General features: G+C 52.7%; 2 protein-coding genes and 1 long non-coding RNA gene across 4 annotated transcripts; all 3 read right to left on the bottom strand.

The window, feature by feature from the left end:
• Positions 1 to 45,106: 45,106 nt before the first annotated feature.
• On the bottom strand, positions 45,107 to 94,594 carry LOC134511230 (neuronal acetylcholine receptor subunit alpha-10-like). Its single transcript, XM_063324871.1, has 4 exons — positions 94,571 to 94,594; positions 65,829 to 65,980; positions 65,200 to 65,464; positions 45,107 to 45,574 (listed from the first exon to the last, which is right to left on the bottom strand). Exons 1-4 carry the CDS (start codon positions 94,592 to 94,594, stop codon positions 45,107 to 45,109), a joined length of 909 nt encoding a protein of 302 aa, XP_063180941.1.
• On the bottom strand, positions 47,915 to 49,570 carry LOC134512694 (uncharacterized). Of its 2 annotated transcripts, XR_010070213.1 has the most exons (4): positions 49,323 to 49,570; positions 49,127 to 49,189; positions 48,960 to 49,014; positions 47,916 to 48,801 (listed from the first exon to the last, which is right to left on the bottom strand). It is a non-coding gene; the product is annotated as an uncharacterized LOC134512694 (long non-coding RNA). The 2 variants fall into 2 exon arrangements; XR_010070211.1 differs by having other exon boundaries at positions 47,915 to 49,014.
• Positions 94,595 to 103,653: 9,059 nt separating the features above from the next.
• LOC134511225 (neuronal acetylcholine receptor subunit alpha-10-like) lies at positions 103,654 to 131,392 on the bottom strand. Its single transcript, XM_063324857.1, has 5 exons — positions 131,387 to 131,392; positions 120,028 to 120,179; positions 119,399 to 119,663; positions 107,842 to 107,960; positions 103,654 to 103,690 (listed from the first exon to the last, which is right to left on the bottom strand). The coding sequence occupies exons 1-5, from the start codon at positions 131,390 to 131,392 to the stop codon at positions 103,654 to 103,656; spliced, it is 579 nt and encodes a 192-aa protein (XP_063180927.1).
• Positions 131,393 to 141,498: the final 10,106 nt, after the last annotated feature.

Raw genomic sequence — 141,498 nt, 5'->3', positions numbered from 1 at the left:
GGGATGGAAGGGCTCCCCGGGGAGGTTCCAATCACAGGCTCCCGCCCTTGCCAACGGGCCTGCAGCACCTTCAGCATCTCACAGCACTGCCTGGCCATCTCCTGGGTGGACTCAAAAGAGTGGAGGAGCTCCATGATCAGCTCCCCTTGGTCTGTGGCCATGGCTGGGGGGCTGCAGGGTGAAGGCTGCATGTGCACAGGGCTCTGCGCCCTGTCCCTGCTTTCCCTGGGGACCGGCTCTTGCTTGGTCCTTGTTGGCAGTTCCTGTGGGGACTCCTGGCAGAGGGCTGGCTCTGGCTCCTCCACCCTCCTCTTGACAGCCCTGGGGGTACAGCGGGGTCTTGAGCGGTTGAGCGCTGCCAGGTCCACCATCCCACCAGGCCAGGGCTCTGGGAAGGAGTAGAGGGAGCTGAAGGAAGAGGAGCCTCTGTCTGTCAGAGAGTCCATGGTGGCCAGCGGGGCCCATGGGGAGAGGGGCTTCCTGCTTGAGTCCTCCACACTCGCCCTGCAGAGGAGGAGAAAGAGACCCCGCTGCACCCCGGAGCCCAGCGGGACCCGCGGGCAGCACCCCTCCTTGGCCGGTGGGCAGGGCTGCCCAGCGCAGGCAGGGGCAGGGCATGGGTTGAGGGTCTGGGGCAGCATCTGGGGTCTCCCCCACACTCACCGCTTCTCCTGCTTGGGCCGGGATTTCCTAACTCCTCTATCCACTGGCTGAGAAGCTGCAGAGGGAGGAGACAGAGTGAGCGGCCAGCAGCTGGCAGCACAGCCCCGGCTCAGGGCTGCCGTGGGGTGTCGGCCGTTTGCAGGGTGCTCGGTGCTGGGGCCACTCACCGCTCTGCTTCTCTGTCCGGGCTCTTGTCTTCCTTTTCCGACGCTTCTTCTTCTTCTTCTTAAACCACTTCTGCAAGGTTCCGAGGAGCTGGGTGAGACGGGAGCACCTCCCAGTCCCACACCACAGCCCCCCACGGCACCCCACACCACCCCACGCCATCCCTCGCCACCCCACGCTGCAGCACAGTGTGGTGCAACAGTCACCTACCTGAAGCCGCTTGCTCTGCAGCACAGCTGAGAATACGCTGAGCCCCATCACAATCCGGAGGAGAGGGCCCAGGGGAGACACGGCGTCAGAGCGCCCCATGGCACCGACTCCGGTGTGGCTGCGGTGCTCCGAGTCACCAGCACAGAACCGCGATGCGGCTCCCCAGTGTCCTCCTGGGTCCCCAGTGACGGGACCCGCAAGACTGCTGGGGTGTCAGAGGCCGAGGCTGCAGTCTGCCCAGACAATGCCAGACTGCGGTGCCCAGCATCCGCTGACAGCTCCAGTGGGGACCGCGTCCCTCTTTTGTAGTGTGGCAGGGGGGCACATCCCCCTCTGTGACATCGTGGGGCAGTCAAAGCCCCCCTTGGTGACACTCACAGCAGGGGATGAGGCAGAGCAAGAGAAGGAGGGCACTTGCCCCAAGCTGCCAACAGGACTATGTCATAGCATGAACATCACGTTCAATATAAATTATAAAGTCTGCTGTGTAGTTCGACTCTCCCTTGATGGCGGTGGTCCAGAGAACTCCTTGCCGCAGTCTCGGAGCCCTGAGCCCTTCCCTTCCTCCCGAAGCTGCAGCGCTCGCAGTGTCCCCCATTGGCTGTCCCCTGCTGGGAGTGCACGGCTTCCTGCTGATGGAATGGGCTGGGTGTAGTCCTTGGGTATTTTATATTGATATCGGGATCGACACTGCTTCTTTAGCATTATTAATGTTAATTCTTTAGTTTTATCCTATTAAATCGATTTCTATTGCAACCCTCCTGTTTCCTTGTTTTTCCCCAATTCCCCTTCCCGGGTGGGGAGGGGTCATCAGGTGAGAGTAGTTGTCTAAAGGACAATGAATTGTGGTGGGTTTCTCAAACCATAACAAGAAGGGAGGGAGAAGGAGAAGGGGAAAAGGAGAAGGAGAAAGGCCCCACCCCTTCCGGGCATGGTTTGGGTGGGAAGGGACCTCTAAAGGCCACCCAGTGCCACCCCCTGCCCTGGGCAGGGACACCTCCCACCAGCCCAGCTTGCTCCAAGCCCCGGCCAACCTGGCCTTGATCCCCTCCAGGGATGGGGCAGCCACAGCTTCTCTGGGCAACCTGGGCCAGTGGCTCACCGCCCTCACAGCCAAGAATTTCTGCCCGAGATCTCAGCTCAATCTCCCCTCTTGCAGTGGAAACCCCTTCCCCCTCGTCCCATGGCTCCCCTCCCTCATCCAGAGTCCCTCCCCAGCTTTCCTGGAGCCCCCTGACGGACTGGAAGGGGCTGGAAGGTCTCCGCGGAGCCTTGTCTTCTCAAGGCTGAACTTTTATAGATATTATTCAGTATTCCTGCTAAAAAATGAGACCCTTGTCTGACCATCTGGTTTCATTTCAGTCAGTATCTGGGAATGATTTCCCACAAAAGTGCTTTGACCACTCCTGGGGGATCAGCTTTCCTGGTAGGAAAAGCTTCTGCTCCTCCTGAGGGTGGATCCATGATTACCAGCAGGTGCTTAACGCCTCCCACAGGAGGCATGTCAGCATAAACGATCTGCAGCCTTTGGAATGTGTTTCTTTCCCATCTACAAGAAGGGTCGGAAGGAGGATCTGGGAAACTACAGGCCTGTGAGCCTGACGTCGGTACCAGAGAAGATCGTGGAGAGGATCATCTTGAGTGAGCTCTCACGGCAAGTGCAGGGCAGCCACGGAATCAGGGCCAGCCAGCATGGGTTTAGGAAAGGGAGGTCCTGCTTAACCAACCTGATCTCTCTCTATGACCATGTGAGCCGCCTGCTGGATGCGGGGAAGGCTGTGGACGTTGTCTCTGTGGACTTTGGTAAGGCCTTTGACACCGTCCCCCACAGCATTGTCCTGGAGAAGCTGGCGAATCATGGCATAGACAAGTGTACTCTTTGCTGGGGTAAAAACTGGCTGGATGGCCGTGCCCAGAGAGTTGTGATTAGTGGGGTGAAATCCTCTTGGCGGCCGGTCACCAGTGGTGTCCCTCAGGGCTCAGTTTTGGGGCCAGTTTTGTTTAAAATCTTTATCAATGATCTGGATGAGGGGATTGAGTGCACCCTCGGTAGGTTTGCAGATGACACCAAGCTAGGTGGGAGTGTTGATCTGCTTGAGGGAAGGAAGGCTCTACAGAGGGCCCTGGACAGGCTGGAGGGATGGGCCAAGGCCAATTGGATGAGGTTTAATAAGGCCAAGGGCCGGGTCCTGCATTTCGGTCACAACAACCCCAAGCAACGCTAGGGGCTTGGGGAAGAGTGGCTGGAAAGCTGCCCCACAGAAAAGGACCTGGGGGTGCTGGTGGCCGGCCAGCTTAACATGAGCCAGCAGTGTACCCAGGTGGCCAAGAAGGCCAACAGCATTCTGGCTTGTATGAGGAATAGCGTGGCCAGCAGGAGTAGGGAAGGGATCGTGCCTCTGTACTCGGCACTGGTGAGGCCTCACCTCGAGTGCTGTGTTCAGTTCTGGGCCCCTCTGTACAAGAGGGACCTTGAAGTGCTGGAGCGTGTCCAGAGGAGAGCTACCAGGCTGGTGAGGGGTCTGGAGACCAAGTCCTATGAGGAGAGGCTGAGGGAGCTGGGCATGTTTAGTTTGGAGAAGAGGAGGCTGAGGGGAGACCTCATTGCCCTCCACAAGTCCCTGAAAGGAGGCTGGAGAGAGGTGGCTGTTGGCCTCTTCTCCCAGGTGAATAATGACAGGACCAGAGGAAAGGGTCTGAAGCTGCGGCAGGGGAGGTTTAGATTAGATTGTAGGAAGAATTACTTCACTGAAAGAGTGGTCAGGCACTGGAATGACCTGCCCGGGGAGGTGGTTGAGTCACCATCCCTAGAGGTGTTTAAGAAACGCCTAGATTTGGCACTTCAGGGCATGCTCTAGTGACAGAGATTGTAGGGGGGTTTTGTGTGTGTGTATGGTTGGACTCGATGATCTCAAAGGTCCTTTCCAGCCATGAAGAGTCTCTGATTCTATGATTCCCAGTTAGGCTTACTTCCGCCTCCAGTACAGTCAACTCTTGGGATCCCCCTGTGACCCCAGAAATACAAATGGGTTCTGACCCTCTATAGCTTGACGGTATTAGAGCGCACTGTGCACCTGTGTCCGCTAGAGCCTTATACTCCTGAGGGTCTGATGTGCCAGGCCATCGAGCCCACACCGTCCAATAAACCCGGTTGTCCCTTTCTTCCACCTGGCCGGAGGCAGGGCCCCTCTAATACCAGTCATAGTATCCGTTACTCACTCACTTCTTGCAGAAATGACTTGGAAGTTCCTTCAAGAGGATCAGAAGCAAGATCAGGCCTTCTGCTCTGTCTGGGGAACTGCCCGCTGGAAAGTGGGGCGGCACTTTTCCTGGAGGGATCCCCTTTTGTGGTTGTCCTTCCTTGCAACTCCTGTACCCGTGTCCGCAGGATCCAAGTAGGTTGTCCATCCCACTTCCTCATGTCCTCCCCGTGGTCACGCAGGTAGAAGAACCACAGGGTGCCTCGTGGTGTGTACCTGAGATGCTGGCCCGTACAGGTGGGGAGTAGGACATATTCTCTTCAAGTTGCTGGACCTTTCGGGACAGTTTCTCCACAGCTGGGACAAGGCGGGAAGAGAGACTTTCTTCATATCGCCGGAGCCGGCCAGCCACCTCATCCACCGTTGGTCCCTCTTCGCCTTTCCATTCCGTTACTGCCAGTGAGTTGGCATATGACGACGGTGCGCTTCGTACAAACTTCCGCCACATGGGCCTTGTGCATTGCACCTCATCAGGGTCTGTGGGTAAGTCTGCATTGTCCGAGTCATAATAAATCATCTCCCGCACGGCTAATTCTCTCAGGTACTGGATACCTCTTTCCATGGTAGTCCTCTTGCTTGGTTGACATACAACATCTTCACTGAAGGGGTACCTCTCCCTCACGCCTGACAGGAGTCGTTGCCAGAGGCTGAGGGCTTGGGTCTTCTTTCCAATTGCCTTGTCAATGCCGCCTTCCCTAGACAGGGATCCCAGCTGCCTGGCTTCCCTACCCTCTAATTCCAGGCTACTGGCCCCGTTATCCCAACACCGAAGCAGCCAGGTGACAATGTGCTCGCCTGAAAGTGGGCTAAAATCTTCTCGCATATCCCGCGGCTCACTCAAGGATAGGGATCGGGTAATTATCTCTGGTTCTGCCCCTTCCTCCTCTTCTCATGATGGCCCTGGTTCATCATCATCTCTTACTAAGCGAACTGATTTCTTCGTGTACTTCTTCTGTATGGGGGCAACTGATACTGGCACGGGTTGGTTCCCTGGTTCAGCGGCAGTGTTTGCCACAGGGCTTGCAGTAGCCAGTGTCTGCCACAGGGCTTGCAGTAGCCTCAGTGTCTGTCACGGAATCACGGAATCTTCAGAGTTGGAAGGGACCTCTAGAGATCATCTAGTCCAACTCCCCTGCTAGAGCAGGATTGCCTAAAGCACATCCCTCAGGGCTGCATCCAGGCGGGTCTTGAAAATCGCCAGAGAAGGGGACTCCACACCCTCCCTGGGCAGCCTGTTCCAGTGCTCTCTCACCCTCACCGTAAAGAAGTTTTTCCGTGTATTTGAACGGAACTTCCTATGTTCTAGCTTGTGCCCATTGCCCCTTGTCCTGTCACTGGGAACCATTGAAAAGAGCCTGGCTCCGTCCTCCTTAAACCCACCCTTTAGGTACTTGTAAACATTAATCAGGTCCCCCCTCAACCTTCTCTTCTCCAGGCTAAAGAGTCCCAGCTCTTTCAGCCTTCCCTCATAAGGGAGATGCTCCAGTCCCATAATCATCTTGGTTGCCCTTCGCTGGACTCGCTCTGGTAGTTCCCTGTCCCTCTTGAACTGGGGAGCCCAAAACTGGACACAATACTCCAGTTGTGGCCTCCCCAGTGCAGAGTAGAGGGGGAGAATGACCTCCCTCGACCTACTGGCCACAGTCTTCAATATGCAGCCCAGGATGCCATTGGCCTTCTTGGCGACAAGGGCACACTGCTGGCTCATGGATAGTTTGCTGTCTACTAGGACCCCCAGGTCCTTCTCCTCAGAGCTGCTTCCCAGCATGTCCGCCCCTAACCTATACTGGTGCTGTCGGTCTGGTCTCCATCTCTTTCCCCTGAGGGTGCTGCATAACACTGAGCAGTGCCTGGTAGATAGTGGCCAGGGCCCAGCACAGTGCGGTGAGTTGTGCCTCTCTAGAAGAGCCCCAGTATTTCCCCTGCAGATATTCTACTCCTCTCTCAGGGTCCTGTAATTGTTCAGGGGTGAAGTCCCAGAGCATTGGAGGCGAGAAGTTCTCTAGGTACCTGCCCCTGTTCTCCCACATGCCATGCCACCCCTGCCTGTCCAGCCTCAGAGCCTCAGAGCTGGGGAGGGACTCTGGATGAGGGAGGGGAGCCATGGGATGAGGGGGAAGAGGTTTCCACTGCAAGAGGGGAGACTGAGCTGAGATCTCGGGCAGAAATTCTTGGCTGTGAGGGCGGTGAGCCCCTGGCCCAGGTTGCCCAGAGAAGCTGTGGCTGCCCCATCCCTGGAGGGGTTCAAGGCCAGGTTGGCTGGGGCTTGGAGCAAGCTGGGCTGGTGGGAGGTGTCCCTGCCCAGGGCAGGGGGTGGAATGAGATGATCTTTAAGGTCCCTTCCCACCCAAACCATTCTGTGATTCTAGATCTATATATCACCACCGAGACAACTGCTCGGGGGGCCGTGACCCCTCAACCCTGCAGCTGGGGCAGCCCCGGCCGAGTCAGGTTCCCGCTCTCAGGCTCCTCTTCCCTGGCGCTGGTGGATCTTCCACCCTGCAGGTCCATGAAGGGCCAAGGGGGACTCAGGACGAGCCACCCTCATGGGGCACCGGTGGCCACCACTGTCCCTAGGGGCAGTGAGTCCACGGGGACATCATGCAGCATTGCCCAGGACCAGCACACTCATGAGGAAGAAGACGCACATGAAGAAGCGGTCCATCACCTTGGCCACCTTCTTCCACTCGCCGGTCCGGCGCTGGGAGGCTTGGTGATGCCGGAAGCAGCCGGCGACATAGCCCACGTTCCTCAGCAGGTCATTGTGGTAGCACAGGCAGTGGTCCCGGGGACAGCCCCCTGCTTCGGCACCCACCTCCCCCTCCATGGGGCTCTCCCCCGGCCCCCCAGTGTCCTCCCTGCCCACCCGCCTGCCCAGCACCCGCTGGGGGCTCTTGCAGCTCTCGCCCACCTCGTAGACACAGCAGAGCCGGGCCATGTGGTGGAGGATGAGCCACCTGGCCCAGGGGGGCACGGGCCGGGGCCCCAGGCTGCAGTGGTGGACGTTCATGATGAAGATGGTCAGCGCGGTGGAGGCCGTGATCATGGTCATGGTGGCGATGTAGTACTTCCCTGCGTGGGTAATGGGTGGTGACGCCGCGGCAGGGTGGGGAGAGACCCCTGCCCACCTCCCCGCATTGAAACCCCCCCTGGCATGGAATCCATCGGGTCCCCGGTGTGCAGCCGGTTGTGGAGGTCGATCTGGTTCCCGTTGTAGGTCCAGGAGCCGAAGGTGAGGCGGCACCGCTGCCCGTCGAAGGGCAAGTAGGAGACATCCACCTTGCAGGAGCTCTTGGTGATGGCGGGCGAGTCCCACGTGATGTGCCCGTCGGAGCGCAGCACCACGTTGGTCTCCACCGAGCCGCCAAAGCCGTCGTCGGCGCTGGGGGAGGGATCGCTGTTGGGCAGGATGGCCCCGAGCCCCACGTGGGGCAAGGGTCTGCGGGGCCAGGGCCGAGCACTGGTCCCCAACCCCGTGTCCCCTCCCCACGTCACCCCCAGGAAGAGGGGGCTCGCTGCCCCTGGTCACCCCCATGGTGGCACATCCCAGCTGCCAGGTGGGTGGCACACCAGGCTGATGCCAGCACCTCCTGCCGCCGCCTTCTCACCCAGTCGAGGTGACCGTCTCCCCACATCCCCCACAGCAGGACCCCCCCTGCTCCCCGTTGGCAACACCCCCAGCCCCAGCCTCAGCCCCCCCAGCTCCGGGAGCAGCCGGGGGGTGGGGGAGGGCGAGCAGCACCCACTCGTTGTAGAGGATGATGATGGCCGGCCGCCAGACGTAGCTGCTGGGGATGCGGATGCTGTCGATGCCGCCGTAAGCGTCCTTGTCCCAGGCGAGGTGGGCGTCCAGCCAGGCCTGACGGACCCACAGGTAGGAGGTGAGGACCTGGTTCCTCTCCTCCTGCCGAGGGCAGAGGGTTGGGGGGGGGACGGGGACAGGGACAGACCTCGCTGCCCCCCTGTGGAATAAATACTACATTGGCTAAAAACACAAAAGTACAGCATTGTTCACACAGGAAGGAAAAGTAGAAAATCAAGAGGCTTCTGAGGGAGAAAACAGCCGCAGCTGGCATGAAGAATACAACACCCGTGGTTCCCTGATAAGCTACATGAGGTACGGGACGGGATGCAATTATTCCGCGGCTTTACCTTAGGATGTATAGCGGATACAGGAATGGGATGATACCAGGAAACAGATAAGCTGCCAATTAGCTGCCCGCTCCATACTCGGAGCCAACATTTTGCCAAATTTTCATGAAATGCTGTCCTTTGTGCGAACTTTGCTCGTTAGAATGTCATTATAATACCAAAACACACCTCCACCCCGAAGGCTACCCGCCTCCAAGGTGCGACCGCTCCTTCTTGAGCCTGCGCCCTGAGCTTCTCGTAAACTACACCTTTAATTGTGAAGCGAGAAAAATTTACACCACTCATGATAAAAGTATGTACGACTAAAGTCACTCAAACTCCACCTCGAAGATAACAAATAGTAGAAAAACAGCCCGAGAGAGGGGGGATACCCAGGGAAGACACCATCGCAAAGAATTCCATCACTGGCTTCTGGGAGCAGGCGACGGGCTGAGCCTCCCTTCCCCCCCATAGGGACACCTTTGGGTAAGACTTAGATTATACCGAGGGCTCCCTCGGGAAACTCAGAAATTTCTCTAGAGACTCTCTTTTCTACATGTATAGCCAGGCTGTATCGTTAGAACTTTGTCCCGCGTTTTGTAGATGTAACAATACTTTCATTTGCACGTGCTTTGCAGACAGTGTATTTATCACCGGCTGCCCTAAGAACCTATCTATCTGTTGCTTAAATAAACTGCACTTTTTGAAGTAGCTCGTCCTTTTAGTTTCTCACCGAACGCGACCAAAGACTCGAGAGTGGCCGTGCTAGTTCATGAGCACGACTGGACTGAAGGTGCAGTCCAGTAGTAGTGTATCCAGCCAGCCAGCCAGCCAGCCTGTCCAGGGCCTTCTGTAGAGCCTTCCTTCCCTCAAGCCAATCAACACTCCCACCTAGTTTGGTGTCGTCTGCGAACTTACTGAAGGTGCACACAATCCGCTCATCCAGATCATTGATAAAGATATTAAACAAAACTGGCCCCAAAACTGAGCCCTGAGGGACACCACTGGTGACCGGCCGCCAAGAGGATTTCACCCCACTAATCACAACTCTCTGGGCACGGCCATCCATTCAGTTTTTAACCCAGCAAAGAGTGCACTTGTCTATGCCATGATTCGCCAGCTTCTCCAGGACAATGCTGTGGGGGACGGTGTCAAAGGCCTTACCAAAGTCCAGAGAGACAACGTCCACAGCCTTCCCCGCATCCAGCAGGCGGCTCACATGGTCATAGAGAGAGATCAGGTTGTTAAGCAGGACCTCCCTTTCCTAAACCCATGCTGGCTGGCCCTGATTCCGTGGCTGCCCTGCACTTGCCGTGAGAGCTCACTCAAGATGATCCTCTCCACGATCTTCCCTGGTACCGACGTCAGGCTCACAGGCCCGTAGTTCCCCGGATCCTCCTTCCGACCCTTCCTGTAGATGGGCGTCACATTAGCCACCCTCCAGTCATCTGGTACCTGCCCTGTTGACCAGGATTGTTGATAAATGATGGAGAGAGGCGTGGTGAGCTCTCTCGCCAGCTCCCTGAGTACTCTTGGGTGAATCAGTCGGGACGGACAAACGACAAGACTCTCCTTGAAGAGTTAAGTTAAGCTCTCTCTTTATTACAAACTTGGCTTTCTTATATATCTAATCTTTTGATCATGTGTTCTTTCTACGCATTAGCGTAGCTTCCTCAAATAATGTCTGCCCTAGGTTCGTCCATTGCGTTACACTAAATGCCGTAACCGACGTTACTTCTACTCCCTCTTCCTTTCCCCACAATAGCATTTTTCGCAAGGTCACTTCAGGGAGGATTACGCCCTGCCGCTTTAACAGCAGCGTCCATGTGGAGAGTACAGTCTGCTCTTCCTTAGTTAACTTCTCTCCCATGTCCCCAGTGGCTCACCTACTACAGGTGTCTTCTGAAATATGATCCGGATCCGTCAACAGCTCTGCCCGCTGTCTTCAGCTTCACTGGGCTCCGTCCCCACGACTATTTCCAGTCGTCTTCTTCCTCAGTATCACGTCGGGGTCACCAATTGTCGTTTCAGTCGGGGACGGACAAACGACAAGACTCTCCTTGAAAAGTTAAGTTAAGCTCTCTCTTTATTACAAACTTGGCTTTCTTATATATCTAATCTTTTGTTCACGCTCCGTTCACGTGTTCTTTCTACGCTTTCAATTGGTTAGGTTACATAGCACACGCGCTCGTAGCTACAATACAATTGGTTATTGAAATCCTGTTCGCATTGCTCAAAATCTGGCTTCCTCACAGCCTAACTCTCCTTGTTCTCTGAAGCGATCTTCTTCTTTCTCCTTTTTGTTACTTTGCCCTTATATGACGCAACTCGCGGCCTTCTTACGGCTACACTGCAATCTCTGTCTCTTCTGTCAAAGGGTCTACGGGCCCGCCGCATCCCCCAACATGTATGTTATTGCATGCCTTAGTAGATTGCTCTGTGTTATGCCCTGTGAGACTAAAATGAACCCAGCAGAAGCGGTCTCTTGAGCAAGGGGGTGGAATATGGGAAAGCAACGGCAGATCGGCGAGGAGGATTGTAAATACACTCAAGGGACTCGCACCTGGGTGCTGGAAAACACATATATCACACCAATCGTTATTCAGTCTCGGGTGCTGGCAAGAAAAACGTTTGGATGACATAAGCCTGTGATGGACTCACAGACACCTCATCTAGCTGCTTGAGGATCTTGGCCTGTTGTGGAAGAAGATCAAAGCACAGTACCAGCAAGAACAGGGAGTCCGCATGCGCTCTTGCTAACGAGGACTCTTTTGCTGCCAAGGATTCGTGATAACAAGGACTCTCTTGCTGCCAAGGATAAGTTTAACAATGCTACTAGTACCGCTATTTCTGAGTTGTTGCTGGATGTAGATAGTATTCGATATGCGATGTTGCAAAACAGAACTGCTACTGATTTTTTGCTTTCAGCTCACAGACACGGTTGTCAAGATTTTAAAGGACTGTATTGTATGAATCTAAGTGACCACTCCAAATCCATCCATGCCCAGTTGCAGGAACTGCACCGACCGAACCAGCAACTTGTGGAGACCACTGGGTGAAATCTCTTTGCTGGATGGACTTGGGGGTGGGGTTGGTTGAAGCAAATTATACTCATTGCCTGTGTGGAAGGAATTTGTCTGTTATGTTTAGTATGCTGTTTGCCGTGTTTAATAAGCATCATACGATCAGTTGTAAATGCCGCTTTGCATCGTACCCTCGTACGAGTTGTAGAATATGTTGCTCTAAAAACTATGTGTGTATCCATGAGAACCCGACCTTCACAGAAGAAGCTAAGACGGGATTACAACAATGGAGTCACGTATCAGACAGCCGCTGTTAGCAAAGCTGGATCATGAGTTTGGTGAGACTCGCTGCATACGCTGGCCACGCGTGCAGCGACTCTGGCCTGTACTTTTCTACTCAGTCCAGTGCAGGAGAGTCTGGTGGGACTTGCTGCGTGCACTGGCCACGCGTGCAGCGGCTCGAGCCTGTACTTCTCCACTCAATCCAGTGCAGGATATAAGGGGGCTGTCTCGGGTCAGAGACGGGGAGAGAGACATGAGCGAGGGGGAGAGAGACATGAGCGCACTTTGAAGATACAGGGGATGCCCTGAAGCACTGTGTCTGCCCCCGCTCCCCCCCATAAGTTCTATGTTCATTAACCCCAACAGCTCCGAAGGCATTACAGCATGTTGCAAGATAAGATATAGTCTACTACTGCTGCAAGACGCATTGAACACCTTCCTACAAGAATTTCAACTTTATGCCCTGATAGGACAGTGGGATGATGCACTCGCAAAGAGCCTGACTGCACTAGAGTGGGTATTTTTGCCACATACCTTTTCAAAACCAGTAACTACGATGATTGAAATGTTACCGCGATTGTTTTTCCAGGGTCGTTTGTGCTGTCAGCAGCTTTCTGGAATGGATCCAAGCCACATACATGTCCCCACCAGAAAGGATGACCTTGACCCTTGGTTATCACAAAGTCTTAACCTCCTTAGTACATTATATTGGGCAAATAAATTATTCTTTCCCCTGGCACAGACTATTACAGTCACTTTCACAAATTCCTTTACAGCCGCGCATCCTGCTAGCACCAAAGCCTCTTGATGGCACCTGTTCGGTGTTTGCAGATGGTTCAGGGACACAGTAAAGGCTTTGGACTTATTTCAACAGGAACTGCTAAATGTAGGCAGAATCTCAATGTGTTACTGGTATTGTTCAAAGACTTGAAGGAGCATTTATAAAACAAGTAGAGAACCAATGGTTATTTAGTCTCTTACTGCAATTACTGTTGCTTTTATGAAAAAGACAGTTTCCTTATTTTATTGTCCACATACGCTCTCATAGCTGTTTACTTGGCCCGTTAACTGAGGGAAACACAGTTGCGGATTATCACACTGTTGGTAACAACTCCCAACATTATGCAGCAAGCTAAAATGTCGCATGATTTTTTTTCATCAACATGCGAAGGCATTGAGGAAGCAATTTTCTTTGACACAACAAGAAGCACGTGATACTGTGTGAACGTGTGCCGGTTGTCAGCAGCTGGCTCCTCTGCCATCCTTTGCGGGGGTTAACCCGCGAGGGCTTACACCTGATGAACTTTGGCAATCCGATGTTACGCGCATTATGGAATTTGGACATATTTCAGTTGATTTGTTTTCACACTTTGTTGTAGCTACTGCTCATACAGGAGAGAAGGCTTGGGATGTTATTCGACATTGGTTGCAATGCATCGCAGTCGTGGGAGTACCGAAAACTATAAAAACTGATAATGAACCAGCTTATGTGTCCGCTAAAGTACAGGTCTTTTTTTTTTTACAGATACGAGGTATTAAACATGTCACCAGTATTCCTCATTCCCCGACTGGGCAAGCAATTGTGGAGCGTATGCATCATACTTTAAAAACCATGCTTGCTAAACAAAAAAGGGGGAATCCCGTAGGTATGACACCTCAAGAGTGAGTGTATAAAGCAACTCATGTTTTAAGTTTTCTAAACATGTCTTCTTTGTCATCCACAGCAGTAGAGCGACATTTTGTAAGAAGTGTTGAATGGCCTGAACAACCGAAGGTGTATTATAAGCACCCTAAATCGGGGTGCATGCTAACCACAGATAATACTGCAACAAATAGAAGTTGTGAGCAAGACAATTCTGTAATGATTTGTACTTCTCATCCGTCTGTTTGCTTCGGCTCAAAATGCAAGTATACAAGAATGTAATCAATCTTGTTGTGTAAAGTTAACGCTAGTAAGGTATAAAACAGCAGTAATATGGACAGGGAATCGGCAAAACGCATTAAAAACACGTCTTTCTCTGTATTGTGATTGGGAGTACAACTCTCAAAGACTTTGTGTTACATCTCTCCCCTGGAATACGTTGCTACATGGCTGAGAAATGGTTAAACACCATCTTCAAGGTGCTTTTGACATGTCGTTGCAAGAAAATATTCGTCCTTTACATGACCAGCTAAAAGCTCAAATACTAAACATTCAAGACTTAATGAACCGCAATGTATTTGAAATATTACAAAAGGATTTCTCGTGGGTAAATCCAAAGAAATTGGCTTTCTGGGCTAAATTTAGGAATCTGGGTATTTATTGCCTTAGCAGGGTTCTTCTTGATTCTGTTTTTAATCGTGTTTAGTATGATATATAACCTGCTAAGAGCGTCACAACGAGTAGAAGCACAAGTCATGGCCACCTTGTTAATAAATGGTCTGGTGTTAAACAAAAAAGGGGGAGATGGGGCAGATCTACGAGCAGAGGCCTGCGTACGGCCAAAGACACAGTGAGCAGAGCACACAGTAAACACAGAGCCAAGAGAACAGTTCGTACCTTCACTCCATCCTGTGACGACCATATAACGTTCCCGAATCTCGGACAAAGAATAGGGCTAAGTATTCTTCCTTCGCTGGGAACAGCCATGGCATTGAATATGTTGAATAAGATAGGGTGTTGGGCAAGTAAACAGATAAACCTTGCAACTGAAATCATATCTAGCTTGCTCACTGATGTTGATAGCATTCAGCATGCTACGTTGCAAAATCGAGCGGCTATTGATTTTTTGCTGTTAGCTCAGGGTCATGGATGTGAAGATTTTGAAGGTATGTGTTGCATGAACCTTTCCAACCACTCATCATCCATTCATAAGCAGTTGCGGGATCTGAAGGATAACATGTCCAAATTAAAAGTGGTCAAAAAGGTTTCGATGATTGGTTAAGCTCATGGGGTATAACGGGATGGTTATCAGATTTACTAAAGCAAGGGCTCATGCTATTGTTGGTTATATTACTATTGGTTATGGTAGCCTCGTGTGTTCTCCGCAAAGTGACTGACATGATAGAAAATGCCATGCATAAGGTCTGGCTGGCTCAAGAAGAAAAAGGGGGGATTGTAGGAATGTGTCTGAGAGAAAATGGTCATGTGAGCCAGCCTCCCTACTATGAGAGATTAGAGTAAGAGCAAAACAGGTGGTAGAAGATGGAATTAGTACATGGCAAAAACGGGAACTGAGAAGGCAGAAAACATGTTGTGCTAATGACTAAGCAATTTACTATGCGAATTCTTGTAACCAATCTGCTGTGTGAACGAACTGCATGGACAGCGCGTGGACAGCGTAACTAGCTAATCAGAAATAAGCGAGTCGCGTGTACGGCGACAACACAGGGTATAAAAGGTGATGATCTGTGCTTAATAAACGGCTTCTGTTGGTTCACATTGGACCGTCTGGAGGCCAGTTATTTCTCCTCACCTAGCCAGCCTCGGAGCAGATCTCTGGGCGGTAGTCTTAAATAGTCGTTTAGCCCTAAAAAAGACCTGCAACGTATTCAGGAGACATAACACTAGGAACATGCTGGTTTGAGCATCCCAAGGATATTCAAAATTCTCAAAAGCTGTCACGCCTGACCCAAAGGAGAAAAGCCGTTTCCATCAGAGGTGACATGATAAGGGAATGACTGAGACAAAGGGGCTCCAGCAAAGGCTTGTAGAACATCTCTTATCACACAGACAAAAGGACAAACTGATTCCTACTGCATTAGTGTCTGGAAGGGTGGTCAAACATTTAACCAGGGCTAATGACATTGAGCAATTTTTTTACCAAAAAGGAAAGAAATCAACCAGTCAGATAATCCCTTTAGGTGTAGCATAAAGAGAAGCAAACAGCGGCAGGACATGCGGGAAGAATTTTAGGCGCCTCGCACAGACCGTGAACCCTGGAGTACCCAACCAACGGGAAAGAGGGGAGGGAAAAATTGGGCCGGGATTAGGAAACAAAAAGGTGTGGTGTTTCAAGAACGGAAAGTGTGCCTACTTGCTAGGTCACCCGCTCTTGCAAGAGCGTGAATAAAAATGTGCTTCCCAGAGGATTCTGCCTGAGCCTATTTCATTCGGACCGGAACTTATTTCTCCCACCATTCTCTGTGTCCAGAGAAGGGCAAGGGAGCTGGTGAGGGCTCTGGAGCACAGGCCACGGCGCCGGGCCCTCAGCCGCCCCACAGCCAGGCACAGCCCCGCCGCAGGCCCCGGCACCGGCACCGGCCCCGGCCCACAGCGGCGGCCGATGGCGGCGCTCGGGGGTTCCCTCACAGGACGCGGCGGTGTTCCCCCCCCTCCGATTATTAACCGCTCCTCATTTTTCAGACAGGCAGAGATGATCTGTTACCGAGAATCCCAAGGGAGATCAAGAGAGACTTCTGGGCCTTGGGATGACTAGGAAAGGGCTCAGGAGCGCAAGTCGTGCTCTCCTCTGTCGTTGCAGGCACAGGGAAGGATGAGGAAAGCAACAGGAAGAGCCCGCAGATCAATACCTGGCTGCGAGCCTGGTGTCAGCGGCAGGACTTTGGGGTTTTTGATCACAGCATGGTTTGACAGGACAGCAGGCCTGTTGGAGACAGATGGGATACACCTGCCTCAAAAGGGGAAAAGGATCCTTGCAGAGGAGTTGGCAGGGCTCATCAAAGGGGCTTTCAAGTAGATTTGAAGGGGGAAAGGGATGAATCCGGCAGCAGAGACACAAGGGTCGTTGATGGGTTAGAAGCTACGGCTGCGCCTGGGAATGGTCAGGTAGGAGTGAAGCCTTCTTCCAGCAAAAAGGTGTCAGGATCAGCAGGCCAGCTGAAGTGCTTCCACACTCATGCCTGCAGCATGGGCAAGAAAGAGGAGGAGCTGGAAGCCATTGTGCAGCAGGACAGCTATGACGTAGTCGCTGTACGGAAACATGGTGGGCTGACTCGCACGACTGGAGTGCTGCATTAGATGGCTACAAACCCTTCAGAAGGGACAGGCAAGGAAGGAGAGGAGGTGGGGTGGCCCTGTATGTTGGGGAGTGTTGTGAACATTGAGACCTTAATGATGGTAAACACTGGGGTTGAGTGTTTCTGGGTAAGAATGAGGGGGAGGGCCAAGAAGGCTGATATGACGGTCTGTTATAGACTGCCCAACCAGGACGGAGAGGCAGGTGAAATATTCTGTAAGCAGGTGGGAGAAATCTCACGATCACTGGCCCTTGCCCTGCTGGGAGACTTCAACCTACCAGGTATCAGCTGGGAACACAATAGAGCTGAGAGGGAAGAGTCTTGGAGGTTTCTGGGGTGTGTGGGGATAAATTCCTGACACAGCTGGTGAGGGAACGCACTAGGGAAGGAGCCCTGCTGGACCTGCTGTGTGTGAACAGAGAAGGACTTGTGGGGGATGTGATGTTGGAGGCCGTCTTGGGCACAGTGACCATGGAATGACAGAGTTTTTGATTCTTAGAGAAGCAAGGAAGGGCGTCAGCAGAACTGCCACCATGGACTTCTGAAGGGCGGACTTTGGTCTTTTCAGGAGCCTGCTGGAGAGAGTCTTCCTCTAGGTTTGGCTCAACACCCAGAAGAGAAGTGAAAAACTGTCTTCTCAATGGAAGACGACAGCGAAGCTGAGCAGAATCACTGGGCTCACCTACCTGATGTCTGTCTGAGACGTGTCTTCCATTGGTCAGACGACAGGGACAGATGTAACGCTGCCTTGGTCTGTAAAAATGGAATGGGGCCCTGCACTCGGGATCCCTCCCTCCTCCACGAAAGATGAAACTGGAATTTGGACTACTGGGGGAAGCCCCGTCTTACCAAGAAAATACTCAATGGCTTTGGCTAGGCGGTTTTGTGATAAAACACATGGAGGGATGACAATTTTTAATCAGATTGAGAAAATGTGGACAGCCCCCGGAAGACATGTGGCAGTAAAGGGGATTGTGAGTTCTTGGCCACATGTTGGAAGTTTTCCGGTGCAAAACCCAAGCAGGAGGCTGGAGGGCAACCATGGTCATACTTCCCATTCCAAAGGCTGCAGATGGGTTAGGCTGACGTGCCTCCTGTGGAAGGCGTTAAGCACCTGCTGGTAATCATGGATCAACCCTCAGGAGGAGTAGAAGCTTTTCCTACCAGGAAAGCTGATCCCCCAGGAATGGTCAAAGCACTTTTGTGGGAAATCATTCCCAGATACTGACTGAAATGAAACCAGAGAATCAGACAGGGGTTCTCATTTTTCAGCAGGAATACTAAATAATATCTATAAAAGTTCAGCCTGGAGAAGAGAAGGCTCCGCGGAGACCTTCCAGCCCCTTCCAGTCCGTCAGGGGGCTCCAGGAAAGCTGTGGAGGGACTCTGGATGAGGGAGGGGAGCCATGGGACGAGGGGGAAGGGGTTTCCACTGCAAGAGGGGAGATTGAGCTGAGATCTGAGGCAGAAATTCTTGGCTGTGAGGGCGGTGAGCCCCTGGCCCAGGTTGCCCAGAGAAGCTGTGGCTGCCCCATCCCTGGAGGGGTTCAAGGCCAGGTTGGCCGGGGCTTGGAGCAAGCTGGGCTGGTGGGAGGTGTCCCTGCCCAGGGCAGGGGGTGGCACTGGGTGGCCTTTAAGGTCCCTTCCCACCCAAACCATTCCCTGAAGGGGTGGGGCCCTTCTCCTTCTCCCTCCCTTCTTGTTATGATTTGAGAAACCCACCACAATTTCTTGTCCTTTAGACAACTACTCTGTCGCCCGATGACCCCTCCCCACCGGGGAAGAGGAATTGGGGAAAAACAAGGAAACATGAGGGTTGCAATAGAAATAGATTTACTAGGATAAAATTAAAGAATTTACACTAATAATGCTAAAGAAGCAGCGTCAATCCCGATATCAATATAAAATACCCAAGGACTACACCCAGCCCATTCCATCAGCAGGAAGCCGTGCACCCCCAGCAGGGGACAGCCAATGGGGGACACCGTGAGCGCTGCGGCTATGGGAGGAAGGGAAGGGCTCAGGGCTCCGGCACCGCAGCAAGGAGTTCTCTGCACCGCCGCCATCAAGGGAGAGTCGAACTACACAGCAGACTTTATAATTTGTACTGAATGTGATGTTCGTGCTATGAAATAGTCCTGTTGTCAGCCTGGGGCAAGTGCCCTCCTTGTCTTGCTCTTCCTCATCCCCTGCTGCATGTCACCAAGGGGGGCTCTGACTGCCTGTGATGTCACAAAGGGGGGCTCTGACTGCCCCATGATGTCACAAAGGGGGGACGTGCCCCCCTGCCACACTATAAAAGGGGGACGCGGTCCCCACTGGAGCCGTCAGCGGATGCTGGGCACTGCAGTCTGGCATTGTCTGGGCAGACTGCAGCCTCGGCCTCTGACACCCCAGCAGTCTTGCGGGTCCCGTCACTGGGGACCCAGGAGGACACTGGGGAGCCGCATCGCGGTTCTGTGCTGGTGACTGGGAGCACCGCAGCCACACCGGAGTCGGTGCCATGGGGCGCTCTGACGCCGTGTCTCCCCTGGGCCCTCTCCTCCTGATTGTGATGGGACTCAGCGTGTTCTCAGCTGTGCTGCAGAGCAAGCGGCTTCAGGTAGGTGACTGTTGCACCACACTGTGCTGCAGCGTGGGGTGGCGAGGGATGGCATGGGGTGCTGTGGGGTGCCGTGGGGGGCTGTGGTGTGGGACTGGGAAGTGCTCCCGTCTCACCCAGCTCCTGGGGACCTTGCAGAAGTGGTGGAAGAAGAAGAGTAAGGAGAAGCGTCAGACAAGCAAGACAGGAGCCCGGCCAGAGAAGCAGAGCGGTGAGTGGCCCCAGCATGGAGCACCCTGCAATCGGCTGACACCCCACGGCAGCCCTGAGCCGGGGCTGTGCCGGGGGCTGCCAGCCGCTCAATCTGTCTCCTCCCTCTGCAGCTTCTCGGGCAGTGTATGGAGAAGTGGAGAAATCCCATTCGAAGCAGGAGAAGCGGTGAGTGTGGGCGAGACCCCAGATGCTGCCCCAGACCCTCACCCTGTGCCCTGCCCCTGCCTGCGCTGGGCAGCCCTGAGGGCCAGCCAAGGGGGGTACTACCCGTGGGTCCCGCTGGGGTCTGGGGTGCAGCGGGGTCTCTTTCTCCTCCTCTGCAGGGCGAGTGCGGAGGCCTTGAAGAGGAAGCATCGCTCCCCACGGGCCCCGCTGGCCACCATGGACTCTGTGACTGACAGAGGCTCCTCTTCCCTCAACGCCCTCTACTCCTTCCCGGAGCCCCGGCCTGGTGCGATGGCGGAGCTGGCAGCACTCGACCGCTCAGGACTCCGCCATCCCCCAAGGGCTGTCAACGGGAGGGTGCAGGAGCCAGGGCCAGCCCTCTGCCAGGAGTCCCCACAGGAACTGCCTACAAGGACCAAGCAAGAGCCGGTCCCCAGGGAAAGCAGGGACAGGGCGCAGAGCCCTGTGCACACGCAGCCTTCACCCTGCAGCCCCCCAGCCATGGCCTCGGACCAAGGGGAGCTCGTCATGGAGCTCCTCCGCTGTTTCGAGTGCACCCAGGAGATGGCCAGGCAGTGCTGTGAGATGCTGAAGGTGCTGCAGGCCCGTTGGCAAGGGGCAGCGGGAGCCTGTGACCAGAACCTCCCCGGGGAGCCCTTCCATCCCCTGGGCAGGATGGAGGCGCAGGAGCAGCTGGGGTCCACAGTGAAGCCCCATCACCTGGGAGCGGAGCGGCCGTGGGTGGATGCAAACACGGATAAGGCTGAGGATGGGGACATGGTCAAGGAGAAGGACACAGGACCAGAGAGAAATGTAAAGGAGAAGGAAAGGAGCAGCCCTGTGGAGCTCGGCAGGGGGAGCCTGGCGGAAGTGAAGAGAAACAGCAAGACGGGGCCGGGTGAGAACAACTCCATGGGGCCAAGCACCAGCAGCCCCCCAGGCTCAGGCAGGAGCACCCCCATGGATGCGGAAGGGAGGAGGGACAGGGCGCAGAGCCCCGTGAATGTGCTTCCGCCGCCCAGCAGCCCCCCAGCCAAGGCCACGGACGACAAGTTGCTCTACTTGGAGCTCTTGGACACTGTCAAGATCTTGGAGGAGGAGAGGCAGCAGCGCGACGAGGTCGTGGACAGGGAGTGTGACCAGACGTCCCCAGGGCTGTGCCCGCTAGGACGGTGCCTGTGTCAGTGCTGCACCCGGCTCTGGCACCGCCTGAAGGACTGCTGGAGACGCTGCTGCCGGACGCGCCGCGTTGCTTCAGCAATTTCCCGCAATGGGTGGGACGGGTGGGGCCGGGAACCCCCTAGAATGCCCCTCTTCTGAACCAATAAAAAAGTCAATATTTTCTCTATCCCTGTTTCTGTCAGCAGATCAGTTTTGTCCCTTGACAGGAGCAGAGAATCAGTTTTGTGTAAGGACAACAGTATATGCTACAGTAATCCCAACTCTCCCATGGAGATCATAGAATCGTAGAATCTTCATGGTTGGAAACGACATTTGAGATCATGGAGTCCAATCATTGTGCAGCAGGACACCTATGACGTAGTTGCCGTCACGGAAACTTGGTGGGCTGACTCGCACTCCCTGCGGGAGCACAGCGCTCGTTCCCTGTGCACCTTGAATATCCAATGTCATATCCATGACCCTCATGGGCAAGTGGTCAGGGGAATGTCATGGGCCAACTTGGCCAAGAGAGCCCCAAAACTGTGCGTGAACCTCTTCTTTGAAAGAGTCACGAAGCACGATCACCTAGCCAGGATCCTGCTAGCGGAGATGCCAGTCAGCAGCATAAGAGTCTGCGGAGCTACAGTTTCAGAGACCCAGGCTGGAGAATGAGACGCACCCTCACCAACCTCCTCCCAGCCTCCTGGCGTGTTCTGCAGGTACGGGAACCCAGAGGGACATCTCACCGCGGTATCACAAAGCTAAGCAAAGTGATCCTCCAGGCCTTCTGCATAGCAGCGCTCAGCAGGAGGAATTCCTGACCACTTCAGTGTTATGGCCAGAGGGTCATTTTCATAAGCGAGCCACTGCGGTGTTCCACTCTAGCCTGGTTGAGGTTGTTGTCCTTGTCCAGTTGCGATGCCCGTTATGCCAGTCTTCACTGTCAGGCTGATGTCAGGTTGCCCTCATAAAAAGCTAAAACACCCAAAATACTGGTGCTGGGATGTCAGCTGTGAGCAAAAAGAGCTTTTCAGGCAGGAAAACCTCAGTTTGGTGAAACCGCTTTAGGCTTCTTCTAGTTAGACGTGTTCACGTTTAGTAACTGGTAACTTGCTTATCCTTTCCGATGTTTCTGAACCCCACCCTTTTGCAGGGAAATCTGCGTATGAGGAGAAGAGTCTGTACACCCTGTTTGCTTGTGGCGCTGTAGCCTGCATCGGCCTGCACTCGTGGTTCTGCTCCCTTTTGGCAACACACAAACGTCTAGACCAGATGTAAATTAACTGGTGGCCATGTCAGAGCCCTGTGGTGTCACGCAGGATGTGCCACCAAAGGTGTGCGACAGCCTTGACCCGCGTCAAGGAGCATCAGGTCTTTGCACGCCTGAGGGAAGCACACGGCCTGATGGTTGCTGACAGCGCTCTTTAGGTTCTGTTGTGCTGCAGAGCTTCCAATGAACAGCCGGGATCTGCAAAGCTTTCTAGAAATTGTCTTTGGATCTACTCTCGTACCGGGGATAATTTCCAATATGTCAAATAAGATCATGGCATGAGCTGAGGGTGCAGCATCTTCTCACGGTAACAGAAGTTGTCTATCTCTTAGGGTGGGGTGCAATGCACAAGGGCCCCCCCATCTCCACGGGAGAGTTGGGATTACCGTAGCGTCTACCGTTGTCGTTACCCAAAACTGATTCTCTGCTCCTGTCAAGGGACAAAATTGATCTGCTGCCAGTCCCTTCTGTTGGTAGTATTGGGAAACTTGTTTATTGAATTCTAGTTACTGCGCTCACCAGTTCTGTTGAGCAGCACTAACAACATTTGTTCTTTTTTGAAGGAATTAACACTTCAGTGGAACAATGACCGTGAGCTGCTGGACGATGAGCTGCTACAGCTCACCTTGTCATGCCACAGGCTGTTCTTTCTGGAAGTGTGGGCCTTTCTAAGTGTCACCCCCGTGGAGGGGCTGCTCCAAAACCGGGCAGAAAGGAAATGCAGTTTGGCTACTCTAAAGGTAAGACTTTGTGCTTCAAAACTCCCATTCCCTTCCTCTCTCCAATAGCCAGAGAAAGGTGAGGTCCCCAGGCCCAGAGAAAGGTCGCTTACGGAAATGCTAACATAACTACCTTCCCTAGATTACGTTTTAGCATTGTAACGAGCCTGAGAACCACTCGCAGAAACGGGGCTTTCCGACCTCCTCAGCCAGGTACAGAATGCTGCAGAGGCTGAACAACAAGCCCCAGCAGTTCCACGAGTCCTTCCTAGGCTGGGCTTCCCTCTGTCTCCTCTAGTTCAAGCTGGGGATTCTGAGTCACCTGCCAGCCCCGGCGCTTACGTCTACGCTTAAGTCGAGGCGGGGGCGTTGAATCCCACTAAACTGCAAAAAGATGGAAGCACATCTCACTCTTTAGGGATGCTGTGTTGAACTGGGCCAGACCACGACTGTGGCTGGTGTACACCATGCTGTCATGCTGCTTTGCATGCCAGATGCTGAATTCAGTGGATCCTCCCCGATGTGTGCAGCTCCCAGGGGTGCCTCGCTTCTGGGGGTAAAAGGAACCTGGCTCTCCCCAGAGATTCTTCAGCAGGAGATGGTGTTTTCCGTCAGTTTGGAGTGAAAACAGTCACACCTCAAGATTTTACTCCAAGCCAAGGCATTTGGCTTCTCTGGGTTCCTCATTAGTCACAGAGGCTTCTTGTTGTCATGAAATTTAATGGGCTGAGCGTGCTCCGTGTATCTGAGAGACACGACCCTCATTCATTCGTACAGGTCGGGATTTACACAGCCTGATAAGAGCCTAGTGAAGAGGCCCACAGAATCACAGAATGGTCGGGTTGGAAGGGACCTCTGGAGACCCTCCAGTCCAACCCCCTGCCAGAGCAGGGTCACCCGGAGCAGGTTGCACGGGAACGCGTCCAGGTGGGTTTGGAATGTCTCCAGAGACGGAGACTCCACCACCTCTCTGGGCAGCCTGTGCCAGGGCTCTGCCACCCTCACAGGAAAGAAGTTCCTCCTCATGTTTAGGTGGAACTTCCTATGGTCAAGTTTGTGCCCGTTACCTCTTGTCCTGTTGCTGGGCACCATTGAAAAGAGCCCGGCCCCATCCTCCTGACACCCCCCCTTTCAGTATTTCTAAGCGTTGATAAGATCCCCCCTCAGTCGTCTTTTTTCCAGACCAAAGAGACACAAGTCCCTCAGCCTTTCTTCATCAGAGAGGTGTTCCAGTCCCCTCATCATCCTGGTAGCCCTTTGCTGTCCCCTCTCCAGCAGTTCCCTGTCCTTCTGGAACTGGGGAGCCCAGAACTGGACCCAGTGCTCCAGACGCAGCCTCCCCAGGGCCGAGCAGAGGGGGAGGATGACCTCCCTCCACCTGCTGGCCACACTCTTCTTGATGCCCCCCAAGATGCCATTGGCCTTCTTGGCCACAAGGGCACATTGCTGGCTCATGGTCATCCTGTTGCCCACCAGGACTCCCAGGTCTCTTTCCACAGAGTTGCTCTCCAGCAGGTCAGCCCCCAACCTGGACTGGTGCAGGGGGTTATTCCTCCCCAGCTGCCGCACCCTACGCTTGCCCTTATTGAATTTCATAAGGTTCCTCTCTGCCCAACTCTCCAACCTGTCCGGGTCTCTCTGTATGGCGGCACAGCCTTCTGGTGTGTCAGCCACCCGCCCCCCAGCTTTGTGTCATCAGCAAACTTGCTGAGGGTGCACTCTATCCCTTCGTCCAGGTCATTGATGAATATATTGAAGAGGACTGGACCCAGTACTGACCCCTGGGGAACACCACTCGTCACTGACCTCCAACTAGACTCTTTGCCCCTAATCACGACCCTCTGAGCTCTGTCTTTTAACCAGTTATCTGTCCACCTTATCTATGTCCATTTATCTAACCCACACCTCCTAAGCTTCCCTATGAGGATGCTGTGGGAGACCGTGTCGAACGCCTTGCTCAGCTCTTGCACGCTAGTTAGAGGAGGTTCAAATACCTGATTGACTCAGAGATTAATCATTTTGCTGTCGTCTACCCAATGGTATAAGCCAGAGGAAGCGAGAAGAACACCCAGTGCCATCTGCACGCAATGAATGCATCCTTTGGAGGGCTCTAGGAAGGGATTTGAATCTCGACAGCAGTGCCTCTGAACGAGAGAGACCTTTACAGCAAGACAGAGGCAAGGGACAAGGTTGCACTCCACGCGTTAAAATGTTGGACTTGGGAACGGGCCTCCTACATCTCCAGCATCATTTCTTCTTACCCTTGCTTTGTTTTTCCTCGCCAGAACCAAAGGAAGCAGCGAGCCCTTTTCCACCCTTACGGGCATCTCTAGGAAAAATAAGGCCCCCTCTTTCTTCAGCACCTCTCATTGTAGAGCTTCAAACACCTTACCAATGAAGCCCAGCGCGCTGTTTCCAATTTACAAAGAGGGAAACTGAGACGTGGGGTGATGTCCTGGTTTAACTTCAGCCACCAACAAAGAAACAGGCGGCCGCTCGCTCGCTTCCCCCCTGCCACGGGAGAGGGGTAGAATGGGAAGAAAAAGGCAAAACTTGTGGGTTGAGATCAAGGCAGTTTAACAGAACAGCGAAGGAAAGCAGAAAACCACAACAATAACGCTGTTAGAGGAATGTACAAAACACCATGAATGTACCACTGCTCACCGACCGGACCCGGGAAGTACCGCTGTCCCGTGACAGCTCCTTGGGAAAAATGACCCTATTCCTGCCAGAACCGGGTGTTATCCACCCTTTGTTCTATACTTTCAACGTCATGCCCAGATCTTACACTTTCCAATGAATTACCACCGCTTTTCCCTGTCTTTGATATATACACACATCTATAGACATACAGCTATCATAGAACGGTCGAGGTTGGAAGGGACCTTTCAGATCATCAAGTGCAACCATCAACCCAACACTGACAAAAACCACCGCTAACCCACGTCCCTCAGCACCACGTCTGCCCGGCTTGTAAATCCCTCCCGGGACGGTGACTCCACCACTGCCCTGGGCAGCCTCTTCCAATGACAACCCTGTTGGTGAAAACATTTTTCCTAATATCCACCCTAAACCTCCCCTGGTGCAACTTGAGGCCGTTTCCTCTTGTCCTGTCGCCTGTTCCTTGAGAGAAGAGACCGACACTTAGTCTCTGGGCCATCCCTCGACAATGTCCGTTGAGGTTGAGTTCATTTAACCCATGGCTTTGGGCTCCCTCTGTCAGAGCCGTCTCTCAGGGCAGGGGAGATGGTGTGTGGTGCTGGACTCCTGCATGCTGTATCCAGAGCTCGCCGCTGGTGTAGCTGGTGCGGACCCTGCCCAGGTTCCGCAGGTTGAAGATGTCAATCTTCAGGAAGTTGCTGGGCGCCAGTTGCTGAGGTCAGGTGTGATCCCATCACCGCTGCGCTTTACTCACGTTCATCAAAGTCCATCTGCCATTGTTTTGGGTGATTCTTACTGGAGTCCCATTGGTATGGCATCTAGCAATTCTAATAATGATGACACAGAGTGGCAGGGCTATATAGCAATTAACATCACACAAATGGATTCATTGGCTTGTCTCACCCACAGTCAGATCACCATGACCATGTGAGCCGCCTTCTGGATGCGGGGAAGGCTGTGGACGTTGTCTCTCTGGACTTTGGTAAGGCCTTTGACACCGTCCCCCAGAGCGTTCTCCTGGAGAAGCTGGCGAATCGCGGCATAGACAAGTGTACTCTTTGCTGGGTAAAAAACCGGCTACATGGCCGTGCCCAGAGAGTTGTGATTAGTGGGGTGAAATCCTCTTGGCGGCCGGTCACCAGTGGTGTCCCTCAGGGCTCAGTTTTGGGGCCAGTTTTGTTTAAAATCTTTTATCAATGATCTGGATGAGGGGACTGAGTGCACCCTCAGTGAGTTTGCAGATGACACCAAACTAGCTGGGAGTGTTGATTGGCTTGAGGGAAGGAAGGCTCTACAGAGGGCCCTGGACAGGCTGGAGGGATGGGCCAAGGCCAATTGGATGAGGTTTAATAAGGCCAAGGGCCGGGTCCTGCATTTCGGTCACAACAACCCCAAGCAACGCCAGGGGCTTGGGGAAGAGTGGCTGGAAAGCTGCCCCGCAGAAAAGGACCTGGGGGTGCTGGTGGCCGGCCAGCTTAACATGAGCCAGTCCTCCCCAAGATGAGCTGGGATCACTGGAAACCGGCTCAGCTCTCTCCAACCCCCCCCAAAGCAGCACAGCCCTCCCCAAAATGAGCTGGGACCGCTGGCGTCCAGCTCAACCCTGCCCAGCCCCCCCAGACCAGCGCAACCCCCCAAAGGCAGCCCAGCCCTCGGGACCCTTGCAGAGGCCGCCAGGCTGGGGCCCAGGGGGCGGGTCGGGGGTGTCGCGTGAAAAGGGGCAAAGCGGTTTTGGCAGAAAAGGAACGCCCTTGTGTTCTAACACTCCTCACCGAGGTGGGAGGCCAGGTGCGGCTGGGTTTAAATCCTGAGGGATGCCCAATTCAGCACTATCAGCCCAATGGCGTTTAATGTGTATTAAAGTGTTACGATTTGGGCACAGTAATAGTGGACTGCACCTTCCGTCTAGTCGTGCTCATGAACTAGCACGGCCACTCTCGAGTCTTTGGTCGCGTTCGGTGAGAAACCAAAAGGACGAGCTACTTCAAAAAGTGCAGTTTATTTAAGCAACAGATAGATAGGTTCTTAGGGCAGCCGGTGATAAATACACTGTCTGCAAAGCACGTGCAAATGAAAGTATTGTTACATCTACAAAACGCGGGACAAAGTTCTAACGATACAGCCTGGCTATACATGTAGAAAAGAGAGTCTCTAGAGAAATTTCTGAGTTTCCCGAGGGAGCCCTCGGTATAATCTAAGTCTTACCCAAAGGTGTCCCTATGGGGGGGAAGGGAGGCTCAGCCCGTCGCCTGCTCCCAGAAGCCAGTGATGGAATTCTTTGCGATGGTGTCTTCCCTGGGTATCCCCCCTCTCTCGGGCTGTTTTTCTACTATTTGTTATCTTCGAGGTGGAGTTTGAGTGACTTTAGTCGTACATACTTTTACCATGAGTGGTGTAAATTTTTCTCGCTTCACAGTTAAAGGTCTAGTTTACGAGAAGCTCAGGGCGCAGGCTCAAGAAGGAGCGGTCGCACCTTGGAGGCGGGTAGCCTTCGGGGTGGAGGTGTGTTTTGGTATTATAATGACATTCTAACGAGCAAAGTTCACACAAAGGACAGCATTTCATCAAAATTTGACAAAATGTTGGCTCTGAGCATCGAGCGGGCAGCTAATTGGCAGCTTATCTGTTTCCTGGTATCATCCCATTCCCGTATCTGCTATACATCCTAAGGTAAAGCCGCGGAATAATTGCATCCCGTCCCGTACCTCATGTAGCTTATCAGGGAACCACAGGTGTTGTATCCTTCATGCCAGCTGCGGCTGTTTTCTCCCTCAGAAGCCTCTTGATTTTCTACTTTTCCTTCATGTGTGAACAATGCTGTACTTTTGTATTTTTAGCCAATTTAGTATTTATTCCACACCCTGCAATCAAGCGAGTCAGGTGGTGAAAGCCTCGGTGGTATGGAGGCCGATGGCTGAAATATCAATATGGGGAGGCCTGGCAGATTGACGATACCACACTGCCACAAACCCACCAAGGTAAGGACCATGTGCTCACAGTGGTGGAAGCAAGCACTGGATGGCTGGAAACGTACCCTGTGCCCCGTGCCGCTGTGGGACCTTAAAACAATGGGATACACAGTTAGCAAAGGCCACCTGGCTAGTTAACACCAGGGGATCTAATAATTGAGCTGGTCCTGCCCAATCAGAACTTCCACGTACCGTAGAAGGGGATAAAGTCTCAAACTGAAGGAGGGTAGATTTAGATTGGCTCTCAGGAAGAAATTCTTGACTGTGAGGGTGGTGAGGCACTGGCACAGGTTGCCCAGGGAAGTTGTCAGTGGCCCATCCCTGGAGGTGTTCGAGGCCAGGCTGGGTGAGGCTTTGGGCGGCCTGGTCTAGTGGGAGGTGTCCCTGCCCAGGGCAGGGGGGTTGGAACTGGATGATCTTTAAGGTCCCTTCCAACCCGAACCATTCTGCAGTTCTGTGATGTCGTCTACCTTGACTTGAGCAAGGCTTTTGACACTGTCTCTCATAACATCGTCCTTAGGAGACTGAGGAAGTGTGGACTAGACGAGGGGACAGTGAGGTGGATGGAGAGCTGGCTGCGTGACAGGACTCAGAGGGTCGTCATTAATGGAGCAGGGTCGAGTTGGAGGCCTCTAACCAGTGGTGTCCCGCAGGGGTCAATACTTGGACCAGTATTGTTTAAAGTATTCATCAACAGCCTGGACGAGGGGAGAGAGTGTATGCTCAGCAAGGTCGCTGCTGATACCAAACTGGGGGGGGTGGCTGAGACCCCAGAGGGCCGTGCTGCCATCCAGCGTGAGCCAGACAGGCTGGGGAGCTGGGCAGAGAAGAACCTAATGAGGTTCAACAAGGACAAGGGCAGGGTCCTGCAGCTGGGGAGGAAGAGTGTCAGGCAGCAGTATGGGTTAGGGGTGGACCTGCTGGAAAGCAGCTCTGAAGAAAAGGATCTGGGGGTCTTGGTAGACAGTAAATTATCCATGAGCAAGCCATGTGCCCTTGTCGCCAAGAAGGCCAGCAGAATTCTGGGCTGCACAGGGAAGAGCGTGGCCAGCAGGTCAAGGCAGGTCATTCTCCCCCTCTGCTCTGCACTGGTGAGGCCACAACTGGAGTACTGTGTCCAGCTCTGGGCTCCCCGGATCAAGAGAGACGGGGAAGTTCTGGAGAGAGTCGAGCATCGGGCAACAAAGATGATTGAGGGATTAGAGCATCTACCTTATGAGGAAAGGCTGAGAGAGCTGGGACTCTTTAGCCCGGAGAAGAGAAGGCTGAGGGGGGACCTTCTTAATGTTTACAAGTATCTGAAGGGTGGGCTGAAGGAGGATGGAGCCAGGCTCTTTTCAGTGGTTGCCAGTAAGAGGACGAGGGGTAACGGGCACAAGGTGGAACATAGGAAGTTCCGATCAAACATGAGGAAAAACTTCTTCACGGTGAGGGTGAGAGCGCACTGGAAGAGGCTGCCCAGGGAGGTTGTGGAGTCTCCTTCTCTGGAGACTTTCAAGACGTGCCTGGCTGCAGTCTTGAGTAATGTGCTGTGGGCAATGCTGCTTTAGCAGGGGAGTTGGATAGATGATCTCTAGAGGTCCCTTCCAACTCTGAAATTCTGTGAGTCCATGAAAAGTTCAGCCTGGGGAAGAGAAAGCTCCGTGGAGACCTTGGAGCCCCTTCCAGTCCCTCAAGGGGCTCCAGGAAAGCTGGGGAGGGACTCTGGATGAGGGAGGGGAGCCATGGGACGAGGGGGAAGGGGTTTCCACTGCAAGAGGGGAGATGGGAGATTGAGCTGAGATCTCGGGCAGAAATTCTTGGCTGTGAGGGCGGTGAGCCCCTGGCCCAGGTTGCCCAGAGAAGCTGTGGCTGCCCCATCCCTGGAGGGGTTCAAGGCCAGGTTGGCCGGGGCTTGGAGCAAGCTGGGCTGGTGGGAGGTGTCCCTGCCCAGGGCAGGGGGTGGCACTGGGTGGGCTTTAAGGTCCCTTCCCACCCAAACCATGCCCGGAAGGGGTGGGGCCCTTCTCCTTCTCCTTTTCTCCTTCTCCTTCTCCCTCCCTTCTTGTTATGATTTGAGAAACCCACCACAATTTCTTGTCCTTTAGACAAGTACTCTCTCACCTGATGACCCCTCCCCACCCGGGAAGGGGAATGGGGGAAAAACAAGAAAACAGGAGGGTTGAAAGAGAAATAGATTTACTAGGATGAAACTAAAGAATTTACACTAATAATGCTAAAGAAGCATTGTCAATCCCGATAATGATATAAAATACCCAAGGACTACACCCAGCCCATTCCATCAGCAGGAAGCCGTGCACTCCCAGCAGGGGACAGCCAATGGGGGACACCGTGAGCGCTGTGGCTTTGCGAGGAAGGGAAGGGCTCAGGGTTCCGGCACCGCAGCAAGGAGTTCTCTGCACCGCCGCCATCAAGGGAGAGTTGAACTACACAGCAAACTTTATAATTTGTACTGAATGTGATGTTCGTGCTATGAAATAGTCCTGTTGTCAGCCTGGGGCAAGTGCCCTCCTTGTCTTGCTCTTCCTCATCCCCTGCTGCATGTCACCAAGGGGGGCCCTGACTGCCCTGTGATGTCACAAAGGGGGGCTCTGACTGCCCCATGATGTCACAAAGCGGGGACGTGCCCCCCTGCCACACTATAAAAGGGGGACGCGGTCCCCACTGGAGCCGTCAGCGGATGCTGGGCACTGCAGTCTGGCATTGTCTGGGCAGACTGCAGCCTCGGCCTCTGACACCCCAGCAGTCTTGCGGGTCCCGTCACTGGGGACCCAGGAGGACACTGGGGAGCCGCATCACGGTTCTGTGCTGGTGACTGGGAGCACCGCAGCCACACCGGAGTCGGTGCCATGGGGCGCTCCGACGCCGTGTCTCCCCTGGGCCCTCTCATCCTGATCGTGATGGGGCTCAGCGTATTCTCATCTGTGCTGCAGAGCAAGCGGCTTCAGGTAGGTGACTGTTGCACCACACTGTGCTGCGGCGTGGGGTGGCGAGGGATGGCATGGGGTGGTGTGGGGTGCTGTGGGGGGCTGTGGTGTGGGACTGGGAGGTGATCCCGTCTCACCCAGCTCCTAGGGACCTTGCAGAAGTGGTGGAAGAAGAATAAGAAGAAGCGTCAGACAAGCAAGACAGGAGCCCGGCCAGAGAAGCAGAGCGGTGAGTGGCCCCAGCACCGAGCACCCTGCAAACGGCCGACACCCCATGGCAGCCCTGAGCCGGGGCTGTGCCGGGGGCTGCCGGCCGCTCACTCTGTCTCCTCCCTCTGCAGCTTCTCGGGCAGTGGATGGAGAAGTGGAGAAATCCCATTCGAAGCAGGAGAAGCGGTGAGTGTGGGGGAGACCCCAGATGCTGCCCCAGACCCTCACCCCGTGCCCTGCCCCTGCCTGCGCTGGGCAGCCCTGCCCACCGGCCAAGGAGGGGTGCTGCCCGCGGGTCCCGCTGGGCTCCGGGGTGCAGCGGGGTCTCTTTCTCCTCCTCTGCAGGGCGAGTGCGGAGGCCTTGAACAGGAAGCCCCTCTCCCCATGGGCCCCACTGGCCACCATGAACCCAATGAAAGACAGAGGCTGCTCTTCCTTCAGCTCCCTCTACTCCTTCCCAGAGCCCTGGCCTGGTGCAATGGCGGAGCTGGCAGCACTCGACCGCTCAGGACCGTGCCATCCCCCCAGGGCTGTCAAGGGGAGGGTGCAGGAGCCAGGGCCAGCCCTCTGCCAGGAGTCCCCACTGGAAATGCCTACAAGGACTAAGCAAGAGCCGGTCCCCAGGGAAAGCAGGGACAGGGTGCAGAGCCCTGTGCACACACAGCCTTCACCCTGCAGCCCCCAAGCCATGGCCACGGACCAAGGGGAGCTGATCATGGGGCTCCTCCACCCTTTTGAGTCCACCCAGGAGATGGCCAGGCAGTGCTGTGAGATGCTGAAGGTGCTGCAGGCCCGTTGGCAAGGGGCAGTGGGAGCCTGTGACCAGAAATTCCCCGGGGAGCCCTTCCATCCCCTGGGCAGGATGGCGGCGCAGGAGCAGCTGGGGGCCACAGTGAAGCCCCGGCACCTGGGAGTGGAGTGGCCGTGAGTGGATGCAAACACGGATAAGGCTGAGGATGGGGACATGGAGAAGGAGAAGGACACGGGACCAGACAGAAGTGTGAAGGAGAAGGAAAGGAGCAGCCCTGTGGAGCTCGGCAGGGGGAGCCTGTCAGTGTAGAGAAACAGCAACGTGGGGCCAGGCGAGAACAACTCCATGGGGCCAAGCACCAGCAGCCCCCCAGGCTCAGGCAGGAGCACCCCCATGGATGCAGAAGGGAGGAGGGACAGGGCGCAGAGCCCCATGAATGTTCTTCCGCCGCCCAGCAGCCCCCTAGCCAAGGCCACGGACGAGAGGGAGCTCTTCTTGGAGCTCTTGGACACTGTCAAGACCTTGGAGGAGGAGAGGCAGCAGCATGGCAAGCCTGTGAATAGGGAGTGTGACCAGGCGTCCCCAGGGCTGTGCCCGCTAGGACGGTGCCTGTGTCACTGCTGCACCCGGCTCTGCCACCGCCTGAAGGACTGGTGGAGACGCTGCTGCCGGCCACGCCGTGTCTGCTTCAGAAATTTCCCCCAGTGGGTGGGAAGTGTGGGGCCAGGAACCCCCTGGGGTGCCCCTCTTCTGAAACAATAAAAAAGTCAGTATTTTCTCTATCCCTGTGACTGTCAGCAGATCAGTTTTGTCCCTTGACAGGAGCAGAGAATCAGTTTTGGGTAACGACAACAGTAGATGCTACAGTAATGCCCACTCTCCCGTGGAGATGGGGGGGCCCTTGTGCATTGCACCCCACCCTAAGAGATAGACAACTTCTGTTACCGTTAGAAGATGCTGCACCCTCAGCTCATGCCATGATCTTATTTGACATATTGGAAATTATCCCCGGTACGAGAGTAGATCCAAAGACAATTTCTAGAAAGCTTTGCAGATCCCGCCTGTTCATTGGAAGCTCTGCAGCGCAACAGAACCTCAAGAGCGCTGTCAGCAACCATCAGGCCGTGTGCTTCCCTCAGGCGTGCAAAGACCTGATGGTCATTGACACGGGTCAAGGCTGTCGCACACCTTTGGTGGCACATCCTCCGTGATACCAAAGGACTGTGACATGGGCACCAGTTAATTTACATCCGCTCTAGATGTTTGTGTATTGCCAAAAGGGAGCAGAACCACGAGTGCAGGCTGACGCAGGCTACAGCTCTGCAAGCAAACAGGCCGCACGGACTCCTCTCCTCATAAGCACATTTCCCTGCAAAGGGTGAGGTTCAGAAAAATCGGAAAGGATAAGAAAGTTCCCAGTTACTAAACGCCTAAAAAAACCCCAACAAAACAACCAAAACCAGCCCAACGAGTGAAAAAGAATCACGGTACAAGCACAGGCCACATCCTTTAACTTTTTGGCCTTCGGTCTAGCTAAACGGTGAAATGGTCTCCGCTGCTGAAGTTCAAGTGCCCAGTCTGGGCAGGGCTGGGAGTGCTCAGCCTGGAGAAGAGGCGGCTCAGGGGGATCTCCTCCACGCACATCAATACCTGCAGGGAGGGTGCCAAGAGGACGGAGGCTGGAGCTGGTCATCACCACCGTGAGCAGTGGCAGCAGCTCGGGGCGCTGCTGAGTTCATGGGAGGTTTTGGGATGGTGTGAGACCCGTGAAGGGGTAATCCCAAGTCCTCCTGTCCCTTTGCTGAACATCTCCTTCTCTCCCTTTGGGGCGCGCAGGCCTCAGACTTGTGCTCCCACACTTTTCTGTGGGCCCAGAAGGCAAATGTGTGGAGCCTCTGAAAGCATTTTGCCTGGAAGGGATCGACTCAAAGGTGTGTCTTCTCAGGGATGCCCGCACCTCCCCTTCTATCCCTTGCTGACCCTCCACCCCCTTCCCTTTCTGTCCGCAAGCCTTCCCTCTTGTGTCTGCTCTTCCCCAGGCTGCTCCTGCCTGCCCCTGTGTCCGTGTCCCTGTCCTTGTTCACGTCTGCATCTGCGTCCATGTCCCTGTCTGCCCCCAGCCCCAGTTGCTCCCTCCCAAGGCACTGGGGTGTCACGCTTTCGGCTGGGGTGGGGATGACTTCCTTGCGAGCAGGTGGTGTAGCGCTGTGTTTTGGATTTGGGATGAAAACAGTGTTGGTAGCGCACTGGTGGTTTTAGCTGTTGCTGAGCTCTCAAGGCCTTTTCTGCTCCTCACGCTGCCCGACCGACAGTGGCCTGGGGGGCACAGGGAGTTGGGAGGGGACAGAGCCAGGACAGCTGACCCCGACTGAGCAAAGGGACATTCCGTGCCATTTGACGTCACGCTCAGTATATAAAGCCGGGGAAAGAAGAAGGAAGGGCTGATGTTCAGAGTGATGGCGTTTGTCTTCCCAAGTCCCCCTCACGCTGCCGGAGCCCGGCTTTCCTGGAGACGGCTGAACCCCCGCCTGCAATGGGAAGCAGCCAACGGGTTCCTTGTTTGGCTTTGCTTGTGCACGCGGCTTTTGCTTTGCGTATTAAACTGCCTTTCTCTCACGCCACGACTTTCCTCCCTTTCCCACTTCCCATTCTGTGTGTCCAGAGAAGGGCAAGGGAGCTGCTGAGGGCTCTGGAGCACAGGCCACGGCGCCGGGCCCTCAGCCGCCCCACAGCCGGGCGCAGCCCCGCCCCAGGCCCCGGCCCCGGCCCCGGCCCCGGCCCCGGCCCCGGCCCCGGCCCGGCCCACAGCGGCGGCCGATGGCGGCGCTCGGGGGTTCCCTCCCAGGAGGCGGCGGTGTTCCCCCCGCATATCCCTGCAACGTGATCAGGAACTAGTGCTGAAGGGCCGTCTGTGTCTTCTCGCGAATTCTCACTCGCCAAGGGACAGCTTCGGGGCAGGTACGTCCGCAAGGGAGCGGGGGTTGGTGGCGAAAAAAGGCAAAAAAGGGGCTATTCCGGAGCTGCCCGGGGCCGGGGAAAGGCCGGGAGGGCGCAGGCCGGCCGCGAGGGCCGGCAGCTGGCGGGGGGGCGCTGACGGGCCGGGCCGGGGCGAGCAGGAACGGCGCTCAATTTAAACGGGGTGTAACGGCCCCCACCGGTCGCTTCCCGAGGGACAGCTTCGGGGCAGGTACGTCCGCAAGGGAGCGGGGGTTGGTGGCGAAAAAAGGCAAAACAGGGGCTTTTCCGGAGCTGGGGAAAGGCCGGGAGAGCGCAGGCCGCCCAGCAGAGCCAGCAGCTCCCAGGGGGGCTGCTGACAAGATGGGGGACACAGCAGATTCCCCGCCCTCCCTCTGCCTAGCTGAAGAAGGTAACGAAGAGGACAGGGGGCTGTGGGAACATGTTCCTGCCCGGCGAAGCAGGCGTGTCTCCCCAGTAACTCCCTGGCCTTCCAGGTACCCTGAAAAACCAGGTACGAGGCTCTGCGAGGGGAACCTAATGCTGACGAGGAAGATAATGCAGTGTCCACAGAGGTGTTGCCAAGGTTAAGCCAAACCACACCTCGCATCAAAACGTCTTCAGTTAAGAAGAAAAGACGGGTCACTGTTGTAGGCGACTCCATCCTGAAGGGAGCGCAAGGCCCGATATGCAGACCAGACCCACTTCTCAGGGAAGTGTGCTCAGGGAAGGGGCCCGGGTTAAAGATACCAGAAGAAAACTTCTCTCCCTGGTAAGCCCCTCCGATTATTAACCGCTCCTCATTTTTCAGACAGGCAGAGATGATCTGTTACCGAGAATCCCAAGGGAGATCAAGAGAGACTTCTGGGCCTTGGGATGACTAGGAAAGGGCTCAGGAGCGCAAGTCGTGCTCTCCTCTGTCGTTGCAGGCACAGGGAAGGATGAGGAAAGCAACAGGAAGAGCCCGCAGATCAATACCTGGCTGCGAGCCTGGTGTCAGCGGCAGGACTTTGGGGTTTTTGATCACAGCATGGTTTGACAGGACAGCAGGCCTGTTGGAGACAGATGGGATACACCTGCCTCAAAAGGGGAAAAGGATCCTTGCACAGGAGTTGGCAGGGCTCATCAAAGGGGCTTTCAAGTAGATTTGAAGGGGGAAAGGGATGAATCCGGCAGCAGAGACGCAAGGGTCGTTGATGGGTTAGAAGCTACGGCTGCGCCTGGGAATGGTCAGGTAGGAGTGAAGCCTTCTTCCAGCAAAAAGGTGTCAGGATCAGCAGGCCAGCTGAAGTGCTTCCACACTCATGCCTGCAGCATGGGCAAGAAAGAGGAGGAGCTGGAAGCCATTGTGCAGCAGGACAGCTATGACGTAGTCGCTGTACGGAAATGTGGTGGGCTGACTAGCACACCCTGCGGGAGCACAGCGCTCGTTCCCTGTGCACCTTGAATATCAAATGTCATATCCACGACCCTCATGGGCAAGCGGTCAGGGGAATGTCGTGGGCCAACTTGGCCAAGAGAGCCCCAAAACTGCGCGTGAACCTCTTCTTTGAAAGAGTCACGAAGCACGATCACCTAGCCAGGATCCTGCTAGCAGAGATGCCAGTCAGCAGCATTAGAGTCTGCGGAGCTACAGTTTCAGAGACCCAGGCTGGAGAATGAGACGCACCCTCACCAACCTCCTCCCAGCCTCCTGGCGTGTTCTGCAGGTACGGGAACCCAGAGTGACATCTCACCGCGGTATCACAAAGCTAAGCAAAGTGATCCTCCAGGCCTTCTGCATAGCAGCGCTCAGCAGGAGGAATTCCTGACCACTTCAGTGTTATGGCCAGAGGGTCATTTTCATAAGCGAGCCACTGCGGTGTTCCACTCTAGCCTGGTTGAGGTCGTTGTCCTTGTCCAGTTGCGATGCCCGTTACGCCAGTCTTCACTGTCAGGCTGATGTCAGGTTGCCCTCATAAAAAGCTAAAACGCCCAAAATACTGGTGCTGGGATGTCAGCTGTGAGCAAAAAGAGCTTTTCAGGCAGGAAAACCTCAATTTTGTGAAAAAGCTTTAGGCTTGTTCTAGTAACTGACAACTTTCTTATCCTTTCCGATTTTTCTGAACCCCACCCTTTTGCAGGGCAATCTGCTCATGAGGAGAGGAGTCCGTGCGGCCTGTTTGCTTGCAGAGCTGTAGCCTGCGTCAGCCTGCACTCATGGTTCTGCTCCCTTTTGGCAAAACACAAACGTCTAGAGCAGATGTAAATTAAGTGGTGCCCATGTCAGAGCCCTTTGGTGTCACGGAGGATGTGTGTTCCTGGACCCACACTTCCCAGCCATTGGGGGAAATTGCTGAAGCAGACGCGGCGTGGCCGGCAGCAGTGTCTCCACCAGTCCTTCAGGCGATGGCAGAGCCGGGTGCAACAGTGACACAGGCACCGTCCTAGCGGGCACAGCCCTGGGGACGCCTGGTCACACTCCCTGTCCACGGGCTCGCTGTGGTGCTGCCCCTCCTCCTCCAAGGTCTTGACAGTGTCCAAGAGCTCCAAGTAGAGCTCCCTCTCGTCTGTGGCCTTGGCTGGGGGGCTGCTGCATGTTCACGGGGCTCTGCGCCCTGTCCATCCTCCCTTCCACATCCATGGGGGTGCTCCTGCCTGAGCCTGGGGGGCTGCTGGTGCTTGGCCCCATGGAGTTGTTCTCGCCCGGCCCCATCTTGCTGTTTCTCTTCACTTCTGCCAGGCTCCTCCTGCCGAGCTCCACGGGGCTGCTCCTTTCCTTCTCCTTCACACTTGTGTCTGGTCCCGTGTCCTTCTCCTTGTCCATGTCCCCATCCTCAGCCTTATCTGTGTTTGCATCCACTCACGGCCACTCCACTCCCAGGTGCTGGGGCTTCACTGTGGCCCCCAGCTGCTCCTGCACCACCATCCTGCCCAGGGGATGGAAGGGCTCCCCGGGGAGGTTCCAATCACAGGCTCCCGCCCTTGCCAACGGGCCTGCAGCACCTTCAGCATCTCACAGCACTGCCTGGCCATCTCCTGGGTGGACTCAAAAGGGTGGAGGAGCTCCATGATCAGCTCCCCTTGGTCTGTGGCCATGGCTGGGGGGCTGCAGGGTGAAGGCTGCGTGTGCACAGGGCTCTGCGCCCTGTCCCTGCTTTCCCTGGGGACCGGCTCTTGCTTAGTCCTTGTTGGCAGTTCCACTGGGGATTCCTGGCAGAGGGCTGGCCCTGGCTCCTCCACTCTCCCCTTGACAGACCTGGGGGTACAGCGGGGTCTTGAGCGGTTGAGCGCTGCCAGGTCCACCATCCCACCAGGCCAGGGCTCTGGGAAGGAGTAGAGGGAGCTGAAGGAAGAGGAGCCTCTGTCTGTCAGAGAGTCCATGGTGGCCAGCGGGGCCCATGGGGAGAGGGGCTTCCTGCTTGAGTCCTCCACACTCGCCCTGCAGAGGAGGAGAAAGAGACCCCGCTGCACCCCGGAGCCCAGCGGGACCCGCGGGCAGCACCCCTCCTTGGCCGGTGGGCAGGGCTGCCCAGCGCAGGCAGGGGCAGGGCACGGGGTGAGGGTCTGGGGCAGCATCTGGGGTCTCCCCCACACTCACCGCTTCTCCTGCTTGGGCCGGGATTTCCTAACTCCTCTATCCACTGGCTGAGAAGCTGCAGAGGGAGGAGACAGAGTGAGCGGCCAGCAGCTGCCGGCACAGCCCCGGCTCAGGGCTGCCGTGGGGTGTCGGCCGTTTGCAGGGTGCTCGATGCTGGGGCCACTCACCGCTCTGCTTCTCTGTCTGGGCTCTTGTCTTCCTTTTCCGACGCTTCTTCTTGTTCTTCTTCCACCACTTCTGCAAGGTCCCTAGGAGCTGGGTGAGACGGGATCACCTCCCAGTCCCACACCACAGCCCCCCACGGCACCCCACACCACCCCACGCCATCCCTCGCCACCCCACGCTGCAGCACAGTGTGGTGCAACAGTCACCTACCTGAAGCCGCTTGCTCTGCAGCACAGATGAGAATACGCTGAGCCCCATCACAATCAGGAGGAGAGGGCCTAGGGGAGACACGGCGTCAGAGCGCCCCATGGCACCGACTCCGGTGTGGCTGCGGTGCTCCGAGTCACCAGCACAGAACCGCGATGCGGCTCCCCAGTATCCTCCTAGGTCCCCAGTGACGGGACCCGCAAGACTGCTGGGGTGTCAGAGGCCGAGGCTGCAGTCTGCCCAGACAATGCCAGACTGCGGTGCCCAGCATCCGCTGACGGCTCCAGTGGGGACCACGTCCCTCTTTTGTAGTGTGGCAGGGGGGCACATCCCCCTTTGTGACATCGTGGGGCAGTCAGAGCCCCCCTTGGTGACACTCAGCAGGGGATGAGGCAGAGCAAGAGAAGGAGGGCACTTGCCCCAAGCTGCCAACAGGACTATGTCATAGCATGAACATCACGTTCAATATAAATTATAAAGTCTGCTGTGTAGTTCGACTCTCCCGTGATGGCGGTGGTCCAGAGAACTCCTTGCCACAGTCTCGGAGCCCTGAGCCCTTCCCTTCCTCGTGAAGCTGCAGCGCTTGCAGTGCCCACCATTGGCTGTCCCCTGCTGGGAGTGCACGGCTTCCTGCTGATGGAATGGGCTGGGTGTAGTCCTTGGGTATTTTATATTGATATCGGGATCGACACTGCTTCTTTAGCATTATTAATGTTAATTCTTTAGTTTTATCCTATTAAATCGATTTCTATTGCAACCCTCTTGTTTCCTTGTTTTTCCCCAATTCCCCTTCCCGGGTGGGGAGGGGTCATCGGGTGAGAGAGTAATTGTCTAAAGGACAAGAAATTGTGGTGGGTTTCTCAAACCATAACAAGAAGGGAGGGAGAAGGAGGAGAAAAGGAGAAGGAGAAGGGCCCCACCCCTTCCGGGCATGGTTTGGGTAGGAACCGACCTTAAAGGCCACCCAGTGCCACCCCCTGCCCTGGGCAGGGACACCTCCCACCAGCCCAGCTTGCTCCAAGCCCTGTCCAACCTGGCCTTGATCCCCTCCAGGGATGGGGCAGCCACAGCTTCTCTGGGCAACCTGGGCCAGGGGCTCACCGCCCTCACAGCCAAGAATTTCTGCCCGAGATCTCAGCTCCATCTCCCCTCTTGCAGTGGAAACCCCTTCCCCCTCCTCCCATGGCTCCCCTCCCTCATCCAGAGTCCCTCCCCAGCTTTCCTGGAGCCCCCTGACGGACTGGAAGGGGCTGGAAGGTCTCCGCGGAGCCTTCTCTTCTCCAGGCTGAACTTTTATAGATATTATTCAGTATTCCTGCTAAAAAATGAGACCCTTGTCTGACCGTCTGGTTTCATTTCAGTCAGTATCTGGGAATGATTTCCCACAAAAGTGCTTTGACCATTCCTGGGGGATCAGCTTTCCTGGTAGGAAAAGCTTCTACTCCTCCTGAGGGTGGATCCATGATTACCAGCAGGTGCTTAACGCCTTCCACAGGAGGCATGTCAGCATAACCCATCTGCAGCCTTTGGAATGTGTTTCTTTCCCATCTACAAGAAGGGTCGGAAGGAGGATCTGGGAAACTACAGGCCTGTGAGCCTGACGTCGGTACCAGAGAAGATCGTGGAGAGGATCATCTTGAGTGAGCTCTCACGGCAAGTGCAGGGCAGCCACGGAATCAGGGCCAGCCAGCATGGGTTTAGGAAAGGGAGGTCCTGCTTAACCAACCTGATCTCTTTCTGTGACCATGTGAGCCGCCTGCTGGATGCGGGGAAGGCTGTGGACGTTGTCTCTCTGGACTTTGGTAAGGCCTTTGACACCGTCCCCCACAGCATTGTCCTGGAGAAGCTGGCGAATCGTGGCATAGACAAGTGTACTCTTTGCTGGGTTAAAAACTGGCTGGATGGCCGTGCCCAGAGAGTTGCGATTAGTGGGGTGAAATCCTCTTGGCGGCCGGTCACCAGTGGTGTCCCTCAGGGCTCAGTTTTGGGGCCAGTTTTGTTTAAAATCTTTATCAATGATCTGGATGAGGGGATTGAGTGCACCCTCGGTAGGTTTGCAGATGACACCAAGCTAGGTGGGAGTGTTGATCTGCTTGAGGGAAGGAAGGCTCTACAGAGGGCCCTGGACAGGCTGGAGGGATGGGCCAAGGCCAATTGGATGAGGTTTAATAAGGCCAAGGGCCGGGTCCTGCGTTTCGGTCACAACAACCCCAAGCAACGCTAGGGGCTTGGGGAAGAGTGGCTGGAAAGCTGCCCCGCAGAAAAGGACCTGGGGGTGCTGGTGGCCGGCCAGCTTAACATGAGCCAGCAGTGTGCCCAGGTGGCCAAGAAGGCCAACAGCATTCTGGCTTGTATGAGGAATAGCGTGGCCAGCAGGAGTAGGGAAGTGACCGTGCCTCTGTACTCGGCACTGGTGAGGCCTCACCTCGAGTGCTGTGTTCAGTTTTGGGCCCCTCTGTACAAGAGGGACCTTGAAGTGCTGGAGCGTGTCCAGAGGAGAGCTACCAGGCTGGTGAGGGGTCTGGAGACCAAGTCCTATGAGGAGAGGCTGAGGGAGCTGGGCATGTTTAGTTTGGAGAAGAGGAGGCTGAGGGGAGACCTCATTGCCCTCCACAAGTCCCTGAAAGGAGGCTGGAGAGAGGTGGGTGTTGGCCTCTTCTCCCAGGTGAATAATGACAGGACCAGAGGAAATGGTCTGAAGCTGCAGCAGGGGAGGTTTAGATTAGATTGTAGGAAGAATTACTTCACTGAAAGAGTGGTCAGGCACTGGAATGACCTGCCCGGGGAGGTGGTTGAGTCACCATCCCTAGAGGTGTTTAAGAAACGCCTAGATTTGGCACTTCAGGGCATGCTCTAGTGACAGAGATTGTAGGGGGGGTTTGTGTGTGTGTATGGTTGGACTCGATGATCTCAAAGGTCCTTTCCAGCCATGAAGAGTCTCTGATTCTATGATTCCCAGTTAGGCTTACTTCCGCCTCCAGTACAGTCAACTCTTGGGATCCCCCTGTGACCCCAGAAATACAAATGGGTTCTGACCCTCTATAGCTTGACGCTATTAGAGCGCACTGTGCACCTGTGTCCGCTAGAGCCTTATACTCCTGAGGGTCTGATGTGCCAGGCCATCGAGCCCACACCGTCCAATAAACCCGGTTGTCCCTTTCTTCCACCTGGCCGGAGGCAGGGCCCCTCTAATACCAGTCATAGTATCCGTTACTCACTCACTTCTTGCAGAAATGACTTGGAAGTTCCTTCAAGAGGATCAGAAGCAAGATCAGGCCTTCTGCTCTGTCTGGGGAACTGCCCGCTGGAAAGTGGGGCGGCACTTTTCCTGGAGGGATCCCCTTTTGTGGTTGTCCTTCCTTGCAACTCCTGTACCCGTGTCCGCAGGATCCAAGTAGGTTGTCCATCCCACTTCCTCATGTCCTCCCCGTGGTCACGCAGGTAGAAGAACCACAGGGTGCCTCGTGGTGTGTACCTGAGATGCTGGCCCGTACAGGTGGGGAGTAGGACATATTCTCTTCAAGTTGCTGGACCTTTCGGGACAGTTTCTCCACAGCTGGGACAAGGCGGGAAGAGAGACTTTCTTCATATCGCCGGAGCCGGCCAGCCACCTCATCCACCGTTGGTCCCTCTTCGCCTTTCCATTCCGTTACTGCCAGTGAGTTGGCATATGACGACGGTGCGCTTCGTACAAACTTCCGCCACATGGGCCTTGTGCATTGCACCTCATCAGGGTCTGTGGGTAAGTCTGCATTGTCCGAGTCATAATAAATCATCTCCCGCACGGCTAATTCTCTCAGGTACTGGATACCTCTTTCCATGGTAGTCCTCTTGCTTGGTTGACATACAACATCTTCACTGAAGGGGTACCTCTCCCTCACGCCTGACAGGAGTCGTTGCCAGAGGCTGAGGGCTTGGGTCTTCTTTCCAATTGCCTTGTCAATGCCGCCTTCCCTAGACAGGGATCCCAGCTGCCTGGCTTCCCTACCCTCTAATTCCAGGCTACTGGCCCCGTTATCCCAACACCGAAGCAGCCAGGTGACAATGTGCTCGCCTGAAAGTGGGCTAAAATCTTCTCGCATATCCCGCGGCTCACTCAAGGATAGGGATCGGGTAATTATCTCTGGTTCTGCCCCTTCCTCCTCTTCTCATGATGGCCCTGGTTCATCATCATCTCTTACTAAGCGAACTGATTTCTTCGTGTACTTCTTCTGTATGGGGGCAACTGATACTGGCACGGGTTGGTTCCCTGGTTCAGCGGCAGTGTCTGCCACAGGGCTTGCAGTAGCCAGTGTCTGCCACAGGGCTTGCAGTAGCCTCAGTGTCTGTCACGGAATCACGGAATCTTCAGAGTTGGAAGGGACCTCTAGAGATCATCTAGTCCAACTCCCCTGCTAGAGCAGGATTGCCTAAAGCACATCCCTCAGGGCTGCATCCAGGCGGGTCTTGAAAATCGCCAGAGAAGGGGACTCCACACCCTCCCTGGGCAGCCTGTTCCAGTGCTCTCTCACCCTCACCGTAAAGAAGTTTTTCCGTGTATTTGAACGGAACTTCCTATGTTCTAGCTTGTGCCCATTGCCCCTTGTCCTGTCACTGGGAACCATTGAAAAGAGCCTGGCTCCGTCCTCCTTAAACCCACCCTTTAGGTACTTGTAAACATTAATCAGGTCCCCCCTCAACCTTCTCTTCTCCAGGCTAAAGAGTCCCAGCTCTTTCAGCCTTCCCTCATAAGGGAGATGCTCCAGTCCCATAATCATCTTGGTTGCCCTTCGCTGGACTCGCTCTGGTAGTTCCCTGTCCCTCTTGAACTGGGGAGCCCAAAACTGGACACAATACTCCAGTTGTGGCCTCCCCAGTGCAGAGTAGAGGGGGAGAATGACCTCCCTCGACCTACTGGCCACAGTCTTCAATATGCAGCCCAGGATGCCATTGGCCTTCTTGGCGACAAGGGCACACTGCTGGCTCATGGATAGTTTGCTGTCTACTAGGACCCCCAGGTCCTTCTCCTCAGAGCTGCTTCCCAGCATGTCCGCCCCTAACCTATACTGGTGCTGTCGGTCTGGTCTCCATCTCTTTCCCCTGAGGGTGCTGCATAACACTGAGCAGTGCCTGGTAGATAGTGGCCAGGGCCCAGCACAGTGCGGTGAGTTGTGCCTCTCTAGAAGAGCCCCAGTATTTCCCCTGCAGATATTCTACTCCTCTCTCAGGGTCCTGTAATTGTTCAGGGGTGAAGTCCCAGAGCATTGGAGGCGAGAAGTTCTCTAGGTACCTGCCCCTGTTCTCCCACATGCCATGCCACCCCTGCCTGTCCAGCCTCAGAGCCTCAGAGCTGGGGAGGGACTCTGGATGAGGGAGGGGAGCCATGGGATGAGGGGGAAGAGGTTTCCACTGCAAGAGGGGAGACTGAGCTGAGATCTCGGGCAGAAATTCTTGGCTGTGAGGGCGGTGAGCCCCTGGCCCAGGTTGCCCAGAGAAGCTGTGGCTGCCCCATCCCTGGAGGGGTTCAAGGCCAGGTTGGCTGGGGCTTGGAGCAAGCTGGGCTGGTGGGAGGTGTCCCTGCCCAGGGCAGGGGGTGGAATGAGATGATCTTTAAGGTCCCTTCCCACCCAAACCATTCTGTGATTCTAGATCTATATATCACCACCGAGACAACTGCTCGGGGGGCCGTGACCCCTCAACCCTGCAGCTGGGGCAGCCCCGGCCGAGTCAGGTTCCCGCTCTCAGGCTCCTCTTCCCTGGCGCTGGTGGATCTTCCACCCTGCAGGTCCATGAAGGGCCAAGGGGGACTCAGGACGAGCCACCCTCATGGGGCACCGGTGGCCACCACTGTCCCTAGGGGCAGTGAGTCCACGGGGACATCATGCAGCATTGCCCAGGACCAGCACACTCATGAGGAAGAAGACGCACATGAAGAAGCGGTCCATCACCTTGGCCACCTTCTTCCACTCGCCGGTCCGGCGCTGGGAGGCTTGGTGATGCCGGAAGCAGCCGGCGACATAGCCCACGTTCCTCAGCAGGTCATTGTGGTAGCACAGGCAGTGGTCCCGGGGACAGCCCCCTGCTTCGGCACCCACCTCCCCCTCCATGGGGCTCTCCCCCGGCCCCCCAGTGTCCTCCCTGCCCACCCGCCTGCCCAGCACCCGCTGGGGGCTCTTGCAGCTCTCGCCCACCTCGTAGACACAGCAGAGCCGGGCCATGTGGTGGAGGATGAGCCACCTGGCCCAGGGGGGCACGGGCCGGGGCCCCAGGCTGCAGTGGTGGACGTTCATGATGAAGATGGTCAGCGCGGTGGAGGCCGTGATCATGGTCATGGTGGCGATGTAGTACTTCCCTGCGTGGGTAATGGGTGGTGACGCCGCGGCAGGGTGGGGAGAGACCCCTGCCCACCTCCCCGCATTGAAACCCCCCCTGGCATGGAATCCATCGGGTCCCCGGTGTGCAGCCGGTTGTGGAGGTCGATCTGGTTCCCGTTGTAGGTCCAGGAGCCGAAGGTGAGGCGGCACCGCTGCCCGTCGAAGGGCAAGTAGGAGACATCCACCTTGCAGGAGCTCTTGGTGATGGCGGGCGAGTCCCACGTGATGTGCCCGTCGGAGCGCAGCACCACGTTGGTCTCCACCGAGCCGCCAAAGCCGTCGTCGGCGCTGGGGGAGGGATCGCTGTTGGGCCAGGATGGCCCCGAGCCCCACGTGGGGCAAGGGTCTGCGGGGCCGGGGCCGAGCACTGTCCCCAACCCCGTGTCCCCTCCCCACGTCACCCCCAGGAAGAGGGGGCTCGCTGCCCCTGGTCACCCCCGGGGTGGCACATCCCAGCTGCCAGGTGGGTGGCACACCAGGCTGATGCCAGCACCTCCTGCCGCCGCCTTCTCACCCAGTCGAGGTGACCGTCTCCCCACATCCCCCACACCAGGACCCCCCTGCTCCCCGTTGGCAACACCCCCAGCCCCAGCCTCAGCCCCCCCAGCTCCGGGAGCAGCTGAGGGTGGGGGAGGGCGAGCAGCACCCACTCGTTGTAGAGGATGATGATGTCCGGCCGCCAGACGTAGCTGCTGGGGATGCGGATGCTGTCGATGCCGCCGTAAGCGTCCTTGTCCCAGGCGAGGCGGGCGTCCAGCCAGGCCTGACGGACCCACAGGTAGGAGGTGAGGACCTGGTTCACCTTGTCCTGCCGAGGGCAGAGGGTGGGGGACGGGGACAGGGACAGACCTCGCTGCCCCCCTGTGGAATAAATACTACATTGGCTAAAAAAACAAAAGTACAGCATTGTTCACACAGGAAGGAAAAGTAGAAAATCAAGAGGCTTCTGAGGGAGAAAACAGCTGCAGGTGGCATGAAGGATACAACACCTGTGGTTCCCTGATAAGCTACATGAGGTACGGGACGGGATGCAATTATTCCGCGGCTTTACCTTAGGATGTATAGCGGATACGGGAATGGGATGATACCAGGAAACAGATAAGCTGCCAATTAGCTGCCCGCTCCATACTCGGAGCCAACATTTTGCCAAATTTTAATGAAATGCTGTCCTTTGTGTGAACTTTGCTCGTTAGAATGTCATTATAATACCAAAACACACCTCCACCCCGAAGGCTACCCGCCTCCAAGGTGCGACCGCTCCTTCTTGAGCCTGCGCCCTGAGCTTCTCGTAAACTACACCTTTAATTGTGAAGCGAGAAAAGTTTACACCAATCATGATAAAAGTATGTACGACTAAAGTCACTCAAACTCCACCTCGAAGATAACAAATAGTAGAAAAACAGCCCGAGAGAGGGGGGATACCCAGGGAAGACACCATCGCAAAGAATTCCATAACTGGCTTCTGGGAGCAGGCGACGGGCTGAGCCTCCCTTCCCCCCCATAGGGACACCTTTGGGTAAGACCTAGATTATACCGAGGGCTCCCTCGGGAAACTCAGAAATTTCTCTAGAGACTCTCTTTTCTGCATGTATAGCCAGGCTGTATCGTTAGAACTTTGTCCCGCGTTTTGTAGATGTAACAATACTTTCATTTGCACGTGCTTTGCAGACAGTGTATTTATCACCGGCTGCCCTAAGAACCTATCTATCTGTTGCTTAAATAAACTGCACTTTTTGAAGTAGCTCGTCCTTTTGGTTTCTCACCGAACGCGACCAAAGTGGCCGTGCTAGTTCATGAGCACGACTAGACGGAAGGTGCAGTCCACTATTACTGTGCCCAAATCGTAACACTTTACTACCTATTAAACGCCATTGGGCTGATAGTGCTGAATTGGGCATCCCTCAGGATTTACACCCAGCCGCACCTGGCCTCCCACCTCGGTGAGGAGTGTTAGAACACAAGGGGGTTCCTTTTCTGCCAAAACCGCTCTGCCCCTTTTCACGCGACACCCCCGACCCGCCCCCTGGGCCCCAGCCTGGCGGCCTCTGCAAGGGTCCCAAGGGCTGGGCTGCCTCTGGGGGGTTGCGCTGGTCTGGGGGGGCTGGGCAGGGTTGAGCTGGACGCCAGCGGTCCCAGCTCATTTTGGGGAGGGCTGTGCTGCTTTGGGGGGGGTTGGAGAGAGCTGAGCCGGTTTCCAGTGATCCCAGCTCATCTGGGGGAGGACTGGCTCATGTTAAGCTGGCCGGCCACCAGCACCCCCAGGTCCTTTTCTGCGGGGCAGCTTTCCAGCCACTCTGCCCCAAGCCCCTGGTGTTGCTTGGGGTTGTTGTGACCGAAATGCAGGACCCGGCCCTTGGCCTTATTAAACCTCATCCAATTGGCCTTGGCCCATCCCTCCAGCCTGTCCAGGGCCCTCTGTAGAGCCTTCCTTCCCTCAAGCAGATCGACACTCCCTCCTAGCTTGGTGTCATCTGCAAACTCACTGAGGGTGCATTATTGTTACACATAATAACAGATGATCTGAGATAAAGATAGTAAACACAATAATAGACGTTGTCTCTCTCTTCGGGTGGGGTGTAATGCACAAGGGGCAAGGGCCCCCCCATCTCCACAGGAGAGTCGGCATTACTGTAGCACATACTGCTGTCATTACACAAAACTGATTCTCTGCTCCTGTCAAGGGACAAAACTGATCTGCTGACAGTCACAGGGATAGAGAAAATATTGACTTTTTTATTGGATCAGAAGTGGGGCACCCCAGGGGGTTCCCGGCCCCACACCTCCCAGCCATTAGGGGAAATTTCTGAAGCAGATGCAGCGCGGCCGGCAGCCGGCTCTGGCCATGGGCTGTCTGGCCATGGCAGTCTGGCCATGGGCTCGCCGCGCTGCTGCCTCTCCCCCCACGCCTTGAAAATGTGCAAGAGGTCAAGTAGACCTCTTGCGTGGTCCTTGTTGGCAGTTCCTGTGGGGGCTCCTCGCAGAGGGCTGGCCCTGGCTCCTGCACCCTCCCCTTGACAGCCCTGGGGGGATGGCGGGGTCCTGAGCAGTTGAGTGCTGCCAGCTCCGCCATCCCACCAGGACAGGCCTCCGGGAAGGGTAAAGGAAGCTGAGGAAGAGTAGCCTCTGTCTGTCATGGAGTCCATGGTGGCCAGCGGGGCCGTGGGGAGAGGGGCTTCCGGCTCAAGGCCTCCGCACTCGCCCTGCAGAGGAGGAGAAAGAGACCCCGCTGCACCCCAGACCCCAGCGGGACCCGCAGGCAGCACCCCCCTTGGCTGGCCGTCAGGGCTGCCCAGCGCAGGCAGGGGCAGGGCACGGGGTGAGGGTCTGGGGCAGCATCTGGGGTCTCCCCCACACTCACCGCTTCTCCTGCTTGGGCCAGGATTTCTCCCCTTCTCCATCCACTGGCTGAGAAGCTGCAGAGGGAGGAGACAGAGTGAGCGGCCAGCAGCTGCCGGCACAGCCCCGGCTCAGGGCTGCCATGGGGTGTCGGCCGTTTGTAGGGTGGTCGGTGCTGGGGCCACTCACCGCTCTGCTTCTCCGGCTGGGCTCTTGTCTTGCTTGCCTGACGCTTCTTCTTCTCCTTCACTTCTGCAAGGTCCCCAGGAGCTGGGTGAGACGGGAGCCCCACCCAGTCCCACACCACAGCCACCCACACCACTCCACGCCATCCCTCGCCCCCCCATGCCACAGCACAGTGTGCCGCAACAGTCAAGTCACCTACCTGAAGCAGCTTCCTCCACAGCACAGATGAGAATACGCTGAGCCCCATCACAATCAGGAGGAGAGGGCCCAGGGGAGACAAGGCATCAGAGCGCCCATGGCACGGACTCCAGTGTGGCTGCAGTGCTCCAAGTCACCATCACAGAACCGCAATGTAGCTCCCCAGTGTCCTCCTGGGTCCTTGTTTTTCCCCCAGTTCCCCTTCCCGGTTGGGGAGGGGTCATCGGGTGAGAGAGTAGTTCTCTAAAGGACAAGAAATTGTGGTGGGCTTCTCAAACCATAAGGAGGGGGACAAAAGGAGGGGGACAAAAGGAGGGGGACAAAAGGAGGGGGACAAAAGGAGGGGGACAAAAGGAGGGGGACAAAAGGAGGGGGAGAAGGGCCCCACCCCTTCAGGGAATGGTTTGGGTAGGAACGGACCTTAAAGCCCACCCAGTGCCACCCCCTGCCCTGGGCAGGGACACCTCCCACCAGCCCAGCTTGCTCCAAGCCCCGGCCAACCTGGCCTTGAACCCCTCCAGGGATGGGGCAGACACAGCTTCTCTGGGCAACCTGGGCCAGGGGCTCACCGCCCTCACAGCCAGGAATTTCTGCCCGAGATCTCAGCTCAGTCTCCCCTCTTGCAGTGGAAACCCCTTCCCCCTCGTCCCATGGCTCCCCTCCCTCATCCAGAGTCCCTCCACAGCTTTCCTGGAGCCCCTTGAGGGGCTGGAAGGGGCTCCAAGGTCTCCGCGGAGCCTTCTCTTCTCTTCTCCAGGCTGAACGTTTCATCGAATCACAGAATTTCAGAGTTGGAAGGGACCTCTAGAGATCATCTATCCAACTCCCCTGCTAAAGCAGCATTGCCCACAGCACATTACTCAAGACTGCAGCCAGGCACGTCTTGAAAGTCTCCAGAGAAGGAGACTCCACAACCTCCCTGGGCAGCCTCTTCCAGTGCGCTCTCACCCTCACCGTGAAGAAGTTTTTCCTCAGGTTTGATCGGAACTTCCTATGTTCCACCTTGTGCCCGTTACCCCTCGTCCTCTTACTGGCAGCCACTGAAAAGAGTCTGGCTCCATCCTCCTTCAGCCCACCCTTCAGATACTTGTAAACATTAAGAAGGTCTCCCCGCAGCCTTCTCTTCTCCAGGCTGAACAACCCCAACTCTCTGCTGCTCTGCCCTCTCCCTGACGCTCCGCAGCCTTTCTGCTCCCTCTTTGACCTCTGCCGCCAGGCCGAGCGCATCAGCCGCCTGCTCGCACCTCACGCACCCGCCATCCCTTCTACCCTCCGCTACCCGGGAGAGGTGAAGGCGCTCCCTGCAGACACAGCCCGGGGGGGCTGCAGGCGTCCAGGGGGGCTCTGTCTGCGTGGCCGCGTCTCCTCTGGAAAGTGCGCAACACGCGGGAGGCTGCGCCTTTCGGGCACAGGCCATGGCTGAGCTCCCCCGCCTCGCCCTGCCTCGGCGTCCCGCGCGAGCTCAACTCCCGCGCGAAATCCCGCGCGAGCTCCACTCTCGCGTGACCTCCCGCGCCCTGGCTGCTCGCCCCGCTCCCGCTCCCGCTCGCCGCCCTCCCCGGGGCCGCCTTTGACGGGGGTGGGGTCTGGCCGCGGCGGCTGCAGGCCCCGCCCCCGCCTCGCCCCCCGCCCTCGCGCCAGCTGCGGCCGAGCTGCGGGTGCCCGCGGGCGAGCTGCGCTTCCCCGCCGCTGCCCGGGCTTGTGCCGGCCTCAGCACAAGCCGCCTGGGTGATGCTGCCTCTGAGGGAGCCGGGAGAGACCTGGGAGCCGCCCCCCCCCGGCACTGCCTGGTGGCCCCCGCAGCCCCCGCCCTCTCTCCCCAGCTGTGGCTGAGCCCGTCCCCGCCGGACCGGGGCTGAGATGGGGCTGGGGACCCCCCTGCCGCTGCCGGGACCTGGCTGTGCCTGGGGGCCCTGCTGGGACCCCCCTGTGAGAAATAAGTTCCGGTCCGAGTGAAATAGGCTCAGGCAGAATCCTCTGGGAGGCACATTTTCATTCACGCTCTTGCAAGAGCGGGTGACCTAGCAAGTAGGCACACTTTCCGTTCTTGAAACACCACACCTTTTTATTTCCTAATCCCGGCCCAATTTTTCCCTCCCCTCTTTCCCGTTGGTTGGGTACTCCAGGGTTCAGGGTCTGTGCGAGGCGCCTAAAATTCTTCCCGCATGTCCTGCCGCTGTTTGCTTCTCTTTATGCTACACCTAAAGAGATTATCTGACTAGTTTATTTCCTTCCTTTTTGGTAACAAAAAAATTGCTCAATGTCATTAGCCCTGGTTAAATGTATGACTACCCTTCCAGACGCTAATGCAGTAGGAATGAGTTTGTCCTTTTGTCTGTGTGATAAGAGATGTTCTACAAGCCTTTGCTGGAGCCTCTTTGTCTCAGTCATTCCCTTATCGTGTCACCTCTGATGGAAACGGCTTTTCTCCTCTGCAAAAGCAACACCTGCCTTTCTTACAATTTCCCCCTTTCCTTTCTCATAATCTTATTGTCTTTTGCATTCCCAGGGCATGGTTCCATATGAGGCCTCTGGAGCCGACAGCGTGATGGTACATTCTTCTTCTTCTCGACAGTTTTTATTGTCTTCTAGATGAAGCATTTTCCCAGGGTATGGGGGAGGGTCTACTTCCATTCGTTTCGTTAGGGCAGTTTCAATTAATCGTTGAACTAATCCTCGCACACAGGGAATGATACAGCGTCCGACAGCCGCTAACATTCCCGCTACCATTATAAGAGAAGTCAATATTGATACCACCATACCTTTCCGTTTCCCAAACCGGGAATCCAGCCCACTTGTCAGTGAGGTGTCTATTCCAGAGTTCTCAGCTAACTCATCAGCTAGACTGGTGAGCCCTCGAAGGGCTTTAGTTATAGCACCATCTGGAGCTGTATTGTTGGGGATGAAGGTGCAGCACCGGTTCCCTAACATTACACACACACCTCCCTTCTCTGCTAAGATCACGTCCGGGGCAATCCTATTTTCCCATGCCATCCGCTGGTTGCATCCAATCGTTCAGCTATTCCTTTCAATGCATCTCTGGTATAATTAATAAACCTCTGTTGGTTATAGTACATATAATTTATCCAATCTACATTTTTGCTTATAGTTATCCACCAGAAAAAGACAGACTCGAATCCTGCTCCTGTCTGATTCCTTGCTTTGTGTTCATCTGGGACTCCTCTAGGGACTCCAATGGGATCTATATATATCCGTTCATCAAAGGATACACCCACACTTCTTTTTACGCTACTGCCTGAGCTCAGGGTTCCTGTTCCTTTTTCAAATGCTAGGGTGAATGGTATTGCCAATTGTACCATTCCACATGTACCTTTCCAGTTAGCCGGCAACACAGATCGCAAGGTCTTCCCTCCACAATACCACCAGAGATCCACCCAAGGCACTCGTATCGCTGAGTAGTTTCCTTTTACATCCTTGGTCCCATTCAGAGTTTCAGTGCACAGGGTAAATCCCCCCCCAGGTTTGGTAGCATTCACACCCTGCCGTGAGAGGCACGCTGGATGGTTACCAATTGCTGTGGAAAATGCTGGTGGCACTTTAACATCTCTAGATTCCAAGGCAGGAAACAGTAAGGAAAGTGAATGACAAGCCTCGTTTCCCCAGGCCGTCCTTTCTTGGTATAATGCTATCATACACCACATCCCTAGGGAATCTTTCGTCCACCCTAAGGGAAAAGGGACAATCTGTGCTGTGGGCCTTCCTGAGGCACAAGCAGAGCAATTGCTTTGGTTCAAACTATTAACAGTATATTTTACCCATTCTACCCAAGCATTCGTCTCACCGTACCCTGTCTCAATCTCAAATGTTTGTCTAAGATCTGTAATCTCAGCAACCGTTACCAAAGCTGGGTCATTCAGTGGTTCCCACTGTTGTATTACTGGGAGTTTTAGTAGTCATAGCTGTCCCTTCCGCTTAACTGCTATTTTCCAGTAGGTCTATTCTAAATCTTCCCCTTGGCTCTCTTCCAGACACATCTGCTCCTATTCCATACCTCAGGTTAGCTGTATCGTCCCTCTGGGTTATAGTTATCAACCGAGGAGTCCATTCAAAAAGGCCACACTCTGGGGAAGGTGATCCTTTGTAAAAATGTATTTTCTTTTTGAGAGGGTAATAATAAGAAGACTTGAACCACTTGTCATCAATGGCCCACCCTCCAATTTGGGTGGTCCACCACGCTTCACTCCATCGGTCACAAGGTGCAGCCTCCTGATATCCCTCTGCGACCCTCCAAATTTCTGGGAACAGGTACCTGTTTTCACCACTCAACCGTCTTTGGGCCTCTAGCTTCCCACACTTCAGTACTTGACAGGCATCAAAGCGTACAGTCTGTGGGGTATCTCCTTTAGTGATATTTATGATAAGCCTAACCGGGTAATCTGGGTGTGCACTTCGTAGGTGATCTAGGTGTACACTCCAGCTTCCTAGTGGGAAGCTCAACACCGCCCCAATGACCAGTATCATCGCAAAACGCTTCTTAAAATTCATGGCATGCACAGATTTATGTCTCCCAACTGGATCATCCCGCCCCAACCCACGGCTTATTGTCTCTTTAGGGTTACTCGCAGTGGGCTGTCAGTAGAATGTACAGTCCACCGTTCTACCGGATCTGTTGGCGGGGGTTCAACTGCTCCTTTTTGCTGAGCGTAGTGAGCCCATCCTTTTTCTGCTGTCCTTACTGCGGTTTCAGTAGTGAGGAGGACTTGGAATGGTCCTTCCCACTCCGGTTGTAGCTTACTCTCCGTCCAGGATTTGACTAGTACCCAGTCCCCTGGTTTATACGGATGGACGACAAATTCCAACGGCGGAGTTTGAGCAAGAAATCCTTTATTTCTGAGGCGAGAGAAAGAAGACGACAACCCCAGTGTACGGTTCTTAAGAAACATATCTTTAGTTTCAAAAGTGGGCAAGTCTTCTCTGTTACCCATATAAGGTAGTCCAAAAAGCGTCTCACAGGGCGAGAGACCTGTATCTTTTCTAGAAGTCTGGATCCTCAACAATGCTATGGGCAAACATTTAGTCCGTGGTAATTTCGACAATTGTCTCTTACTGAATTGTCTCTTAATGGTCTGGTTCATCCTCAACTTTTCCTGATGACGGGGGATGCTAGGGGATATGAAATTCCCACACCATCCCTAAACTTTCCAGAATTCCTTGAAGGATTTTAGATAAAATGACTGCCCCGATCTGAGTTTCTATTCTCCACTAACCCGTATCTGGGAATAATCTGTTCGAGTATTATCTTAATTACCCCTGCTGCAGTAGCTGACACCAAGGGGTAGGCTTCCACCCATCCAGTCAGACGGTCCACTAGGACTAAAAGATCTTTTCGCCTGCCTGTTGGTGGTAGTTCACTGAAGTCTACCTGTATACTTTGGAATGGTCTCAAGCCGGGCTCTCCTCCTCCCGAAGATTGCTTTCTCAAGGCTTTCTTGTTTACTTTCTTACAAATAGCACATCCCTCACAAATTTGTTTGGCTATTGTGTATATGCCAAAGCACCTGTACTTCCACAAAACTATTCGCACGTTGCATGCGTTCCCCAATGGCTTCCCTGTTGTAACACTGTCACTGTTTCTCTCATTGTTTGTTGACCATTTCCCTTCCGTCAGGCAGAATCCATTTACCACCTTTCTCCACTGCCCCTGCTTCTGTCATTGCTTCTCCTGCCCCAAGGCTGCCTCTTTTGCCACCTTGTCCGCTAATCTGTTTCCCCTTGCGGTGATTGAATTGTCTCTCTGGTGACCTTTAACATGTAAAGCTGCTATTTCACTTGGTATTAATATATTAGCTAACACCTGCTGTGTAAGTTCTTTGTGTAAAAGTTCTTTCCCTTTGCTGTTTATTAGTCCTCGTTCTTCCCAAATTTTACCAAAGGTATGCACTACCCCAAAGGCATAGCGAGAGTCTGTGTATATTGTTCCTTCTCCTTTCTCCAGTTAATTTAAGTGCCTGCTTTAAGGTATACATCTCACATATTTGAGCGGACCATGCACTAGGGAATTTTTCAGATGCTTTTACTTGTTGGTGTCGCGTAAAAAGGGCTGTAGTTTCGATATTTGTCTGTCAGAGTCCCGGACTTTCACTGATTTACTATCAGAGTCCCACCACAGGACTTTCACTGAATCAGATTCACAAATAATCGAAATTAGTTGTTTTATTGAGAGCGACAGAACAGACTTGAGATTGCCGTTGATAAATTCACTGACTACAATAGCGCTAATTACTTCAGGTTAACATTGCTAGCAAAAATAATGATAGTACAGCAACCCGGGGTAACATTCACCAGAGGGTGAAAGGCGCAGCGCTTACCCAGAAAGGCGTCCCTGCCTGGGGCGGAGGGAGAGAACACAGCCCGTCGACTGGTCCGACACGTATCAAGTTTCTTCTCTCCCAATGTAACAGTCATTTTCTCCATCCTTTTATCCCCAGACTTACAAGGTTTCCCTCCCCTAGGTGACGTGTAGTATGATTGGGGTGGAGAGACGAGTGCTGTAGTCATATATGTTTAGCATGGTCTCTAAAAGCTTCATTAGCATATACAGGGGCGTCAACTTTAATATGCATTTCACAGGTAAGGAGGCAAAGGTCAATTGCCAGACATGGCAGCCTCTCAAGGAAACAAAGAGCTACACGAGGTCTCTGTTGTCTTGATTTTACTGTCTCTGCTGATGAAAAGCAGGGCTGTCCTGGCTCCCCAAGACTACCCCGTCATTTATGTAGCCTGTGATAGCCAGACAAGCCTTCACTCCCCTGGGTTGCACAAGAGAGAGCAAAGCCAGTCTTAATTGCTCTTTGAGCACAGACACTTCACCTCATTATCCACATTCCACAGTTGACTCACTCCATGCACCACCGCATAGCCATTACACCTCTTTCCTTCTATCCCTCTTGAAGGACCGTCTACGAACAAATGAAGACCCCCAGATAGGGGTTTCCTCCCTTAAGTCAGATCGTGTCCTAGTCTGGTACTCAATTCCATCTATGCATTCGTGTGTAAGTTCTTCATCCTTTGCCTCTATTTTTTTCACAAAAAGCTCACTGGGTTAAGGCAAGGGCGGGTAGTTAAAATCAAATCATCCTTTTCAATTAAAATTCCTTCATACTTCAGTATTCTTGAATTGGTTAGCCGTTTTCCCGTGGTTTGGGCTAAAATGATTTTTACTTGGTGAGGGGTGCTAACTTCTATCATTCCCCTGGCCACCCTCAGGAGACCAGATCTAAGAGTTTAGATGAACAGGCCACTGGCTGCCGCTTATCCCCCCCCACTCTTGAGTTCCTAACGCAGCCCCTTTGTCTACAGTTACAAAGAGTTGAAAAGATTTCTTCAAAGAAGATAAGGCTAAAACTGGAGCTCTGATTAGGCTCTGTTTTCAATCTTACACTAAATCCTCCTCTTCTTCTGTCCAAACCAATACATTCGGATCTTCAGCTAACAGTTTGGAATATAGTCCTTTAGTCTTTTGAGCATACTCCTCTATCCACAGTCTACAGTACCCAGTCAGCCCCCAAAATTTTCTCAGTTCCCTCTTGGTCTTTGGCAGAGGTAAGTCTACTATTCCTTTGATCCTCTCAGGATTTATAGGATTTATTTTTTCGACTCCCTTCACTGACTACATGTCCCAAGTACTTCACTTCTGTTTCCACCTATTGCAATTTTTTTTATTTTTTTTTTTTGAGACCCTCAAACCTTACTGTCCCAAAAAGTTCAGTAACTCATTCGTGGCTTCTTTTACCCTGCCTTCTTCCTCCCCAGATACCAATAATCATCCACATACTGAAGCAGGGCTACTCCCGATGGAGGGCTGGATTGTTCAAGCACTTGTTCTAACACTCGCCAAGCAAATTAGGGGATGCTGTAAATCCCACAATGATAACACCCTACCGGTGAACCTCGAGCTGCTGGTAGGAGCGGTCGGGGCAGTCCTCGTCCCCTGTTATTCACCCCTCTCCCTCGCCCCCAAGTAACAGCCTAAGGGGTCCCACTTCGGGGATTCAATTTCTTTGTCGATTGAAACATCACCGACGGTCTTGTTATAGTTGAATTTAAAATAAATCGAGTCCAACTTAGATTCAATAAATATTTATTGAGGTAGGAAGGCAAAAGCAGCGCTGGGCGGCCAGGGAGTCGCAGCTCCACCAAAGGCTCGCAAATTCAGGCAAGCTGAGCACCTCTTTTTATCTTCACGGAGGTCGGTTTCGACATCTTCGGTACGCCCCTCTGTAGCTTCTTGCTTGAGGTAGTTTAGATAAAATGTTGGTCACAGAATCAGCTTAAAACAATACATTCTGATAACATTGTGGTTAAGCTTTTTGTCAAACAGGAGTTCCCATGTTGATGTAGCAAGATAACGTGGACATGTCTCTTCTGGTTAAACAGGGAGTTCTCAAGACTGCCACAATGGGTTCGTTCCTCTTGCTTAACTTGTTCGATCAGCAAATCACCTTTAGTTACTTATTACAGTCTGGGCTGCGAACATATAAAATGGATTTGGGCGTTCCTGAATCTATTCATCTTGACCCAGCAAAAAGCATATTCACCTTCTTCGACTTCCTTATTAGTCCTTATTATTCACATACATGTTTAAAGTCTGACAGACCCAGTCTTCATCAGATCCAAATTTGGGCCAAAATACACTAGGAGGTCTTATGGGTTCTTTGGTCCAAACAAATTCAAATGCAAATGCAAACGTGTCCCACCTGGGACACCTCTGGGATCCTCTAAGACAGACACAGGAGCCCTAGGACACCCCTGAGACCCTTCCCAGGATGTCCACGGCCCCCCCGGCCGCCCCCGGCCCCTCCGGGATGCGGTCCGAACAAAACAAATCATTTTCTTTTTATCTTTATCCCTTGTACAAGAAGAATCATTCCGAAACCTCAGCATTCTCCCCTAAAGGACTGTCTGGGAGAATGTTCCCGGGGTCTTTCTTAGTATCCCCTTCTTCATCCCTAGGCCTAGAATCCTTATTTCCCATTCCGAACAGAGACTTTTCTTACACCCCTTCCTTTCGCTTCATCCTTCTCCGGCTGCGCCCCTCGCAGGACTACAGAACCGCGGATCCCGACTCCACACTCGCTTCGTACCGCAGTACGTCTCAGTCACTCACACACAAGTCCCTTAGAATGTCCCGACCACCAAGGCAATACTTTGACGGTCCGATTTTTCTTACCTTGGTCCGTGCACGGAGTTGCCTGGTCGTACTCTCTGTGCCGACTGCACCTATCCCTTTTCCCCCTGTGGTTCACAGAGTCTGCTGCACAACTGGGTCTCGAGATCTTAGTCGATTCCTCCCGGAATCCCTGCCGACGATCCACGAGACCGTTGAAATCAACGGGACGCGTCTTCCCATCCTTCGGCAACACGGACTCCCAAAAAGATGACTTCTGCTCCCGGATGAGCCCCCAAATTGTGAGAAATAAGTTCCAGTCCGAATGAAATAGGCTCAGGCAGAATCCTCTGGGAGGCACATTTTTATTCACGCTCTTGCAAGAGCGGGTGACCTAGCAAGTAGGCACACTTTCCGTTCTTGAAACACCACACCTTTTTATTTCCTAATCCCGGCCCAATTTTTCCCTCCCCTCTTTCCCGTTGGTTGGGTACTCCAGGGTTCACGGTCTGTGCGAGGCGCCTAAAATTCTTCCCGCATGTCCTGCCGCTGTTTGCTTCTCTTTATGCTACACCTAAAGAGATTATCTGACTAGTTTATTTCCTTCCTTTTTGGTAACAAAAAAATTGCTCAATGTCATTAGCCCTGGTTAAATGTATGACTACCCTTCCAGACGCTAATGCAGTAGGAATCAGTTTGTCCTTTTGTCTGTGTGATAAGAGATGTTCTACAAGCCTTTGCTGGAGCCTCTTTGTCTCAGTCATTCCCTTATCGTGTCACCTCTGATGGAAACGGCTTTTCTCCTCTGCAAAAGCAACACCTGCCTTTCTTACACCCCTGAGCGGAGTCGGCGCAGGGCTGGGGTCTCGGTGGGACCCCCGTCCGCGCTGCCCTGCGCTTTCCATGCTGCCTGGCCCCTTTGCCTTCCTCCTCGGCCCCTGGGGCTGCCCTGGCCGGGCTCCCTCCTCGCCCCGGGGCTCCCCGCGGGGACAGCGGCTCCTTCCCCTCGCCATGTGCCCCCAGCCGGGTCCCTGCACTCAGCCGGGGGCGGTGCTGCTGGCCCCCCGCGCTCCCCTCGCTACGGCCATCCCTGCTGCCAGCGTCTGTGCGCCATCCCAGCCAGCCCGAGGGCACTCCGTGTCCCCCGCACCCTGTTCCGGCTGCCCCAGCGCCTCCGGCTCTCATCCCCCAGTTCCCCCATCACCCACGGGTGTCCCCCCAGGTTTGGCCACCGTCCCCCTCCCCACCAGCTGATCAGTCCCCTCCACCGGTGACAAGATGGCATGAGCCCCGAGGCCTCCGACAGCCACTCTGTGGGGTGTGGGGCAGGGATGGGGACGAGGGGCCCAGCCCCCCCAGCACAGGCTGTCGGGCAGGGTGAGCGCGGACCAGCCGCCGTCGCTGTCGCAGGAGAAGAGCCAGAGGTCACTCAGCCAGAGCTGATGGAGTCGTTATTTTATTGAGGACGGATCAGTAAATGCAGGGGGGTGAGATATTCCGTAAGGCCAGATGTATCGGCAGGAAATGCTCCGCTATTTACCGCACGCGGGGTTTGGGTGGGATACAAAGGTCATGACGTCGGTTTCCCGTATGTATCTTAAATGTCACAGGTATGCAAAGGTACGGTGTCTCTCAGCCTCGAGGGGTCCCCTTGTCTCCTGGCTTTATGTTATGCATGGCTACATCCAAGGGGGGTCTCTGTACTACTAAGCCCTTATTCCGCAGCTTTACTCTCCTAGCCATGAGTTGAATTATATAAGGTCTAATTTGTGAATTTTCAAGTTGGGGGTGGTCCTGCGGAATTTCTAAATCGTATGGCATCCCATATAACATTTCAAAGGGGGAAATTCCTACATCAGTTCGGGGCTGTGTTCTTATATTCAATAGTGCTAAGGGGAGGCACTTTACCCATGACATCTTAGTTTCTAACATCAATTTTGTGAGCTGTTTCTTTATTTCCCCATTTACTCTTTCTACCTTTCCCGAGCTTTGTGGATGCCAGGGAGTATGATATTCCCATTTTGTCCCCAAAGAGGAGAGAGCTTCCCCTGCTATTTTTGAAACAAAATGGGAGCCCCTATCAGAGTCTATTACCTCAATGGATCCATACCTAGGGATTATATTTTCCAGCAAAGTCTTCACTACGGTTTGAGCGGTGGCTCTAGCTGTTGGGAAAGCTTCCACAAAATGGGTTAGGTGGTCTATGATTACTAATAAGTATTTATATCGTCCCACCTTTGGAAGTTCAGTGAAGTCTAGCTGGATTTTAGCAAATGGTCTGTGAGCCAGTTCCCTTCCCCCCAGGGCTTTTTCCCCGTAACTGATGTTTATTGACCCTTTTGCATGTCATACATTCGCTAACTATTCTCTTTGCTATATTGTATATACCAATGCACACATACTTTGTGGCAAACTGACCCACTAACGCCTGAGTTCCCCAATGGGTGTTCTCATGGAATTTTTGCATGATTTTCAAAGCCAGAGGTTTGGGGAGAACTTCCCGGCCATCCGGGAGTTTCCACTTTCCTTTTTCTGTCTCCCTGATTCCCATCTGAGTCAGCTTATCTTTTTCCTGCACTGTAAAACTCAGGATTGAGTGAATTTTTCCGTGTAGATGGCAATGGCTATACTTGGGGTTGTCACACTCATCATAAATTAGACATCTGCAAGGGACTGCATCGATTCCAAAATCCTTCCAACACTCATAACATGGGAATTCGTCTGATTCCTTTCCACAAGTTATACAGTCCTCCCGAGTTCTTTTAGTCTGGATCACCATTAATGCCGCTCTTTTTGCTTCTTGATCAGCAAGACTGTTTCCTCTGACTAATGGGCTTAATCCTTTTTGGTGTCCTTTTAAATGTACTACGGCTATTCCCGCTGGTCCTCGTAATGCTTGTAAGACCTGGATTATTAATTCCTGGTGTATTAATCCTTTTCCTTGAGAATTTATTAAACCCCTTTCTTCCCAAATTTTTCCAAAAGTATGCACTACGCCAAAGGCATATTTTGAATCCGTATATGTGGTTCCAATTTTACCTTTTAAAAGTTGCAAGGCTCTTAATACAGCACATAGTTCACAAGCCTGTGCAGACCAACTGGGACTTAGAGGTCCTGATTCTATTACACTAAATGTTTTCCCATCAATGATTGCAAATCCTGATTTTCTCTTTCCTTCAACTACCCGGGATGATCCATCTACAAATAGCTTTTCTCCTTCTCCAAGTTCTTCCTCATCTAAATCTGGTCTGATTTTTGTTTGCTCCTCAATGTTGTAAAGACAATCATGACTTATTTTGTCACTCGGCTCCCCATACAAAAACTGTGCTGGATTCTGCACGCTTGTTACCTGGAGTTCCAGTTTGGGAGAGGAAATTAGGATGCCTTTATATTTTAGGAGCCGGGGCATCTGTTATCCATTTGTCAGCTTTTTGTTGCAAAATTCCCCTGATGTTGTGAGGTGAGAATACCCTCAATTCTCCTCCAAAGGTAATTTTATGGGCTTCCTCTACCAAAAGGGCTGCGGCTACTACCACTTGAAGGCAGGTAGGCCAACCCCTACTTACAGGGTCCAGGAGTTTAGATAAGTATCCCACAGGTTTCTTTCTTCCTGCCCATTCTTGTGCTAATACCCCAAATGCGGTCCCTTCATCAACATTGATAAATAGATAAAATGGTTTCTTTACATCTGGCAGGCTCAAGACTGGGGCATTTACTAAATCAGTTTTTAGTGTTTCTAATTGTTTATCATCATCCTCCCACCATTTCAATAATCCATCCTTAGTTAATTTGGTATAGAGGAACTTCACCTTTTTGCTATAGTTCTCAATCCATTGCCTGCAATAGCCAAAGAGACCTAATAATTGCCTGACCTGTCTTTTAGTTCTAGGAGCCGGTAATGACAATATGCCATTCACCCTTTCGGGGTCTAATTTCTTAGTTCCCTTGCTTAGTCTGTGTCCCAGATATTTTACTTCTTTCTCAACAAATTGTAGTTTTGATTTTGATACCTTCAATCCTTGTAAACTCAAAAAATTTAGTAACTTAATACTTTCCTGCCTCACTTTTTCTTCGCTATCACCAGCTAGGAGCAAATCATCCACATATTGGACCAGTGTGACTCCTTCACTTAACTCATACCCCTTCAGGATTTGTTCTAAGGCTTGTCCGAACAAGTTCGGAGATTCGGTAAAGCCTTGGGGCAATACCGTCCGCCGTAATTGTTTCCGATGGTTATCTGGGTCTTCCCATTCAAAAGCAAAGTAATCTCGGCAATCTTCTTTGAGAGGGCATGCCCAGAATGCATCCTTCAGATCTATTACACTATACCATTGATTATCGGGCCCTGTTTGACTCAGGAGGGTGTGTGGATTCGCCACCACCGGGAATCTAGCTATTGTTCTCTAGTTAATTTCTCATAAGTCATGTACTAACCTATATTTTCCATCCGGCTTTTTTTTTTGTTTGTTTGGTTTTTTTTGTTTTTTTTTTTACAGGCAGGATGGGAGTATTAAAAGGAGACATACAGGGTTCTAGCAACCCCTTTTCAAGTAATCTTTGGATCTCAGGTTTCAAACCTAGCCTCCCTTCTCTAGGAAGGGGGTATTGTTTTATTCTGACTGGTATTTCTGGGTTCCTTATTGTTACTGGAAAGGGTTCAATATCTAACTTACCTACTGTTTCCGGGGTGTACCAGACTTCAGGATTTATTTTCTCTTCATCTATTACTCGTAAGGGACACAGTTTAATTTTTTTTAGTGTTTCATTTTTTACTTCTAAGCCAATTCCTAATTCAATCATCAAATCTCGGCCCAATAAATTATAGTCTGCTTCAGGCATGAGTAGCAGGGACCCCACCCCTACCTTAGAATGGGTTTCAAAAAACACATCCTTTATTACGGGTATTCCAAAAGGTTCTCCTTTTGCTCCAATAACCTGTATAGTCGCCGAGGATATTTTACATCCTTGGGGCAATTTTTGAACGGTAGATCTTTCTGCTCCCGAGTCCACTAGGAACTCAATTTCTTGTTGCTGGGGACCCACTTTTAGTTTTATCAAGGGCTCTCGTGTTGTTTTTTTTTTTTTTTTTTCCTCGGGTTCCCAGCAAATAGAGCCCCTGACACCCCTAGTCTTTGAACATTTTCTCATCCATCATTCTCTTTCTGCAGTCCTTTTTAACATGCCCTTTTCCTCCACAATAGAAACAAACCACAGTTTCCCATTCTCTCCCTCTTAAAGGTTTTTGGGTCTCCTGTCTTATCTGGCGAGCTTCAAACCCTTTTCCAGGGGTTGACGTCCTTTGCCCTTCTCTGACTGCAGCTACCAACATTCTGGCTTGTTTCTTATGTATTTCCTCCTCCCTGCGGACATACACTTTCTGGGCTTCCCTTAACAATTCATCCAAACCCCTATCCTGCCAATCCTCCACTTTCTCCAGCTTCTTTCTAATGTCCGTCCATGATTTAGCTACAAATTGGGTTTTTTCCTACCCCCCTGTTTCTTCTCTCTCAAGTGATATAGATTTACTCTAGTCTCTGACCTTATCCACAAGTGTGCATATTCACTCTCCTCCAGGCTAAAGGGTTCCTTAGAATTAACATAAATATGTAAAGCCTGGCATATCCAATCTTCAAAGGACCCAAAAACGGGCCAATACAGGTGGTCACTTCTAATTTGTTTCCCACCCCAAACTTCCATACAATAACGTATCATTTTTGCTTTATCCTTACCCTGCCTAGAAGGGTAATCATCCCAATATTTAATCATTAATCCTAACGAACTGTCTGGCGGTATCTGGGGTAACCTAACCTTAGGCACCGACCCACCCATGGGATCAGAAGGCTTGCTTTTCTTCTGTCCCATCTTCCGGAGTGCCTTCACACACACACACAATCTTTTCCCCCTGTTCCTGGCCCAGTCCCTCGCGGGAGATGGGAACCGCACTACTAAGGGGTCCGCACTTGCTTCGTCCTCAAGTGGACGTCTCACACAGGCACACTCCAGGATACCCAACCCCAACCGAACGGATCACCGGCCTATACTTACTCACTCCTGAGTCTTCGTTCGGGTCTTCGTGCACAAAGTTTACGGGGTTGCCGGCTTTTATTTGCTTGCTGCCGAATTTCGAGTTCGTCGGTAGAGGTTTTGGGTGTAAAAACCCCCAACAGGGGCCGTTTACTCAGCGGGGCACCCCCCCTGTGAGGTTTACAGCCAAATTGCCTCTATCCGAGTCACGGCACCAAATTTGTTATAGATTGTGGCCCAATAATTGACAGGAACCAGTCCAATTAATCAAATTAGTTTATTAAGCAAGCGGCAGCAAGCAAAACAGCGCTGGGCGGCCGGGGAGTCTTTGCTCCGCCAACGGCGCACACCCACTTCCCGAAAGTAGTTGATTATATACTCTTCTGGTTCCCGTATATGTGTCAATCCTGGTATATTCTGTGTCTGAGCGACGTGTTGCTAGGGGGTCGGTCTTGTCCCGCCTCCTGATGGTGGTGGGGCTGAAGGCTCCTCATCTTTATCAGTGTCCTTGGGGAGATTCTTTTCAGCTTATCTCACAACTTAGCTCTTCCCTTTGAAGTGTTAAAACACACCAGATGCCTGTGATTTAGGCCTTGAGGTATCAAAGTGCACCAGAGAGCACGCTGGATGCCTGCGATTTAAGTATGTGAAGAGTCGAAAAAGTGTAAGTTTTCACCAGCCTTTAAGAAAGCCTGATTTGATTAACAAACATGATTCTATTTATTACAGCTGGCATGCCCAGCGCCTCCCACTCCATGTTCTCCACGAAGTCCGTCAGGTCCCCGGTGTCCAGCCGGTTGCGGAGGTTGATCTGGTTCCCGTTGTAGGTCCAGGAGCCGAAGGTGAGGCGGCACCGCTGCCCGTCGAAGGGCAAGTAGGAGACATCCACCTTGCAGGAGCTCTTGGTGATGGCGGGCGAGTCCCACGTGATGTGCCCGTCGGAGCGCAGCACCACGTTGGTCTCCACCGAGCCGCCAAAGCCGTCGTCGGCGCTGGGGGAGGGATCGCTGTGGGGCCAGGATGGCCCCGAGCCCCACGTGGGGCAAGGGTCTGCGGGGCCGGGGCCGAGCACTGGTCCCCAACCCCGTGTCCCCTCCCCACGTCACCCCCAGGAAGAGGGGGCTTGCTGCCCCTGGTCACCCCCGTGGTGGCACATCCCAGCTGCCAGGTGGGTGGCACACCAGGCTGATGCCAGCACCTCCTGCCGCCGCCTTCTCACCCAGTCGAGGTGACCGTCTCCCCACATCCCCCACACCAGGACCCCCCTGCTCCCCGTTGGCAACACCCCCAGCCCCAGCCTCAGCCCCCCCAGCTCCGGGAGCAGCCGGGGGGTGGGGGAGGGCGAGCAGCACCCACTCGTTGTAGAGGATGATGATGGCCGGCCGCCAGACGTAGCTGCTGGGGATGCGGATGCTGTTGATGCCGCCGTAAGCGTCCTTGTCCCAGGCGAGGTGGGCATCCAGCCAGGCCTGACGGACCCACAGGTAGGAGGTGAGGACCTGGTTCCTCTCCTCCTGCTGAGGGCAGAGGGTGGGGTGGGGGACGGGGACGGGGACAGGGACAGACCTCGCTGCCCCCCTGTGGAATAAATACTACATTGGCTAAAAACACAAAAGTACAGCATTGTTCACACAGGAAGGAAAAGTAGAAAATCAAGAGGCTTCTGAGGGAGAAAACAGCCGCAGCTGGCATGAAGAATACAACACCTGTGGTTCCCTGATAAGCTACATGAGGTACGGGACGGGATGCAATTATTCCGCGGCTTTACCTTAGGATGTATAGCGGATACGGGAATGGGATGATACCAGGAAACAGATAAGATGCCAATTAGCTGCCCGCTCCATACTCGGAGCCAACATTTTGCCAAATTTTCATGAAATGCTGTCCTTTGTGCGAACTTTGCTCGTTAGAATGTCATTATAATACCAAAACACACCTCCACCCCGAAGGCTACCCGCCTCCAAGGTGCGACCGCTCCTTCTTGAGCCTGCGCCCTGAGCTTCTCGTAAACTAGACCTTTAACTGTGAAGCGAGAAAAATTTACACCACTCATGGTAAAAGTATGTACGACTAAAGTCACTCAAACTCCACCTCGAAGATAACAAATAGTAGAAAAACAGCCCGAGAGAGGGGGGATACCCAGGGAAGACACCATCGCAAAGAATTCCATCACTGGCTTCTGGGAGCAGGCGACGGGCTGAGCCTCCCTTCCCCCCCATAGGGACACCTTTGGGTAAGACCTAGATTATACCGAGGGCTCCCTCGGGAAACTTAGAAATTTCTCTAGAGACTCTCTTTTCTACATGGATAGCCAGGCTGTATCGTTAGAACGTTGTCCCGCGTTTTGTAGATGTAACAATACTTTCATTTGCACGTGCTTTGCAGACAGTGTATTTATCACCGGCTGCCCTAAGAACCTATCTATCTGTTGCTTAAATAAACTGCACTTTTTGAAGTAGCTCGTCCTTTTGGTTTCTCACTGAATGCGACCAAAGACTCGAGAGTGGCCGTGCTAGTTCATGAGCACGACTGGACTGAAGGTGCAGTCCAGTAGTAGTGTATCCAGCCAGCCAGCCAGCCAGCCTGTCCAGGGCCCTCTGTAGAGCCTTCCTTCCCTCAAGCCAATCAACACTCCCACCTAGTTTGGTGTCGTCTGCCAACTTACTGAAGGTGCACACAATCCGCTCATCCAGATCATTGATAAAGATATTAAACAAAACTGGCCCCAAAACTGAGCCCTGAGGGACACCACTGGTGACCGGCCGCCAAGAGGATTTCACCGAACTAATCACAACTCTCTGGGCATGGCCATCCAGCCAGTTTTTAACCCAGCAAAGAGTGCACGGACAAACGACAAGACTCTCCTTGAAAAGTTAAGTTAAGCTCTCTCTTTATTACAAACTTGGCTTTCTTATATATCTAATCTTTTGTTCACGCTCCGTTCACGTGTTCTTTCTACGCTTTCAATTGGTTAGGTTACATAGCACACGCGCTCGTAGCTACAATACAATTGGTTATTGAAATCCTGTTCGCATTGCTCAAAATCTGGCTTCCTCACAGCCTAACTCTCCTTGTTCTCTGAAGCGATCTTCTTCTTTCTCCTTTTTGTTACTTTGCCCTTATATGACGCAACTCGCGGCCTTCTTACGGCTACACTGCAATCTCTATCTCTTCTGTCAAAGGGTCTACGGGCCCGCCGCATCCCCCAACATGTATGTTATTGCATGCCTTAGTAGATTGCTCTGTGTTATGCCCTGTGAGACTAAAATGAACCCAGCAGAAGCGGTCTCTTGAGCAAGGGGGTGGAATATGGGAAAGCAACGGCAGATCGGCGAGGAGGATTGTAAATACACTCAAGGGACTCGCACCTGGGTGCTGGAAAACACATATATCACACCAATCGTTATTCAGTCTCGGGTGCTGGCAAGAAAAACGTTTGGATGACATAAGCCTGTGATGGACTCACAGACACCTCATCTAGCTGCTTGAGGATCTTGGCCTGTTGTGGAAGAAGATCAAAGCACAGTACCAGCAAGAACAGGGAGTCCGCATGCGCTCTTGCTAACGAGGACTCTTTTGCTGCCAAGGATTCGTGATAACAAGGACTCTCTTGCTGCCAAGGATAAGTTTAACAATGCTACTAGTACCGCTATTTCTGAGTTGTTGCTGGATGTAGATAGTATTCGATATGCGATGTTGCAAAACAGAACTGCTACTGATTTTTTGCTTTCAGCTCACAGACACGGTTGTCAAGATTTTAAAGGACTGTATTGTATGAATCTAAGTGACCACTCCAAATCCATCCATGCCCAGTTGCAGGAACTGCACCGACCGAACCAGCAACTTGTGGAGACCACTGGGTGAAATCTCTTTGCTGGATGGACTTGGGGGTGGGGTTGGTTGAAGCAAATTATACTCATTGCCTGTGTGGAAGGAATTTGTCTGTTATGTTTAGTATGCTGTTTGCCGTGTTTAATAAGCATCATACGATCAGTTGTAAATGCCGCTTTGCATCGTACCCTCGTACGAGTTGTAGAATATGTTGCTCTAAAAACTATGTGTGTATCCATGAGAACCCGACCTTCACAGAAGAAGCTAAGACGGGATTACAACAATGGAGTCACGTATCAGACAGCCGCTGTTAGCAAAGCTGGATCATGAGTTTGGTGAGACTCGCTGCATACGCTGGCCACGCGTGCAGCGACTCTGGCCTGTACTTTTCTACTCAGTCCAGTGCAGGAGAGTCTGGTGGGACTTGCTGCGTGCACTGGCCACGCGTGCAGCGGCTCGAGCCTGTACTTCTCCACTCAATCCAGTGCAGGATATAAGGGGGCTGTCTCGGGTCAGAGACGGGGAGAGAGACATGAGCGAGGGGGAGAGAGACATGAGCGCACTTTGAAGATACAGGGGATGCCCTGAAGCACTGTGTCTGCCCCCGCCCCCCCCCCATAAGTTCTATGTTCATTAACCCCAACAGCTCCGAAGGCATTACAGCATGTTGCAAGATAAGATATAGTCTACTACTGCTGCAAGACGCATTGAACACCTTCCTACAAGAATTTCAACTTTATGCCCTGATAGGACAGTGGGATGATGCACTCGCAAAGAGCCTGACTGCACTAGAGTGGGTATTTTTGCCACATACCTTTTCAAAACCAGTAACTACGATGATTGAAATGTTACCGCGATTGTTTTTCCAGGGTCGTCTGTGCTGTCAGCAGCTTTCTGGAATGGATCCAAGCCACATACATGTCCCCACCAGAAAGGATGACCTTGACCCTTGGTTATCACAAAGTCTTAACCTCCTTAGTACATTATATTGGGCAAATAAATTATTCTTTCCCCTGGCACAGACTATTACAGTCACTTTCACAAATTCCTTTACAGCCGCGCATCCTGCTAGCACCAAAGCCTCTTGATGGCACCTGTTCGGTGTTTGCAGATGGTTCAGGGACACAGTAAAGGCTTTGGACTTATTTCAACAGGAACTGCTAAATGTAGGCAGAATCTCAATGTGTTACCGGTATTGTTCAAAGACTTGAAGGAGCATTTATAAAACCAGTAGAGAACCAATGGTTATTTAGTCTCTTACTGCAATTACTGTTGCTTTTATGAAAAAGACAGTTTCCTTATTTTATTGTCCACGTACGCTCTCATAGCTGTTTACTTGGCCCGTTAACTGAGGGAAACACAGTTGCGGATTATCACACTGTTGGTAACAACTCCCAACATTATGCAGCAAGCTAAAATGTCGCATGATTTTTTTTCATCAACATGCGAAGGCATTGAGGAAGCAATTTTCTTTGACACAACAAGAAGCACGTGATACTGTGTGAACGTGTGCCGGTTGTCAGCAGCTGGCTCCTCTGCCATCCTTTGCGGGGGTTAACCCGCGAGGGCTTACACCTGATGAACTTTGGCAATCCGATGTTACGCGCATTATGGAATTTGGACATGTTTCAGTTGATTTGTTTTCACACTTTGTTGTAGCTACTGCTCATACAGGAGAGAAGGCTTGTGATGTTATTCGACATTGGTTGCAATGCATCGCAGTCGTGGGAGTACCGAAAACTATAAAAACTGATAATGAACCAGCTTATGTGTCCGCTAAAGTACAGGTCTTTTTTTTTTTACAGATACGAGGTATTAAACATGTCACCAGTATTCCTCATTCCCCGACTGGGCAAGCAATTGTGGAGCGTATGCATCATACTTTAAAAACCATGCTTGCTAAACAAAAAAGGGGGAATCCCGTAGGTATGACACCTCAAGAGTGAGTGTATAAAGCAACTCATGTTTTAAGTTTTCTAAACATGTCTTCTTTGTCATCCACAGCAGTAGAGCGACATTTTGTAAGAAGTGTTGAATGGCCTGAACAACCGAAGGTGTATTATAAGCACCCTAAATCGGGGTGCATGCTAACCACAGATAATACTGCAACAAATAGAAGTTGTGAGCAAGACAATTCTGTAATGATTTGTACTTCTCATCCGTCTGTTTGCTTCGGCTCAAAATGCAAGTATACAAGAATGTAATCAATCTTGTTGTGTAAAGTTAATGCTAGTAAGGTATAAAACAGCAGTAATATGGACAGGGAATCGGCAAAACGCATTAAAAACACGTCTTTCTCTGTATTGTGATTGGGAGTACAACTCTCGAAGACTTTGTGTTACATCTCTCCCCTGGAATACGTTGCTACATGGCTGAGAAATGGTTAAACACCATCTTCAAGGTGCTTTTGACATGTCGTTGCAAGAAAATATTCGTCCTTTACATGACCAGCTAAAAGCTCAAATACTAAACATTCAAGACTTAATGAACCGCAATGTATTTGAAATATTACAAAAGGATTTCTCGTGGGTAAATCCAAAGAAATTGGCTTTCTGGGCTAAATTTAGGAATCTGGGTATTTATTGCCTTAGCAGGGTTCTTCTTGATTCTGTTTTTAATTGTGTTTAGTATGATATATAACCTGCTAAGAGCATCACAACGAGTAGAAGCACAAGTCATGGCCACCTTGTTAATAAATGGTCTGGTGTTAAACAAAAAAGGGGGAGATGGGGCAGATCTACGAGCAGAGGCCTGCGTACGGCCAAAGACACAGTGAGCAGAGCACACAGTAAACACAGAGCCAAGAGAACAGTTCGTACCTTCACTCCATCCTGTGACGACCATATAACGTTCCCGAATCTCGGACAAAGAATAGGGCTAAGTATTCTTCCTTCGCTGGGAACAGCCATGGCATTGAATATGTTGAATAAGATAGGGTGTTGGGCAAGTAAACAGATAAACCTTGCAACTGAAATCATATCTAGCTTGCTCACTGATGTTGATAGCATTCAGCATGCTACGTTGCAAAATCGAGCGGCTATTGATTTTTTGCTGTTAGCTCAGGGTCATGGATGTGAAGATTTTGAAGGTATGTGTTGCATGAACCTTTCCAACCACTCATCATCCATTCATAAGCAGTTGCGGGATCTGAAGGATAACATGTCCAAATTAAAAGTGGTCAAAAAGGTTTCGATGATTGGTTAAGCTCATGGGGTATAACGGGATGGTTATCAGATTTACTAAAGCAAGGGCTCATGCTATTGTTGGTTATATTACTATTGGTTATGGTAGCCTCGTGTGTTCTCCGCAAAGTGACTGACATGATAGAAAATGCCATGCATAAGGTCTGGCTGGCTCAAGAAGAAAAAGGGGGGATTGTAGGAATGTGTCTGAGAGAAAATGGTCATGTGAGCCAGCCTCCCTACTATGAGAGATTAGAGTAAGAGCAAAACAGGTGGTAGAAGATGGAATTAGTACATGGCAAAAACGGGAACTGAGAAGGCAGAAAACATGTTGTGCTAATGACTAAGCAATTTACTATGCGAATTCTTGTAACCAATCTGCTGTGTGAACGAACTGCATGGACAGCGCGTGGACAGCGTAACTAGCTAATCAGAAATAAGCGAGTCGCGTGTACGGCGACAACACAGGGTATAAAAGGTGATGATCTGTGCTTAATAAACGGCTTCTGTTGGTTCACATTGGACCGTCTGGAGGCCAGTTATTTCTCCTCACCTAGCCAGCCTCGGAGCAGATCTCTGGGCGGTAGTCTTAAATAGTCGTTTAGCCCTAAAAAAGACCTGCAACGTATTCAGGAGACATAACACTAGGAACATGCTGGTTTGAGCATCCCAAGGATATTCAAAATTCTCAAAAGCTGTCACGCCTGACCCGAAGGAGAAAAGCCGTTTCCATCAGAGGTGACATGATAAGGGAATGACTGAGACAAAGGGGCTCCAGCAAAGGCTTGTAGAACATCTCTTATCACACAGACAAAAGGACAAACTGATTCCTACTGCATTAGCGTCTGGAAGGGTAGTCATACATTTAACCAGGGCTAATGACATTGAGCAATTTTTTTACCAAAAAGGAAAGAAATCAACCAGTCAGATAATCCCTTTAGGTGTAGCATAAAGAGAAGTAAACAGCGGCAGGACATGCAGGAAGAATTTTAGGCGCCTCGCACAGACCGTGAACCCTGGAGTACCCAACCAACGGGAAAGAGGGGAGGGAAAAATTGGGCCGGGATTAGGAAATAAAAAGGTGTGGTGTTTCAAGAACGGAAAGTGTGCCTACTTGCTAGGTCACCCGCTCTTGCAAGAGCGTGAATAAAAATGTGCCTCCCAGAGGATTCTGCCTGAGCCTATTTCATTCGGACCGGAACTTATTTCTCCCACCATTCTCTGTGTCCAGAGAAGGGCAAGGGAGCTGGTGAGGGCTCTGGAGCACAGGCCACGGCGCCGGGCCCTCAGCCGCCCCACAGCCGGGCGCAGCCCCGCCGCAGGCCCCGGCCCCGGCCCCGACCCCGGCCCACAGCGGCGGCCGATGGCGGCGCTCGGGGGTTCCCTCACAGGACGCGGCGGTGTTCCCCCCCCTCCGATTATTAACCGCTCCTCATTTTTCAGACAGGCAGAGATGATCTGTTACCGAGAATCCCAAGGGAGATCAAGAGAGACTTCTGGGCCTTGGGATGACTAGGAAAGGGCTCAGGAGCGCAAGTCGTGCTCTCCTCTGTCGTTGCAGGCACAGGGAAGGATGAGGAAAGCAACAGGAAGAGCCCGCAGATCAATACCTGGCTGCGAGCCTGGTGTCAGCGGCAGGACTTTGGGGTTTTTGATCACAGCATGGTTTGACAGGACAGCAGGCCTGTTGGAGACAGATGGGATACACCTGCCTCAAAAGGGGAAAAGGATCCTTGCACAGGAGTTGGCAGGGCTCATCAAAGGGGCTTTCAAGTAGATTTGAAGGGGGAAAGGGATGAATCCGGCAGCAGAGACACAAGGGTCGTTGATGGGTTAGAAGCTACGGCTGCGCCTGGGAATGGTCAGGTAGGAGTGAAGCCTTCTTCCAGCAAAAAGGTGTCAGGATCAGCAGGCCAGCTGAAGTGCTTCCACAGTCATGCCTGCAGCATGGGCAAGAAAGAGGAGGAGCTGGAAGCCATTGTGCAGCAGGACAGCTATGACGTAGTCGCTGTCACGGAAAGGTGGTGGGCTGACTCGCACGACTGGAGTGCTGCATTAGATGGCTACAAACCCTTCAGAAGGGACAGGCAAGGAAGGAGAGGAGGTGGGGTGGCCCTGTATGTTGGGGAGTGTTGTGAACATTGAGACCTTAATGATGGTAAACACTGGGGTTGAGTGTTTCTGGGTAAGAATGAGGGGGAGGGCCAAGAAGGCTGATATGACGGTCTGTTATAGACTGCCCAACCAGGACGGAGAGGCAGGTGAAATATTCTGTAAGCAGGTGGGAGAAATCTCACGATCACTGGCCCTTGCCCTGCTGGGAGACTTCAACCTACCAGGTATCAGCTGGGAACACAATAGAGCTGAGAGGGAAGAGTCTTGGAGGTTTCTGGGGTGTGTGGGGATAAATTCCTGACACAGCTGGTGGGGGAACGCACTAGGGAAGGAGCCCTGCTGGACCTGCTGTGTGTGAACAGAGAAGGACTTGTGGGGGATGTGATGTTGGAGGCCGTCTTGGGCACAGTGACCATGGAATGACAGAGTTTTTGATTCTTAGAGAAGCAAGGAAGGGCGTCAGCAGAACTGCCACCATGGACTTCCGGAGGGCAGGCTTTGGTCTTTTCAGGAGCCTGCTGGAGAGAGTCTTCCTCTAGGTTTGGCTCAACACCCAGAAGAGAAGTGAAAAACTGTCTTCTCAATGGAAGACGACAGCGAAGCTGAGCAGAATCGCTGGGCTCACCTACCTGATGTCTGTCTGAGACGTGTCTTCCATCGGTCAGACGACAGGGACAGATGTAACGCTGCCTTGCTCTGTAAAAATGGAATGGGGCCCTGCACTCGGGATCCCTCCCTCCTCCACGAAAGATGAAACTGGAATTTGGACTACTGGGGGAAGCCCCGTCTTACCAAGAAAATACTCAATGGCTTTGGCTAGGCGGTTTTGTGATAAAACACATGGAGGGATGACAATTTTTAATCAGATTGAGAAAATGTGGACAGCCCCCGGAAGACATGTGGCAGTAAAGGGGATTGTGAGTTCTTGGCCCACATGTTGGAAGTTTTCCGGTGCAAAACCCAAGCAGGAGGCTGGAGGGCAACCATGGTCATACTTCCCATTCCAAAGGCTGCAGATGGGTTAGGCTGACGTGCCTCCTGTGGAAGGCGTTAAGCACCTGCTGGTAATCATGGATCAACCCTCAGGAGGAGTAGAAGCTTTTCCTACCAGGAAAGCTGATCCCCCAGGAATGGTCAAAGCACTTTTGTGGGAAATCATTCCCAGATACTGACTGAAATGAAACCAGAGAATCAGACAGGGGTTCTCATTTTTCAGCAGGAATACTAAATAATATCTATAAAAGTTCAGCCTGGAGAAGAGAAGGCTCCGCGGAGACCTTCCAGCCCCTTCCAGTCCGTCAGGGGGCTCCAGGAAAGCTGTGGAGGGACTCTGGATGAGGGAGGGGAGCCATGGGACGAGGGGGAAGGGGTTTCCACTGCAAGAGGGGAGATTGAGCTAAGATCTTGGGCAGAAATTCTTGGCTGTGAGGGCGGTGAGCCCCTGGCCCAGGTTGCCCAGAGAAGCTGTGGCTGCCCCATCCCTGGAGGGGTTCAAGGCCAGGTTGGCCGGGGCTTGGAGCAAGCTGGGCTGCTGGGAGGTGTCCCTGCCCAGGGCAGGGGGTGGCACTGGGTGGCCTTTAAGGTCCCTTCCCACCCAAACCATTCCCTGAAGGGGTGGGGCCCTTCTCCTTCTCCCTCCCTTCTTGTTATGATTTGAGAAACCCACCACAATTTCTTGTCCTTTAGACAACTACTCTGTCGCCCGATGACCCCTCCCCACCGGGGAAGAGGAATTGGGGAAAAACAAGGAAACATGAGGGTTGCAATAGAAATAGATTTACTAGGATAAAATTAAAGAATTTACACTAATAATGCTAAAGAAGCAGCGTCAATCCCGATATCAATATAAAATACCCAAGGACTACACCCAGCCCATTCCATCAGCAGGAAGCCGTGCACTCCCAGCAGGGGACAGCCAATGGGGGACACCGTGAGCGCTGCGGCTATGGGAGGAAGGGAAGGGCTCAGGGCTCCGGCACCGCAGCAAGGAGTTCTCTGCACCGCCGCCATCAAGGGAGAGTCGAACTACACAGCAGACTTTATAATTTGTACTGAATGTGATGTTCGTGCTATGAAATAGTCCTGTTGTCAGCCTGGGGCAAGTGCCCTCCTTCTCTTGCTCTTCCTCATCCCCTGCTGCATGTCACCAAGGGGGGCTCTGACTGCCTGTGATGTCACAAAGGGGGGCTCTGACTGCCCCATGACGTCACAAAGCGGGGACGTGCCCCCCTGCCACACTATAAAAGGGGGACGCGGTCCCCACTGGAGCCGTCAGCGGATGCTGGGCACCACAGTCTGGCATTGTCTGGGCAGACTGCAGCCTCGGCCTCTGACACCCCAGCAGTCTTGCGGGTCCCGTCACTGGGGACCCAGGAGGACACTGGGGAGCCGCATCGCGGTTCTGTGCTGGTGACTCGGAGCACCGCAGCCACACCGGAGTCGGTGCCATGGGGCGCTCTGACGCCGTGTCTCCCCTGGGCCCTCTCCTCCTGATTGTGATGGGGCTCAGCGTATTCTCATCTGTGCTGCAGAGCAAGCGGCTTCAGGTAGGTGACTGTTGCACCACACTGTGCTGCGGCGTGGGGTGGCGAGGGATGGCATGGGGTGGTGTGGGGTGCCGTGGGGGGCTGTGGTGTGGGACTGGGAAGTGCTCCCGTCTCACCCAGCTCCTGGGGACCTTGCAGAAGTGGTGGAAGAAGAAGAGTAAGGAGAATCGTCAGACAAGCAAGACAGGAGCCCGGCCAGAGAAGCAGAGCGGTGAGTGGCCCCAGCACTGAGCACCCTGCAAACGGCCGACACCCCACGGCAGCCCTGAGCCGGGGCTGTGCCGGGGGCGGCGGCCGCTCAATCTGTCTCCTCCCGCTGCAGCTTCTCGGGCAGTGTATGGAGAAGTGGAGAAATCCCATTCGAAGCAGGAGAAGCGGTGAGTGTGGGCGAGACCCCAGATGCTGCCCCAGACCCTCACCCCGTGCCCTGCCCCTGCCTGCGCTGGGCAGCCCTGAGGGCCAGCCAAGGGGGGTGCTACCCGTGGGTCCCGCTGGGGTCTGGGGTGCAGCGGGGTCTCTTTCTCCTCCTCTGCAGGGCGAGTGCGGAGGCCTTGAAGAGGAAGCATCGCTCCCCACGGGCCCCGCTGGCCACCATGGACTCTGTGACTGACAGAGGCTCCTCTTCCCTCAACTCCCTCTACTCCTTCCCGGAGCCCCGGCCTGGTGCGATGGCGGAGCTGGCAGCACTCGACCGCTCAGGACTCCGCCATCCCCCAAGGGCTGTCAACGGGAGGGTGCAAGAGCCAGGGCCAGCCCTCTGCCAGGAGTCCCCACAGGAACTGCCTACAAGGACCAAGCAAGAGCCGGTCCCCAGGGAAAGCAGGGACAGGGCGCAGAGCCCTGTGCACACGCAGTCTTCACCCTGCAGCCCCCCAGCCATGGCCTCGGACCAAGGGGAGCTCGTCATGGAGCTCCTCCGCTGTTTCGAGTGCACCCAGGAGATGGCCAGGCAGTGCTGTGAGATGCTGAAGGTGCTGCAGGCCCGTTGGCAAGGGGCAGCGGGAGCCTGTGACCAGAACCTCCCCGGGGAGCCCTTCCATCCCCTGGGCAGGATGGAGGCGCAGGAGCAGCTGGGGTCCACAGTGAAGCCCCAGCACCTGGGAGCGGAGCGGCCGTGGGTGGATGCAAACACGGATAAGGCTGAGGATGGGGACATGGTCAAGGAGAAGGACACAGGACCAGAGAGAAATGTAAAGGAGAAGGAAAGGAGCAGCCCTGTGGAGCTCGGCAGGGGGAGCCTGGCGGAAGTGAAGAGAAACAGCAAGACGGGGCCGGGTGAGAACAACTCCATGGGGCCAAGCACCAGCAGCCCCCCAGGCTCAGGCAGGAGCACCCCCATGGATGCGGAAGGGAGGAGGGACAGGGCGCAGAGCCCCGTGAATGTGCTTCCGCCGCCCAGCAGCCCCCCAGCCAAGGCCACGGACGACAAGCTGCTCTACTTGGAGCTCTTGGACACTGTCAAGATCTTGGAGGAGGAGAGGCAGCAGCGCGACGAGGTCGTGGACAGGGAGTGTGACCAGACGTCCCCAGGGCTGTGCCCGCTAGGACGGTGCCTGTGTCAGTGCTGCACCCGGCTCTGGCACCGCCTGAAGGACTGCTGGAGACGCTGCTGCTGGACGCGCCGCGTTGCTTCAGCAATTTCCCGCAATGGGTGGGAAGGGTGGGGCTGGGAACCCCCTAGAATGCCCCTCTTCTGAACCAATAAAAAAGTCAATATTTTCTCTATCCCTGTGACTGTCAGCAGATCAGTTTTGTCCCTTGACAGGAGCAGAGAATCAGTTTTGTGTAAGGACAACAGTATATGCTACAGTAATCCCAACTCTCCCATGGAGATCATAGAATCATAGAATCTTCATGGTTGGAAACGACATTTGAGATCATGGAGTCCAATCATTGTGCAGCAGGACACCTATGACGTAGTTGCCGTCACGGAAACTTGGTGGGCTGACTCGCACTCCCTGCGGGAGCACAGCGCTCGTTCCCTGTGCACCTTGAATATCCAATGTCATATCCACGACCCTCATGGGCAAGCGGTCAGGGGAATGTCATGGGCCAACTCGGCCAAGAGAGCCCCAAAACTGCGCGTGAACCTCTTCTTTGAAAGAGTCACGAAGCACGATCACCTAGCCAGGATCCTGCTAGCAGAGATGCCAGTCAGCAGCATAAGAGTCTGCGGAGCTACAGTTTCAGAGACCCAGGCTGGAGAATGAGACGCACCCTCACCAACCTCCTCCCAGCCTCCTGGCGTGTTCTGCAGGTACGGGAACCCAGAGGGACATCTCACCGCGGTATCACAAAGCTAAGCAAAGTGATCCTCCAGGCCTTCTGCATAGCAGCGCTCAGCAGGAGGAATTCCTGACCACTTCAGTGTTATGGCCAGAGGGTCATTTTCATAAGCGAGCCACTGCGGTGTTCCACTCTAGCCTGGTTGAGGTTGTTGTCCTTGTCCAGTTGTGATCCCCGTTATGCCAGTCTTCACTGTCAGGCTGATGTCAGGTTGCCCTCATAAAAAGCTAAAACACCCAAAATACTGGTGCTGGGATGTCAGCTGTGAGCAAAAAGAGTTTTTCAGGCAGGAAAACCTCAGTTTTGTGAAACCGCTTTAGGCTTCTTCTAGTTAGACGTGTTCACGTTTAGTAACTGGTAACTTGCTTATCCTTTCCGATGTTTCTGAACCCCACCCTTTTGCAGGGAAATCTGCGTATGAGGAGAAGAGTCTGTACACCCTGTTTGCTTGCGGCGCTGTAGCCTGCATCGGCCTGCACTCGTGGTTCTGCTCCCTTTTGGCAACACACAAACGTCTAGAGCGGATGTAAATTAACTGGTGCCCATGTCAGAGCCCTGTGGTGTCACGCAGGATGTGCCACCAAAGGTGTGCGACAGCCTTGACCCGTGTCAATGAGCATCAGGTCTTTGCACGCCTGAGGGAAGCACACGGCCTGATGGTTGCTGACAGCGCTCTTGAGGTTCTGTTGCGCTGCAGAGCTTCCAAGGAACAGGCGGGATCTGCAAAGCTTTCTAGAAATTGTCTTTGGATCTACTCTCGTACCGGGGATAATTTCCAATATGTCAAATAAGATCATGGCATGAGCTGAGGGTGCAGCATCTTCTCACGGTAACAGAAGTTGTCTATCTCTTAGGGTGGGGTGCAATGCACAAGGGCCCCCCCATCTCCACGGGAGAGTTGGGATTACTGTAGCATCTACTGTTGTCGTTACCCAAAACTGGTTCTCTGCTCCTGTCAAGGGACAAAATTGATCTGCTGCCAGTCCCTTCTGTTGGTAGTATTGGGAAACTTGTTTATTGAATTCTAGTTACTGCACTCACCAGTTCTGTTGAGCAGCACTAACAACTTTTGTTCTTTTTGGAAGGAATTAACACTTCAGTGGAACAACGACCGTGAGCTGCTGGACGATGAGCTGCTACAGCTCACCTTGTCATGCCACAGGCTGTTCTTTCTGGAAGTGTGGGCCTTTCTAAGTGTCACCCCTGGGGAGAGGCTGCTCCAAAACCGGGCAGAAAGGAAATGCAGTTTGGCTACTCTAAAGGTAAGACTTTGTGCTTCAAAACTCCCATTCCCTTCCTCTCTCCAATAGCCAGAGAAAGGTGAGGTCCCCAGGGCCAGAGAAAGGGCGCTTACGGAAATGCTAACATAACTACCTTCCCTAGATTACGTTTTAGCATTGTAACGAGCCTGAGAACCACTCGCAGAAACGGGGCTTTCCGACCTCCTCAGCCAGGTACAGAATGCTGCAGAGGCTGAACAACAAGCCCCAGCAGTTCCACGAGTCCTTCCTAGGCTGGGCTTCCCTCTGTCTCCTCTAGTTCAAGCTGGGGATTCTGAGTCACCTGCCAGCCCCGGCGCTTACGTCTACGCTTAAGTCGAGGCCGGGGGGTTGAATCCCACTAAACTGCAAAAAGATGGAAGCACATCTCACTCTTTAGGGATGCTGTGTTGAACTGGGCCAGACCACGACTGTGGCTGGTGTACACCATGCTGTCATGCTGCTTTGCATGCCAGATGCTGAATTCAGTGGATCCTCCCCGATGTGTGCAGCTCCCAGGGGTGCCTCGCTTCTGGGGGTAAAAGGAACCTGGCTCTCCCCAGAGATTCTTCAGCAGGAGATGGTGTTTTCCGTCAGTTTGGAGTGAAAACAGTCACACCTCAAGATTTTACTCCAAGCCAAGGCATTTGGCTTCTCTGGGTTCCTCATTAGTCACAGAGGCTTCTTGTTGTCATGAAATTTAACGGGCTGAGCGTGCTCCGTGTATCTGAGAGACACGACCCTCATTCATTCGTACAGGTCGGGATTTACACAGCCTGATAAGAGCCTAGTGAAGAGGCCCACAGAATCACAGAATGGTCGGGTTGGAAGGGACCTCTGGAGACCCTCCAGTCCAACCCCCTGCCAGAGCAGGGTCACCCGGAGCAGGTTGCACGGGAACGCGTCCAGGTGGGTTTGGAATGTCTCCAGAGACGGAGACTCCACCACCTCTCTGGGCAGCCTGTGCCAGGGCTCTGCCACCCTCACAGGAAAGAAGTTCCTCCTCATGTTTAGGTGGAACTTCCTATGCTCAAGTTTGTGCCCGTTACCTCTTGTCCTGTTGCTGGGCACCATTGAAAAGAGCCCGGCCCCATCCTCCTGACACCCCCCCTTTCAGTATTTCTAAGCGTTGATAAGATCCCCCCTCAGTCGTCTTTTTTCCAGACCAAAGAGACACAAGTCCCTCAGCCTTTCTTCATCAGAGAGGTGTTCCAGTTCCCCTGACCCCTGGGGAACACCACTCGTCACTGACCTCCAACTAGACTCTTTGCCCCTAATCACGACCCTCTGAGCTCTGTCTTTTAACCAGTTATCTGTCCACCTTATCTATGTCCATTTATCTAACCCACACCTCCTAAGCTTCCCTATGAGGATGCTGTGGGAGACCGTGTCGAACGCCTTGCTCAGCTCTTGCACGCTAGTTAGAGGAGGTTCAAATACCTGATTGACTCAGAGATTAATCATTTTGCTGTCGTCTACCCAATGGTATAAGCCAGAGGAAGCGAGAAGAACACCCAGTGCCATCTGCACGCAATGAATGCATCCTTTGGAGGGCTCTAGGAAGGGATTTGAATCTCGACAGCAGTGCCTCTGAACGAGAGAGACCTTTACAGCAAGACAGAGGCAAGGGACAAGGTTGCACTCCACGCGTTAAAATGTTGGACTTGGGAACGGGCCTCCTACATCTCCAGCATCATTTCTTCTTACCCTTGCTTTGTTTTTCCTCGCCAGAACCAAAGGAAGCAGCGAGCCCTTTTCCACCCTTACGGGCATCTCTAGGAAAAATAAGGCCCCCTCTTTCTTCAGCACCTCTCATTGTAGAGCTTCAAACACCTTACCAATGAAGCCCAGCGCGCTGTTTCCAATTTACAAAGAGGGAAACTGAGACGTGGGGTGATGTCCTGGTTTAACTTCAGCCACCAACAAAGAAACAGGCGGCCGCTCGCTCGCTTCCCCCCCGCCACGGGAGAGGGGTAGAATGGGAAGAAAAAGGCAAAACTTGTGGGTTGAGATCAAGGCAGTTTAACAGAACAGCGAAGGAAAGCAGAAAACCACAACAATAACGCTGTTAGAGGAATGTACAAAACACCATGAATGTACCGCTGCTCACCGACCGGACCCGGGAAGTACCGCTGTCCCGTGACAGCTCCTTGGGAAAACTGACCCTATTGCTGGCAGAACCGGGTGTTATCCACCCTTTGTTCTATACCTTCAACGTCATGCCCAGATCTTACACTTTCCAATGAATTACCACCGCTTTTCCCTGTCTTTGATATATACACACATCTATAGACATACAGCTATCATAGAACGGTTGAGGTTGGAAGGGACCTTTCAGATCATCAAGTGCAACCATCAACCCAACACTGACAAAAACCACCGCTAACCCACGTCCCTCAGCACCACGTCTGCCTGGCTTGTAAATCCCTCCCGGGACGGTGACTCCACCACTGCCCTGGGCAGCCTCTTCCAATGACAACCCTGTTGGTGAAAACATTTTTCCTAATATCCATTCTAAAACTCCCCTGGTGCAACTTGAGGCCGTTTCCTCTTGTCCTGTCGCCTGTTCCTTGAGAGAAGAGACCGACACTTAGTCTCTGGGCCATCCCTCGACAATGTCCGTTGAGGTTGAGTTCATTTAACCCATGGCTTTGGGCTCCCTCTGTCAGAGCCGTCTCTCAGGGCAGGGGAGATGGTGTGTGGTGCTGGACTCCTGCATGCTGTATCCAGAGCTCGCCGCTGGTGTAGCTGGTGCGGACCCTGCCCAGGTTCCACAGGTTGAAGATGTCAATCTTGAGGAAGTTGCTGGGCGCCAGTTGCTGAGGTCAGGTGTGATCCCATCACCGCTGCACTTTACTCACGTTCATCAAAGTCCATCTGCCATTGTTTTGGGTGATTCTTACTGGAGTCCCATTGGTATGGCATCTAGCAATTCTAATAATGATGACACAGAGTGGCAGAGCTATATAGCAATTAACATCACACAAATGGATTCATTGGCTTGTCTCACCCACAGTCAGATCCCCATGACCATGTGAGCCGCCTTCTGGATGCGGGGAAGGCTGTGGACGTTGTCTCTCTGGACTTTGGTAAGGCCTTTGACACCGTCCCCCAGAGCGTTCTCCTGGAGAAGCTGGCGAATCGCGGCATAGACAAGTGTACTCTTTGCTGGGTAAAAAACCGGCTACATGGCCATGCCCAGAGAGTTGTGATTAGTGGGGTGAAATCCTCTTGGCGGCCGGTCACCAGTGGTGTCCCTCAGGGCTCAGTTTTGGGGCCAGTTTTGTTTAAAATCTTTTATCAATGATCTGGATGAGGGGACTGAGTGCACCCTCAGTGAGTTTGCAGATGACACCAAACTAGCTGGGAGTGTTGATTGGCTTGAGGGAAGGAAGGCTCTACAGAGGGCCCTGGACAGGCTGGAGGGATGGGCCAAGGCCAATTGGATGAGGTTTAATAAGGCCAAGGGCCGGGTCCTGCATTTCGGTCACAACAACCCCAAGCAACGCCAGGGGCTTGGGGAAGAGTGGCTGGAAAGCTGCCCCGCAGAAAAGGACCTGGGGGTGCTGGTGGCCGGCCAGCTTAACATGAGCCAGTCCTCCCCCAGATGAGCTGGGATCACTGGAAACCGGCTCAGCTCTCTCCAACCCCCCCCAAAGCAGCACAGCCCTCCCCAAAATGAGCTGGGACCGCTGGCGTCCAGCTCAACCCTGCCCAGCCCCCCCAGACCAGCGCAACCCCCCAAAGGCAGCCCAGCCCTCGGGACCCTTGCAGAGGCCGCCAGGCTGGGGCCCAGGGGGCGGGTCGGGGGTGTCGCGTGAAAAGGGGCAAAGCGGTTTTGGCAGAAAAGGAACCCCCTTGTGTTCTAACACTCCTCACCGAGGTGGGAGGCCAGGTGCGGCTGGGTTTAAATCCTGAGGGATGCCCAATTCAGCACTATCAGCCCAATGGCGTTTAATGTGTATTAAAGTGTTACGATTTGGGCACAGTAATAGTGGACTGCACCTTCCGTCTAGTCGTGCTCATGAACTAGCACGGCCACTCTCGAGTCTTTGGTCGCGTTCGGTGAGAAACCAAAAGGACGAGCTACTTCAAAAAGTGCAGTTTATTTAAGCAACAGATAGATAGGTTCTTAGGGCAGCCGGTGATAAATACACTGTCTGCAAAGCACGTGCAAATGAAAGTATTGTTACATCTACAAAACGCGGGACAAAGTTCTAACGATACAGCCTGGCTATACATGTAGAAAAGAGAGTCTCTAGAGAAATTTCTGAGTTTCCCGAGGAAGCCCTCGGTATAATCTAAGTCTTACCCAAAGGCGTCCCTATGGGGGGGAAGGGAGGCTCAGCCCGTCGCCTGCTCCCAGAAGCCAGTGATGGAATTCTTTGCGATGGTGTCTTCCCTGGGTATCCCCCCTCTCTCGGGCTGTTTTTCTACTATTTGTTATCTTCGAGGTGGAGTTTGAGTGACTTTAGTCGTACATACTTTTACCATGAGTGGTGTAAATTTTTCTCGCTTCACAATTAAAGGTCTAGTTTACGAGAAGCTCAGGGCGCAGGCTCAAGAAGGAGCGGTCGCACCTTGGAGGCGGGTAGCCTTCGGGGTGGAGGTGTGTTTTGGTATTATAATGACATTCTAATGAGCAAAGTTCGCACAAAGGACAGCGTTTCATCAAAATTTGACAAAATGTTGGCTCTGAGCATCGAGCGGGCAGCTAATTGGCAGCTTACCTGTTTCCTGGTATCATCCCATTCCCGTATCTGCTATACATCCTAAGGTAAAGCCGCGGAATAATTGCATCCCGTCCCGTACCTCATGTAGCTTATCAGGGAACCACAGGTGTTGTATCCTTCATGCCAGCTGCGGCTGTTTTCTCCCTCAGAAGCCTCTTGATTTTCTACTTTTCCTTCATGTGTGAACAATGCTGTACTTTTGTATTTTTAGCCAATTTAGTATTTATTCCACACCCTGCAATCAAGCGAGTCAGGTGGTGAAAGCCTCGGTGGTATGGAGGCCGATGGCTGAAATATCAATATGGGGAGGCCTGGCAGATTGACGATACCACACTGCCACAAACCCACCAAGGTAAGGACCATGTGCTCACAGTGGTGGAAGCAAGCACTGGATGGCTGGAAACGTACCCTGTGCCCCGTGCCGCTGTGGGACCTTAAAACAATGGGATACACAGTTAGCAAAGGCCACCTGGCTAGTTAACACCAGGGGATCTAATAATTGAGCTGGTCCTGCCCAATCAGAACTTCCACGTACCGTAGAAGGGGATAAAGTCTCAAACTGAAGGAGGGTAGATTTAGATTGGCTCTCAGGAAGAAATTCTTGACTGTGAGGGTGGTGAGGCACTGGCACAGGTTGCCCAGGGAAGTTGTCAGTGGCCCATCCCTGGAGGTGTTCGAGGCCAGGCTGGGTGAGGCTTTGGGCGGCCTGGTCTAGTGGGAGGTGTCCCTGCCCAGGGCAGGGGGGTTGGAACTGGATGATCTTTAAGGTCCCTTCCAACCCGAACCATTCTGCAGTTCTGTGATGTCGTCTACCTTGACTTGAGCAAGGCTTTTGACACTGTCTGTCATAACATCGTCCTTAGGAGACTGAGGAAGTGTGGACTAGACGAGGGGACAGTGAGGTGGATGGAGAGCTGGCTGCGTGACAGGACTCAGAGGGTCGTCATTAATGGAGCAGGGTCGAGTTGGAGGCCTCTAACCAGTGGTGTCCCGCAGGGGTCAATACTCGGACCAGTATTGTTTAACGTATTCATCAACAGCCTGGACAAGGGGAGAGAGTGTATGCTCAGCAAGGTCGCTGCTGATACCAAACTGGGGGGGGTGGCTGAGACCCCAGAGGGCCGTGCTGCCATCCAGCGTGAGCCAGACAGGCTGGGGAGCTGGGCAGAGAAGAACCTAATGAGGTTCAACAAGGACAAGGGCAGGGTCCTGCAGCTGGGGAGGAAGAGTGTCAGGCAGCAGTATGGGTTAGGGGTGGACCTGCTGGAAAGCAGCTCTGAAGAAAAGGATCTGGGGGTCTTGGTAGACAGTAAATTATCCATGAGCAAGCCATGTGCCCTTGTCGCCAAGAAGGCCAGCGGAATTCTGGGCTGCACAGGGAAGAGCGTGGCCAGCAGGTCAAGGCAGGTCATTCTCCCCCTCTGCTCTGCACTGGTGAGGCCACAACTGGAGTACTGTGTCCAGCTCTGGGCTCCCCGGATCAAGAGAGATGGGGAAGTTCTGGAGAGAGTCAAGCGTAGGGCAGCAAAGATGATTGAGGGATTAGAGCATCTCCCTTATGAGGAAAGGCTGAGAGAGCTGGGACTCTTTAGCCCGGAGAAGAGAAGGCTGAGGGGGGACCTTCTTAATGTTTACAAGTATCTGAAGGGTGGGCTGAAGGAGGATGGAGCCAGGCTCTTTTCAGTGGTTGCCAGTAAGAGGACGAGGGGTAACGGGCACAAGGTGGAACATAGGAAGTTCCGATCAAACATGAGGAAAAACTTCTTCACGGTGAGGGTGAGAGCGCACTGGAAGAGGCTGCCCAGGGAGGTTGTGGAGTCTCCTTCTCTGGAGACTTTCAAGACGTGCCTGGATGCAGTCGTGAGTAATGTGCTGTGGGCAATGCTACTTTAGCAGGGGAGTTGGATAGATGATCTCTAGAGGTCCCTTCCAACTCTGAAATTCTGTGAGTCCATGAAAAGTTCAGCCTGGGGAAGAGAAAGCTCCACGGAGACCTTGGAGCCCCTTCCAGTCCCTCAAGGGGCTCCAGGAAAGCTGTGGAGGGACTCTGGATGAGGGAGGGGAGCCATGGGACGAGGGGGAAGGGGTTTCCACTGCAAGAGGGGAGACTGAGCTGAGATCTCGGGCAGAAATTCTTGGCTGTGAGGGCGGTGAGCCCCTGGCCCAGGTTGCCCAGAGAAGCTGTGGCTGCCCCATCCCTGGAGGGGTTCAAGGCCAGGTTGGCCGGGGCTTGGAGCAAGCTGGGCTGGTGGGAGGTGTCCCTGCCCAGGGCAGGGGGTGGCACTGGGTGGGCTTTAAGGTCCCTTCCCACCCAAACCATGCCCGGAAGGGGTGGGGCCCTTCTCCTTCTCCTTTTCTCCTTCTCCTTCTCCCTCCCTTCTTGTTATGATTTGAGAAACCCACCACAATTTCTTGTCCTTTAGACAAGTACTCTCTCACCTGATGACCCCTCCCCACCCGGGAAGGGCAATGGGGGAAAAACAAGAAAACAGGAGGGTTGAAAGAGAAATAGATTTACTAGGATGAAACTAAAGAATTTACACTAATAATGCTAAAGAAGCAGTGTCAATCCCGATAATGATATAAAATACCCAAGGACTACACCCAGCCCATTCCATCAGCAGGAAGCCGTGCACTCCCAGCAGGGGACAGCCAATGGGGGACACCGTGAGCGCTGTGGCTTTGCGAGGAAGGGAAGGGCTCAGGGTTCCGGCACCGCAGCAAGGAGTTCTCTGCACCGCCGCCATCAAGGGAGAGTTGAACTACACAGCAAACTTTATAATTTGTACTGAATGTGATGTTCGTGCTATGAAATAGTCCTGTTGTCAGCCTGGGGCAAGTGCCCTCCTTGTCTTGCTCTTCCTCATCCCCTGCTGCATGTCACCAAGGGGGGCCCTGACTGCCCTGTGATGTCACAAAGGGGGGCTCTGACTGCCCCATGACGTCACAAAGCGGGGATGTGCCCCCCTGCCACACTATAAAAGGGGGACGCGGTCCCCACTGGAGCCGTCAGCGGATGCTGGGCACTGCAGTCTGGCATTGTCTGGGCAGACTGTAGCCTCGGCCTCTGACACCCCAGCAGTCTTGCGGGTCCCGTCACTGGGGACCCAGGAGGACACTGGGGAGCCGCATCGCGGTTCTGTGCTGGTGACTCGGAGCACCGCAGCCACACCGGAGTCGGTGCCATGGGGCGCTCCGACGCCGTGTCTCCCCTGGGCCCTCTCCTCCTGATCGTGATGGGGCTCAGCGTATTCTCATCTGTGCTGCAGAGCAAGTGGCTTCAGGTAGGTGACTGTTGCACCACACTGTGCTGCGGCGTGGGGTGGCGAGGGATGGCATGGGGTGGTGTGGGGTGCTGTGGGGGGCTGTGGTGTGGGACTGGGAGGTGCTCCCGTCTCACCCAGCTCCTGGGGACCTTGCAGAAGTGGTGGAAGAAGAATAAGAAGAAGCGTCAGACAAGCAAGACAGGAGCCCGGCCAGAGAAGCAGAGCGGTGAGTGGCCCCAGCACCGAGCACCCTGCAAACGGCCGACACCCCACGGCAGCCCTGAGCCGGGGCTGTGCCGGGGGCTGCCGGCCGCTCACTCTGTCTCCTCCCTCTGCAGCTTCTCGGGCAGTGGATGGAGAAGTGGAGAAATCCCATTCGAAGCAGGAGAAGCGGTGAGTGTGGGGGAGACCCCAGATGCTGCCCCAGACCCTCATCCCGTGCCCTGCCCCTGCCTGCGCTGGGCAGCCCTGACCGCCAGCCAAGGGGGGTGCTGCCCGCGGGTCCCGCTGGGCTCTGGGGTGCAGCGGGGTCTCTTTCTCCTCCTCTGCAGGGCGAGTGCGGAGGCCTTGAGCCGGAAGCCCCTCTCCCCACGGGTCCCGCTGGCCACCATGGACTCCATGACAGATGGAGGCTCCTCTTCCTTCAGCTCCCTCTACTCCTTCCCGGAGCCCTGGCCTGGTGCAATGGCGGAGCTGGCAGCACTCGACCGGTCAGGACCCCGCCATCCCCCCAGGGCTGTCAAGGGGAGGGTGGAGGAGCCAGGGCCAGCCCTCTGCCAGGAGCCCCCACAGGAACTGCCTACAAGGACCAAGCAAGAGCCGGTCCCCAGGGAAAGCAGGGACAGGGCGCAGAGCCCTGTGCACACGCAGCCTTCACCCTGCAGCCCCCCAGCCATGGCCACGGACCAAGGGGAGCTGGTCATGGAGCTCCTCCACTGTTTTGAGTGCACCCAGGAGATGGCCAGGCAGTGCTGTGAGATGCTGAAGGTGCTGCAGGCCCGTTGGCAAGGGGCAGCGGGAGCCTGTGACCAGAACCTCCCCGGGGAGCCCTTCCATCCCCTGGGCAGGATGGAGGCGCAGGAGCAGCTGGGGGCCACAGTGAAGCCCCAGCACCTGGGAGCGGAGTGGCCATGGGTGGATGCAGACACGGATGAGGCTGAGGATGGGGACATGGACAAGGAGGGGGACACAGGACCAGACAGAAGTGTGAAGGAGAAGGAAAGGAGCGGCCCTGTGGAGCTCAGCAGGGGGAGCCTGGCGGAAGTGAAGAGAAACAGCAAGACGGGGCCGGGCGAGAACAACTCCATGGGGCCAAGCACCAGCAGCCCCGCAGGCTCAGGCAGGAGCACCCCCATGGATGCGGAAGGGAGGAGGGACAGGGCGCAGAGCCCCGTGAATGTTCTTCCGCCGCCCAGCAGCCCCCCAGCCAAGGCCACGGACGACAAGTTGCTCTACTTGGAGCTCTTGGACACGGTCAAGACCTTGGAGGAGGAGAGGCAGCAGCGCGACGAGGTCGTGGACAGGGAGTGTGACCAGGTGTCCCCAGGGCTGTGCCCACGAGGATGGTGCCTGTGTCACTGCTGCACCCGGCTCTGGCACCGCCTGAAGGACTGGTGGAGGCGCTGCTGCCGGCCGCGCCGCGTCTGCTTCAGCAGTTTCCCCTAATGGGTGGGAAGTGTGGGGCCGGGAACCCCCTACAGTGCCCCTCTCTGAACCAATAAAAAAGTCAGTATTTTCTCTATCCCTGGTGCTGTGGTTCATCCACCCTTCCCGCAGCTGGGGGTGTTACCCCCTCAGTGCCCAACCCCAGTGCGACAGGCTGGCACCCACAAAACTCGGGGGGAGGTGGTGGCTGATACACCCCGACGGGTGTGTTGGCGCCTGACCCCTGTCCCAGTTGAAGTGGCTGCAGGTCCCCCTGGACAGAGGGAGATGGCCAGGAGAAGGACCCAGAGGGAGACAGCCGGGACAGGGACCCCGGCGCAGCTGGGGATGCTGAGGATCGGGCCCTGCTCCTGGCTTAAGGATGCGGAGGAGAAGTGATCCCCCCGTCAGGTGCTGCCCGTGGGTCCTGCTGGGGTCCAGGGTGCAGAGGGGTCTCTTCTCTCTCCTCCTCTGCAGGACGAGTGCGGAGGCATTGAGCAGGGACAGGGTGCAGAACCCTGTGTACATGAAGCCTTCACCCAGAGCGCCCCACCCCACCCCACCGCCCCCCAGCCATGGCCTCGGACCAAGGGGAGCTGGTCGTGGGGCTCCTCGGCTCTTTCGAGTCCACCCAGGAGATGGCCAGGCGGTGCTATGAGATGCTGAAGGTGCTGCAGGCCCGTTGGCAAGGGGCACCGGGAGCCTGTGATCGGAACCTCCCCGGGGAGCCCTTCCATCCCCTGGGCAGGATGGAGGCGCAGCAGCAGCTGGGGGCCACAGTGAAGCCCCAGCACCTGGGAGCGGAGCAGCCGTGGGTGGAGCTCCACAGACCCCGATGGCTGCGGGTGTTTAGAGCATCGAGGGGTTGAGTCGTAGTCGGGTTTTCTGCTGCGTTCAGGCTGTTTCAGCCACTTACCAGCCCGATCTCCAGCCGAAACAGGGCTGGTTTTTGGTTTTGGTGCTGAGCTCTCGCTGACGGCCTCACGCAAGAGCATTAACTTGGGTTTGGCTGAGCATCTGCCTGCACCCAAGTGTGGTTCGCTCACACAGCAGGGGTGCACCCCTCACTGTCCCCTACCCGCGCAACAACCTGCACCCGCCCCTGAACGTGGCGGCTTCCCCTTGTGCGGCTCCAACGGCAGCTTCCCCTTCAAATTCCCCCACTCCAGCCCGGCGAGAGCCCTGCAGCTGCTGCGGGACCCTGCCAGCCACCCGCGGCACCCAAGTGCTGCCCCACACCCGCCATGGGTGCTATGGTGGACCCCAGCACTGACCTGCCCTGCCCTGGGTGGGCAGCAGCCCCAGAGCTCCACGAACCCCGCGCTCTGTCACCAAAGGCGTCGAGGGCCAGACCCCTCCGTCCCTCCTGGGCACCATCCTGGCCCCAGCCAGCACCCGGAGGGGACGGGGTGGGGGCTGCCCCGCTCCCCTGGGACCCTCACCAGGGCTGCCGGACACTGGAGTGGCGTCTCGGGGGGCTGCAGCAGACCCGGCCCCTGGCCAGGCAGGGTGGCAGGCACTGGTGGGGACACAGGAGGAGCGGAAGGTGTTCATGTGTCCAGAGGAGGCCCCGGAGATGCTGGAAGGGCTGGAGCCCCTCTGCTGTGAGGACAGGCTGGGAGAGTTGGGGGGTTCAGCCTGGAGAAGAGAAGGCTCCACGGAGACCTTGGAGCCCCTTCCAGTCCCTCAAGGGGCTCCAGGAAAGCTGTGGAGGGACTCTGGATGAGGGAGGGGAGCCATGGGACGAGGGGGAAGGGGTTTCCACTGCAAGAGGGGAGACTGAGCTGAGATCTCGGGCAGAAATTCTTGGCTGTGACGGCGGTGAGCCCCTGGCCCAGGTTGCCCAGAGAAGCTGTGGCTGCCCCATCCCTGGAGGGGTTCAAGGCCAGGTTGGACGGGGCTTGGAGCAAGCTGGGCTGGTGGGAGGTGTCCCTGCCCAGGGCAGGGGGGTGGAATGAGATGATCTTTAAGGTCCCTTCCCACCCAAACCATTCTGTGATTCTATATCTATATGTCACCACCGAGACAACTGCTCGGGGGGCCGTGACCCCTCAACCCTGCAGCTGGGGCAGCCCCGGCCGAGTCAGGTTCCCGCTCTCAGGCTCCTCTTCCCTGGCGCTGGTGGAGGACCCACCCTGCAGGTCCATGAAGGGCCAAGGGGGGCTCATGATGAGCCACCCTCATGGGGCACCCGTGGCCACCACTGTTTCTCTGGGCAGTGAGTCCACGGGGCCATCAGGCAGCATTGCCCAGGACCAGCACACTCATGAGGAAGACCATGAGGAAGAAGACCCACATGAAGAAGCGGTCCATCACCTTGGCCACCTTCTTCCACTCGCCGGTCCGGCTCTGGGAGGCTTGGTGATGCCGGAAGCAGCCGGCGACGTAGCCCACGTTCCTCAGCAGGCCATCGTGGTGGCACAGGCAGCAGTCCCGGGGACAGCCCCCTGCCTCGGCACCCACCTCCCCCTCCATGGGGCTCTCCCCCGGCCCCCCAGTGTCCTCCCTGCCCGCCTGCCTGCCTGGCACCCGTTGGGGGCTCTTGCAGCTCTCGCCCACCTCGTAGACACAGCAGAGCCGGGCCATGTGGTGGAGGATGAGCCACCTGGCCCAGGGGGGCACGGGCCGGCGCCCCGGGCCGCAGTGGTGGACGTTCATGATGAAGATGGTCAGCGCGGTGGAGGCTGTGATCATGGTCATGGTGGCGATGTAGTACTTCCCTGCGTGGGTAATGGGTGGTGACGCCGCGGCAGGGTGGGGAGAGACCACTGCCCACCTCCCCGCATCGAAACCCCCCCTAGCAAGGAATCCATCGGGTCCCCGGTGTCCAGCCGGTTGCGGAGGTCGATCTGGTTCCCGTTGTAGGTCCAGGAGCCGAAGGTGAGGCGGCACCGCTGCCCGTCGAAGGGCAAGTAGGAGACATCCACCTTGCAGGAGCTCTTGGTGATGGCGGGCGAGTCCCACGTGATGTGCCCGTCGGAGCGCAGCACCACGTTGGTCTCCACCGAGCCGCCAAAGCCGTCGTCGGCGCTGGGGGAGGGATCGCTGTGGGGCCAGGATGGCCCCGAGCCCCACGTGGGGCAAGGGTCTGCGGGGCCGAGCACTGGTCCCCAACCCCGTGTCCCCTCCCCACGTCACCCCCAGGAAGAGGGGGCTCGCTGCCCCTGGTCACCCCCGGGGTGGCACATCCCAGCTGCCAGGTGGGTGGCACACCAGGCTGATGCCAGCACCTCCTGCCGCCGCCTTCTCACCCAGTCGAGGTGACCGTCTCCCCACATCCCCCACACCAGGACCCCCCCTGCTCCCCGTTGGCAACACCCCCAGCCCCAGCCTCAGCCCCCCCAGCTCCGGGAGCAGCCGGGGGGTGGGGGAGGGCGAGCAGCACCCACTCGTTGTAGAGGATGATGATGGCCGGCCGCCAGACGTAGCTGCTGGGGATGCGGATGCTGTCGATGCCGCCGTAAGCGTCCTTGTCCCAGGCGAAGTGGGCATCCAGCCAGGCCTGACGGACCCACAGGTAGGAGGTGAGGACCTGGTTCCTCTCCTCCTGCCGAGGGCAGAGGGTGGGGGACGGGGACGGGGACAGGGACAGACCTCGCTGCCCCCCTGTGGAATAAATACTACATTGGCTAAAAACACAAAAGTACAGCATTGTTCACACAGGAAGGAAAAGTAGAAAATCAAGAGGCTTCTGAGGGAGAAAACAGCCGCAGCTGGCATGAAGAATACAACACCTGTGGTTCCCTGATAAGCTACATGAGGTACGGGACGGGATGCAATTATTCCGCGGCTTTACCTTGGATGTATAGCGGATACGGGAATGGGATGATACCAGGAAACAGATAAGCTGCCAATTAGCTGCCCGCTCCATACTCCGAGCCAACATTTTGCCAAATTTTGATGAAACGCTGTCCTTTGTGCAAACTTTGCTCATTAGAATGTCATTATAATACCAAAACACACCTCCACCCCGAAGGCTACCCGCCTCCAAGGTGCCACTGCTCCTTCTTGAGCCTGCGCCCTGAGCTTCTCGTAAACTAGACCTTTAATTGTGAAGCGAGAAAAATTTACACCACTCATGATAAAAGTATGTACGACTAAAGTCACTCAAACTCCACCTCGAAGATAACAAATAGTAGAAAAACAGCCCGAGAGAGGGGGGATACCCAGGGAAGACACCATCGCAAAGAATTCCATCACTGGCTTCTGGGAGCAGGCGACGGGCTGAGCCTCTCTTCCCCCCCATAGGGACACCTTTGGGTAAGACTTAGATTATACCGAGGGCTCCCTCGGGAAACTCAGAAATTTCTCTCGAGACTCTCTTTTCTACATGTATAGCCAGGCTGTATCGTTAGAACGTTGTCCCGCGTTTTGTAGATGTAACAATACTTTCATTTGCACGTGCTTTGCAGACAGTGTATTTATCACCGGCTGCCCTAAGAACCTATCTATCTGTTGCTTAAATAAACTGCACTTTTTGAAGTAGCTCGTCCTTTTGGTTTCTCACCGAACGCAACCAAAGACTCGAGAGTGGCCGTGCTAGTTCATGAGCACGACTAGACGGAAGGTGCAGTCCACTATTACTGTGCCCAAATCGTAACACTTAAATACACATTAAACGCCATTGGGCTGATAGTGCTGAATTGGGCATCCCTCAGGATTTACACCCAGCCGCACCTGGCCTCCCACCTCGGTGAGGAGTGTTAGAACACAAGGGGGTTCCTTTTCTGCCAAAACCGCTTTGCCCCTTTTCACGCGACACCCCCGACCCGCCCCCTGGGCCCCAGCCTGGCGGCCTCTGCAAGGGTCCCGAGGGCTGGGCTGCCTCTGGGGGGTTGCGCTGGTCTGGGGGGGCTGGGCAGGGTTGAGCTGGACGCCAGCGGTCCCAGCTCATTTTGGGGAGGGCTGTGCTGCTTTGGGGGGGGTTGGAGAGAGCTGAGCCGGTTTCCAGTGATCCCAGCTCATCTGGGGGAGGACTGGCTCATGTTAAGCTGGCCGGCCACCAGCACCCCCGGGTCCTTTTCTGCGGGGCAGCTTTCCAGCCACTCTTCCCCAAGCCCCTGGCGTTGCTTGGGCTTGTTGTGACCAAAATGCAGGACCCGGCCCTTGGCCTTATTAAACCTCATCCAATTGGCCTTGGCCCATCCCTCCAGCCTGCCCAGGGCCCTCTGTAGAGCCTTCCTTCCCTCAAGCAGATCAACACTCCCTCCTAGCTTGGTGTCATCTGCAAACTCACTGAGGGTGCATTATTGTTACACATAATAACAGATGATCTGAGATAAAGATAGTAAACGCAATAATAGACGTTGTCTCTCTCTTCGGGTGGGGTGTAATGCACAAGGGGCAAGGGCCCCCCCATCTCCACAGGAGAGTCGGCATTACGGTAGCACATACTGCTGTCCTTACACAAAACTGATTCTCTGCTCCTGTCAAGGGACAAAACTGATCTGCTGACACTCACAGGGATAGAGAAAATATTGACTTTTTTATTGGATGAGAAGTGGGGCACCCCAGGGGGTTCCCGGCCCCACACCTCCCAGCCATTAGGGGAAATTTCTGAAGCAGATGCAGCGCAGCCGGCAGCCGGCTCTGGCTGTCAACTCGCCGCGCTGCTGCCTCTCCCCCCACTACTTGAAAATGTGCAAGAGGTCAAGTAGACCTCTTGCGTGGTCCTTGTTGGCAGTTCCAGTGGGGGCTCCTGGCACAGGGCTGACCCTGGCTCCTAAACCCTCCCCTTGACAGCCCTGGGGGGATGGCGGGGTCCTGAGCAGTCAAGTGCTGCCAGTTCCGCCATCCCACCAGGACAGGCCTCCGGGAAGGAGTAGAGGGAGCTGAAGGAAGAGGAGCCTACATCTGTCTTGCAGTCCACGGTGGCCAGCGGGGCCCATGGGGAGAGGGGCTTCCTTCTTGAGTCCTCCACACTTGCCCTGCAAAGGAGGAGAAAGAGACCCCGCTGCACCCCAGAGCCCAGCGGGACCCGCGGGCAGCACCCCTCCTTGGCCGGTGGACAGGGCTGCCCAGCGCAGGCAGGGGCAGGGCACGGGGTGAGGGTCTGGGGCAGCATCTGGGGTCTCCCTCACACTCACCGCTTCTCCTGCTTCGGACGGGATTTCTCCACTCCTCCATCCCCTACCCGAGAAGTTGGGGAGGGAGGAGACAGAGTGAGTAGCTGGCAGCCCCCGGCGCAGCCCCGGCTCAGGGCAGCCGTGGGGTGTAGGCCATTTGCAGGGTAATCGGTGCTGGGGCCACTCACCGCTCTGCTTCTCTGTCCGGGCTCTTGTCTTGCTTGTCCGATGTTGCTTCTTCTTCTTCCACCACTTCTGCAAGGTCCCCAGGAGCTGGGTGAGACGGGATCACCTCCCAGTCCCACACCACAGCCCCCCATGGCACCCCACACCACCCCACGCCATCCCTCGCCACCTCATGCCGCAGCACAGTGTGGTGCAACAGTCACCTACCTGAAGCCGCTTGCTCTGCAGCACAGCTGAGAATACGCTGAGCCCCATCACGATCAGGAGAGGGCCCAGGGGAGACACGGCGTCAGAGCGCCCATGGCACGGACTCCAGTGTGGCTGCAGAGCTCTGAGTCACCATCACAGAACCGCGATGTAGCTCCCCAGTGTCCTCCTGGGTCCTTGCTTTTCCCCAATTCCCCTTCCCGGTTGGGGAGGTGTCATCGGGTGAGAGAGTAGTTCTCTAAAGGACAAGAAATTGTGGTGGGTTTCTCAAACCGTAACGAGAAGGAGGGGGAGAAAAGGAGGGGGAGAAAAGGAGGGGGAGAAAAGGAGGGGGAGAAAAGGAGGGGGAGAAAAGGAGGGGGAGAAAAGGAGGGGGAGAAAAGGAGGGGGAGAAAAGGAGGGGGAGAAAAGGAGGGGGAGAAAAGGAGGGGGAGAAAAGGAGGGGGAGAAAAGGAGGGGGAGAAAAGGAGGGGGAGAAAAGGAGGGGGAGAAAAGGAGGGGAGAAAAGGAGGGGGAGAAAAGGAGGGGGAGAAAAGGAGGGGGAGAAAAGGAGGGGGAGAAAAGGAGGGGGAGAAAAGGAGGGGAGAAAAGGAGGGGGAGAAAAGGAGGGGGAGAAAAGGAGGGGGAGAAAAGGAGGGGGAGAAAAGGAGGGGGAGAAAAGGAGGGGGAGAAAAGGAGGGGGAGAAAAGGAGGGGGAGAAAAGGAGGGGGAGAAAAGGAGGGGGAGAAAAGGAGGGGGAGAAAAGGAGGGGGAGAAAAGGAGGGGGAGAAAAGGAGGGGGAGAAAAGGAGGGGGAGAAAAGGAGGGGGAGAAAAGGAGGGGGAGAAAAGGAGGGGGAGAAAAGGAGGGGGAGAAAAGGAGGGGGAGAAAAGGAGGGGGAGAAAAGGAGGGGGAGAAAAGGAGGGGGAGAAAAGGAGGGGGAGAAAAGGAGGGGGAGAAAAGGAGGGGGAGAAAAGGAGGGGGAGAAAAGGAGGGGGAGAAAAGGAGGGGGAGAAAAGGAGGGGGAGAAAAGGAGGGGGAGAAAAGGAGGGGGAGAAAAGGAGGGGGAGAAAAGGAGGGGGAGAAAAGGAGGGGGAGAAAAGGAGGGGGAGAAAAGGAGGGGGAGAAAAGGAGGGGGAGAAAAGGAGGGGGAGAAAAGGAGGGGGAGAAAAGGAGGGGGAGAAAAGGAGGGGGAGAAAAGGAGGGGGAGAAAAGGAGGGGGAGAAAAGGAGGGGAGAAAAGGAGGGGGAGAAAAGGAGGGGGAGAAAAGGAGGGGGAGAAAAGGAGGGGGAGAAAAGGAGGGGGAGAAAAGGAGGGGGAGAAAAGGAGGGGGAGAAAAGGAGGGGGAGAAAAGGAGGGGGAGAAAAGGAGGGGGAGAAGGGCCCCACCCCTTCAGGGAATGGTTTGGGTAGGAACCGACCTTAAAGGCCACCCAGTGCCACCCCTTGCCCTGGGCAGGGACACCTCCCACCAGCCCAGCTTGCTCCAAGCCCCGTCCAACCTGGCCTTGAACCCCTCCAGGGATGGGGCAGCCACAGCTTCTCTGGGCAACCTGGGCCAGGGGATCACCGCCCTCACAGCCATGAATTTCTGTCCGAGATCTCAGCTCAGTCTCCCCTCTTGCAGTGGAAACCCCTTCCCCCTCGTCCCATGGCTCCCCTCCCTCATCCAGAGTCCCTCCCCAGCTTTCCTGGAGCCCCCTGAGGGGCTGGAAGGGGCTCCAAGGTCTCCGCGGAGCCTTCTCTTCTCTTCTCCAGGCTGAACGTTTCATCGAATCACAGAATTTCAGAGTTGGAAGGGACCTCTAGAGATCATCTATCCAACTCCCCTGCTAAAGCAGCATTGCCCACAGCACATTACTCAAGACTGCAGCCAGGCACGTCTTGAAAGTCTCCAGAGAAGGAGACTCCACAACCTCCCTGGGCAGCCTCTTCCAGTGCGCTCTCACCCTCACCGTGAAGAAGTTTTTCCTCAGGTTTGATCGGAACTTCCTATGTTCCACCTTGTGCCCGTTACCCCTCGTCCTCTTACTGGCAGCCACTGAAAAGAGTCTGGCTCCATCCTCCTTCAGCCCACCCTTCAGATACTTGTAAACATTAAGAAGGTCTCCCCGCAGCCTTCTCTTCTCCAGGCTGAACAACCCCAACTCTCTGCTGCTCTGCCCTCTCCCTGACGCTCCGCAGCCTTTCTGCTCCCTCTTTGACCTCTGCCGCCAGGCCGAGCGCATCAGCCGCCTGCTCGCACCTCACGCACCCGCCATCCCTTCTACCCTCCGCTACCCGGGAGAGGTGAAGGCGCTCCCTGCAGACACAGCCCGGGGGGGCTGCAGGCGTCCAGGGGGGCTCTGTCTGCGTGGCCGCGTCTCCTCTGGAAAGTGCGCAACACGCGGGAGGCTGCGCCTTTCGGGCACAGGCCATGGCTGAGCTCCCCCGCCTCGCCCTGCCTCGGCGTCCCGCGCGAGCTCAACTCCCGCGCGAAATCCCGCGCGAGCTCAACTCTCGCGTGACCTCCCGCGCCCTGGCTGCTCGCCCCGCTCCCGCTCCCGCTCGCCGCCCTCCCCGGGGCCGCCTTTGACGGGGGTGGGGTCTGGCCGCGGCGGCTGCAGGCCCCGCCCCCGCCTCGCCCCCCGCCCTCGCGCCAGCTGCGGCCGAGCTGCGGGTGCCCGCGGGCGAGCTGCGCTTCCCCGCCGCTGCCCGGGCTTGTGCCGGCCTCAGCACAAGCCGCCTGGGTGATGCTGCCTCTGAGGGAGCCGGGAGAGACCTGGGAGCCGCCCCCCCCCGGCACTGCCTGGTGGCCCCCGCAGCCCCCGCCCTCTCTCCCCAGCTGTGGCTGAGCCCGTCCCCGCCGGACCGGGGCTGAGATGGGGCTGGGGACCCCCCTGCCGCTGCCGGGACCTGGCTGTGCCTGGGGGCCCTGCTGGGACCCCCCTGTGAGAAATAAGTTCCGGTCCGAATGAAATAGGCTCAGGCAGAATCCTCTGGGAGGCACATTTTCATTCACGCTCTTGCAAGAGCGGGTGACCTAGCAAGTAGGCACACTTTCCGTTCTTGAAACACCACACCTTTTTATTTCCTAATCCCGGCCCAATTTTTCCCTCCCCTCTTTCCCGTTGGTTGGGTACTCCAGGGTTCACGGTCTGTGCGAGGCACCTAAAATTCTTCCCGCATGTCCTGCCGCTGTTTGCTTCTCTTTATGCTACACCTAAAGAGATTATCTGACTGGTTGATTTCTTTCCTTTTTGGTAACAAAAAAATTGCTCAATGTCATTAGCCCTGGTTAAATGTATGACTACCCTTCCAGACGCTAATGCAGTAGGAATCAGTTTGTCCTTTTGTCTGTGTGATAAGAGATGTTCTACAAGCCTTTGCTGGAGCCTCTTTGTCTCAGTCATTCCCTTATCGTGTCACCTCTGATGGAAACGGCTTTTCTCCTCTGCAAAAGCAACACCTGCCTTTCTTACAATTTCCCCCTTTCCTTTCTCATAATCTTATTGTCTTTTGCATTCCCAGGGCATGGTTCCATATGAGGCCTCTGGAGCCGACAGCGTGATGTTACGTTCTTCTTCTTCTCGACAGTTTTTATTGTCTTCTAGATGAAGCATTTTCCCAGGGTATGGGGGAGGGTCTACTTCCATTCGTTTCGTTAGGGCAGTTTCAATTAATCGTTGAACTAATCCTCGCACACAGGGAATGATACAGCGTCCGACAGCCGCTAACATTCCCGCTACCATTATAAGAGAAGTCAATATTGATACCACCATACCTTTCCGTTTCCCAAACCGGGAATCCAGCCAACTTGTCAGTGAGGTGTCTATTCCAGAGTTCTCAGCTAACTCATCAGCTAGACTGGTGAGCCCTCGAAGGGCTTTAGTTATAGCACCATCTGGAGCTGTATTGTTGGGGATGAAGGTGCAGCACCGGTTCCCTAACATTACACACACACCTCCCTTCTCTGCTAAGATCACGTCCGGGGCAATCCTATTTTCCCATGCCATCCGCTGGTTGCATCCAATCGTTCAGCTATTCCTTTCAATGCATCTCTGGTATAATTAATAAACCTCTGTTGGTTATAGTACATATAATTTATCCAATCTACATTTTTGCTTATAGTTATCCACCAGAAAAAGACAGACTCGAATCCTGCTCCTGTCTGATTCCTTGCTTTGTGTTCATCTGGGACTCCTCTAGGGACTCCAATGGGATCTATATATATCCGTTCATCAAAGGATACACCCACACTTCTTTTTACGCTACTGCCTGAGCTCAGGGTTCCTGTTCCTTTTTCAAATGCTAGGGTGAATGGTATTGCCAATTGTACCATTCCACATGTACCTTTCCAGTTAGCCGGCAACACAGATCGCAAGGTCTTCCCTCCACAATACCACCAGAGATCCACCCAAGGCACTCGTATCGCTGAGTAGTTTCCTTTTACATCCTTGGTCCCATTCAGAGTTTCAGTGCACAGGGTAAATCCCCCCCCAGGTTTGGTAGCATTCACACCCTGCCGTGAGAGGCACGCTGGATGGTTACCAATTGCTGTGGAAAATGCTGGTGGCACTTTAACATCTCTAGATTCCAAGGCAGGAAACAGTAAGGAAAGTGAATGACAAGCCTCGTTTCCCCAGGCCGTCCTTTCTTGGTATAATGCTATCATACACCACATCCCTAGGGAATCTTTCGTCCACCCTAAGGGAAAAGGGACAATCTGTGCTGTGGGCCTTCCTGAGGCACAAGCAGAGCAATTGCTTTGGTTCAAACTATTAACAGTATATTTTACCCATTCTACCCAAGCATTCGTCTCACCGTACCCTGTCTCAATCTCAAATGTTTGTCTAAGATCTGTAATCTCAGCAACCGTTACCAAAGCTGGGTCATTCAGTGGTTCCCACTGTTGTATTACTGGGAGTTTTAGTAGTCATAGCTGTCCCTTCTGCTTAACTGCTATTTTCCAGTAGGTCTATTCTAAATCTTCCCCTTGGCTCTCTTCCAGACACATCTGCTCCTATTCCATACCTCAGGTTAGCTGTATCGTCCCTCTGGGTTATAGTTATCAACCGAGGAGTCCATTCAAAAAGGCCACACTCTGGGGAAGGTGATCCTTTGTAAAAATGTATTTTCTTTTTGAGAGGGTAATAATAAGAAGACTTGAACCACTTGTCATCAATGGCCCACCCTCCAATTTGGGTGGTCCACCACGCTTCACTCCATCGGTCACAAGGTGCAGCCTCCTGATATCCCTCTGCGACCCTCCAAATTTCTGGGAACAGGTACCTGTTTTCACCACTCAACCGTCTTTGGGCCTCTAGCTTCCCACACTTCAGTACTTGACAGGCATCAAAGCGTACAGTCTGTGGGGTATCTCCTTTAGTGATGTTTATGATAAGCCTAACCGGGTAATCTGGGTGTGCACTTCGTAGGTGATCTAGGTGTACACTCCAGCTTCCTAGTGGGAAGCTCAACACCGCCCCAATGACCAGTATCATCGCAAAACGCTTCTTAAAATTCATGGCATGCACAGATTTATGTCTCCCAACTGGATCATCCCGCCCCAACCCACGGCTTATTGTCTCTTTAGGGTTACTCGCAGTGGGCTGTCAGTAGAATGTACAGTCCACCGTTCTACCGGATCTGTTGGCGGGGGTTCAACTGCTCCTTTTTGCTGAGCGTAGTGAGCCCATCCTTTTTCTGCTGTCCTTACTGCGGTTTCAGTAGTGAGGAGGACTTGGAATGGTCCTTCCCACTCCGGTTGTAGCTTACTCTCCGTCCAGGATTTGACTAGTACCCAGTCCCCTGGTTTATACGGATGGATGACAAATTCCAACGGCGGAGTTTGAGCAAGAAATCCTTTATTTCTGAGGCGAGAGAAAGAAGACGACAACCCCAGTGTACGGTTCTTAAGAAGCATATCTTTAGTTTCAAAAGTGGGCAAGTCTTCTCTGTTACCCATATAAGGTAGTCCAAAAAGCGTCTCACAGGGCGAGAGACCTGTATCTTTTCTAGAAGTCTGGATCCTCAACAATGCTATGGGCAAACATTTAGTCCGTGGTAATTTCGACAATTGTCTCTTACTGAATTGTCTCTTAATGGTCTGGTTCATCCTCAACTTTTCCTGATGACGGGGGATGCTAGGGGATATGAAATTCCCACACCGTCCCTAAACTTTCCAGAATTCCTTGAAGGATTTTAGATAAAATGACTGCCCCGATCTGAGTTTCTATTCTCCACTAACCCGTATCTGGGAATAATCTGTTCGAGGATTATCTTAATTACCCCTGCTGCAGTAGCTGACACCAAGGGGTAGGCTTCCACCCATCCAGTCAGACGGTCCACTAGGACTAAAAGATCTTTTCGCCTGCCTGTTGGTGGTAGTTCACTGAAGTCTACCTGTATACTTTGGAATGGTCTCAAGCCGGGCTCTCCTCCTCCCGAAGATTGCTTTCTCAAGGCTTTCTTGTTTACTTTCTTACAAATAGCACATCCCTCACAAATTTGTTTGGCTATTGTGTATATGCCAAAGCACCTGTACTTCCACAAAACTATTCGCACGTTGCATGCGTTCCCCAATGGCTTCCCTGTTGTAACACTGTCACTGTTTCTCTCATTGTTTGTTGACCATTTCCCTTCCGTCAGGCAGAATCCATTTACCACCTTTCTCCACTGCCCCTGCTTCTGTCATTGCTTCTCCTGCCCCAAGGCTGCCTCTTTTGCCACCTTGTCCGCTAATCTGTTTCCCCTTGCGGTGATTGAATTGTCTCTCTGGTGACCTTTAACATGTAAAGCTGCTATTTCACTTGGTATTAATATATTAGCTAACACCTGCTGTGTAAGTTCTTTGTGTAAAAGTTCTTTCCCTTTGCTGTTTATTAGTCCTCGTTCTTCCCAAATTTTACCAAAGGTATGCACTACCCCAAAGGCATAGCGAGAGTCTGTGTATATTGTTCCTTCTCCTTTCTCCAGTTAATTTAAGTGCCTGCTTTAAGGTATACATCTCACATATTTGAGCGGACCATGCACTAGGGAATTTTTCAGATGCTTTTACTTGTTGGTGTCGCGTAAAAAGGGCTGTAGTTTCGATATTTGTCTGTCAGAGTCCCGGACTTTCACTGATTTACTATCAGAGTCCCACCACAGGACTTTCACTGAATCAGATTCACAAATAATCGAAATTAGTTGTTTTATTGAGAGCGACAGAACAGACTTGAGATTGCCGTTGATAAATTCACTGACTACAATAGCGCTAATTACTTCAGGTTAACATTGCTAGCAAAAATAATGATAGTACAGCAACCCGGGGTAACATTCACCAGAGGGTGAAAGGCGCAGCGCTTACCCAGAAAGGCGTCCCTGCCTGGGGCGGAGGGAGAGAACACAGCCCGTCGACTGGTCCGTCACGTATCAAGTTTCTTCTCTCCCAATGTAACAGTCATTTTCTCCATCCTTTTATCCCCAGACTTACAAGGTTTCCCTCCCCTAGGTGACGTGTAGTATGATTGGGGTGGAGAGACGAGTGCTGTAGTCATATATGTTTAGCATGGTCTCTAAAAGCTTCATTAGCATATACAGGGGCGTCAACTTTAATATGCATTTCACAGGTAAGGAGGCAAAGGTCAATTGCCAGACATGGCAGCCTCTCAAGGAAACAAAGAGCTACACGAGGTCTCTGTTGTCTTGATTTTACTGTCTCTGCTGATGAAAAGCAGGGCTGTCCTGGCTCCCCAAGACTACCCCGTCATTTATGTAGCCTGTGATAGCCAGACAAGCCTTCACTCCCCTGGGTTGCACAAGAGAGAGCAAAGCCAGTCTTAATTGCTCTTTGAGCACAGACACTTCACCTCATTATCCACATTCCACAGTTGACTCACTCCATGCACCACCGCATAGCCGTTACACCTCTTTCCTTCTATCCCTCTTGAAGGACCGTCTACGAACAAATGAAGACCCCCAGATAGGGGTTCCTCCCTTAAGTCAGATCGTGTCCTAGTCTGGTACTCAATTCCATCTATGCATTCGTGTGTAAGTTCTTCATCCTTTGCCTCTATTTTTTTCACAAAAAGCTCACTGGGTTAAGGCAAGGGCGGGTAGTTAAAATCAAATCATCCTTTTCAATTAAAATTCCTTCATACTTCAGTATTCTTGAATTGGTTAGCCGTTTTCCCGTGGTTTGGGCTAAAATGATTTTTACTTGGTGAGGGGTGCTAACTTCTATCATTCCCCTGGCCACCCTCAGGAGACCAGATCTAAGAGTTTAGATGAACAGGCCACTGGCTGCCGCTTATCCCCCCCCACTCTTGAGTTCCTAACGCAGCCCCTTTGTCTACAGTTACAAAGAGTTGAAAAGATTTCTTCAAAGAAGATAAGGCTAAAACTGGAGCTCTGATTAGGCTCTGTTTTCAATCTTACACTAAATCCTCCTCTTCTTCTGTCCAAACCAATACATTCGGATCTTCAGCTAACAGTTTGGAATATAGTCCTTTAGTCTTTTGAGCATACTCCTCTATCCACAGTCTACAGTACCCAGTCAGCCCCCAAAATTTTCTCAGTTCCCTCTTGGTCTTTGGCAGAGGTAAGTCTACTATTCCTTTGATCCTCTCAGGATTTATAGGATTTATTTTTTCGACTCCCTTCACTGACTACATGTCCCAAGTACTTCACTTCTGTTTCCACCTATTGCAATTTTTTTTTTTTTTTTTTTTTTGAGACCCTCAAACCTTACTGTCCCAAAAAGTTCAGTAACTCATTCGTGGCCTCTTTTACCCTGCCTTCTTCCTCCCCAGATACCAATAATCATCCACATACTGAAGCAGGGCTACTCCCGATGGAGGGCTGGATTGTTCAAGCACTTGTTCTAACACTCGCCAAGCGAATTAGGGGATTCTGTAAATCCCACAATGATAACACCCTACCGGTGAACCTCGAGCTGCTGGTAGGAGCGGTCGGGGCAGTCCTCGTCCCCTGTTATTCACCCCTCTCCCTCGCCCCCAAGTAACAGCCTAAGGGGTCCCACTTCGGGGATTCAATTTCTTTGTCGATTGAAACATCACCGACGGTCTTGTTATAGTTGAATTTAAAATAAATCGAGTCCAACTTAGATTCAATAAATATTTATTGAGGTAGGAAGGCAAAAGCAGCGCTGGGCGGCCGGGGAGTCGCAGCTCCACCAAAGGCTCGCAAATTCAAGCAAGCTGAGCAGCTCTTTTTATCTTCACGGAGGTCGGTTTCGACATCTTCGGTACGCCCCTCTGTAGCTTCTTGCTTGAGGTAGTTTAGATAAAATGTTGGTCACAGAATCAGCTTAAAACAATATATTCTGATAACATTGTGGTTAAGCTTTTTGTCAAACAGGAGTTCCCATGTTGATGTAGCAAGATAACGTGGACATGTCTCTTCTGGTTAAACAGGGAGTTCTCAAGACTGCCACAATGGGTTCGTTCCTCTTGCTTAACTTGTTCGATCAGCATATCACCTTTAGTTACTTATTACAATCCCCCCCTTCTTTTATTTATAAGTGATTTGCTGATCAAACCTAGACAATACCTCACAAGCTGCATCTAATTCAGGATTTTCGTTCGGTATAATTTTCATTTCCAGTTCTGATTGCTTCATCACCATTAGCTGCACTTTTTCTAACCTGCTTTCAACAAAGGTTACAAATTTATTAATGACACAGGGTCCAAAAGTCAGAGCCAATAGCAACATCATGAGGGGTCCCGCCAAAGTAGAAATTAAGGTAGTCAGCCATGGTGACTGATTAAACTAAGATTCATTTTCTAAAGTCATGGTAATCAATACCATTAATAGGATGCCAGCTTTCATTTCCCCACTGTTTAGTACCTCTCTGCCTTCCTCGTCTACTCCTTTGCAGAGAGCAACGGGATATCAAGATCTTCTCGGCAGCAGCAGATAGTCTTCAGGGGAATTTTACTGTTATCCTGTCAATAATTTCCAAGGTCTAAAGAGTTAGTTATCTCTCAAATCTATTTCCACCTATGTGGTTGTTGTGCCCGTTTCCAGGTGAATCTTATAGCACACTGTCTTAAAACTCTATACCAGTCTGTTTCATGTACTTCCCAAAGTTCAGGTACTGACAGTTCCCACCCACAAAATAATTTACGAATTTCCACTGGATCCTCTGGTCCCCTGGCACGTATCAAATCATTGCGACATTTCATACAGTAGGGTTGTCTCTTAAATGAAACACAGGACCAATCTCTATTACAATTTAGACATCGGCAAACAACCCAACATAAATGTCCGGAAGTAGGGTGTTTTAAGCAGGGTATTCCCCAGAGATCTCCTATTCTGGGCGATTCGGGTATCTCCGTCTCTGTTTCGCAACAAAATGGAAAAACCTGGGGAGTTCCTATTAGTTTGTATAATCCACCCCCCCGCCCCCGTTTGGTCCGGTATCCTTTCTTCACTCCAAGGTGCAAAATATACCTTTCGTAGAGTATTTCCTGGTGGTATTTGGAACCATCGATATAAACTATCTCTTACTTCCCTTCTGGAGTGGTTCATTTACCGGTCTCGCTTTTCCTTATCTTTATTCGAAGATCTCCTGGTTCCGACGTCACAGTCCACTTCTCTGGGAAGATAGGTCCCTTAATTCTACTAGCGTGAGTCCATCCTTTTTCTGCTGTCCGTACAGCTGTATCTGTGGTAAGTAAAACAACAAAGGGTCCTTCCCAACGGGGTGTTAGGGAGGTTTCTTTCCAGGTTTTGATTAGTACCTGGTCTCCGGGCTGGATTCGATGTATGGAAATGTCCAAGGGAGGTCTTTGTACTACCAAGCCCTTCTTTCTTAGTTCCTGTCTTCTTTTTGTAAGTTCTAAAATATATTGTGTTAAAAGTTTATCCTCGACTTTTGGGTGTTCCACTAATAACCCAAAGTCATAAGGCATTCCATACAACATTTCAAAGGGGGATATACCAGTATCTGTTCTTGGCTGAGTTCTAATGTAAAGCAAAGCCAATGGGAAACATTTAACCCAATTCATTTTTGTTTCCACCATAAGTTTGGTTAGGTGTTTCTTTATCTCCCCATTCATTCTTTCTACTTTCCCAGAATTCTGTGGGTGCCAGGGAGTATGGTATTCCCATTTTGTACCAAACAATTCAGTTGTCTCTTTAATTACTTTGGATGTGAAATGTGGACCTCGGTCTGAGTCAATTACCATAACAGTCCCATATCTTGGAATAATTTCTTCCAAGAGAATCTTAATAACTGTCTTTGCAGTAGCTCTTACCACTGGAAAGGCTTCTACAAAGTGCGTAAGGTGATCAACCAAGACCAATAAATACTGATATCTCCCCACCTTTGGCAATTCGGTAAAATCCACCTGTATTTTCTCAAAGGGTCTTTTAGCCAATTCACGACCTCCTTGAACCTTTTCCCTAAGTTGTCGTTTATTCACTTTGTGACAGGTGAAACATCCCTCTAAAATCCTTTTAGCTAGATCGTATATTCCGACACAGGCATAGTTTGTCTCAAACTGATCCACTAAAGCTTGAATTCCCCAATGAGTTTTATGGTGTAATTTATTCAGTATTCCCCGAGCTAATCCTTTTGGAAGAATTTCCCTGCCGTCTGGTAGCAGCCATTTATCACCATCTCTTTTTGCTCCAATTTGTTTTAGCTTCTCCAATTCTTGGAGAGTGAAAGTTTTATCTAATTTTAGCCTTTCAGGTTCCTCTCTCAAGGTCTGAACCATTAATAATGCAGCCCATTTTGCCTCCGCGTCGGCTAGATTGTTTCCTCTTACAGTATGGGTTAGTCCCTTCTGATGTCCTTTTACATGGACTATGGCTATCTTTAGTGGACCTCTTAATGCCTTTAAAACTTCTAAGATTAGCTTTTCATGGACTAATCCTTTTCCCTGGGTGTTAATTAAGCCTCTCTCTTCCCAAATTTTTCCAAAAGTATGTACCACCCCAAAGGTATACTTTGAATCTGTATAAATAGCTCCAACTTTATTTTCTAAGAGCTTTAATGCCCTTAGCATAGCATATAACTCACACGCTTGTGCGGACCAGGCTTTACTTAATGGTCCCGATTCTTTTATCTTAAAAGTATACCCATCCACAATAGCATATCCTGATTTCCGTTGTCCTTCAACCACTCGTGAGGAGCCGTCCACAAATAATTTTTCTCCTTCGTCTAATTCATCGTTTTCTAAGTCCTCCCTTATTTTAGTCTGCAAATTTATTAGTTGGAGGCAGTCATGTGTCAAATCTTCTTTAGGTTCTCCGTATAAAAATTGGGCAGGATTCTGAATAGAAGTGGTTTCCATTTCTAGTCGAGGGGAGTTAATTAAAATTCCCTCATATTTTAGCAGTCGACTATCTGTAAGCCACTTATCAGCCCGTTGTTGCAATACTCCTCGAATGTTATGGGGGGTGTATACTTTTAGTTCACCTCCTAAGGTGACTTTTCCAACTTCTTCTTCTACTAATGCAGTGGCCACTATTGCTTGCAAGCAGGTGGGCCACCCGCGGCTTACAGGATCCAGTATTTTAGAATAATATCCTACAGGCTTTCTCTGCCCTGCCCATCCTTGGGTCAGAACCCCATAAGCTGTCCCGTTATCTACATTGATAAAGAGTTGAAAGGGTTTACGGATATCGGGTAAACTGAGGACAGGTGCTTCTACCAGATCTCTTTTTATATTTTCCCAACGATTCTCATCTTCAGGGGACCATTTTACCAACCCGTTTTTAGTTAATTTTTCGTACAAGAATTTTACTTTACTGCTGTAATTTTCTATCCACTGTCGACAAAACCCTAACAATCCCAATAACTGTCTTATCTGTCTTTTATTAGTGGGCGCTGTTAGAGACAAAATTCCTTTTACTCTTTCGGGATCTAATTTCTTGTGTCCCTTTATGAGCCAATGCCCCAAATATTTTACCTCTTCTTCAGTAAACTGTAATTTGGACTTAGAAACCTTTAATCCCTTGAGGCCTAAAAAGTTCAATAATTTGATGCTTTCATTTCTGACTCCTTCTTGAGTTCTTCCAGCGATCAATAAATCATCCACGTATTGTATTAGAATTAGTCCCTGACTTAATTCATAAAATTCCAGTAACTGTTCCAGAGCTTGTCCAAACAAGTTCGGAGACTCTGTAAATCCCTGGGGCAAAACGGTCCACCGTAATTGTTGTTTTCTATGGGTCTTGGGGTTCTCCCACTCGAAAGCAAAATAGTCCCTACATTTTCCTTCTAAGGAACAAGCCCAAAAAGCATCTTTTAAATCTATAACACTATACCATTTATAATCTGGATTTAACTGATTAAGTATAGTGTGCGGGTTAGCCACCACAGGGAACCGGGTAATGGTTCGTTCATTTACGGCTCTCAGATCTTGTACTAAACGATAGGACCCATCCAGCTTCTTTACGGGCAATATGGGAGTATTGTGGGGAGACATACAGGGTTCCAAAAGCCCTTGGGCCAAAAGTCTCTCAATTACTGGCTGCAACCCTTCTCTCCCCTCTCTAGAGATGGGATACTGTTTTATCCTAATTGGCTGGTCTGGGTCTCTTATGGAGACTGTGATCGGTTTGATATTTAATTTTCCCACCGACCCTGGGCTATACCAAGTTTCTGGATTAATCTTGGCTTCATCTTCTGCAGTTAATAAGCATAATCTTACTTTTAATTTCTCTTGCTCTACTTCCAAATTGATTCCTAATTCCACCATCAGGTCTCGTCCCAAGAGGTTATACTCAGCTTCTGGGACCAATAAAAATGTTCCCACTCCATATTTATTTGGGGCTTCTATTGTTACATTCCTTATCAGGGGCACCTTAAAAGGTTCCCCCTTTGCACCAATTACTTGGAGTTTATCCTTTGATTCAACACATCCAGATGGTAACTTTTGGACTGTTGATCTTTCGGCACCCGAGTCCACAAGGAACTCGAATACTTCATGCTGAGGACCCAATTTCAATTTTATCAAGGGCTCGGTAACCTTAGGGGTCCCCAGCAAATAGAGCCCCTGACCCCCCTAATCTTCCTTAAAAATCTCATCCTGCATTCTTTTCCGACAATTTCTCTGTAGATGTCCCTTCTTGCGACAATAAAAACATTCTATGTCCTGCGAACTAAATCTTCTTCTTCTCGGTTCTACTGGGCCCTCCCGGGGACTTTCTCCTCTCCTGCCCTGATTTTGTCCTTCCCTTACAGCTGCCATCAGGATTCTGGCTTGTTTCTTCTGATTTTCTTCTTCCCTTCTCACATACACCTTCTGAGCTTCTCGTAATAATTCATCTAACCCCCTTCCCTGCCAGTCTTCTACTTTCTCTAACTTTTCCCTTGTATCTGTCCAAGATTTTAGCTACAAATTGAGTTTTCAGCAGGGCTTGACCCCCTTGGCTATCGGGGTCTAACCCAGAATATAGCTGTAAACTTTTTCTCAATCTTTCCAGCCATTCGGTGGGGGTTTCATCTTTCTTTTGTTGTTCATTAAAGGCCTTATTAATATTTTGCCCTCTGGGTACAGAATCTCTAATCCCCTGAATTATCATATCCCGGAGATCAATCATGTTATTTCTATGTGCGGGGTCTTGATTGTCCCAATTGGGCCACTGTAAGGGCCATTTTACATCTCCGGCGGGACCATGCTGATGCCTCTGATCCCAATGCCTCATGCCTGCCGTTCTGATCATTCCTCGTTCTTCGTTTGTGAACAAGATCTTTAAAATAGACTCCATCTCGTCCCAAGTATAAATGTTAGGCCCGAGGAATTGATCAAAACGTTCTGCTACCCCTGATGGGTCCTCTAACAAGTGTCCCATTTCTTTCTTAAATTCCCTCACATCCCCGGAGCTGAGGGGTACAGATACAAATCCAACTCCGGGTTGTGGTCCCCCCATAGCAGTCTCCCTTAAGGGATACAACAAGTTTTCCTCCCTCCTTTCTCTAGTTTGACTTCTAGTTATTCTTCGATTAGGACCTTGCTCAGGACCTTGCGGAGGGGGGACATAGGGTGGGGGAGACGCTGGAGGTTCGTCTACATCCCACCTTTTCTTTCTATCATTTTTCTTTTCTTTTAATGGAAACAAATTAGCAGCCTGAGCCGTGCCCAGGATCCATAAAAAGGCGTATTCACTCTCCTCCTTATTAAATGATCGTTTGTTGTTAACATATATGTTTAATTGTTGGCATATCCAAACCTCTAAGGATCCATGAATTGGCCAATATAAATCTTTTCTTATCTGTTTTCTTCCCCATACCTCCATACAATAATAGACCAATTTCTCCTTGGACTTCCCTTTTCGAGAAGGGGAACTATCCCAATATCTAATCATTAGGCCTAACGGGCTATCTTGGGGTATATCGGGGAGCCCACCCCCACCCCGTATCTCCTGCATGGAACCAGAAGTCCTACTTTTCTTCTGTCCCATCTTCCGAAAGTGCCTTCTTTCACTCAAAATTCACTCACTTCCCTCCGTTCGTGGCCCACGCCCTCGCGGACAATGGGAACCGCACTATTAGGAGGTCCACACTCACTTTGTCCGGTGGGCTACTAAGCCCAGTGGACGTCTCAGTCACTCGCACCCGGGTACCCAATCCCCGACCGAACGGAACCGCAATATACTTACTCACTCCCGAGTCTTCGTCCGGATCTTCGTGCACAAAAATTACGGGGAACTGCAGTATCTCCTTTCTCTTTTCTTTTTGCTTTCCTATCTCAGTTCGGAAAATCCAGGTGAGCTAAGTCGGAATCTCCTCTGGGACCATCCGAAGATGGGGCGCCCTCCCAGAGTTGAATTCCGAGTCAGCTGTCTGGATCCGAGTCACGGCACCAAATTTGTTATAGTTGAATTTAAAATAAATCGAGTCCAACTTAGATTCAATAAATATTTATTGAGGTAGGAAGGCAAAAGCAGCGCTGGGCGGCCGGGGAGTCGCAGCTCCACCAAAGGCTCGCAAATTCAAGCAAGCTGAGCAGCTCTTTTTATCTTCACGGAGGTCGGTTTCGACATCTTCGGTACGCCCCTCTGTAGCTTCTTGCTTGAGGTAGTTTAGATAAAATGTTGGTCACAGAATCAGCTTAAAACAATACATTCTGATAACATTGTGGTTAAGCTTTTTGTCAAACAGGAGTTCCCATGTTGATGTAGCAAGATAACATGGACATGTCTCTTCTGGTTAAACAGGGAGTTCTCAGGACTGCCACAATGGGTTCGTTCCTCTTGCTTAACTTGTTCGATCAGCAAATCACCTTTAGTTACTTATTACAGTCTGGGCTGCGAACATATAAAATGGATTTGGGCGTTCCTGAATCTATTCATCTTGACCCAGCAAAAAGCATATTCACCTTCTTCGACTTCCTTATTAGTCCTTATTATTCACATACATGTTTAAAGTCTGACAGACCCAGTCTTCATCAGATCCAAATTTGGGCCAAAATACACTAGGAGGTCTTATGGGTTCTTTGGTCCAAACAAATTCAAATGCAAATGCAAACGTGTCCCACCTGGGACACCTCTGGGATCCTCTAAGACAGACACAGGAGCCCTAGGACACCCCTGAGACCCTTCCCAGGATGTCCACGGCCCCCCCGGCCGCCCCCGGCCCCTCCGGGATGCGGTCCGAACAAAACAAATCATTTTCTTTTTATCTTTATCCCTTGTACAAGAAGAATCATTCCGAAACCTCAGCATTCTCCCCTAAAGGACTGTCTGGGGGAATGTTCCCGGGGTCTTTCTTAGTATCCCCTTCTTCATCCCTAGGCCTAGAATCCTTATTTCCCATTCTGAACAGAGACTTTTCTTACACCCCTTCCTTTCGCTTCGTCCTTCTCCGGCTGCGCCCCTCGCGGGACTACAGAACCGCGGATCCCGACTCCACACTCGCTTCGTACCGCAGTACGTCTCAGTCACTCACACACAAGTCCCTTAGAATGTCCCGACCACCAAGGCAATACTTTAACGGTCCGATTTTTCTTACCTTGGTCCGTGCACAGAGTTGCCTGGTCGTACTCTCTGTGCCGACTGCACCTATCCCTTTTCCCCCTGTGGTTCACAGAGTCTGCTGCACAACTGGGTCTCGAGATCTTAGTCGATTCCTCCCGGAATCCCTGCCGACGATCCACGAGACCGTTGAAATCAACAGGACGCGTCTTCCCGTCCTTCGGCAACACGGACTCCCAAAAAGATGACTTCTGCTCCCGGACGAGCCCCCAAATTGTGAGAAATAAGTTCCGGTCCGAATGAAATAGGCTCAGGCAGAATCCTCTGGGAGGCACATTTTTATTCACGCTTTTGCAAGAGCGGGTGACCTAGCAAGTAGGCACACTTTCCGTTCTTGAAACACCACACCTTTTTATTTCCTAATCCCGGCCCAATTTTTCCCTCCCCTCTTTCCCGTTGGTTGGGTACTCCAGGGTTCACGGTCTGTGCGAGGCGCCTAAAATTCTTCCCGCATGTCCTGCCGCTGTTTGCTTCTCTTTATGCTACACCTAAAGAGATTATCTGACTAGTTTATTTCCTTCCTTTTTGGTAACAAAAAAATTGCTCAATGTCATTAGCCCTGGTTAAATGTATGACTACCCTTCCAGACGCTAATGCAGTAGGAATCAGTTTGTCCTTTTGTCTGTGTGATAAGAGATGTTCTACAAGCCTTTGCTGGAGCCTCTTTGTCTCAGTCATTCCCTTATCGTGTCACCTCTGATGGAAACGGCTTTTCTCCTCTGCAAAAGCAACACCTGCCTTTCTTACACCCCTGAGCGGAGTCGGCGCAGGGCTGGGGTCTCGGTGGGACCCCCGTCCCCGCTGCCCTGCGCTTTCCATGCTGCCTGGCCCCTTTGCCTTCCTCCTCGGCCCCTGGGGCTGCCCTGGCCGGGCTCCCTCCTCGCCCCGGGGCTCCCCGCGGGGACCGCGGCTCCTTCCCCTCGCCATGTGCCCCCAGCCGGGTCCCTGCACTCAGCCGGGGGCCGTGCTGCTGCCCCCCCGCGCTCCCCTCGCTACGGCCATCCCTGCTGCCAGCGTCTGTGCGCCATCCCAGCCAGCCCGAGGGCACTCCGTGTCCCCCGCACCCTGTTCCGGCTGCCCCAGCGCCTCCGGCTCTCATCCCCCAGTTCCCCCATCACCCACGGGTGTCCCCCCGGGTTTGGCCACCGTCCCCCTCCCCACCAGCTGATCAGTCCCCTCCACCGGTGACAAGATGGCATGAGCCCCGAGGCCTCCGACAGCCACTCTGTGGGGTGTGGGGCAGGGATGGGGACGAGGGGCCCAGCCCCCCCAGCACAGGCTGTCGGGCAGGGTGAGCGCGGACCAGCCGCCGTCGCTGTCGCAGGAGAAGAGCCAGAGGTCACTCAGCCAGAGCTGATGGAGTCGTTATTTTATTGAGGACGGATCAGTAAATGCAGGGGGGTGAGATATTCCGTAAGGCCAGATGTATCGGCAGGAAATGCTCCGCTATTTACCGCACGCGGGGTTTGGGTGGGATACAAAGGTCATGGCGTCGGTTTCCCGTATGTATCTTAAATGTCACAGGTATGCAAAGGTACGGTGTCTCTCAGCCTCGAGGGGTCCCCTTGTCTCCTGGCTTTATGTTATGCATGGCTACATCCAAGGGGGGTCTCTGTACTACTAAGCCCTTATTCCGCAGCTTTACTCTCCTAGCCATGAGTTGAATTATATAAGGTCTAATTTGTGAATTTTCAAGTTGGGGGTGGTCCTGCGGAATTTCTAAATCGTATGGCATCCCATATAACATTTCAAAGGGGGAAATTCCTACATCAGTTTGGGGCTGTGTTCTTATATTCAATAGTGCTAAGGGGAGGCACTTTACCCATGACATCTTAGTTTCTAACATCAATTTTGTGAGCTGTTTCTTTATTTCCCCATTTACTCTTTCTACCTTTCCCGAGCTTTGTGGATGCCAGGGAGTATGATATTCCCATTTTGTCCCCAAAGAGGAGAGAGCTTCCCTTGCTATTTTTGAAACAAAATGGGAGCCCCTATCAGAGTCTATTACCTCAATGGATCCATACCTAGGGATTATATTTTCCAGCAAAGTCTTCACTACGGTTTGAGCGGTGGCTCTAGCTGTTGGGAAAGCTTCCACAAAATGGGTTAGGTGGTCTATGATTACTAATAAGTATTTATATCGTCCCACCTTTGGAAGTTCAGTGAAGTCTAGCTGGATTTTAGCAAATGGTCTGTGAGCCAGTTCCCTTCCCCCCAGGGCTTTTTCCCCGTAACTGATGTTTATTGACCCTTTTGCATGTCATACATTCGCTAACTATTCTCTTTGCTATATTGTATATACCAATGCACACATACTTTGTGGCAAACTGACCCACTAACGCCTGAGTTCCCCAATGGGTGTGCTCATGGAATTTTTGCATGATTTTCAAAGCCAGAGGTTTGGGGAGAACTTCCCGGCCATCCGGGAGTTTCCACTTTCCTTTTTCTGTCTCCCTGATTCCCATCTGAGTCAGCTTATCTTTTTCCTGCACTGTAAAACTCAGGATTGAGTGAATTTTTCCATGTAGATGGCAATGGCTATACTTGGGGTTGTCACACTCATCATAAATTAGACATCTGCAAGGGACTGCATTGATTCCAAAATCCTTCCAACACTCATAACATGGGAATTCGTCTGATTCCTTTCCACAAGTTATACAGTCCTCCCGAGTTCTTTTAGTCTGGATCACCATTAATGCCGCTCTTTTTGCTTCTTGATCAGCAAGACTGTTTCCTCTGACTAATGGGCTTAATCCTTTTTGGTGTCCTTTTAAATGTACTACGGCTATTCCCGCTGGTCCTCGTAATGCTTGTAAGACCTGGATTATTAATTCCTGGTGTATTAATCCTTTTCCTTGAGAATTTATTAAACCCCTTTCTTCCCAAATTTTTCCAAAAGTATGCACTACGCCAAAGGCATATTTTGAATCCGTATATGTGGTTCCAATTTTACCTTTTAAAAGTTGCAAGGCTCTTAATACAGCACATAGTTCACAAGCCTGTGCAGACCAACTAGGACTTAGAGGTCCTGATTCTATTACACTAAATGTTTTCCCATCAATGATTGCAAATCCTGATTTTCTCTTTCCTTCAACTACCCGGGATGATCCATCTACAAATAGCTTTTCTCCTTCTCCAAGTTCTTCCTCATCTAAATCTGGTCTGATTTTTGTTTGCTCCTCAATGTTGTAAAGACAATCATGACTTATTTTGTCACTCGGCTCCCCATACAAAAACTGTGCTGGATTCTGCACGCTTGTTACCTGGAGTTCCAGTTTGGGAGAGGAAATTAGGATGCCTTTATATTTTAGGAGCCGGGGCATCTGTTATCCGTTTGTCAGCTTTTTGTTGCAAAATTCCCCTGATGTTGTGAGGTGAGAATACCCTCAATTCTCCTCCAAAGGTAATTTTATGGGCTTCCTCTACCAAAAGGGCTGCGGCTACTACCACTTGAAGGCAGGTAGGCCAACCCCTACTTACAGGGTCCAGGAGTTTAGATAAGTATCCCACAGGTTTCTTTCTTCCTGCCCATTCTTGTGCTAATACCCCAAATGCGGTCCCTTCATCAACATTGATAAATAGATAAAATGGTTTCTTTACATCTGGCAGGCTCAAGACTGGGGCATTTACTAAATCAGTTTTTAGTGTTTCTAATTGTTTATCATCATCCTCCCACCATTTCAATAATCCATCCTTAGTTAATTTGGTATAGAGGAACTTCACCTTTTTGCTATAGTTCTCAATCCATTGCCTGCAATAGCCAAAGAGACCTAATAATTGCCTAAGCTGTCTTTTAGTTCTAGGAGCCGGTAATGACAATATGCCATTCACCCTTTCGGGGTCTAATTTCTTAGTTCCCTTGCTTAGTCTGTGTCCCAGATATTTTACTTCTTTCTCAACAAATTGTAGTTTTGATTTTGATACCTTCAATCCTTGTAAACTCAAAAAATTTAGTAACTTAATACTTTCCTGCCTCACTTTTTCTTCGCTATCACCAGCTAGGAGCAAATCATCCACATATTGGACCAGTGTGACTCCTTCACTTAACTCATACCCCTTCAGGATTTGTTCTAAGGCTTGTCCGAACAAGTTCGGAGATTCGGTAAAGCCTTGGGGCAATACCGTCCGCCGTAATTGTTTCCGATGGTTATCTGGGTCTTCCCATTCAAAAGCAAAGTAATCTCGGCAATCTTCTTTGAGAGGGCATGCCCAGAATGCATCCTTCAGATCTATTACACTATACCATTGATTATCGGGCCCTGTTTGACTCAGGAGGGTGTGTGGATTCGCCACCACCGGGAATCTAGCTATTGTTCTCTGGTTAATTTCTCATAAGTCATGTACTAACCTATATTTTCCATTTGTTTGGTTTTTTTTGTTTTTTTTTTTTTTTACAGGCAGGATGGGAGTATTAAAAGGAGACATACAGGGTTCTAGCAACCCCTTTTCAAGTAATCTTTGGATCTCAGGTTTCAAACCTAGCCTCCCTTCTCTAGGAAGGGGGTATTGTTTTATTCTGACTGGTATTTCTGGGTTCCTTATTGTTACTGGAAAGGGTTCAATATCTAACTTACCTACTGTTTCCGGGGTGTACCAGACTTCAGGATTTATTTTCTCTTCATCTATTACTCGTAAGGGACACAGTTTAATTTTTTTTAGTGTTTCATTTTTTACTTCTAAGCCAATTCCTAATTCAATCATCAAATCTCGGCCCAATAAATTATAGTCTGCTTCAGGCATGAGTAGCAGGGACCCCACCCCTACCTTAGAATGGGTTTCAAAAAACACATCCTTTATTACGGGTATTCCAAAAGGTTCTCCTTTTGCTCCAATAACCTGTATAGTCGCCGAGGATATTTTACATCCTTGGGGCAATTTTTGAACGGTAGATCTTTCTGCTCCCGAGTCCACTAGGAACTCAATTTCTTGTTGCTGGGCACCCACTTTTAGTTTTATCAAGGGCTCTCGTGTTGGTTTTTTTTTGTTTTTTTTTTCCTCGGGTTCCCAGCAAATAGAGCCCCTGACACCCCTAGTCTTTGAACATTTTCTCATCCATCATTCTCTTTCTGCAGTCCTTTTTAACATGCCCTTTTCCTCCACAATAGAAACAAACCACAGTTTCCCATTCTCTCCCTCTTAAAGGTTTTTGGGTCTCCTGTCTTATCTGGCGAGCTTCAAACCCTTTTCCAGGGGTTGACGTCCTTTGCCCTTCTCTGACTGCAGCTACCAACATTCTGGCTTGTTTCTTATGTATTTCCTCCTCCCTGCGGACATACACTTTCTGGGCTTCCCTTAAAAATTCATCCAAACCCCTATCCTGCCAATCCTCCACTTTCTCCAGCTTCTTTCTAATGTCCGTCCATGATTTAGCTACAAATTGGGTTTTTTCCTACCCCCCTGTTTCTTCTCTCTCAAGTGATATAGATTTACTCTAGTCTCTGACCTTATCCACAAGTGTGCATATTCACTCTCCTCCAGGCTAAAGGGTTCCTTAGAATTAACATAAATATGTAAAGCCTGGCATATCCAATCTTCAAAGGACCCAAAAACGGGCCAATACAGGTGGTCACTTCTAATTTGTTTCCCACCCCAAACTTCCATACAATAACGTATCATTTTTGCTTTATCCTTACCCTGCCTAGAAGGGTAATCATCCCAATATTTAATCATTAATCCTAACGAACTGTCTGGCGGTATCTGGGGTAACCTAACCTTAGGCACCGACCCACCCATGGGATCAGAAGGCTTGCTTTTCTTCTGTCCCATCTTCCAGAGTGCCTTCACACACACACACAATCTTTTCCCCCTGTTCCTGGCCCAGTCCCTCGCGGGAGATGGGAACCGCACTACTAAGGGGTCCGCACTTGCTTCGTCCTCAAGTGGACGTCTCACACAGGCACACTCCAGGATACCCAACCCCAACCGAACGGATCACCGGCCTATACTTACTCACTCCTGAGTCTTCGTTCGGGTCTTCGTGCACAAAGTTTACAGGGTTGCCGGCTTTTATTTGCTTGCTGCCGAATTTCGAGTTCGTCGGTAGAGGTTTTGGGTGTAAAAACCCCCAACAGGGGCCGTTTACTCAGCGGGGCGCCCCCCCTGTGAGGTTTACAGCCAAATTGCCTCTATCCGAGTCACGGCACCAAATTTGTTATAGATTGTGGCCCAATAATTGACAGGAACCAGTCCAATTAATCAAATTAGTTTATTAAGCAAGCGGCAGCAAGCAAAACAGCGCTGGGCGGCCGGGGAGTCTTTGCTCCGCCAACGGCGCACACCCACTTCCCGAAAGTAGTTGATTATATACTCTTCTGGTTCCCGTATATGTGTCAATCCTGGTATATTCTGTGTCTGAGCGACGTGTTGCTAGGGGGTCGGTCTTGTCCCGCCTCCTGATGGTGGTGGGGCTGAAGGCTCCTCATCTTTATCAGTGTCCTTGGGGAGACTCTTTTCAGCTTATCTCACAACTTAGCTCTTCCCTTTGAAGTGTTAAAACACACCAGATGCCTGTGATTTAGGCCTTGAGGTATCAAAGTGCACCAGACAGCACGCTGGATGCCTGCGATTTAAGTATGTGAAGAGTCGAAACAGTGTAAGTTTTCACCAGCCTTTAAGAAAGCCTGATTTGATTAACAAACATGATTCTATTTATTACAGCCGGCATGCCCAGCGCCTCCCACTCCACGTTCTCCACGAAGTCCGTCAGGTCCCCGGTGTCCAGCCGGTTGCGGAGGTCGATCTGGTTCCCGTTGTAGCTCCAGGAGCCGAAGGTGAGGCGGCACTGCTGCCCGTCGAAGGGCAAGTAGGAGACATCCACCTTGCAGGAGCTCTTGGTGATGGCGGGCGAGTCCCACGTGATGTGCCCGTCGGAGCGCAGCACCACGTTGGTCTCCACCGAGCCGCCAAAGCCGTCGTCGGCGCTGGGGGAGGGATCGCTGTGGGGCCAGGATGGCCCCGAGCCCCACGTGGGGCAAGGGTCTGCGGGGCCGGGGCCGAGCACTGGTCCCCAACCCCGTGTCCCCTCCCCACGTCACCCCCAGGAAGAGGGGGCTCGCTGCCCCTGGTCAACCCTGGGGTGGCACATCCCAGCTGCCAGGTGGGTGGCACACCAGGCTGATGCCAGCACCTCCTGCCGCCGCCTTCTCACCCAGTCGAGGTGACCGTCTCCCCACATCCCCCACAGCAGGACCCCCCCTGCTCCCTGTTGGCAACACCCCCAGCCCCAGCCTCAGCCCCCCCAGCTCTGGGAGCAGCCGGGGGTGGGGGAGGGCGAGCAGCACCCACTCGTTGTAGAGGATGATGATGGCCGGCCGCCAGACGTAGCTGCTGGGGATGCGGATGCTGTCGATGCCGCCGTAAGCGTCCTTGTCCCAGGCGAGGTGGGCATCCAGCCAGGCCTGACGGACCCACAGGTAGGAGGTGAGGACCTGGTTCCTCTCCTCCTGCCGAGGGCAGAGGGTGGCGGACGGGGACAGGGACAGGGACAGACCTCGCTGCCCCCCTGCGGAATAAATACTACATTGGCTAAAAACACAAAAGTCCAGCATTGTTCACACAGGAAGGAAAAGTAGAAAATCAAGAGGCTTCTGAGGGAGAAAACAGCCGCAGCTGGCATGAAGAATACAACACCTGTGGTTCCCTGATAAGCTACATGAGGTACGGGACGGGATGCAATTATTCCACGGCTTTACCTTAGGATGTATAGCGGATACGGGAATGGGATGATACCAGGAAACAGATAAGCTGCCAATTAGCTGCCCGCTCCATACTTGGAGCCAACATTTTGCCAAATTTTCATGAAATGCTGTCCTTTGTGCGAACTTTGCTCGTTAGAATGTCATTATAATACCAAAACACACCTCCACCCCGAAGGCTACCCGCCTCCAAGGTGCGACCGCTCCTTCTTGAGCCTGCGCCCTGAGCTTCTCGTAAACTACACCTTTAATTGTGAAGCGAGAAAAATTTACACCACTCATGATAAAAGTATGTACGACTAAAGTCACTCAAACTCCACCTCAAAGATAACAAATAGTAGAAAAATAGCCCGAGAGAGGGGGGATACCCAGGGAAGACACCATCGCAAAGAATTCCATCACTGGCTTCTGGGAGCAGGCGACGGGCTGAGCCTCTCTTCCCCCCCATAGGGACGCCTTTGGGTAAGACCTAGATTATACCGAGGGCTCCCTCGGGAAACTCAGAAATTTCTCTAGAGACTCTCTTTTCTACATGTATAGCCAGGCTGTATCGTTAGAACTTTGTCCCGCGTTTTGTAGATGTAACAATACTTTCATTTGCACGTGCTTTGCAGACAGTGTATTTATCACCGGCTGCCCTAAGAACCTATCTATCTGTTGCTTAAATAAACTGCACTTTTTTTTTAAGTAGCTCGTCCTTTTGGTTTCTCACCGAACGCGACCAAAGACTTGAGAGTGGCCGTGCTAGTTCATGAGCACGACTAGACGGAAGATGCAGTCCAGTAGTAGTGTATCCATCCATCCAGCCAGCCAGCCTGTCCAGGGCCCTCTGTAGAGCCTTCCTTCCCTCAAGCCAATCAACACTCCCACCTAGTTTGGTGTCGTCTGCCAACTTACTGAAGGTGCACACAATCCGCTCATCCAGATCATTGATAAAGATTTTAAACAAAACTGGCCCCAAAACTGAGCCCTGAGGGACACCACTGGTGACCGGCCGCCAAGAGGATTTCACCCCACTAATCACAACTCTCTGGGCACGGCCATCCAGCCAGTTTTTAACCCAGCAAAGAGTACACTTGTCTATGCCACGATTCGCCAGCTTCTCCAGGACAATGCTGTGGGGGACGGTGTCAAAGGCCTTACCAAAGTCCAGAGAGACAACGTCCACAGCCTTCCCCGCATCCAGCAGGCGGCTCACACGGTCATAGAGAGAGATCAGGTTGTTAAGCAGGACCTCCCTTTCCTAAACCCATGCTGGCTGGCCCTGATTCCGTGGCTGCCCTGCACTTGCCGTGAGAGCTCACTCAAGATGATCCTCTCCACGATCTTCCCTGGTACCGACGTCAGGCTCACAGGCCCGTAGTTCCCCGGATCCTCCTTCCGACCCTTCTTGTAGATGGGCGTCACATTAGCCACCCTCCAGTCATCTGGTACCTGCCCTGTTGACCAGGATTGTTGATAAATGATGGAGAGAGGCGTGGTGAGCTCTCTCGCCAGCTCCCTGAGTACTCTTGGGTGAATCAGTCGGGACGGACGAACGACAAGACTCTCCTTGAAGAGTTAAGTTAAGCTCTCTCTTTATTACAAACTTGGCTTTCTTATATATCTAATCTTTTGTTCATGTGTTCTTTCTACGCATTAGCGTAGCTTCCTCAAATAATGTCTGCCCTAGGTTCGTCCATTGCGTTACACTAAATGCCGTAACCGACGTTACTTCTCCTCCCTCTTCCTTTCCCCACAATAGCATTTTTCGCAAGGTCACTTCAGGGAGGATTACGCCCTGCCGCTTTAACAGCAGCGTCCATGTGGAGAGTACAGTCTGCTCTTCCTTAGTTAACTTCTCTCCCATGTCCCCAGTGGCTCACCTACTACAGGTGTCTTCTGAAATATGATCCGGATCCGTCAACAGCTCTGCCCGCTGTCTTCAGCTTCACTGGGCTCCGTCCCCACGACTATTTCCAGTCGTCTTCTTCCTCAGTATCACGTCGGGGTCACCAATTGTCGTTTCAGTCGGGACGGACAAACGACAAGACTCTCCTTGAAAAGTTAAGTTAAGCTCTCTCTTTATTACAAACTTGGCTTTCTTATATATCTAATCTTTTGTTCACGCTCCGTTCACGTGTTCTTTCTACGCTTTCAATTGGTTAGGTTACATAGCACACGCGCTCGTAGCTACAATACGATTGGTTATTGAAATCCTGTTCGCATTGCTCAAAATCTGGCTTCCTCACAGCCTAACTCTCCTTGTTCTCTGAAGCGATCTTCTTCTTTCTCCTTTTTGTTACTTTGCCCTTATATGACGCAACTCGCGGCCTTCTTACGGCTACACTGCAATCTCTATCTCTTCTGTCAAAGGGTCTACGGGCCCGCCGCATCCCCCAACATGTATGTTATTGCATGCCTTAGTAGATTGCTCTGTGTTATGCCCTGTGAGACTAAAATGAACCCAGCAGAAGCGGTCTCTTGAGCAAGGGGGTGGAATATGGGAAAGCAACGGCAGATCGGCGAGGAGGATTGTAAATACACTCAAGGGACTCGCACCTGGGTGCTGGAAAACACATATATCACACCAATCGTTATTCAGTCTCGGGTGCTGGCAAGAAAAACGTTTGGATGACATAAGCCTGTGATGGACTCACAGACACCTCATCTAGCTGCTTGAGGATCTTGGCCTGTTGTGGAAGAAGATCAAAGCACAGTACCAGCAAGAACAGGGAGTCCGCATGCGCTCTTGCTAACGAGGACTCTTTTGCTGCCAAGGATTCGTGATAACAAGGACTCTCTTGCTGCCAAGGATAAGTTTAACAATGCTACTAGTACCGCTATTTCTGAGTTGTTGCTGGATGTAGATAGTATTCGATATGCGATGTTGCAAAACAGAACTGCTACTGATTTTTTGCTTTCAGCTCACAGACACGGTTGTCAAGATTTTAAAGGACTGTATTGTATGAATCTAAGTGACCACTCCAAATCCATCCATGCCCAGTTGCAGGAACTGCACCGACCGAACCAGCAACTTGTGGAGACCACTGGGTGAAATCTCTTTGCTGGATGGACTTGGGGGTGGGGTTGGTTGAAGCAAATTATACTCATTGCCTGTGTGGAAGGAATTTGTCTGTTATGTTTAGTATGCTGTTTGCCGTGTTTAATAAGCATCATACGATCAGTTGTAAATGCCGCTTTGCATCGTACCCTCGTACGAGTTGTAGAATATGTTGCTCTAAAAACTATGTGTGTATCCATGAGAACCCGACCTTCACAGAAGAAGCTAAGACGGGATTACAACAATGGAGTCACGTATCAGACAGCCGCTGTTAGCAAAGCTGGATCATGAGTTTGGTGAGACTCGCTGCATACGCTGGCCACGCGTGCAGCGACTCTGGCCTGTACTTTTCTACTCAGTCCAGTGCAGGAGAGTCTGGTGGGACTTGCTGCGTGCACTGGCCACGCGTGCAGCGGCTCGAGCCTGTACTTCTCCACTCAATCCAGTGCAGGATATAAGGGGGCTGTCTCGGGTCAGAGACGGGGAGAGAGACATGAGCGAGGGGGAGAGAGACATGAGCGCACTTTGAAGATACAGGGGATGCCCTGAAGCACTGTGTCTGCCCCCGCCCCCCCCCATAAGTTCTATGTTCATTAACCCCAACAGCTCCGAAGGCATTACAGCATGTTGCAAGATAAGATATAGTCTACTACTGCTGCAAGACGCATTGAACACCTTCCTACAAGAATTTCAACTTTATGCCCTGATAGGACAGTGGGATGATGCACTCGCAAAGAGCCTGACTGCACTAGAGTGGGTATTTTTGCCACATACCTTTTCAAAACCAGTAACTACGATGATTGAAATGTTACCGCGATTGTTTTTCCAGGGTCGTCTGTGCTGTCAGCAGCTTTCTGGAATGGATCCAAGCCACATACATGTCCCCACCAGAAAGGATGACCTTGACCCTTGGTTATCACAAAGTCTTAACCTCCTTAGTACATTATATTGGGCAAATAAATTATTCTTTCCCCTGGCACAGACTATTACAGTCACTTTCACAAATTCCTTTACAGCCGCGCATCCTGCTAGCACCAAAGCCTCTTGATGGCACCTGTTCGGTGTTTGCAGATGGTTCAGGGACACAGTAAAGGCTTTGGACTTATTTCAACAGGAACTGCTAAATGTAGGCAGAATCTCAATGTGTTACTGGTATTGTTCAAAGACTTGAAGGAGCATTTATAAAACAAGTAGAGAACCAATGGTTATTTAGTCTCTTACTGCAATTACTGTTGCTTTTATGAAAAAGACAGTTTCCTTATTTTATTGTCCACATACGCTCTCATAGCTGTTTACTTGGCCCGTTAACTGAGGGAAACACAGTTGCGGATTATCACACTGTTGGTAACAACTCCCAACATTATGCCGCAAGCTAAAATGTCGCATGATTTTTTTTCATCAACATGCGAAGGCATTGAGGAAGCAATTTTCTTTGACACAACAAGAAGCACGTGATACTGTGTGAACGTGTGCCGGTTGTCAGCAGCTGGCTCCTCTGCCATCCTTTGCGGGGGTTAACCCGCGAGGGCTTACACCTGATGAACTTTGGCAATCCGATGTTACGCGCATTATGGAATTTGGACATGTTTCAGTTGATTTGTTTTCACACTTTGTTGTAGCTACTGCTCATACAGGAGAGAAGGCTTGTGATGTTATTCGACATTGGTTGCAATGCATCGCAGTCGTGGGAGTACCGAAAACTATAAAAACTGATAATGAACCAGCTTATGTGTCCGCTAAAGTACAGGTCTTTTTTTTTTTACAGATATGAGGTATTAAACATGTCACCAGTATTCCTCATTCCCCGACTGGGCAAGCAATTGTGGAGCGTATGCATCATACTTTAAAAACCATGCTTGCTAAACAAAAAAGGGGGAATCCCGTAGGTATGACACCTCAAGAGTGAGTGTATAAAGCAACTCATGTTTTAAGTTTTCTAAACATGTCTTCTTTGTCATCCACAGCAGTAGAGCGACATTTTGTAAGAAGTGTTGAATGGCCTGAACAACCGAAGGTGTATTATAAGCACCCTAAATCGGGGTGCATGCTAACCACAGATAATACTGCAACAAATAGAAGTTGTGAGCAAGACAATTCTGTAATGATTTGTACTTCTCATCCGTCTGTTTGCTTCGGCTCAAAATGCAAGTATACAAGAATGTAATCAATCTTGTTGTGTAAAGTTAACGCTAGTAAGGTATAAAACAGCAGTAATATGGACAGGGAATCGGCAAAACGCATTAAAAACACGTCTTTCTCTGTATTGTGATTGGGAGTACAACTCTCGAAGACTTTGTGTTACATCTCTCCCCTGGAATACGTTGCTACATGGCTGAGAAATGGTTAAACACCATCTTCAAGGTGCTTTTGACATGTCGTTGCAAGACAATATTCGTCCTTTACATGACCAGCTAAAAGCTCAAATACTAAACATTCAAGACTTAATGAACCGCAATGTATTTGAAATATTACAAAAGGATTTCTCGTGGGTAAATCCAAAGAAATTGGCTTTCTGGGCTAAATTTAGGAATCTGGGTATTTATTGCCTTAGCAGGGTTCTTCTTGATTCTGTTTTTAATTGTGTTTAGTATGATATATAACCTGCTAAGAGCGTCACAACGAGTAGAAGCACAAGTCATGGCCACCTTGTTAATAAATGGTCTGGTGTTAAACAAAAAAGGGGGAGATGGGGCAGATCTACGAGCAGAGGCCTGCGTACGGCCAAAGACACAGTGAGCAGAGCACACAGTAAACACAGAGCCAAGAGAACAGTTCGTACCTTCACTCCATCCTGTGACGACCATATAACGTTCCCGAATCTCGGACAAAGAATAGGGCTAAGTATTCTTCCTTCGCTGGGAACAGCCATGGCATTGAATATGTTGAATAAGATAGGGTGTTGGGCAAGTAAACAGATAAACCTTGCAACTGAGATCATATCTAGCTTGCTCACTGATGTTGATAGCATTCAGCATGCTACGTTGCAAAATCGAGCGGCTATTGATTTTTTGCTGTTAGCTCAGGGTCATGGATGTGAAGATTTTGAAGGTATGTGTTGCATGAACCTTTCCAACCACTCATCATCCATTCATAAGCAGTTGCGGGATCTGAAGGATAACATGTCCAAATTAAAAGTGGTCAAAAAGGTTTCGATGATTGGTTAAGCTCATGGGGTATAACGGGATGGTTATCAGATTTACTAAAGCAAGGGCTCATGCTATTGTTGGTTATATTACTATTGGTTATGGTAGCCTCGTGTGTTCTCCGCAAAGTGACTGACATGATAGAAAATGCCATGCATAAGGTCTGGCTGGCTCAAGAAGAAAAAGGGGGGATTGTAGGAATGTGTCTGAGAGAAAATGGTCATGTGAGCCAGCCTCCCTACTATGAGAGATTAGAGTAAGAGCAAAACAGGTGGTAGAAGATGGAATTAGTACATGGCAAAAACGGGAACTGAGAAGGCAGAAAACATGTTGTGCTAATGACTAAGCAATTTACTATGCGAATTCTTGTAACCAATCTGCTGTGTGAACGAACTGCATGGACAGCGCGTGGACAGCGTAACTAGCTAATCAGAAATAAGCGAGTCGCGTGTACGGCGACAACACAGGGTATAAAAGGTGATGATCTGTGCTTAATAAACGGCTTCTGTTGGTTCACATTGGACCGTCTGGAGGCCAGTTATTTCTCCTCACCTAGCCAGCCTCGGAGCAGATCTCTGGGCGGTAGTCTTAAATAGTCGTTTAGCCCTAAAAAAGACCTGCAACGTATTCAGGAGACATAACACTAGGAACATGCTGGTTTGAGCATCCCAAGGATATTCAAAATTCTCAAAAGCTGTCACGCCTGACCCGAAGGAGAAAAGCCGTTTCCATCAGAGGTGACATGATAAGGGAATGACTGAGACAAAGGGGCTCCAGCAAAGGCTTGTAGAACATCTCTTATCACACAGACAAAAGGACAAACTGATTCCTACTGCATTAGCGTCTGGAAGGGTAGTCATACATTTAACCAGGGCTAATGACATTGAGCAATTTTTTTACCAAAAAGGAAAGAAATCAACCAGTCAGATAATCCCTTTAGGTGTAGCATAAAGAGAAGTAAACAGCGGCAGGACATGCGGGAAGAATTTTAGGCGCCTCGCACAGACCGTGAACCCTGGAGTACTCAACCAACGGGAAAGAGGGGAGGGAAAAATTGGGCCGGGATTAGGAAATAAAAAGGTGTGGTGTTTCAAGAACGGAAAGTGTGCCTACTTGCTAGGTCACCCGCTCTTGCAAGAGCGTGAATAAAAATGTGCTTCCCAGAGGATTCTGCCTGAGCCTATTTCATTCGGACCGGAACTTATTTCTCCCACCATTCTGTGTGTCCAGAGAAGGGCAAGGGAGCTGGTGAGGGCTCTGGAGCACAGGCCACGGCGCCGGGCCCTCAGCCGCCCCACAGCCGGGCGCAGCCCCGCCCCAGGCCCCCGCCCCGGCCCCGACCCCGGCCCACAGCGGCGGCCGATGGCGGCGCTCGGGGGTTCCCTCACAGGACGCGGCGGTGTTCCCCCCCCTCCGATTATTAACCGCTCCTCATTTTTCAGACAGGCAGAGATGATCTGTTACCGAGAATCCCAAGGGAGATCAAGAGAGACTTCTGGGCCTTGGGATGACTAGGAAAGGGCTCAGGAGCGCAAGTCGTGCTCTCCTCTGTCGTTGCAGGCACAGGGAAGGATGAGGAAAGCAACAGGAAGAGCCCGCAGATCAATACCTGGCTGCGAGCCTGGTGTCAGCGGCAGGACTTTGGGGTTTTTGATCACAGCATGGTTTGACAGGACAGCAGGCCTGTTGGAGACAGATGGGACACACTTGCCTCAAAAGGGGAAAAGGATCCTTGCACAGGAGTTGGCAGGGCTCATCAAAGGGGCTTTCAAGTAGATTTGAAGGGGGAAAGGGATGAATCCGGCAGCAGAGACGCAAGGGTCATTGATGGGTTAGAAGCTACGGCTGCGCCTGGGAATGGTCAGGTAGGAGTGAAGCCTTCTTCCAGCAAAAAGGTGTCAGGATCAGCAGGCCAGCTGAAGTGCTTCCACACTCATGCCTGCAGCATGGGCAAGAAAGAGGAGGAGCTGGAAGCCATTGTGCAGCAGGACAGCTATGACGTAGTCGCTGTACGGAAACATGGTGGGCTGACTCGCACGACTGGAGTGCTGCATTAGATGGCTACAAACCCTTCAGAAGGGACAGGCAAGGAAGGAGAGGAGGTGGGGTGGCCCTGTATGTTGGGGAGTGTTGTGAACATTGAGACCTTAATGATGGTAAACACTGGGGTTGAGTGTTTCTGGGTAAGAATGAGGGGGAGGGCCAAGAAGGCTGATATGACGGTCTGTTATAGACTGCCCAACCAGGACGGAGAGGCAGGTGAAATATTCTGTAAGCAGGTGGGAGAAATCTCACGATCACTGGCCCTTGCCCTGCTGGGAGACTTCAACCTACCAGGTATCAGCTGGGAACACAATAGAGCTGAGAGGGAAGAGTCTTGGAGGTTTCTGGGGTGTGTGGGGATAAATTCCTGACACAGCTGGTGAGGGAACGCACTAGGGAAGGAGCCCTGCTGGACCTGCTGTGTGTGAACAGAGAAGGACTTGTGGGGGATGTGATGTTGGAGGCCGTCTTGGGCACAGTGACCATGAAATGACAGAGTTTTTGATTCTTAGGGAAGCAAGGAAGGGCGTCAGCAGAACTGCCACCATGGACTTGCGGAGGGCGGACTTTGGTCTTTTCGGGAGCCTGCTGGAGAGAGTCTTCCTCTGGGTTTGCTCAACACCCAGAAGAGAAGTGAAAAACTGTCTTCTCAATGGAAGACGACAGCGAAGCTGAGCAGAATCGCTGGGCTCACCTACCTGATGTCTGTCTGAGACGTGTCTTCCATCGGTCAGACGACAGGGACAGATGTAACGCTGCCTTGCTCTGTAAAAATGGAATGGGGCCCTGCACTCGGGATCCCTCCCTCCTCCACGAAAGATGAAACTGGAATTTGGACTACTGGGGGAAGCCCCGTCTTACCAAGAAAATACTCAATGGCTTTGGCTAGGCGGTTTTGTGATAAAACACATGGAGGGATGACAATTTTTAATCAGATTGAGAAAATGTGGACAGCCCCCGGAAGACATGTGGCAGTAAAGGGGATTGTGAGTTCTTGGCCCACATGTTGGAAGTTTTCCGGTGCAAAACCCAAGCAGGAGGCTGGAGGGCAACCATGGTCATACTTCCCATTCCAAAGGCTGCAGATGGGTTATGCTGACGTGCCTCCTGTGGGAGGCGTTAAGCACCCGCTGGTAATCATGGATCAACCCTCAGGAGGAGTAGAAGCTTTTCCTACCAGGAAAGCTGATCCCCCAGGAATGGTCAAAGCACTTTTATGGGAAATCATTCCCAGATACTGACTGAAATGAAACCAGAGGATCAGACAGGGGTTCTCATTTTTCAGCAGGAATACTAAATAATATCTATAAAAGTTCAGCCTGGAGAAGAGAAGGCTCCGCGGAGACCTTCCAGCCCCTTCCAGCCCCTCAGGGGGCTCCAGGAAAGCTGTGGAGGGACTCTGGATGAGGGAGGGGAGCCATGGGACGAGGGGGAAGGGGTTTCCACTGCAAGAGGGGAGATTGAGCTGAGATCTTGGGCAGAAATTCTTGGCTGTGAGGGCGGTGAGCCCCTGGCCCAGGTTGCCCAGAGAAGCTGTGGCTGCCCCATCCCTGGAGGGGTTCAAGGCCAGGTTGGCCGGGGCTTGGAGCAAGCTGGGCTGGTGGGAGGTGTCCCTGCCCAGGGCAGGGGGTGGCACTGGGTGGCCTTTAAGGTCCCTTCCCACCCAAACCATTCCCTGAAGGGGTCGGGCCCTTCTCCTTCTCCCTCCCTTCTTGTTATGATTTGAGAAACCCACCACAATTTCTTGTCCTTTAGACAACTACTCTGTCGCCCGATGACCCCTCCCCACCGGGGAAGAGGAATTGGGGAAAAACAAGGAAACATGAGGGTTGCAATAGAAATAGATTTACTAGGATAAAATTAAAGAATTTACACTAATAATGCTAAAGAAGCAGCGTCAATCCCGATATCAATATAAAATACCCAAGGACTACACCCAGCCCATTCCATCAGCAGGAAGCCGTGCACCCCCAGCAGGGGACAGCCAATGGGGGACACCGTGAGCGCTGCGGCTATGGGAGGAAGGGAAGGGCTCAGGGCTCCGGCACCGCAGCAAGGAGTTCTCTGCACCGCCGCCATCAAGGGAGAGTCGAACTACACAGCAGACTTTATAATTTGTACTGAATGTGATGTTCGTGCTATGAAATAGTCCTGTTGGCAGCCTGGGGCAAGTGCCCTCCTTGTCTTGCTCTTCCTCATCCCCTGCTGCATGTCACCAAGGGGGGCTCTGACTGCCTGTGATGTCACAAAGGGCGGCTCTGACTGCCCCATGATGTCACAAAGGGGGGACGTGCCCCCCTGCCACACTATAAAAGGGGGACGCGGTCCCCACTGGAGCCGTCAGCGGATGCTGGGCACCGCAGTCTGGCATTGTCTGGGCAGACTGCAGCCTCGGCCTCTGACACCCCAGCAGTCTTGCGGGTCCCGTCACTGGGGACCCAGGAGGACACTGGGGAGCCGCATCGCGGTTCTGTGCTGGTGACTGGGAGCACCGCAGCCACACCGGAGTCGGTGCCATGGGGCGCTCTGACGCCGTGTCTCCCCTGGGCCCTCTCCTCCTGATTGTGATGGGGCTCAGCGTATTCTCATCTGTGCTGCAGAGCAAGCGGCTTCAGGTAGGTGACTGTTGCACCACACTGTGCTGCGGCGTGGGGTGGCGAGGGATGGCATGGGGTGGTGTGGGGTGCTGTGGGGGGCTGTGGTGTGGGAGTGGGAGGTGCTCCCATCTCACCCAGCTCCTGGGGACCTTGCAGAAGTGGTGGAAGAAGAAGAGTAAGGAGAAGCGTCAGACAAGCAAGACAGGAGCCCGGCCAGAGAAGCAGAGCGGTGAGTGGCCCCAGCATGGAGCACCCTGCAAACGGCCGACACCCCACGGCAGCCCTGAGCCGGGGCTGTGCTGGCAGCTGCTGGCCGCTCACTCTGTCTCCTCCCTCTGCAGCTTCTCGGGCAGTGGATGGAGGAGTGGAGAAATCCCATTCGAAGCAGGAGAAGCGGTGAGTGTGGGGGAGACCCCAGATGCTGCCCCAGACCCTCACCCCGTGCCCTGCCCCTGCCTGCGCTGGGCAGCCCTGCCCACCGGCCAAGGAGGGGTGCTGCCCGCAGGTCCCGCTGGGGTCTGGGGTGCAGCGGGGTCTCTTTCTCCTCCTCTGCAGGGCGAGTGTGGAGGCCTTGAAGAGGAAGCATCGCTCCCCACGGGCCCCGCTGGCCACCATGGACTCTGTGACTGACAGAGGCTCCTCTTCCCTCAACTCCCTCTACTCCTTCCCGGAGCCCCGGCCTGGTGCGATGGCGGAGCTGGCAGCACTCGACCGCTCAGGACCCCGCCATCCCCCCAGGGCTGTCAAGGGGAGGGTGGAGGAGCCAGGGCCAGCCCTCTGCCAGGAGCCCCCACAGGAACTGCCTACAAGGACCAAGCAAGAGCCGGTCCCCAGGGAAAGCAGGGACAGGGTGCAGAGCCCTGTGCACACGCAGCCTTCACCCTGCAGCCCCCCAGACATGGCCTCGGACCAAGGGGAGCTCGTCATGGAGCTCCTCCGCTGTTTCGAGTGCACCCAGGAGATGGCCAGGCAGTGCTGTGAGATGCTGAAGGTGCTGCAGGCCCTTTGGCAAGGGGCAGCGGGGGCCTGTGATCGGAACCTCCCCGGGGAGCCCTTCCATCCCCTGGGCAGGATGGAGGCGCAGGAGCAGCTGGGGGCCACAGTGAAGCCCCATCACCTGGGAGCGGAGCGGCCGTGGGTGGATGCAAACACGGATGAGGCTGAGGATGGGGACATGGTCAAGGAGGAGGACACAGGACCAGAGAGAAGTGTAAAGGAGAAGGAAAGGAGCAGCCCTGTGGAGCTCGGCAGGGGGAGCCTGGCGGAAGTGAAGAGAAACAGCAAGACGGGGCCGGGCGAGAACAACTCCATGGGGCCAAGCACCAGCAGCCCCCCAGGCTCAGGCAGGAGCACCCCCATGGATGCAGAAGGGAGGAGGGACAGGGCGCAGAGCCCCATGAATGTTCTTCCGCCGCCCAGCAGCCCCCCAGCCAAGGCCACGGACGACAAGTTGCTCTACTTGGAGCTCTTGGACACTGTCAAGACCTTGGAGGAGGAGAGGCAGCAGCGCGGCGACGTCGTGGACAGGGAGTGTGACCAGGCGTCCCCAGGGCTGTGCCCGCTAGGACGGTGCCTGTGTCAGTGCTGCACCCGGCTCTGGCACCGCCTGAAGGACTGCTGGAGACGCTGCTGCCGGCCACGCCGCGTTGCTTCAGCAGTTTCCCGCAATGGGTGGGAAGGGTGGGGCCGGGAACCCCCTAGAATGCCCCTCTTCTGAACCAATAAAAAAGTCAATATTTTCTCTATCCCTGTGACTGTCAGCAGATCAGTTTTGTCCCTTGACAGGAGCAGAGAATCAGTTTTGTGTAAGGACAACAGTATATGCTACAGTAATCCCAACTCTCCCATGGAGATCATAGAATCGTAGAATCTTCATGGTTGGAAACGACATTTGAGATCATGGAGTCCAGTCATTGTGCAGCAGGACACCTATGACGTAGTTGCCGTCACGGAAACTTGGTGGGCTGACTCGCACTCCCTGCGGGAGCACAGCGCTCATTCCCTGTGCACCTTGAATATCCAATGTCATACCCACGACCCTCATGGGCAAGTGGTCAGGGGAATGTCGTGGGCCAACTTGGCCAAGAGAGCCCCAAAACTGTGCGTGAACCTCTTCTTTGAAAGAGTCACGAAGCACGATCACCTAGCCAGGATCCTGCTAGCGGAGATGCCAGTCAGCAGCATAAGAGTCTGCGGAGCTACAGTTTCAGAGACCCAGGCTGGAGAATGAGACGCACCCTCACCAACCTCCTCCCAGCCTCCTGGCGTGTTCTGCAGGTACGGGAACCCAGAGGGACATCTCACCGCGGTATCACAAAGCTAAGCAAAGTGATCCTCCAGGCCTTCTGCATAGCAGCGCTCAGCAGGAGGAATTCCTGACCACTTCAGTGTTATGGCCAGAGGGTCATTTTCATAAGCGAGCCACTGCGGTGTTCCACTCTAGCCTGGTTGAGGTCGTTGTCCTTGTCCAGTTGCGATGCCCGTTATGCCAGTCTTCACTGTCAGGCTGATGTCAGGTTGCCCTCATAAAAAGCTAAAACACCCAAAATACTGGTGCTGGGATGTCAGCTGTGAGCAAAAAGAGCTTTTCAGGCAGGAAAACCTCAGTTTGGTGAAACCGCTTTAGGCTTCTTCTAGTTAGACGTGTTCACGTTTAGTAACTGGTAACTTGCTTATCCTTTCCGATGTTTCTGAACCCCACCCTTTTGCAGGGAAATCTGCGTATGAGGAGAAGAGTCTGTACACCCTGTTTGCTTGCGGAGCTGTAGCCTGCATCAGCCTGCACTCGTGGTTCTGCTCCCTTTTGGCAATACACAAACGTCTAGAGCGGATGTAAATTAACTGGTGCCCATGTCACAGCCCTGTGGTGTCACGCAGGATGTGCCACCAAAGGTGTGCAACAGCCTTGACCCACGTCAATGAGCATCAGGTCTTTGCACGCCTGAGGGAAGCACACGGCCTGATGGTTGCTGACAGCGCTCTTTAGGTTCTGTTGCGCTGCAGAGCTTCCAATGAACAGCCGGGATCTGCAAAGCTTTCTAGAAATTGTCTTTGGATCTACTCTCGTACCGGGGATAATTTCCAATATGTCAAATAAGATCATGGCATGAGCTGAGGGTGCAGCATCTTCTAACGGTAACAGAAGTTGTCTATCTCTTAGGGTGGGGTGCAATGCTCAAGGGCCCCCCCATGTCCACGGGAGAGTTGGGATTACCGTAGCATCTACTGTTGTCGTTACCCAAAACTGATTCTCTGCTCCTGTCAAGGGACAAAATTGATCTGCTTCCAGTCCCTTCTGTTGGTAGTATTGGGAAACTTGTTTATTGAATTCTAGTTACTGCGCTCACCAGTTCTGTTGAGTAGCACTAACAACATTTGTTCTTTTTTGAAGGAATTAACACTTCAGTGGAACAATGACCGTGAGCTGCTGGACGATGAGCTGCTACAGCTCACCTTGTCATGCCACAGGCTGTTCTTTCTGGAAGTGTGGGCCTTTCTAAGTGTCACCCCCGTGGAGAGGCTGCTCCAAAACCGGGCAGAAAGGAAATGCAGTTTGGCTACTCTAAAGGTAAGACTTTGTGCTTCAAAACTCCCATTCCCTTCCTCTCTCCAATAGCCAGAGAAAGGTGAGGTCCCCAGGGCCAGAGAAAGGGCACTTACGGAAATGCTAACATAACTACCTTCCCTAGGTTACGTTTTAGCATTGTAACGAGCCTGAGAACCACTCGCAGAAACGGGGCTTTCCGACCTCCTCAGCCAGGTACAGAATGCTGCAGAGGCTGAACAACAAGCCCCAGCAGTTCCACGAGTCCTTCCTAGGCTGGGCTTCCCTCTGTCTCCTCTAGTTCAAGCTGGGGATTCTGAGTCACCTGCCAGCCCCGGCGCTTACGTCTACGCTTAAGTCGAGGCCGGGGGGTTGAATCCCACTAAACTGCAAAAAGATGGAAGCACATCTCACTCTTTAGGGATGCTGTGTTGAACTGGGCCAGACCACGACTGTGGCTGGTGTACACCATGCTGTCATGCTGCTTTGCATGCCAGATGCTGAATTCAGTGGATCCTCCCCGATGTGTGCAGCTCCCAGGGGTGCCTCGCTTCTGGGGGTAAAAGGAACCTGGCTCTCCCCAGAGATTCTTCAGCAGGAGATGGTGTTTTCCGTCAGTTTGGAGTGAAAACAGTCACACCTCAAGATTTTACTCCAAGCCAAGGCATTTGGCTTCTCTGGGTTCCTCATTAGTCACAGAGGCTTCTTGTTGTCATGAAATTTAACGGGCTGAGCGTGCTCCGTGTATCTGAGAGACACGACCGTCATTCATTCGTACAGGTCGGGATTTACACAGCCCGACAAGAGCCTAGTGAAGAGGCCCACAGAATCACAGAATGGTAGGGTTGGAAGGGACCTCTGGAGACCCTCCAGTCCAACCCCCTGCCAGAGCATTGTCACCCGGAGCAGGTTGCACAGGAACGCGTCCAGGTGGGTTTGGAATGTCTCCAGAGACGGAGACTCCACCACCTCTCTGGGCAGCCTGTGCCAGGGCTCTGCCACCCTCACAGGAAAGAAGTTCCTCCTCATGTTTAGGTGGAACTTCCTATGCTCAAGTTTGTGCCCGTTACCTCTTGTCCTGTTGCTGGACACCACTGAAAAGAGCCTGGCCCCATCCTCCTGACACCCCCCCTTTCAGTATTTCTAAGTGTTGATAAGATCCCCCCTCAGTCGTCTTTTTTCCAGACCAAAGAGACCCAAGTCCCTCAGCCTTTCTTCATCAGAGAAGTGTTCCAGTGCCCTCATCACCCTGGTAGCCCTTTGCTGTCCCCTCTCCAGCAGTTCCCTGTCCTTCTGGAACTGGGGAGCCCAGAACTGGACCCAGTGCTCCAGCTGTGGCCTCCCCAGGGCCGAGCAGAGGGGGAGGATGGCCTCCCTCCACCTGCTGGCCACACTCTTCTTGTTGCCCCCCAAGATGCCATTGGCCTCCTTGGCCACAAGGGCACATTGCTGGCTCATGGTCATCCTGTTGCCCACCAGGACTCCCAGGTCTCTTTCCACAGAGTTGCTCTCCAGCAGGTCAGCCCCCAACCTGGACTGGTGCAGGGGGTTATTCCTCCCCAGCTGCCGCACCCTACGCTTGCCCTTATTGAATTTCATAAGGTTCCTCTCTGCCCAACTCTCCAACCTGTCCGGGTCTCTCTGTATGGCGGCACAGCCTTCTGGTGTGTCAGCCACCCGCCCCCCCAGCTTTGTGTCATCAGCAAACTTGCTGAGGGTGCACTCTATCCCTTCGTCCAGGTCATTGATGAATATATTGAAGAGGACTGGACCCAGTACTGACCCCTGGGGAACACCACTCGTCACTGACCTCCAACTAGACTCTTTGCCCCTAATCACGACCCTCTGAGCTCTGTCTTTTAACCAGTTATCTGTCCACCTTATCTATGTCCATTTATCTAACCCACACCTCCTAAGCTTCCCTATGAGGATGCTGTGGGAGACCGTGTCGAACGCCTTGCTCAGCTCTTGCACGCTAGTTAGAGGAGGTTCAAATACCTGATTGACTCAGAGATTAATCATTTTGCTGTCGTCTACCCAATGGTATAAGCCAGAGGAAGCGAGAAGAACACCCAGTGCCATCTGCACGCAATGAATGCATCCTTTGGAGGGCTCTAGGAAGGGATTTGAATCTCGACAGCAGTGCCTCTGAACGAGAGAGACCTTTACAGCAAGACAGAGGCAAGGGACAAGGTTGCGCTCCACGCGTTAAAATGTTGGACTTGGGAACGGGCCTCCTACATCTCCAGCATCATTTCTTCTTACCCTTGCTTTGTTTTTCCTCGCCAGAACCAAAGGAAGCAGCGAGCCCTTTTCCACCCTTACGGGCATCTCTAGGAAAAATAAGGCCCCCTCTTTCTTCAGCACCTCTCATTGTAGAGCTTCAAACACCTTACCAATGAAGCCCAGCGCGCTGTTTCCAATTTACAAAGAGGGAAACCGAGACGTGGGGTGATGTCCTGGTTTAACTTCAGCCACCAACAAAGAAACAGGCGGCTGCTCGCTCGCTTCCCCCCTGCCACGGGAGAGGGGTAGAATGGGAAGAAAAAGGCAAAACTTGTGGGTTGAGATCAAGGCAGTTTAACAGAACAGCGAAGGAAAGCAGAAAACCACAACAATAACGCTGTTAGAGGAATGTACAAAACACCATGAATGTACCGCTGCTCACCGACCGGACCCGGGAAGTACCTCTGTCCCGTGCCAGCTCCTTGGGAAAACTGACCCTATTCCTGCCAGAACCGGGTGTTTTCCACCCTTTGTTCTATACCTTCAACGTCATGCCCAGATCTTACACTTTCCAATGAATTACCACCGCTTTTCCCTGTCTTTGATATATACACACATCTATAGACATACAGCTATCATAGAACGGTCGAGGTTGGAAGGGACCTTTCAGATCATCAAGTCCAACCATCAACCCAACACTGACAAAAACCACCGCTAACCCACGTCCCTCAGCACCACGTCTGCCCGGCTTGTAAATCCCTCCCGGGACGGTGACTCCACCACTGCCCTGGGCAGCCTCTTCCAATGACAACCGTGTTGGTGAAAACGTTTTTCCTAATATCCATCCTAAACCTCCCCTGGTGCAACTTGAGGCCGTTTCCTCTTGTCCTGTCGCCTGTTCCTTGAGAGAAGAGACCGACCCTTAGTCTCTGGGCCATCCCTCGACAATGTCTGTTGAGGTTGAGTTCATTTAACCCATGGCTTTGGGCTCCCTCTGTCAGAGCCGTCTCTCAGGGCAGGGGAGATGGTGTGTGGTGCTGGACTCCTGCATGCTGTATCCAGAGCTCGCCGCTGGTGTAGCTGGTGCGGACCCTGCCCAGGTTCCGCAGGTTGAAGATGTCAATCTTGAGGAAGTTGCTGGGCGCCAGTTGCTGAGGTCAGGTGTGATCCCATCACCGCTGCGCTTTACTCACGTTCATCAAAGTCCATCTGCCATTGTTTTGGGTGATTCTTACTCGAGTCCCATTGGTATGGCATCTAGCAATTCTAATAATGATGACACAGAGTGGCAGGGCTATATAGCAATTAACATCACACAAATAGATTCATTGGCTTGTCTCACCCACAGTCAGATCCCCATGACCATGTGAGCCGCCTTCTGGATGCAGGGAAGGCTGTGGACGTTGTCTCTCTGGACTTTGGTAAGGCCTTTGACACCGTCCCCCAGAGCGTTCTCCTGGAGAAGCTGGCGAATCGCGGCATAGACAAGTGTACTCTTTGCTGGGTTAAAAACCGGCTACATGGCCGTGCCCAGAGAGTTGTGATTAGTGGGGTGAAATCCTCTTGGTGGCCGGTCACCAGTGGTGTCCCTCAGGGCTCAGTTTTGGGGCCAGTTTTGTTTAAAATCTTTATCAATGATCTGGATGAGGGGACTGAGTGCACCCTCAGTGAGTTTGCAGATGACACCAAGCTAGGAGGGAGTGTTGATCTGCTTGAGGGAAGGAAGGCTCTACAGAGGGCCCTGGACAGGCTGGAGGGATGGGCCAAGGCCAATTGGATGAGGTTTAATAAGGCCAAGGGCCGGGTCCTGCATTTTGGTCACAACAAGCCCAAGCAACGCCAGGGGCTTGGGGCAGAGTGGCTGGAAAGCTGCCCCACAGAAAAGGACCTGGGGGTGCTGGTGGCCGGCCAGCTTAACATGAGCCAGTCCTCCCCCAGATGAGCTGGGATCACTGGAAACCGGCTCAGCTCTCTCCAACCCCCCCCAAAGCAGCACAGCCCTCCCCAAAATGAGCTGGGACCGCTGGTGTCCAGCTCAACCCTGCCCAGCCCCCCCAGACCAGCGCAACCCCCCAAAGGCAGCCCAGCCCTCGGGACCCTTGCAGAGGCCGCCAGGCTGGGGCCCAGGGGGCGGGTCGGGGGTGTCGCGTGGAAAGGGGCAAAGCGGTTTTGGCAGAAAAGGAACCCCCTTGTGTTCTAACACTCCTCACCGAGGTGGGAGGCCAGGTGCGGCTGGGTTTAAATCCTGAGGGATGCCCAATTCAGCACTATCAGCCCAATGGCGTTTAATAGGTAGTAAAGTGTTACGATTTGGGCACAGTAATAGTGGACTGCACCTTCCGTCTAGTCGTGCTCATGAACTAGCACGGCCACTCTCGAGTCTTTGGTCACGTTCGGTGAGAAACCAAAAGGACGAGCCACTTAAAAAAAAAGTGCAGTTTATTTAAGCAACAGATAGATAGGTTCTTAGGGCAGCCGGTGATAAATACACTGTCTGCAAAGCACGTGCAAATGAAAGTATTGTTACATCTACAAAACGCGGGACAAAGTTCTAACGATACAGCCTGGCTATACATGTAGAAAAGAGAGTCTCGAGAGAAATTTCTGAGTTTCCCGAGGGAGCCCTCGGTATAATCTACGTCTTACCCAAAGGTGTCCCTATGGGGGGGAAGAGAGGCTCAGCCCGTCGCCTGCTCCCAGAAGCCAGTGATGGAATTCTTTGCGATGGTGTCTTCCCTGGGTATCCCCCCTCTCTCGGGCTGTTTTTCTACTATTTGTTATCTTCGAGGTGGAGTTTGAGTGACTTTAGTCGTACATACTTTTATCATGAGTGGTGTAAATTTTTCTCGCTTCACAATTAAAGGTCTAGTTTACGAGAAGCTCAGGGCGCAGGCTCAAGAAGGAGCGGTCGCACCTTGGAGGCGGGTAGCCTTCGGGGTGGAGGTGTGTTTTGGTATTATAATGACATTCTAACGAGCAAAGTTCGCACAAAGGACAGCATTTCATGAAAATTTGGCAAAATGTTGGCTCGGAGTATGGAGCGGGCAGCTAATTGGCAGCTTATCTGTTTCCTGGTATCATCCCATTCCCGTATCCGCTATACATCCTAAGGTAAAGCCGTGGAATAATTGCATCCCGTCCCGTACCTCATGTAGCTTATCAGGGAACCACAGGTGTTGTATTCTTCATGCCAGCTGCGGCTGTTTTCTCCCTCAGAAGCCTCTTGATTTTCTACTTTTCCTTCATGTGTGAACAATGCTGTACTTTTGTATTTTTAGCCAATTTAGTATTTATTCCACACCCTGCAATCAAGCGAGTCAGGTGGTGAAAGCCTCGGTGGTATGGAGGCCGATGGCTGAAATATCAATATGGGGAGGCCTGGCAGATTGACGATACCACACTGCCACAAACCCACCAAGGTAAGGACCATGTGCTCACAGTGGTGGAAGCAAGCACTGGATGGCTGGAAACGTACCCTGTGCCCCGTGCCGCTGTGGGACCTTAAAACAATGGGATACACAGTTAGCAAAGGCCACCTGGCTAGTTAACACCTGGGAATCTAATAATTGAGCTGGTCCTGCCCAATCAGAACTTCCACGTACTGTAGAAGGGGATAAAGTCTCAAACTGAAGGAGGGTAGATTTAGATTGGCTCTCAGGAAGAAATTCTTGACTGTGAGGGTGGTGAGGCACTGGCACAGGTTGCTCGGGGAAGTTGTCAGTGCCCCATCCCTGGAGGTGTTCGAGGCCAGGCTGGGTGAGGCTTTGGGCGGCCTGGTCTAGTGGGAGGTGTCCCTGCCCAGGGCAGGGGGGTTGGAACTGGATGATCTTTAAGGTCCCTTCCAACCCGAACCATTCTGCAGTTCTGTGATGTCGTCTACCTTGACTTGAGCAAGGCTTTTGACACTGTCTCTCATAACATCGTCCTTAGGAGACTGAGGAAGTGTGGACTAGACGAGGGGACAGTGAGGTGGATGGAGAGCTGGCTGCGTGACAGGACTCAGAGGGTCGTCATTAATGGAGCAGGGTCGAGTTGGAGGCCTCTAACCAGTGGTGTCCCGCAGGGGTCAATACTTGGACCAGTATTGTTTAAAGTATTCATCAACAGCCTGGACGAGGGGAGAGAGTGTATGCTCAGCAAGGTCGCTGCTGATACCAAACTGGGGGGGGTGGCTGAGACCCCAGAGGGCCGTGCTGCCATCCAGCGTGAGCCAGACAGGCTGGGGAGCTGGGCAGAGAAGAACCTAATGAGGTTCAACAAGGACAAGGGCAGGGTCCTGCAGCTGGGGAGGAAGAGTGTCAGGCAGCAGTATGGGTTAGGGGTGGACCTGCTGGAAAGCAGCTCTGAAGAAAAGGATCTGGGGGTCTTGGTAGACAGTAAATTATCCATGAGCAAGCCATGTGCCCTTGTCGCCAAGAAGGCCAGCAGAATTCTGGGCTGCACAGGGAAGAGTGTGGCCAGCAGG

The sequence above is a fragment of the Chroicocephalus ridibundus genome, chromosome 1 (assembly GCF_963924245.1).
Source record: "Chroicocephalus ridibundus chromosome 1, bChrRid1.1, whole genome shotgun sequence".
Lineage (NCBI taxonomy): Eukaryota > Metazoa > Chordata > Aves > Charadriiformes > Laridae > Chroicocephalus > Chroicocephalus ridibundus.
This window is presented reverse-complemented; position numbering and strand designations above follow the sequence as displayed.

What these genes read in the sequence shown, in the direction of transcription:
- LOC134511230 (XM_063324871.1), bottom strand. Translation starts at nt 94,594, where the DNA reads ATGTGTAACAATAATGCACCCTCA. An exon ending in ATCATCATCCTCTACAACGA is followed by an intron (nt 65,465 to 65,828) that starts GTGGGTGCTGCT and finishes TCCCTCCCCCAG; the next exon opens with CGCCGACGACGGCTTTGGCG. An exon ending in AGGCGCTGGGCATGCCAGCT is followed by an intron (nt 45,575 to 65,199) that starts GTAATAAATAGA and finishes CACGCAGGGAAG; the next exon opens with TACTACATCGCCACCATGAC.
- LOC134511225 (XM_063324857.1), bottom strand. An exon ending in ATCATCATCCTCTACAACGA is followed by an intron (nt 119,664 to 120,027) that starts GTGGGTGCTGCT and finishes TCCCTCCCCCAG; the next exon opens with CGCCGACGACGGCTTTGGCG. An exon ending in GGATATGCTATTGTGGATGG is followed by an intron (nt 103,691 to 107,841) that starts GTATACTTTTAA and finishes ATTTGTTCGTAG; the next exon opens with ACGGTCCTTCAAGAGGGATA.